Source organism: Oncorhynchus mykiss, chromosome 18, assembly GCF_013265735.2.
Source record: "Oncorhynchus mykiss isolate Arlee chromosome 18, USDA_OmykA_1.1, whole genome shotgun sequence".
Lineage (NCBI taxonomy): Eukaryota > Metazoa > Chordata > Actinopteri > Salmoniformes > Salmonidae > Oncorhynchus > Oncorhynchus mykiss.
Window position 1 is genome coordinate 24,278,190 of NC_048582.1, and position 121,258 is coordinate 24,399,447.

The 121,258-nt window shown below is 44.8% G+C and overlaps 1 protein-coding gene across 1 annotated transcript; it reads right to left on the minus strand.

Moving 5' to 3' along the window:
* Nucleotides 1–1,957: 1,957 nt before the first annotated feature.
* LOC110497104 (zinc finger protein GLI2) lies at nt 1,958–93,243 on the minus strand. The gene is made up of 14 exons (XM_036952397.1): nt 92,777–93,243; nt 78,930–79,052; nt 53,738–53,843; nt 44,912–45,111; nt 42,587–42,766; nt 28,144–28,345; nt 24,787–24,985; nt 23,737–23,847; nt 19,171–19,311; nt 16,251–16,400; nt 10,549–10,713; nt 8,483–8,746; nt 6,925–7,294; nt 1,958–6,797 (listed from the first exon to the last, which is right to left on the minus strand). Exons 2-14 carry the CDS (start codon nt 79,042–79,044, stop codon nt 4,441–4,443), a joined length of 4,560 nt encoding a protein of 1,519 aa, XP_036808292.1. The 5' UTR covers nt 79,045–79,052; nt 92,777–93,243; the 3' UTR covers nt 1,958–4,440.
* Between the last annotated feature and the right edge of the window lie 28,015 nt (nt 93,244–121,258).

A 121,258-nucleotide genomic window follows, 5' to 3' on the forward strand; every position in this document is an offset into this window, starting at 1 on the left:
TGGATGGTGATGTTCTGACTAGGGGACACAGGATGAAAGCCTTCTCTGATGAAGGTCTGGGGTGCTGCAGAAGACAAACTAGGTGTTCAGAATTTTTATCAGGCAGGGATGGTATAGGGAACTGTCACAGTACCATTTTACTGAAGTTAAATTGACAAATCATTACATACTGTACATCATCTTTTGCAATGTTTAATTTGGTTGAATAATCAAATGCAATTGTTGTTCTATTCAATGACCCAAAGGTGGTTGTTTTAGACCCCATGCTGAGCGATGTAAGGACTTAACCCTGTGTGGTAAGGGGGGGCCTGCCTGCCTGCTCCCTGTAAACCAGCCAGCCTGGATCTGCCTGCTCCCTGTAAACCAGCCAGCCTGGATCTGCCTGCTTGGCCAATTGATTGATTTTACAGCATGGCACTTGCAGCTCTTTGCCCTGCTCTCATTGCTCATCCAATCAGTGAAGGGCCTGTTCCAGAGGACAGCAGCGTTATATTAGAACATCATTAGTACTGTGGTCCTCTTATGGGCCTGTGGCTCAGTACACTGCTCCAGCACTAGTCCCATGTCCCACAGGTTTGACTGGATGGAGATGGTGTATCTCGTGTTAGCCTTTCATCAGCCTGTGGATGTTGCCAATGTATCATTTGAGTTGTTCCTGGTCCAGTGGTCAGCAGTGGTGGAGACCAGTCCAGACCAGTGCCAGTGTTTGTTGACACTGGCACCCCCCCCCCAGGTGTAAGGTGTGGATTTACTGAACCGTTGGTTACTGTTTCTGTTTCTGAGAACAGAACTGGTACTTGTGGACACGGAGCTAGTGTTAGGGTTAGGGGGGTTGTGATTCAGGCAAGGGTAAAGGTTGAACCAGGATGTGGACATGAAGCTAAGGTTAAGGTAAGGGTTAGGGTTGTGATTGTTATTGAGGCAAGGGTAAGGGTTGAACCAGGATGTGGACATGAATTGAATTGAACTTATTTGGGTAAGAGACATATACAACAATATGTACAATGTGGTCCCAGAGTATAGCACTTCAAAGTATTAATTAAAACCCTTGTTTCCAAAGTGGTCCTCATGAAGCTAGGGTTAGGGTTGAACCTGGATGTGGACATGAAGCTAGGATTAGGGTTGAACCGAGATGTGGACATGAAGCTAGGGTTAGGGTTGAACCGAGATGTGGACATGAAGCTAGGGTTAGGGTTGAACCGGGATGCGGACATGAAGCTAGGGTTAGGGTTGAACCGAGATGTGGACATGAAGCTAGGGTTAGGGTTGAACCGAGATGTGGACATGAAGCTAGGGTTAGGGTTGAACCGAGATGTGGACATGGAGCTAGGGTTAGGGTTGAACCGAGATGTGGACATGAAGTTAGGGTTGACCCGAGATGTGGACATGAAGCTAGGGTTAGGGTTGAACCGAGATGTGGACATGAAGCTAGTGTTAGGGTTGAACCGAGATGTGGACATGAAGCTAGGGTTAGGGTTGAACCGAGATGTGGACATGAAGCTAGGGTTAGGGTTGAACCTGGATGTGGACATGAAGCTAGGATTAGGGTTGAACCGAGATGTGGACATGAAGCTAGTGTTAGGGTTGAACCGAGATGTGGACATGAAGCTAGGGTTAGGGTTGAACCGAGATGTGGACATGAAGCTAGGGTTAGGGTTGAACCGAGATGTGGACATGAAGCTAGGGTTAGGGTTGAACCTGGATGTGGACATGAAGCTAGGGTTAGGGTTGAACCAAGATGTGGACATGAAGCTAGGGTTAGGGTTGAACTGAGATGTGGACATGGAGCTAGGGTTAGGGTTGAACCGAGATGTGGACATGAAGCTAGGGTTAGGGTTGAACCGAGATGTGGACATGAAGCTAGAGTTAGGGTTGAACTGAGATGTGGACATGAAGCTAGGGTTAGGGTTGAACCGAGATGTGGACATGAAGCTAGGGTTAGGGTTGAACCTGGATGTGGACATGAAGCTAGGGTTAGGGTTGAACCTGGATGTGGACATGAAGCTAGGGTTAAGGTTGATAAGGTTGAGGTTAAGGCTGGTGCCTCCTGTAATAAACCTGGGTTCTTTTAAAACATTTCCAGATTTTTTAAGAACCCCTCACTGTCTGCCTAATGTGTTTGTAGTCTATACATGCTACACAAGTCAGTACATCTGCCTATTATCATCCTGTTGGATCTACAGTACCAATAAATTTAGGTGTTGCTAATTTATGACTTGAGTCTCACTAACCCCTTTACTGATACGATTTCATATCCTCGGGCTATTTTCTCTCTTTCAATTCTCTGAGAGAATAAGGAATTCCAGTGGCAAAAGCTCTCAAAAACCTCAGATCAAACGTATTCTCGGCTGAATTCCCTGTCAGAATAAAATCATTTGTTCCTCAGCGCTAACACTCTTGCTTGACGCTTTGTCCCTCCCTGGAACTCTCTCTCTCTCTCTCTCTCTCACTCCCTCTCTCACTCGCTCTCTAACTGGTGTGTGTGTGTTTTATGTGGTTTCAACAGCCATTTCCTTTGGGCCAATCTGTCCCTGGTAATGTTGGACGACACACAGGTTAACGTTAGCAACTGCTCTGTATGCACTTTGCGGTTTTACAAGTGTGCCCTTTCTCATCAGCTTCTGGAGTGAAACTAGCATTGTGTGCAGGCCAACATTACAAGCGGGGGGCAAGACGGGGTCAGAAGAACCTATTTCAAAGCCTCCATAATTACCTTGAAAGATAGTCTTATAAGATATGATATGATAGGATTCAATGTGGGAGGAAAAATGCTTTGTTGGCAGCAAAGGAGAGAGAGAGAACTTGTGTGGCTTCAAAAGAAGAAAGTTTTCCTCCTGAATTATTTAAGCAATCAACACTCATATACTTATAAGATTAAAGGAGAGGTTTTCAAAGAACAGTTCAACTCTCTGATGTACTGGCTACTGTCTATTGTGTCTACTGTCTCTATGTTCCGTTTTGAACCAAGGAGTGGGAAATATAACAACGTACCATTTATATTGTGGGGGGGATTTCTGTACATGGGACTTTTCTTTATATGTGAATTTTATAGGCCAATTGAATTCAATCGGCCTGGTATTGTATATTGGAGACCTAAAACAACGCAACATAATTTCAAACATGTCATATTCCATGAGAAAAAACACCCATGGTTTGAAATAACTCACCAGACAGCAATTAAATAGAAAAAACCCAAAAAAAACAATATTGTATTTCATAAAAATGTACAAAAGATATATACATATCCAACACAACAGAGTTGCATGGCAGTATACAAAAAAAAAACGTAGATTCCTAATACACTATGATATCTTAGTATCCTCGTCATCATCAAGGGCGGTACTGGAGAAAAAGTCATTTGACACCGAAAAGGAGGATTCTCTTTCCCTTTTAGATTTTTCCTAATTCATCACCAAGAGTTAATAGCAATGTTGTCACCCCCAGAATATGTATCATATCAAGCGTTTGCATATTCTTCAGAAGTGGTTGCTTAATTCCAGCCACAACTTGTCCCCGACACTGAGACGTCACTGTTCATCTCAGTAGTCCAACTCAACGCGGCAGACAAATAAGACGACGGCTCATATCGAAGACACTGTGTGGAAGTAGACCTGACATGACTAAATAGATTAGAAAAAAAGATTTCCTCTGACTCTATTGAATGATTTAATCATTTTTCTCCCAGATTCTTTTGTTGCTGCAACTTCACTGACAGAAGAAGAGAACATCTAATCTGCACAGATGAATGAGTTTCAGATAAGATCTGAGAGACAGAATCAAATCGGGTTTTTTTTTTAGATCAAGTCATTTACACAATTTACATATATGTGTGTCTTTAAATAACTAAATGATAGAAAAAAATCCCAAAATCGGTATCTGGTTGCACTTCAATGCGATCTGTGTCATATGCGTGTCTTGCATATTCTGCGGCATAGCCAGGCACTTGGTAAACTTGTTTTACTGCAGAACTGTACACTATCTCATGTACAACATTAACAGAATTGTGCTGTGGATCACAATGTACTTACTTACTCATCTAAGGCAAAATATGGCTTCTCAATAGATATGAAATCGCCATATTAGCTCCATAATGATACTGTACAGGATAATACAATAAGTAGCACAAACATAGTGGTGTTTTAGCATGAAGTCTTCAGAATCTCATAGGTTCCTTAGTCTCTGGTGGTCGTCAAAGTTCTCCAATGAGGTGCTTAGTGTTCAATCACATGGTCAGGAGGACCTCTGCAACAATGTTAACTAGTAGGTTCCCCTCGTGTCATTCACACAGCCAGTTTAAACTCTTGGTGGCAGATAAACTATCGTTCTTAGAGCTTGGGTTACAATAGGTCACTTCTTTTAACACACGTCCTGGGCCAAATACACCAAGGTAGGTACCGTGTGCTTTACCTGTGTCTGCCTTCAGCGTATTTGGGATCATCCTTATGACATCATGCTGAGGAACTTGTTCTCTTCTGCAAGCGCGGTGAGCAGGGAGCTCATATCGCCGATGGCCATGTTGCTGCCCCCTGCAGGGAGGGGAAGGGAGGGCAGGGTGACAGAGTTCCGGGGGGTGGTGAGTCTGGAGGAGGTCTGGGACAGACTCTGGAGGATACTGGGGCTGATGGTGCCTGACATCAGGCTGGAGTGGTCCCCATCATCCAGCATGGTGTCAAAGTCAATCTGGGGCTCCTCTGCCCCTGTCCCATTGGACGAGTCCACCGTACTGGAGACCTGGTTGTTTACTCCCGGTGAGGTCATTGAGGTCTCAGTGCTGTCTGAGGGACATTGAAGAACATCCACTACTGGTGATGTCATCGTCTGCGTGTTGACGTTCCCGTTTGGCCCAAACACGTGCATCTGTCCTGTGTAGAACATAACATTGTTGTCTGTGTTGTTGCCATTGCTGCAGTGATTGCCTATTGAGTGTTGTCGCTGGATTGTCATTGACCCTGAATGCTGTCTGCTTAGAGACTTATGTTCTGTGGGCGGTCTTGGCTGGATGAGTATTTGACCTCCATTCTGTATAGGATGCTGAACCTGGGACGCTATATTATATTTCTGTTGATGTGAGATCATCCGCGAAGAGTTCACACCGCTATCCTTAAATGTGACTTGAGACAACTGACTCCCCACTGGCTGCGTCCTCAGTCGGCTGTTCTGCGTGTCTACACTGTGCACTGTGCCACCAACTGCCATACTACTACAGGAGGACCGCTGGTTAGCGTTAGCATCACTAGGACCGAGACCCTGGTTAAACCCATACTCGAGGCTCACTCGTTCATTGAGGTTAGCATTAGCGGGCTGCTGCTGCTGTAGGCTCTGTTGCTGGACACAGCCCAGCCTGGAGTCTGTCCTCTGCTGCTGTATGTATCTCCCCTGATGAGCTGCATGAGCCAGGTTGTGGTTAATCTGTGCAATGTGTTGGTTGGAGTTAAGATTCTGCTTCTGAAACGAGACAAAGTTCTGTTTCTGTTGGACCATGGCGAGGTTTGAGTCGCTTCGACCGAACGGCAGATGTTGGGTTGGGTTGTGAAGAGCTTCCACAGTCCCTGAGCTGACCTCATTCCACTGTACCGGCATGGTGCTCGTCTTACTGAGTGAGGAGGGGAAAGACTGCTTCGGATGGCCTGGGCTTAGGGCACAGGAGAGGCGCTTGGTTTGTGGTGCAGACGAAGGGTTCATACTCATATTGGTGTCCACCACAGCCATCCTTCGCTGGTGGTAAAACTGCTGTTGTTGCTGGGGGTTAGGGTTTATTGCGTTTCCATGGAAACCGCATTGTGCTTGTCGGTTGGCACAGTCTGACTCTCCAGCTCCGCCCTGAGCGGTGATGTAGTGAACGACGTCATCCGGAAGTACCATCATCTCCTCCTCACTGCTGTTGCGTCTACCGCTCATATCGCCGGCCATGGTCTCCATGGCCACGTTCTCAGAGATGCTGGGCGGCCGGGGGCAGTAGGGGTATCGCTGCAGGCTGTCGTCGGAGCGCGGCTGGTGGCTCTGGAGCACCAGGTGGCGCCGCTCGGCTGCAGACAGGGCCTGGTTCGGCAGGGAGGCGTGTGGGGGGAGGTTCTGCATGTTGCCCGTGCTGTTGTAGCGCTGCACCTGAGGCTGATGGGACAGCGGGGACAGTGGGTCCAGGGACGGCCGCCGGGGGACGGGGTCGCTAGCCCGACGGGGAATGTTGGACGGAGCTTCGTGGGGCATCATGCTGCGGCCGTTATAGTTTCCCATATCGCCGCTGCAGCGCCTGGGAACCCCACTGGGGATAACGGGGTCGAAGGAGGAGTAACCAGACGACGAGTCTCCCTGGGAAGCGTCCCTGTAGAGGGCCAAGCAGGTCTTGAGACTCATCCTCTCCATGTTGGGTAAAGGTGTGGGTGGGGCTCCGCCTGTAGCCGCCGCATATTTCGCCTTGAGGTGGTAGTGCTGGGCGGGGGTGAGGCTGAGGTGACTGGGCAGCCGTCCCCCTCCTCCACCACCCCCACACTGGCTGGCGTCGCTGGAGCGGCGGGACAGGTCTGCAGAGATGGGGTCGTAGGAGCCGGTGGAGCTGATGTTGTGGTGGCGGTGGCCACTGAACGCGGAGGCGTCGCTGGAGCGGCGGCTGGAGTAGCAGGGGGAGATGCCAGAGGAGCGGCGGCTGATGTAGGCAGAGGAGACGGTGCTGGTGGCGCTGTCCCTGCGCTCCATCAGATGGTCCAGCTGGTTTAGGACAGTCACCTTACTGGAACACAGCTCACTGAGGCTGAACGATCCAGGCCCGCCACACATATTTCCACTCTCCAAAAGGGTCCCTGAAGCAAAGAAGAATTGATTTCACACAGGAGGAATGTAGCCTGAATAGATTTCTGAATGTACTGAGTACTCAAAAAGGATAATTATGAAAACACTGGTTACTTCTTTCTTTTTATGTTTACTCACCGCTTGCTGGTATGGGCGGTAGCTTGGTGTTCTGGACTGGAGGAGCTGGATGATGATTGGCCCACTGGCAGGAGTCCCTCGCCGTCTTCAGTTTCTCCTTCTTCAGGTGTTCTAGTCTGTGGATGTGGCTGAGGCCTAGGTGTTGACGTAGGTGGAGGCCCACCCCGACCCCTGCTGTCCCAGACGAGAGGCCAGAGAAGGAGGAGTCCACGAGGGGCCCCGAGGGGTCGTCCAGTCCAGTCAGGTCCCCCATGCTGCCCCCGCCGCTGTGGAGGGCCATCTCTACTCCACTGTCATGGTTGGTGGAACTGCCAAGTGGCGACGGCTCGCTGCTACATGACGACTGACCACCAGGGCTGGACTGATACATCTAGAGAGAGAGAGACAGAGAGACAGAGAGAGAGACAGAGAGAGAGACAGAGAGAGAGAGAGAGAGAGAGACAGAGAGACAGAGAGAGAGACAGAGAGAGAGACAGAGAGACAGAGAGAGAGACAGAGAGAGAGACAGAGAGAGAGACAGAGAGAGAGACAGAGAGAGAGAGAGAGAGAGAGAGAGAGAGAGAGAGAGAGAGAGAGAGAGAGACAGAGAGAGAGACAGAGAGAGAGAGGCAGAGAGAAACAACATGTTTATATCTAAAAAAGGAAAGGGATCGCCATCTAACGAAGAGGAAGTAGAACAGTGATAACAGAACAACATAAGGAGATGTACAGTGAATCATGCAAGTTCTTTCCTCCACAACTTTAATTGTAAATAACGAGTGTTGTTTGGGGTGGCTACAGATTACTGCGCTCTTTAGACTGTCTGTGAATTAGAAATGGGGGAGATGAAAGGATGCTTGAGTACATGCTAGGCCAGCACAAGGGGCTATGAATCTGTGGCTCTCTGGGTTGTGGGGCTCCCCAGTCCCTCTTTATGGTGTACAGTATGAGGACTTCAAATTCTGTAATAACTATTACACACATGTTTGGACCGTGTTCCTTACTGGCGATGGCTTGTCATACAGCAGCAGAACATGATGATGAAATGAAGGGAGATATTATGAAAGATATTCTGTAATGAACTGAAGCTGTGCTCACCTTAGTAATGTCTGTCCTTAAGGAAAGTTTCAAAGAGAAATGGAAAGGAAACGTGCAGAGAGTGTTAGATAGGAAGGAGAAAAGTTTGTTAGGTAAGATTTGCATGCCATTGTTAGTAGGGGCTCTGAGTGAGAAAGTAGAAGGGCATTATTGGTATTTAACCAGGCAAGTCAGTTAAGAACAAATTATTATTTGCAATTATTTACAATGACTGCCCAGGAACAGTGACTGCCCTGTTCAGGGACAGAACGACAGATTTTTACCTTGTCAGCTCGGGGATTCGATCTCTCAACCTTTCGGTTACTGGCCCAATGCTCTAACCACTAGGCTACCTGCCGCCCCTTATCTGATTGCACAAATCTATAAAGTGGCTAAACCATAGATTGGGAGGGCACACATAACCGTACAGTAACCTAAAAACGCTGAATTATATTTCCACTTCTACTCCAAATGATCTCTCTTTCACCAGATGATCTCTTACCACAGACTTCTCCGTCTTGATAGACTTGACCTGCAGGTAGTCCTCCATGCCTCTCGAGGTGCTGTCCATCTTCTCCTCCGTGCCCCGGCCTGTCTCGTTCTCTCCATTCTCTTTGGGTGGCACGGGTCTGCTGGGCGGCAGGTCGCTGCGCTGTTTCTTGGTGACGTGGGCCTCTGGTCCGTGGACTGTCTTCACGTGCTTCCTGAGAGAGCTGGGGTCCGTGTAGCGCTTCGTACACCCGGGGACTTTACACACATAGGGTTTCTGTGGATACAAATGTATTTATTTCATCTTTATTTAGAAAGGTTATACTCTGATGGGATACTCCTTGCTGTCCCCAGTCCACCTGACTGTGCTGCTGCTCCAGTTTCAACTATTCTGCCTTATTATTATTTGACCATGCTGGTCATTTATGAACATTTGAACATCTTGACCATGTTTTGTTATAATCTCCACCCGGCACAGCCAGAAGAGGACTGGCCACCCCACATAACCTGGTTCCTCTCTAGGTTTCTTCCTAGGTTTTGGCCTTTCTAGGGAGTTTTTCCTAGCCACCGTGCTTCTACACCTGCATTGCTTGCTGTTTGGGGTTTTAGGCTGGGTTTCTGTACAGCACTTTGAGATATCAGCTGATGTACGAATGGCTATATAAATAAATTTGATTTGATTTGATTTTTGATTTGCTGATAATGGGCCTCTGTACGCCTGTGTAGATATTCCATAAAAAAAATCTGCTGTTTCCAGCTACAATAGTCATTTAAAGCATTAACAATGTCTACACTGTATTTCTGATCAATTTGGTGTTATTTTAATGGCCGAAAAATGTTTTTTTCTTTCAAAAACAAGGACATTTCTAAGTGGACCCAAACTTTTGAACGGTAGTGTGTATTTAATGCGAAGCGATTTACAGTACAGTGAGGGTATACATTTAAATGTGGCCCCAGCGGGAAGCAAACCGACAACCCTGGCGTGGTTACCACCACACTCTTACCAAGTGAGCCACACAGGATCCAGAGGGAGATGAATATCATGCAGTTCACATTCTGTTTAATAACATTCAAATACATGCCTGGGAATTAGAATATCCATCCCCTCCTACTTACTCAGATTAGCTGTGACTAGCTGTTGTTGTAAACACGCAATTAGAGTGTATAAATTATGTATGCAAGACCAGTGACTTGTTGGTTCTGCTTACAGCCACAGAATATCACTAAGATTTATGCGGTTTCCAGTAATAAAGTTACAGTTATACTGGTGTGTGTGTGTGTGTGTGTGCGTGTGTGTGCGCGTGCGTGCGTGTGGATCCATGGGATGCTGTGCTCTCCCCCTACACTTCTCTCCTCTATCGCCTGATGGATAGGCCAGTAGGAGGCTTGGAACGGTTCCAGGGTTCATTTTGTATTGGTGATCTGCAGGTGGTCTGGATCTCCATTAGGGATGCCTACGCTTGATTCACACTAATGCACTGTGGGGCTGCCATGCTCATTAGTTCCGTACATCATTACTTACTCACACACACGCCTGCATACACACACACACACACACACACACTTAGGAACACACGCACGCACACACACACACAAACAAACACAACACACACGGCCGTGGTTTAATGAGGCAAGTATAGACGTCCAAGAACAATCACCGTGCGTGATGAGAAAAAGTCCACACATCTCATTTCAGCCTGAATATGTAAAAGGCTAGCAGACAACCCATTGAAGATACATGCGTCAGTTTGTATTTTCTTGATGCCACAATCTTTTGGCCCAGGACCTTACAGTAAGTCACAAAAGGTAGAAGAGTATTGATCCTACTCATGTCTGTCTAAGAGAATATCTAATGGACTTTATAAGTGAGTCTGTCTGAAGTCTTGGCAGGGCAGAATGGAGCTGCAGTGCTGTGCAGTGTGGGAGCTTGACAGCATCCAAAATGGTGCCCGATTGCCTGCATAGTACGCTGTTTTTAGACCAGGGCCCTGAAAGTACTGCGCTATGAAGGGGATAGGTTGGTGTTTGGGAGGCAGCCCCAGTAGGATCTCATTGAAGTGTGTGTGCGCGTGAGCGCACCTCGTTGGAGTGTGTGCGATTCTGGTGCTTGGCTCTGTCCGAGGCGTTGGAGAAGGCTTTGTTGCATCCCTCGTGGTCACACACATATGGTTTTTCCCCGGTGTGAGATCGCAGGTGGGTCTTCAGATTCTCCAGGCGAGAATAGGCCTTACAGCAGCCCTCAAACTGCAAGAGAGAGAAAGGAAAACACCAAAGCAGTCAAACACAGGATCTTTGTACAGTGTATTTCACAGCGATCCTTGTTTTCCATTCCTGTTTAATTTCTATAAAGATGTCCTTTGCAATTATTGTGTAATGAATGATACTCTTGTGTGGAGGCATATACAGTGCATTCGGAAAGTATTCAGACCCCTTCACTTTTTCCACATTTTGTTACGTTACAGCCTTATTCTAAAATTGATTAAAAACAATTAAAATCTCATCAAGCTACACACAATACCCCATAATGACAAAGCAAAAACTGGTTTCGGGATTTTTTTATCAAATGTTTCAAAAATAAAAAACAGAAATACCTTATTTACATAACTATTCAGACCCTTTGCTTTGAGACTCGAAATTGAGCTCAAGTGCATCCGGTTTCCATTGATCATCCTTGAGTTGTTTCTACAACTTTATTGGAGTCCACCTGTGGTAAATTCAATTAATTGGACATGATTTGGAAATGTACACACCTGTCTATATAAGTTCCCAATGTTGACAGTGCATGTCAGAGCAAAAACCAAGCCATGAGGTTGAAGGAATTGTCTGTAGAGCTTCGAGGCACAGATCTGGGGAAGGGTACCAAAAAAGGTCTGCAGCATTGAAGGTCCCCAAGAACACAGTGGCCTCCATCCTTCTTAAATGGAAGAAGTTTGGAGCCACCAAGACTCTTCCTAGAGCTGGCTGCCTGGCCAAACTGAGAAATCAGGGAAGAAAGGCCTTGGTCAGGGAGGTGACCAAGAACCCAATAGTCACTCTGACAGAAATCCAGAGTTCCTCTGCGGAGATGGGAGAATCATCCAGAAGGTCAACCATCTCTGCAGCACTCCACCAATCAGGCCTTTACGGTAGAGTGGCCAGACAGAAGCCACTCCTCAGTAAAAGGAACATGACAGCCCTCTTGGATTTTGGCTGCAGTCACTGCCAAAGGTGCTTCAACAAAGTAGCTGTGCGCCAGAAGAGGAAAGAACTGATCCCAGCCATGAAAGCTGCCAGAGCTCGCGGGGACATTGCTTACATCCGCTATGACAGGCTCATTGTCCACCCCCCCTCCCAGAAGCCTGGAAGGGATGAGAGAGCCAAACCTATGGGTTCATAGCTTCAACAACGCAACACACACACACACACACACACACACACACACACACACACACACACACACACACACACACACACACACACACACACACACACACCAATTGATTAATGACTTGCTAAATGTATATTTTTGTATCTTACTTTGTTTGCTCTCTCCAGTATTATGTCTGTCTCTGATGAGCTACCCAGGAAAGGGCTGAAAATAGCCCGTATTAATATGTGTAGCCTTAGAAATAAGGTTCATGAAATAACTTGCTAACATCAGATAACATTCATATATTAGCCATTTCTGAGACTCACTTAGATAATTCATTTGATAATACAGCAGCAGCAATACAAGGATATAACATCGACAGAAATGCTTATGGGGGAGGTGTTGCTGTATATATTCAGAGCCACATCCCTGTAATGCTTCGAGATCTTTTGTCAAGTGTTATTGAAGTGTTGTGGTTGCAGGTTCTCTTGGCACATCTAAAGCCGTTTCTTTTGGGGTGTTGCTATAGACCACTTACTGTATGTGCTAACAGTCAGTATCTAAATAATATGTGTGAAATGCTTGATAGTGTATGTGGTGTAAACAGAGAGGTCTACTTTCTTGGGGACCTGAATATTGACTGGTTTCATCAAGCCGTCCGCTCAAGAGGAAGCTTCTTACTGTAACCAGTGCCTGTAATCTGGTTCAGGTTATTAACCAACCTACCAGGGTGTTTATAAACACTACAAGTACAAGATCATCCACATGTATCCATCACGTTTTTACTAATGCTGTAGAACTTTGTTCTAAAGCTGTATCCGTACCAATTGGATGCAGTGATCACAATATAGTGGCTATATCCAGGAAAGCCAAAGTTCTAACAGCTGGTGCCTAAAATAGTGTATAAGAGATCATACGCAAGATTTTGCTGTGACTCTTATGCGGACGATGTTAAAAATATTTGTCGGTCTGATGTGATTAATGAGGTGCATCCAGACGCTGCACTTGATGCATTTATGAAATTGCTTCTTCCAACTATTGATAAACATGCACCTGTTAAGCAACTCAATGTTAGAACTGTGAAGGATCCATGGATTGATGAGGAATTGAAAAACTGTATGGTTGAAAGAGATGGAGCAAAAGGAGTGGCTAATAAGTCTGGCTGCACATCTGACTGGCTGACTTACTGCAAATTGAGAAATGATGTGACTAAACACAACAAAAAAGAAGAAACTGTATTATGAAGCCAATATCAATGATATAAAGAACAATGGAAAAAACCTTTGGAGTACTTTAAATGAAATTATGGGCAGAAAGACAAATTCAACTCATCACGAAACCATTTGATGTTGCCAGTTATTTTTATGATTATTTCATTGGCAAAGTGGGCAAACGTAGGCAGGAAATGCCAACAACGAACAGTAAGCAATTGTATCCATGCATAAAAAACAAATAATGAAAGAAAAGCATTGCAAGTTTGAATTTTGTAAAGTTATGTGGGAGAGGTGGGAAAATGATTGTTATTGATCAATAATGACAAACCTCCAGGCATTGACAACTTAGATGGAAAGCAACTGAGGATGGTAGATGACTCTATAGCCACTCCCATCTGTCATATTTTTAATCTGAGCCTAGAGGAAAGTCTTTGTCAGGGCTGGAAGGAAGCCAAAGTAATTCCGCTACCCAAGAGTGGTAAAGCGGCCTTTACTGGTTCTAACAGCAGACCTATAAGCTTGCTGCCAGCTCTTAGCAAACTGTTGTAAAATATTATGTTTGACCAAATACAATACTATTTCTCTGTAAACAGATTAACAACAGACTTTCAGCATGCTTATAGAGAAGGACACTCAACATGTACTGCACTGACACAAATGACTGATGATTGGTAAAAATAAATTGTAATAAGAAGATTGTGGGAGCTGTACTGTTAGATTTTAATGCAGTCTTTTATATTATTGACCATAACCTGTTGTTGTGTTATGGCTTTTCAACCTTTGCCATGTCGTGGATTCAGAGCTATCTATCTAATATAACTCAAAGGGTTTTCTTTAATGGAAGCTTCTCTAATGTCAAACATGTAACGTGTGGTGTACCGCAGGGCAGCTCTCTAGGCCCTCTACTCTTTTCTATTTTTTACCAATGACCTGCCACTGGCATTAAACAAAGCATGTGTGTCCATGTATGCTTATGATTCAACCAAATATGCATCAGCAACCACAGCTAATGAAGTCACTGAAACCCTTAAGTAATTAATTAGCATTTTATTGCATGACATAAGTATTTGATACATCAGAAAAGCAGAACTTAATATTTGGTACAGAAACCTTTGTTTGCAATTACAGAGATCATACGTTTCCTGTAGTTCTTGACCAGGTTTGCACACACTGCAGCAGGGATTTTGGCCCACTCCTCCATACAGACCTTCTCCAGATCCTTCAGGTTTCGGGGCTGTCGCTGGGCAATACGGACTTTCAGCTCCCTCCAAAGATTTTCTATTGGGTTCAGGTCTGGAGACTGGCTAGGCCACTCCAGGACCTTGAGATGCTTCTTACGGAGCCACTCCTTAGTTGCCCTGGCTGTGTGTTTCGGGTCGTTGTCATGCTGAAAGACCCAGCCATGACCCATCTTCAATGTTCTTACTGAGGGAAGAAGGTTGTTGGCCAAGATCTTGCGATACATGGCCCCATGGATGGATTTCTTGGGGTTGTATTCATCCTTCTTCTTCCTCCAAACACGGCGAGTGGAGTTTAGACCAAAAAGCTCTATTTTTGTCTCATCAGACCACATGACCTTCTCCCATTCCTCGTCTGGATCATCCAGATGGTCATTGGCAAACTTCAGACGGGCCTGGACATGCGCTGGCTTGAGCAGGGGGACCTTGCCTGTGCTGCAGGATTTTAATCCATGACAGCGTAGTGTGTTACTAATGGTTTTCTTTGAGACTGTAGTCCCAGCTCTCTTCAGGTCATTGACCAGGTCCTGCCGTGTAGTTCTGGGCTGATCCCTCACCTTCCTCATGATCATTGATGCCCCACGAGGTGAGATCTTGCATGGAGCCCCAGACCGAAGGTGATTGACCGTCATCTTGAACTTCTTCCATTTTCTAATAATTGCGCCAACAGTTGTTGCCTTCTCACCAAGCTGCTTGCCTATTGTCCTGTAGCCCATCCCAGCCTTGTGCAGGTATACAATTTTATCCCTGATGTCCTTACAAAGCTCTCTAGTCTTGGCCATTGTGGAGAGGTTGGAGTCTGTGATTGAGTGTGTGGACAGGTGTCTTTTATACAGGTAACGAGTTCAAACAGGTGCAGTTAATACAGGTAATGAGTGTAGAACAGGAGAGCTTCTTAAAGAAAAACTAACAGGTCTGTGAGAGCCAGAATTCTTACTGGTTGGTAGGTGATCAAATACTTATGTCTTGCAATAAAATGCTAATTAATTACTAAAAAATCATACAATGTGATTTTCTGGATTTTTGTTTTAGATTCCGTCTCTCACAGTTGAAGTGTACATATGATAAAAATTACAGACCTCTACATGCTTTGTAAGTAGGAAAACCTGCAAAATCGGCAGTGTATCAAATACTTGTTCTCCCCACTGTATGTAGTTCTGTCCTTGAGCTGTTCTTGTCTATTGATGTTCTGTATTATGTCATTCTGTATTATGTTTCATGTTTTGTGTGGACCACAGGAAGAGTAGCTGCTGGGGATCCTAATAAAATAAATAAAATACCAAAAGTACATGGTCTGAATAATGAAGTAAATATGTTATTTGAGTTTTACATTTTTTTATACATTTGCAAAAATGTATGCTTTGTCATTATGGGGTATTGTATGTAGATTGGTGAGGGGAAAAAACTATTTAATAAATTTTAGAATAAGGCTGTAACGTAACAAAATATGGAAAAAGTGAAGGGGTCTGAATACTTTCCGAATGCACTGTTTATAGTCACCAATCCTAACTTTAGAAACAAATCTCCCCTTGACATCAGTGCATGATTTATGTGAAAACTTAAGGATTTGGCCTGAAGAGAGAAAAGTCTTAGATGTTGTACATGAGGGACTTACAATACAGTACCGTAGAGGATATATCTAGGTCTTACTGTAAGAAGGACCCATTGCCCTTACTGAAACTACTAACAAACACCCTACTAACCAGCTTAGGGACATCCTCTATGTGAATATGTAATGTAATCACACTGTAAGCATATTTGTATTCCTTTTCAAGAATGATCACGTGAAATATGGAGAAAATCCCAAACGGCATTTCTAGATTTGTGTGTGTGCAAGCTTGCACACATCTGTGTGTGATTCTCTGTGAGTGTGAGTGTGTTTGTGTGTGTGTGTGTGTGTGTGTGACGGTACACTCTACAAATGTTTAGAGAGGCAAATGCTCAGCGAAAGGCCGAGCCTGGCGACGATCAGTTACTCACGGTACACTTGTGTGGCTTCTCCCCTGTGTGTCTCCTCATGTGAACCACCAGCATGTACTGGGCCTTAAACGGCTTCTGCTCCCTGGAACACTCATCCCAGCGGCACACAAACTCCTTCTTCTCCCCGTGGATGTGGTCGTTGTTGATGTGCTGTGGGGGAGACACGGATGACCCGGATGACACGTGTTAATACCTTTCTGGATCTCTACAGCCTGTGAAACTTGCGGTCCCGACCAGTAACAACCCCTAGCCCCTACTCCCTAAAACACTTGTGTCAATCTAAGGGATTGAATAGGTGTAAAGCAACCGTCATTCAGTTGTAGTAATTCTTTTAAATCTACATAAGTGCCGAAGGGGAAGGGGCGGGGTTTTCTTTCTGTGCATGGCCTGTAACTTCTCCCGATGTTAACAATGTTTACATATTTTGCATTACTCATCTCAAATGTATATACTGTATTCTATTATACTGTATTTTAGTCTATGCTGCTCCGACATTGCTCGTCCAATTATGATATATTCTTAATTCCTTTACTTTAGATTTGTGTGTATTGTGTGTATTGTTGTGAAATTTGTTAGATATTACTTGTTAGATATTACTTGGTAGATATTACTGCACTGTTGGAGCTAGAAACACAAGCATTTCGCTACACCCGCAATAACATCTGCTAAACACGTGTATGTGACCAATACAATTTGATTTGATGTTTCTCTCCCCACAGAAGTCCCTCTGAGGTTGTCTTTTTTATTAGGTCTCTAGCTGTGTTCTGTTCTGTCTGTCGTTGAGTGTATTTGTACTACTTAAAGAACACACTATCAACAGGAGACAGAGGTTCTCTCTGTGACAGAGGTCTATTAGAACAACTCAATTTCAGGTTGTGACAGAGGCGGAGCAGCCATTTGCCTATCAAAGAAATTAGGAGTAACGCCATCAATCAAAGTTTGCCGTTAACTTTCCGTTTGTCAGACAGTGAAGAGAAAAGACGTGATTGTGTTGTCGGGACGCACACTTTGCAGTGTGGCTCTGTTAGATGAGTTCCACTAGTCTACTTTTTCCACAAGAGGGATTCTACGGTTAGGGAAATTAAAATCAATCGTCCAACAGGCAAATGCTCCTTTGCTCCGCTCTGTTTGTATGTGTCTGAAGCGGCAGCCTCACAACACTTTCATTTAATGGAATTGCCCTGTGACAGATTTCCAACTCTCTTATCCAAGATTGATGTGGCATCCCGCTGGCTGGCGTGCATATAGCCTAGGACGAATGGGTCTGGACAGGTATTGTGCACCTCCCTCATTAGGGCTGTAGTGTTTGAGTGCAGGGGCCCAGTGAGTGTGGAGGGATTACAACTCAACCACTGCTGTTTCCTGGGATCCTTTGATGAACACATCTGCAGAAAAGGACTCAATACCCTGAGAACATTTAGTTAGTTTCAACCATGCAGCAACTAAAGAAACTTTTTTCCTTGCAAGAGTGTAGCGCTAACAAGCATATTTGCATTCACACACACACACATATACACACACACACGCACGCACGCACGCACGCACGCACGCACGCACGCACGCACGCACACACACACACACACACACACACACACACACACACACACACACACACACACACACACACACACACACACTTTGGTGACAAGGACCATCATTGTAATAGCTAAATGCCAACATATTCCTTAGGCTACTCTCTCTACATGTTGGTTAAATGTCTGGCCCATGATAACTAAGCCAAAGACACATGGCGGTTGAGCGTGCGTTGACTGCTCTCTCAGACAAGCAGCTCTTTGTCCGTAACTGCCTAACCTAAACCATCCTGGCCTATCATTAGGAAGGTGTTTGTGTGTATGTGTGCCTATCATTAGGAAGGATCTCAGAGGTTTCACGTTCAGCTGGAGTGTAACTGTCGGTGACTGAGTGAAACAATGAGGATAGATAATGGAGGCCATAGTCAAAGCTCCTCTGTGTTACAGTGCCCCCCTTCTCTCTCTCTCCCTCTTCCTCTCTCTCTCTCTCGCTTCCTCTCTCTTCCGCTCTCTCTCTCCCTCTTCCTCTATCTCGCTAACCTGCTCTCTCTCTCTTCCTCTTTCTCTCTCTCTCTTCCTCTCTCTTCCACTCTCTCTTCCACTCTCTCTCTCTCTCTCCTATCTCTCTCTCTCGCTCTCCCCCTCGCTCCCTCACTCTGCCCCCCTCCCCTTTCGCTCTCTCTTTCTTTCTCTCTCTGTCTGTCTGTCCCCCTCTCTTTCTGCTTCAGTGACGGCCTGGAATGCCCCTGCTCGACCAAGACTCTACATGCCGAAAAGTTCAAAAGAGTAAAACAATCCCAGTCTCATGGAAGCTAAACGCTAAGCTTTCTTTATGTGAACAACCAATGAATCATCTGACTCTCAGTATCTATCTGGAGGAACGCATAATAAAACAGGACCCCAGTTGAAGTCCATTGACAAGCCTTAGTCTTAGGCAGCATTAAAATATGGACTCTTAGTTTGTTAGAGGTTACTGTGAAGACTAAATCAGGGAGGGGTTAAGGGTTTAGTGTTCCTGGCAGGATGGCTTTATGTTGGGCTTCAGAGGTCAGAGGTCAGAGGTTAGGGAGCTCATATAGACCTAGAGGTCTGTGGGATTTATTCTGGACTTATTCCAGCTGCACTGACAGGCAGACCTCCTCTCTCTCACCACACACTCATTAGATAGCGACCTTCCTCTGCTCTTGGCCCAGGGCCCGGTTTCTTCGTTTGAACCACAGGTAACATACTTAGCCTTAAGGTGCTTTTAGGAAACCAGCTCCGGGTTGGTTGTTTTAAAACACACAGGAACATTTTCTGAGCTAGTTAAAGAAAAAGGAAATGCTTGTCTGATCCCTGTCTCCTGTCCCCTGTCCCCCGTCCCCTCCTGTCCCCCGTCCCCTCCTTACATGGACCAGTTGTTCCTGCGTGTCGTACTCCTTAGAGCATCCTTCCCAGTGGCAGTTGGTCTCATACACCATCTCTGGCTCATGCTTGCATTCATCTTTATCCAAGTCCTCCTTCAGGCCCAGCATCCCACCTAGATGATCCTGTTAGAGTTAGAACACGAGAAAAGAGAAGAAGACTTTATAGTCCATTCTCTCTTACAGTCTAAGAAATATGTCTTATTTCTTTTAACCCAACACAAGCTATTAACACTCCTGCCGACACTTCAACCAGGGATGCAAACTAGTCACCTTTTGGCGGAAGTCGCCGTTTTGAATTCGTGTAGATCCGATAAGAAAAGTTTAGGAGAGGAGGAGTGGGGTGGGGGGCTTTGGATCACTACTGGCTGTAAGCGAACGAGTGCTGCGCGTTTGGAGCAATACTGTCTGTATCCAAGGCTCAGCCAATCGTTCACATAACAGCAGAATGCAGCGCAGCAGGCGACTGAAGAGGGAAGAGGCAACCAACGTGCCTGTTACAGTGGAAAGTGGGAAGGCAAGCTTGCCCTGAACGATAACGAAGAGGTGACGTTAGAGAAGCCTGACCACGGAGACCGGGGGTGAGAAGATGATGAAGCGTACTTCATGAGCTGTAACCGAAAAACAACTGGCATTCGGAAAGTTTGAGGTGAGGGAGAAAGTGTGGTGGAACAGGTATTGTTAGCATTGTCAAGTGTCTTGCTAGCTGGATCGAATAATCCGTTAGCTAGCCAGAGAAATGTTGAGCAACATTAGCCAACTTATCTGATCAAATAATTTAGTTTATAGTGTGACAATTAGCTGGCTAATAAAGTCAGACAGCTAACGTTAGATAGCCAACGTTTCAACATCAGATGAGCTAACATTCGTGGCCTAACCAATTCGCTTTAGTATTAACTGGTATACGACTCCTTGCCGTTCCTCAAGTTATAACGCGTTAGTTGCTTACTGGACCCTGGCAATCTGTGTGAAATGTTAACTAGCTAACTAGTTAACGAACTAACTACTATCTGTGAACTAATGTTATCCCTCTACAGTTTGTGGTTAATTTTCAGAATTAGAGAATTAGGTGAAAATGAGGCGTTGCTTGTTAAACAAGTGGATTCAGGGATCAAGTGTTGCTGGAGCTGGGCCTGACTTAAGCTGGATGCCTGGAACACCACACACGTCCACTCTTTCTCACTTTTTCAATACAGTGGCTAAAAAGGGGTATGGTGTACTCTCTGCCTGAAAGAGATCAATTATGCCAACAAAGAGTATCATGCTCTGATGGCACATTGTAGAACCGATGTCCACAGGCAGAAAGTGTACAATGTTATAATGTGCAGTGTAGGCCAAATATATGACTTTTGTTGTGTTAAATTTGACAGTAACACTTGTGTATGTTTTATTTTATTTTTTTATTTTACCTTTATTTAACCAGGCAAGTCAGTTAAGAACAAATTCTTATTTTCAATGACGGCCTGGGAACAGTGGGTTAACTGCCTGTTCAGGGGCAGAACGACAGATTTGTACCTTGTCAGCTCGGGGGTTTGAACTGGCAACCTTCCGGTTACTAGTCCAACGCTCTAACCACTAGGCTACCCTGCCGCCTCGTATGTGAGTGAGGGGGGGGGATTATTACATGTTTTACTCAGTGAAGGTTATTTTTGCACACGTAGCCTTGTGCACTTGATCGATGTCTACTATAGTGGCCACTATAATAGAACAAAAATAGAATGCCTGTTTGTTTCATTCTACTTTAAGATGTTTTTTTTCCCCCCAAGTGCAATATTTAGATGTGTGTGTGTGGTCACAAGCATTCTATTGTAAAGGCTGTCATGGCTAACTGCAATATGAGTGTATTGTTTTTTCATTTGCAGTAAAGTCTAGGCAACAAATAACATTGGATTGCTTTCTTTACATTTTTTAGCTTTGAGTTAGGATCACATGAACCACTTTTTATTTTACACACAGGGACTGATCATGTAGATCATATGCCTTGTCTAATTAGTTAGAACCTGCATTTCCCCCTAGCAGGGATTTTCAATTTTCATGTTTCAATGCAAAAAAAAAAGTGTCACCTTTTTGGGCACTCACCAGTTTGCATCCCTGTTCAACTATTAACTGCTACTGATGTGGGGAGGGGACACCCTGACATTATCCGAGATAGCCCAGATTGACTTGCCTGGAGGAACAGAGTGACTAATAATGTACATGTAACAGACATATTTTTTTTTCTGTCCAGGCAGGGATCTAAGACAGTTCCCAGGCCTGTGTGTGTGTGTGTGTGTGTGTGTGTGTGTGTGTGTGTGTGTGTGTGTGTGTGTGTGTGTGTGTGTGTGTGATGTGCAGCCCATCCCCTGGTCTCCTCTTTCTCTCTCCACAGCTCCAGCCTCCCATCCTTCCCTGCTCCAATGTGCTGACTGCAGCATGTTTATCTCTGCCCCGCGCCACTATCTTCATCAATTCTACTGGCCCCAAGACGACTGTGTACACCGCCATCCCCATGCATCAGGCACAAACCCAAACCTGCCTCTGAGTCGGAGAGGAGGGCTCCGCAAATTTGTCAAAAGAGAGAGAGAGCGAGAGAGAGAGAGAGATGCACCTCCGATGACAATAACGTCTGGCCAATATTTCATTGAAATGAAGTGCTGTGGCACAGTTTACAGCAGCCAGGGAGAAAAGAAGAGCGGGGAGGAACAAACGAATGGATGCAAAGCTCTTATCACACAGAGTTTTTCTTCTTTCAGCCGTAGCAGAGAAAGAAAGGGGGTCAGGGGACTGGCTGGTTCCCAGGGGTCTGTGTCAGTTCAGGACAGAGGACTATTTGGGGGGAAATGGCAGAGGAAAGGAAGCAATGGAAACTGTTCTTTTTTTTTACCCCATCAGTTGCAGAGGATTGATCATTTTTTAATTGCCCTCAACTAGAGGTCAACCGATTATGATTTTTCAACGCCGATACCGATTATTGGAGGACCAAAAAAGCCGATACCGATTAATTGGCCGATTTGTATAAAACAAATGGTTTGTAATAATGACAATTACAACAATACTAAATTAACACTTATTTTAACTTAATATAAAACGTCAATAAAATCAATTTAGCCTCAAATAAATAATGAAACATGTTCAATTTGGTTTAAATAATGCAAAAACAAAGTGTTGGAGAAGAAAGTAAACATTTTTTAAAAAAAGCTAACGTTTAAGTTCCTTGCTCAGAACATGAGAACATATGAAAGCTGGTGGTTCCTTTTAACATGAGACTTCAATATTCCAAGGTAAGAGGTTTTAGGTTTATTTATAGGACTATTTCTCTATACCATTTGTATTTCATATACCTTTGACTATTGGATGTTCTTATAGGCACTATAGTATTGCTAGTGTAACAGTATAGCTTCCGTCCCCCTCCTCGCCCCTACCTGGGCTCGAACCAGGAACACATCGACAACAGCCACATTGGAGCATCGTTATCCATCGCTCCACAAAAGCCAAGGGGAATAACTACTCCAAATCTAAAAGCGAGTGACGTTTGAAACAGTATTAGCGCACACCCAGCTAACTAGCTAGCCATTTCACATTGGTTACACCACCCATTAGGCTGATAGGCTTGAAGTCATAAACAGCGCTGTGCTTGCGAAGAGCTGCTGGCAAAACGCACAAAAGTGCTGTTTGAATGAATGATTACGGGCCTGCTCCAGACTGCTCTATCAAATCAGACTTAATTATAACATAATAACACACAGAAATACGAGCCTTTGGTCATTAATATGGTCGAATCTGGAAACTATCATTTCGAAAACAAAACGTTTATTATTTCAGTGAAATACGGAACCGTTCGGTATTTTATCTAACGGGTGGCATCCCTAAGTCTAAATATTCTTGTTACATTGCACAACCTTCAATGTATGTCATAATTATGTAAAATTCTGGCAAATTAGTTTGCAATTAGCCAGGCAGCCCAAACTGTTGCATATACCCTGACTCTGCGTGCAATGAACGCAAGAGAAATGACACAATTTCACCTGGTTAATATTGCCTGCTAAACTGGATTAGTAGTTATAACTAGTGATTATGATTAATTGTTTGTTATAAGATAAGTTTAATGCTAGCTAGCAATTTACTCTGGCTTCTACTGCATTCGTGTAACAGGCAGGCTACTCGTGGAGTGCAATGGTTAGAGCGTTGGACTAGTTAACTGTGCGGTTGCAAGATTGGAACCCCTGAGCTGACAAGGTGAAAATCTGTCTGTTCTGCCCCTGACCAAGGCAGTTAACCCACAGTTCCTAGGCAGTCATTGAAAATAAGAATGTGTTCTTAACTGAGTTGCCTAGTTAAATATATATATTTTTAATAATCGGAAATCGGCGCCCAAAAATACCGATTTCCGATGGTTATGAAAACAAATCGTCCCTAATTAATCGGCCATTGCGATTAATCGGTCGACCTCTACCCTCAACACATCATTCTCTTTAGATCCTATCAACCCGTACGTCTCACTTACTGTACAGGGCAACAAGGTTCATCATGACAACTGTTTTATAAAGTAGTATATCCTAATCCGATTCTTACCGGAGAGCATGGGGACAGCGGCCTCGGATACTCCACCTCTGTCTTCACCTTTGACCTCTTGGTTTTCATGGGATTGACTGTACTGCTCACTGCCGAGTCCCCACATGTGCTCTGGAGTGGAGGAGCGGAGAGAATAGGAGAGGAGACGAGAGGAGGGAAGAGAATAAAATAGAAGAAAAGATAGGGGTTAATACAGGACTCGGGTCAAATAGACATTCATACATCAGAGGTGAGCCACCACAGAGACTAAACAATTTCGAGTGTTTTTGTGATGAGAGGGTGGAGTACAGTATGAAAACATCCCATCCATCTACAGAGTGAGCCCACTGCCTGGGGCTTCAGTGTAAACCTCAGGTGACTCCTGGAGAAACTTTGGTAGTAGGGGAGTAGGCACACCCCACCACCTACACAGTTAATGCTTCACAATAAGCTGACACAGGCAGTATCTGTCCGTTGGCTTTAATAGTCATGCTAGACTGTGATTCTGGGATTGCACTAAACCACAGCAAAGTATTCCTAATCAGAGGAAGACTTTGTATCCCTCTTGTGTTTACTGTGGTCTGTAACAGAACCGTGGGGTTGGGACCGTATGTGTTTGGACAATGGGGGTTTAACGTCCCCAATCCCCTTATTCATGGGTATGGAGTTTACCTTACAAAGGGGCATTTCAGTGAATGGTATGATAAGAACCACAGAGAGAACCACAAACCACAGTGGATGTATACAATGGGATGAGGGAAGGAGACAGCAGTATTTATGTTTTAAATCATCTTAAAACAAGTTTACTGACAATGCAAACAAACAGAAGAAAATTGTACGGCTATAGATGTCATGCTGGTTTGATTTGAGCATCCCACACACTACCAGAACTTCCAGAAGGCCACAGGGCAAGGCTCACATTTGGCGGTTATGGATAATGAGAAGATCTACCTCGTACCAGACAATTTAGGCACAGTTCAGGAAGAAGATGAACAAACTCAAGGAGAAAAGTCTTCGCACATCAAAGCTGGTTTGCATACCACCGTTACCAAAGAAGAAGAGCAGTCTCACCTTTGACTGTGAGCCATTGTTGTGGTTGTGTGAGGCGGGGGGCAGAGAGGAGAGACCCAGGGCAGACTGGCGACTGGAGAAGATGGGTGGGGGCTGGATGAGAGGAGGGGTGTGGCCGAACACACTCAGGCCTCTCTGCTGGGACAGGAGCTGCTGGTAGGCCATGGGGTTGATGTGATGGGGGAATGTAAAGGACGGACTGGAACACAAGACATTAACACACATGAGAGATGTGTCTCTTATCTCCAACTGTGACACAAAATTCCACTTGCAACCCAGGTAGCCTAGAGGTTAAGTGTGTTGGGTCAGTAACTGAAAGGTCACTGGTTCAAATCCCTGAGCTGACCAGGTGAAAAATATATTGATGTGCCCTTGAGTAAGGCACATAACCCTAATTGCTCCTGTGAGTCAAGAGTCTGCAAAATGACTCAAATGTAAGTCACAACTTTTCACCTGAACTCAATGTCAGCCAAGAATAAGGCTGTGGCAGCCATGAGGTTCTGTCAGCCTGCCTCACGTCGGTCTCACGGTAACTGAACATGAATTAACATAAACACATTTAGCATCTCCTGGCTTCCACGCATAGTCTACAAGCCACTGATGCAGACCTTTAGATCATCTACATTTAAAAAATGTCTGTTAAATCCACGAAATGTAGCTTACACTATCACAATTTACAAAATAGCCTCCAATACCCTACTCAACAAATTGGATGCAGTCTATCACAGTGCAATCCGTTTTGTCACCAAAACGGTGATATACTATATATACACCATATACTACCCACCATTGCGACCTGTACGCTCTCGTTGGCTGGCCCTCGCTTCATACTCTTCGCCAAACCCACTGGCTCCATGTCATCTACAAGACCCTGCTAGGTAAAGTCCCCCCTTATCTCAGCTTGCTGGTCACCATAGCATCTCCCACCTGTAGCACACGCTCCAGCAGGTATATCTCTCTAGTCACCCCCAAAACCAATTCTTTCTTTGGCCGCCTCTCTTTCCAGTTCTCTGCTGCCAATGACTGGGACGAACTACAAAAATCTCTGAAACTGGAAACACTTATCTCCCTCACTAGCTTTAAGCACCACCTGTCAGAGCAGCTCACAGATTACTGCACCTGTACATAGCCCACCTATAATTTAGCCCAAACAACTACCTCTTTCCCAACTGTATTTAATTAATTTATTTATTTTGCTCCTTTGCACCCCATTATTTTTATTTCTACTTTGCACATTCTTCCATTGCAAAACTACCATTCCAGTGTTTTACTTGCTATATTGTATTTACCTTGCCACCATGGCCTTTTTTGCCTTTACCTCCCTTCTCACCTCATTTGCTCACATTGTATATAGACTTGTTTATACTGTATTATTGACTGTATGTTTGTTTTACTCCATGTGTAACTCTGTGTCGTTGTATCTGTCGAACTGCTTTGCTTTATCTTGGCCAGGTCGCAATTGTAAATGAGAACTTGTTCTCAACTTGCCTACCTGGTTAAATAAAGATAAAAATAAAATAAAAATAAATAAATAAAAAACAATAAATCCATTATTTATTTTAGACAGGTCTAAAGAAACTTGATATGAAGAAAAAGTAGAATAGAATAGTATAATCTGAGTTGTACTTATGTTCGGCCCTGATCTGGCTATACCATATGGCTGTGGGCTACACTAGTTCATTTAGCAGACAAGATTTGCTTAGAATTCCATGACATTATGAAGAATACAATTGAACATAGCTGAATAAAATAGAAAGGATATTTTCTCCAAACGATTTGAGGGAGTGCGCACATGTGGCTATTCTGTGTTGAGTGAACAACTGTCACGCCCTGACCTTAGAGATCCTTTTTATTCTCTATTTTGGTTAGGTCAGGGTGTGACTAGGGTGGGTAGTCTATGTTTTCTATTTCTTTGTTGGCCTGGTATGGTTCCCAATCAGAGTCTATCGTTGTCTCTGATTGGGGATCATAACATGTGGAACTCTATGTACGCTGCGCCTTGGTCCATTTATTCTTCCAACGATCGTGACATTAACAAAGAAACAGGTACTCCTATATGCTTAAATTAGAGTTATTAATGTAACTTTAGTTGTGATACAAATGTGTTTGTTTCGATTTTTAATCATTCTAAGGCTGCATGATGCAACTCTATTTATTTATTTATTTATTTCACCTTTATTTAACCAGGTAGGCTAGTTGAGTTCTCATTTGCAACTGCGACCTGGCCAAGATATAGCAAAGCAGTTCGACACATACAACAACACAGAGTTACACATGGAATAAACAAACATACAATCAATAATACAGTAGAAAAATCTATTTACAGCATGTGCAAATGAGGTAGGATAAGAGAGGTAAGGCAATAAATAGGCCATGGTGGCAAAGTAATTACAATATAGCAATTAAACAACTCTATTGATGATTTGAAAAAAGTTGCATGAAAGGCAAGAACTCTGCTTTGTTTTTTACGCAGGATATACACACTTCATCAGTCTCTCATTCACAATTTGACAATAACTTGATAATGCCTTAAATTTCCCGGCTGCATATCCTTTGTGTGGCCGCAATGTCCCCTAACAAATCCATTCCTTTTGCGCCCAAAGTGGCCGTTGTGCCGTTGGGCTGAATATAATAATTATAATTCCCTTCTCCCGGCCGCGTGCTGAAGCACCTCTCACTCACATTGCTCTCTGTCAAGTGATCAGGTCTTTCTCACAGGCTACAAGTGAAGACAGACAAATCGGGGACACAACTGCGCACGTTCTTATCCAATTCCGAGGCGCATATTGAAGATATTGGAAGAACTGTCCACATTTACTTTTCGTCAGCCTAACGAGTAATAAGTAGGCCTAATGAACAGCAATAAGCGTGAATGTTCCACTAGCAAGAAAACGCCATTCTCAAAAGGGACCACAAATGTGATTATGCATGTAATGCTTTTATCATAAAGGTGCATTTTTATGGTGAAAATGATCTTCCCCAAATTTGAAACTATGCCAGTTAGGCTCCACGCCCCTTGTAAAGCGGATTAATGTGCTTCCTTTTATGAAGTTATTTGGCCACTTTAGTTGTGATACAAACTTGATCAAAATATATAGGCCTAGGGGCTAGGCCTTATGGGTCTCCCGGTCGGGACACAGCCTGAGATCGAACCCAGGTCTGTAGTGACGCCTCTAGCAATGCAGTGCCTCAGACCACTGCGCAACTCCCGAGGCATGTATTACTTTATTTGACTTAAATGGAGTTTATATTCACGTGACCAGTATATCAGTTAAGCCTATCCAAGCATCTTAAGTTAATAGTTTTTAATTAACAATCATTCGTTACTACATATTGACTAGTTGCTGGCTAGGGTACCTGATGCCTCCAACAGAGAGGTGTCCGTAGGAGCTGCTAGCTGCAGAGCTGGAGCGTGAGTTGTTGATGTAGGCCACCAGAGAGTTGGGCGAGGTACGGATCATGGTCTGCAGGTCGATGCTGGCGTCTGAGAGAGGCGAGATGGACAGGGCTCGCTTTCTGTTCAGCCTGGGGGTCAGTCTGGGACTGGGGAACCGTGACGCTGTGGAAAAGAAAAACACACAGACACATACAGACCGTTAGTCTGACAACCTCTGAACTTCTCTCGGCTTCTCCTCCTGGCATAGCTGCATCTGATTCAAGTATGCAGAGACTTATTGTCGTAGTTTGCATATACTGAATACATTCAATACATGTGTGACGCAGACAAAATGTATGGTCACATTTGTGTTTATGTATGGTTTCTTTGTATTGGGGAAGAATGCTTTTACTGAATTGTCAGTCCTCCAAGGTTTCGCCATTGCGATAGAGCTAGAGCTAGCTCCGGTCAGTTGGTTGCTAGCTTCGGTTAGCGCTTAGCTAGCTTGTTCAGTAATTTTTCGGAAATTAGCATTAATGTCAGTTGCAATAGCCTTGTCTTTCTATTAACCCTTCTTACACTGGGTGAATGTGTTTTGAGCATGGGTATAAAGTGACTTCTAATGAGTTATACCTGTCACACCCTGATCTGTTTCACCTGTCCACCCCCCTCCAGGTGTCGCCCATCCTCTCCATTATCCTCTGTGTATTTATACCTGTGTTCTCTATTTGTTCGTTGCCAGTTCGTCTTGTTTATCAAGTCAACCAGCGTTTTTGTTCTCAGCTCTTGCTTTTCCCAGACTCTCGTTTTCTCGCCCTCCTGGTTTTGACCCCTGCCTGTCCTGACTCTGAGCCCGCCTGCCTGACCACTCTGCCTGAGCCTGCCTGCCATCCTGTACCTTTGCCCCACTTCTGGATTGTTGACCTCTGCCTACCCTGAACCTGCCGTCTGTCCGGGTACCGTTGCCCCACCTCTGGTGTACTGACCCCTGCCTGCCTTGACCTGTCTATTGCCTGCCCCTGTTGGAATATTAAACCATTGTCAATTCGACATGTCTGCATCTTACCTTGATTCCTGATAATACCAGTCTTTAAAGGCTTTTGTGTTTTAGAGTCTTCTATAGGGCTATAGTCAGCAACAGTCAGCTACATAATTATAACCTAGACAGGTGAATTACAGTTAAGAGTAAATGTGTTTGGCGTATAAACGTAAGGAATTTTAGGATGTGAATTGGATTAGAATTGAATATTTTTGATGCGTGAATTGATGTATTTTTGACATGTTTATGAAATATGTCAGGGATTTATGAGACAAATGAATAAATACACTTTAAAGAAAACAAAACAAAATAATGTAAATAAATGAAAAGACAGAAAAATACGATTTGCACTTTAGAGAATGTTGAATAAGATAATTGAGAGAACCTTTGAAAGAGAAGCCACGTTCTCCTGTTTCATCATTTATCCTGTGTTACAGGAACTTTTGTCTGCTGACCCAGTCCCAAAACTGGGACCTGTAACATATGCATTAGATACAGTATTATTGTTTTTTATTTTACCTTTATTTAACTAGGCAAGTCAGTTAAGAACAAATTCTTATTTATAATGACAGCCTAGGAACAGTGGGTTAACTGCCTTGTTCAGCAGCAGAACGACAGATTTTTACCTTGTCAGCTCAGGGATTTGATCTAGCAACCTTTCGGTTACTGGTCCAATGCTCTAACCACTAACCACCTGCCATACCAGTCAAAAGTTTGGACACATCAACTCATTCAAGGGTTTTTCTTTATTTTTTACTATTTTCTACATTGTAGAATGATAGTGAAGACATCAAAACTATGAAATAACACATGGAATCATGTAGTAACCAAAAAACTCATCAAAATACATTTGATTGAAACTATGCCAGTTAGGCTCTACACCCGTTGTAAAGCGGATTCATGTGCTTTATTTTAAGTTATTTGGCCACTTTAGTGATACAAACTTGATAAAAATATATAGGCCTATGGACTAGGCCTTAAAGGTCTCGTGGTCGAGACACAGCCTGAGATCGAACCTGCCTCTAGCACTGCAATCTTCAGAGTAGTCACCCTTTGCCTTGATGACAGCTTTGCACACTCTTGGCATTATCTCAACCAGCTTCACCTGGAATGCTTTTCCAACAGTATTGAAGGAGTTTCCACATATGCTGAGCACCTGTTGGCTGCTTTTCCTTCACTCTACGGTCCAACTCACCCCAAACCATCTCAACTGGGTTGAGGTTGGGTGATTGTGGAGGCCAGGTCATCTGATGCAGCACTCCATCATTATCCTTCTTAGTCAAATAGCCCTTACACAGCCTGGAGGTGTGTTGGGTCATTGTCCTTTGAAAAACAAATGATAATCCCACTAACCCCAACCAGATGCAGCGTATCGCTGCAGAATTCCGTGGTAGCCATGCTGCTTAAGTGTGCCTTGAATTCTAAATAAATCACAACAGTGTCACCAGCAAAGCACCCCCACGCTTCACGGTGGGAACCACACATGCGGAGATCATCCGTTCACCTACTCTGCATCTCACAAAGACACAGCGGTTATAACCAAAAATCTCACATTTGGAATCATCAGACCAAAGGACAGATTTCCACCGGTCTAATGTCCATTGCCCGTGTTTCTTGGCTCAAGCAAGTCTCTTCTTATTGGTGTCCTTTAGAAGTGGTTTCTTTGCAGCAAATCGACCATGAAGGCCTGATTCGCGCAGTTTCCTCTGAACAGTTGCTGTTGAGATGTGTTTGTTACTTGAACTCTGTGAAGCATTTATTTGGGCTGCATTTTCTGAGGCTGGTAACTCTAATGAACTTATCGTCTGCAGCAGAGGTAACGGGTCTTCCTTTCCTGTGGCGGTCCTCATGAGAGCCAGTTTCATCATAGCGCTTGATGGTTTTTGCGACTGCACTTGAAGAACCTTTCAAAGTTCTTGAAATGTTCCCTATTGACTGGCCTTTATGTCTTAAAGTTATGATGGACTGTCGTTTCTCTGCTTATTTGAGCTGTTCTTTCCATAATATGGACTTGGTCTTTTACCAAATAGGGCTATCTTCTGTAAACCCCCCCTACCGCCCTACCTTGTCAAAACACAACTGATTGGCTTAAACGCATTAACAAGAAAATTAATTCCACAAATTAACTTTTAACAAGACACACCTGTTAATTGAAATGCATTCCAGGTGACTACCTCATGAAGCTGGTTGAGATAATGCAAAAGAGTGTTAAAAACCTGTCATCAAGGCAAAGGGTGGCTACTTTGAAGAATCTAATTTGTTTAACACTTATTTGGTTGCTACATGATTTCTTACAGTGCCTTGCGAAAGTATTCGGCCCCCTTGAACTTTGCGACCTTTTGCCACATTTCAGGCTTCAAACATAAAGATATAAAACTGTATTTTTTTGTGAAGAATCAACAACAAGTGGGACACAATCATGAAGTGGAACGACATTTATTGGATATTTCAAACTTTTTTAACAAATCAAAAACTGAAAAATTGGGCGTGCAAAATTATTCAGCCCCTTTACTTTCAGTGCAGCAAACTCTCTCCAGAAGTTCAGTGAGGATCTCTGAATGATCCAATTTTGACCTAAATGACTAATGATGATAAATACAATCCACCTGTGTGTAATCAAGTCTCCGTATAAATGCACCTGCACTGTGATAGTCTCAGAGATCCGTTAAAAGCGCAGAGAGCATCATGAAGAACAAGGAACACACCAGGCAGGTCCGAGATACTGTTGTGAAGAAGTTTAAAGCCGGATTTGGATACAAAAATATTTCCCAAGCTTTAAACATCCCAAGTAGCACTGTGCAAGCGATAATATTGAAATGGAAGGAGTATCAGACCACTGCAAATCTACCAAGACCTGGCCGTCCCTCTAAACTTTCAGCTCATACAAGGAGAAGACTGATCAGAGATGCAGCCAAGAGGCCCATGATCACTCTGGATGAACTGCAGAGATCTACAGCTGAGGTGGGAGACTCTGTCCATAGGACAACAATCAGTCGTATATTGCACAAATCTGGCCTTTATGGAAGAGTGACAAGAAGAAAGCCACCTGGGAGACACACCAAACATGTGGAAGAAGGTGCTCTGGTCAGATGAAACCAAAATTGAACTTTTTGGCAACAATGCAAAATGTTATGTTTGGCGTAAAAGCAACACAGCTGAACACACCATCCACACTGTCAAACATGGTGGTGGCAGCATCATGGTTTGGGCCTACTTTTCTTCAGCAGGGACAGGGAAGATGGTTAAAATTGATGGGAAGATGGATGGAGCCAAATACAGGACCATTCTGGAAGAAAACCTAATGGAGTCTGCAAAAGACCTGAGACTGGGACGGAGATTTGTCTTCCAACAAGACAATGATCCAAAACATAAAGCAAAATCTACAATGGAATGGTTCAAAAATAAACATATCCAGGTGTTAGAATGGCCAAGTCAAAGTCCAGACCTGAATCCAATCGAGAATCTGTGGAAAGAACTGAAAACTGCTGTTCACAAATGCTCTCCATCCAACCTCACTGAGCTCGAGCTGTTTTGCAAGGAGGAATGGGAAAAAATGTCAGTCTCTCGATGTGCAAAACTGATAGAGACATACCCCAAGCGACTTACAGCTGTAATCGCAGCAAAAGGTGGCGCTACAAAGTATTAACTTAAGGGGGCTGAATAATTTTGCACGCCCAATTTTTCAGTTTTTGATTTGTTAAAAAAGTTTGAAATATCCAATAAATGTCGTTCCACTTCATGATTGTGTCCCACTTGTTGTTGATTCTTCACAAAAAAATACAGTTTTATATCTTTATGTTTGAAGCCTGAAATGTGTCAAAAGATCGCAAAGTTCAAGGGGGCCGAATACTTTCGCAAGGCACTGTATGTGTTATTTCATAGTTTTGATGTCTTCACAATAAATCTAAATATAAAGAAAAACCCTTGAATGAGTAGGTGTGTCCAAACTTTTGTGCCCCTACTCCTAGCCCCACTATCACTCACTCCAAGCCAAGTCAAAAACCCAGTGTCTCTCTCTCTCCTTAAGTGAGGGCACCCACTTTACCACTGTGAGATATTAAGAATGTTTTCAAATATTTGTATTTATTTCATACAGGCAAAAATAATTATATCAAGTCAATCTTTCTTTCTCACTGTCATTGTGTCATTTCCCCATCCCATCATACCCTGCCCAACTCTGTGCTATTTCTGGAGCTCCAGAGCGAGAGACAGACCTAGAGGAACGCTCCAGCGCAGCCTAGCCTCTAGCTCAGCCTGGGACTGGGTGATGGATGCTAACGCAGCCTCCCTCCGACTCCCAAACCCCCTGGAAATAGAGCAGCACTATCAATAAGTGCTCAAGATTGATTCCCAGCTAATACAGTAAACAATTTGTCTGAGGTGATGGAAACCGAGCCTGGCAGAAGATATTGTTGCAGTAAAATAAACTCATCTCTTATCCGGTGCTGGAATTATAGCAGAGGAGGGATACGGGATGGAGATGAAAGCTAAAACAACAATCCTCAAACAACTTTCTTTAATGTGCCCTAGTGACACACATTTTCAATGTGCACGAGCTACAATTAAAATAAAGCAAAATGCGCAAAACAAACAGCTTCTATTCTGTTTGAAAAGATCTTAGCTATGTTGTCTTTCAAAATGTGTGCATCCTAAATGGCAACCTATTCCCTACATAGTGCACCACTTTTGACCAGAACCTTATGTTGGGGAATAGGGCGCTATTTGGGATGCACACATAGGCCACGGTGACCTCATTAAGATTCAGTGTAAAGGATAATAAATCTAAGCCTAAATAATGTACTTTAATTAAACAGATAAAAATCTCACTGCGATCGAAAACATTCTGTACTTCACTTTGGTAAATGAGGCCAATTTAGAGAATTGATTTCAACTGAAATGTATGCAAAGTGTTTTTGATCGCTTGTATGTCCATGGTTTATAATGTACATTTTGTCACAGTTTATTTTTGAAAGGCCCTGAGCTACCTGGTCTTACTTTGAAAAATGTAGGATGACAATGTAGGATGATAATTACGTAATAACTATCCAATAATTACTTAATGAAAAAGTGCCACTATGTATAATCTACTACCAGCCAGGTACGACATTTACTGTAACCAGCTGTTTAAACATTTTTTAAGAATAAAAGCCTTAAACTGTATGGGTAATGGCATTTTGTAAAAAAAAAATTAAAACACCAAATCACAGATGAAATTCATAAAGCTGGTTATCCTCTAATTTCCTATGATATGTAACCGGTGTGTTTCTGGAGTCCGTTGCTCTAGGGGGCCAGTGATGTCAGCAGGAGAGCCAGTCAGCCAGTTGTTCAGGGCTCAACAGGTGCTAGACATTAGCAGTGGTGTTAGTGGAGCCAGTCCAGAGCAACAGTGCCATTAGAATCTGTGGGGTAATAACCAAAGACACTGCAACCGGACGTCCATAATGGCTCAATAACATGTGTTGCCAACACCAGGCACTGCACCAGCAGCTCTACACAAACAGTGCCTCGGCTGATTAAACTCAGGCTACCACCACAGAGAATAGCATTCTTGCTTCCTGAGCCATTATTCTTAGCAGAAGCTAATGGCTAACTGTCATTTCAAAATGTTCTCTCTCCAATACAGTCCCATAAGTAACACACACGTGCTCAGTTTTAGTGCTTTGGGACTTTCCGAAATGTCCTGGGACATATTGACCAGGGCTGGGGTCAATTCAGGAAGTAAACTTAAATAACAACAATAATTGAAATAAGCATCTATTTTCAATGACTTCTGAATAAACTGATGAGTAGAAGCTCTTTATTTAAAAAGTATTCCATTTAGATTTTTTTGATTAAAATCACTTTTAAATTCAAATTGACCCCAGCCCTGAAAGGGATTCCACCACTGTCTCTCAGGGGATATTTCTGCTGTGAGTCTTAATATAAATACATTTCTTACATGAGCTGTTAAAGACATTGAGCACATGATCGGGGGAGGGGGTTCGCGTTGGAGAATACGTGTTGTAACTTAGCGGCAGTTAACTAGTTACTAACTCAGGTTCATCCTAAAATAAAAGCTGAGGTGAATTTAGCCCTTAGTATTTATATTGCATTAATGGCTCTATAGTTTCAGTGACCGGGACAAGCCATTCAGAAATGGTAGCCTTATTTATCTGTGTTAGCGGCTCACCTCGGGGGAGATGTGTTTATTAATGTGCCACTTCCCCTGATAAATGAGGTAATGGAAAGCCGGGGCTGGCGCTCACCTCACCTCTCCTTGTCCCCCCTCCTCTCGCAGCGCCTCGCCTCCTTTTTCCCCCGGTGATTTATGTCAGCAAGCCAGGCACCAGGCAGCAACCGACCGACTGCTAGGCTGTGTGTGTGGACGACCAACTGCTAGGTTGTGTGTGTGGAGTGGACCCCTCCTCCTCCAGAGGCTGGGCTGGCCTTGAGTCCTGAGTGGCCATGTCACTAGGTAAGGCTGGCTATCACATTCACAGGCTGCTCTGGCCACGCTTCCTGGGCTGAGTTCACTATGAGAGACAGAAGGATGTGTCTATCTGGTTTAACTTCACTATGAGAGACAGGGATGTATCTATCTGGTTTAACTTCACTATGAGAGACAGAGGGATGTATCTATCTGGTTTAACTTCACTATGAGAGACAGGGATGTATCTATCTGGTTTAACTTCACTATGAGAGACAGAGGGATGTATCTATCTGGTTTAACTTCACTATGAGAGACAGAGGGATGTGTCTATCTGGTTTAACTTCACTATGAGAGACAGAGGGATGTATCTATCTGGTTTAACTTCACTATGAGAGACAGAGGGATGTATCTATCCGGTTTAACTTCACTATGAGAGACAGAGGGATGTGTCTATCTGGTTTAACTTCACTATGAGAGACAGAGGGATGTGTCTATCTGGTTTAACTTCACTATGAGAGACAGAGGGATGTGTCTATCTGGTTTAACTTCACTATGAGAGACAGAGGGATGTATCTATCTGTGCTGGGTTTAACTTCCCTATGAGAGACAGAGGGATGTATCTATCTGTGCTGGGTTTAACTTCACTATGAGAGACAGAGGGATGTATTTATCTGCTGGGTTTAACTTCCCTATGAGAGACAGAGGGATGTATCTATCTGTGCTGGGTTTAACTTCACTATGAGAGACAGAGGGATGTGTCTATCTGGTTTAACTTCCCTATGAGAGACAGAGGGATGTGTCTATCTGGTTTAACTTCCCTATGAGAGACAGAGGGATGTATCTATCTATGCTGGGTTTAACTTCACTATGAGAGACAGAGGGATGTATCTATCTATGCTGGGTTTAACTTCCCTATGAGAGACAGAGGGATGTATCTATCTGTGCTGGGTTTAACTTCACTATGAGAGACAGAGGGATGTGTCTATCTATCTATGCTGGGTTTAACTTCCCTATGAGAGACAGAGGGATGCATCTATCTGTGCTGGGTTTAACTTCCTTATGAGAGACAGAGGGATGTATCTATCTGTGCTGGGTTTAACTTCCCTATGAGAGACAGAGGGATGTATCTATCTGTGCTGGGTTTAACTTCCCTATGAGAGACAGAGGGATGTATCTATCTATACTGGGTTTAACTTCACTATGAGAGACAGAGAGATGTATCTATCTGTGCTGGGTTTAACTTCCCTGTGAGAGACAGAGGGATGTATCTATCTGTGCTGGGTTTAACTTCCCTATGAGAGACAGAGGGATGTATCTATCTGTGCTGGGTTTAACTTCCCTATGAGAGACAGAGGGATGTGTCTATCTGGTTTAACTTCACTATGAGAGACAGAGGGATGTATCTATCTGGTTTAACTTCACTATGAGAGACAGAGGGATGTATCTATCTGGTTTAACTTCACTATGAGAGACAGAGGGATGTGTCTATCTGGTTTAACTTCACTATGAGAGACAGAGGGATGTATCTATCTGGTTTAACTTCACTATGAGAGACAGAGGGATGTATCTATCCGGTTTAACTTCACTATGAGAGACAGAGGGATGTGTCTATCTGGTTTAACTTCACTATGAGAGACAGAGGGATGTGTCTATCTGGTTTAACTTCACTATGAGAGACAGAGGGATGTATCTATCTGTGCTGGGTTTAACTTCACTATGAGAGACAGAGGGATGTATTTATCTGCTGGGTTTAACTTCCCTATGAGAGACAGAGGGATGTATCTATCTGTGCTGGGTTTAACTTCACTATGAGAGACAGAGGGATGTGTCTATCTGGTTTAACTTCCCTATGAGAGACAGAGGGATGTGTCTATCTGGTTTAACTTCCCTATGAGAGACAGAGGGATGTATCTATCTATGCTGGGTTTAACTTCACTATGAGAGACAGAGGGATGTATCTATCTATGCTGGGTTTAACTTCCCTATGAGAGACAGAGGGATGTATCTATCTGTGCTGGGTTTAACTTCACTATGAGAGACAGAGGGATGTATCTATCTATCTATGCTGGGTTTAACTTCCCTATGAGAGACAGAGGGATGCATCTATCTGTGCTGGGTTTAACTTCCTTATGAGAGACAGAGGGATGTATCTATCTGTGCTGGGTTTAACTTCCCTATGAGAGACAGAGGGATGTATCTATCTGTGCTGGGTTTAACTTCCCTATGAGAGACAGAGGGATGTATCTATCTATACTGGGTTTAACTTCACTATGAGAGACAGAGAGATGTATCTATCTGTGCTGGGTTTAACTTCCCTGTGAGAGACAGAGGGATGTATCTATCTGTGCTGGGTTTAACTTCCCTATGAGAGACAGAGGGATGTATCTATCTGTGCTGGGTTTAACTTCCCTATGAGAGACAGAGGGATGTGTCTATCTGGTTTAACTTCACTATGAGAGACAGAGGGATGTATCTATCTGGTTTAACTTCACTATGAGAGACAGAGGGATGTATCTATCTGGTTTAACTTCACTATGAGAGACAGAGGGATGTGTCTATCTGGTTTAACTTCACTATGAGAGACAGAGGGATGTGTCTATCTGGTTTAACTTCACTATGAGAGACAGAGGGATGTATCTATCTGTGCTGGGTTTAACTTCCCTATGAGAGACAGAGGGATGTATCTATCTGTGCTGGGTTTAACTTCACTATGAGAGACAGAGGGATGTATTTATCTGCTGGGTTTAACTTCCCTATGAGAGACAGAGGGATGTATCTATCTGTGCTGGGTTTAACTTCACTATGAGAGACAGAGGGATGTGTCTATCTGGTTTAACTTCCCTATGAGAGACAGAGGGATGTGTCTATCTGGTTTAACTTCCCTATGAGAGACAGAGGGATGTATCTATCTATGCTGGGTTTAACTTCACTATGAGAGACAGAGGGATGTATCTATCTATGCTGGGTTTAACTTCCCTATGAGAGACAGAGGGATGTATCTATCTGTGCTGGGTTTAACTTCACTATGAGAGACAGAGGGATGTATCTATATATCTATGCTGGGTTTAACTTCCCTATGAGAGACAGAGGGATGCATCTATCTATACTGGGTTTAACTTCACTATGAGAGACAGAGGGATGTATCTATCCGGTTTAACTTCACTATGAGAGACAGAGGGATGTGTCTATCTGGTTTAACTTCACTATGAGAGACAGAGGGATGTGTCTATCTGGTTTAACTTCACTATGAGAGACAGAGGGATGTATCTATCTGTGCTGGGTTTAACTTCCCTATGAGAGACAGAGGGATGTATCTATCTGTGCTGGGTTTAACTTCACTATGAGAGACAGAGGGATGTATTTATCTGCTGGGTTTAACTTCCCTATGAGAGACAGAGGGATGTATCTATCTGTGCTGGGTTTAACTTCACTATGAGAGACAGAGGGATGTGTCTATCTGGTTTAACTTCCCTATGAGAGACAGAGGGATGTATCTATCTATGCTGGGTTTAACTTCACTATGAGAGACAGAGGGATGTATCTATCTATGCTGGGTTTAACTTCCCTATGAGAGACAGAGGGATGTATCTATCTGTGCTGGGTTTAACTTCACTATGAGAGACAGAGGGATGTATCTATCTATCTATGCTGGGTTTAACTTCCCTATGAGAGACAGAGGGATGCATCTATCTGTGCTGGGTTTAACTTCCTTATGAGAGACAGAGGGATGTATCTATCTGTGCTGGGTTTAACTTCCCTATGAGAGACAGAGGGATGTATCTATCTGTGCTGGGTTTAACTTCCCTATGAGAGACAGAGGGATGTATCTATCTATACTGGGTTTAACTTCACTATGAGAGACAGAGAGATGTATCTATCTGTGCTGGGTTTAACTTCCCTGTGAGAGACAGAGGGATGTATCTATCTGTGCTGGGTTTAACTTCCCTATGAGAGACAGAGGGATGTATCTATCTGTGCTGGGTTTAACTTCCCTATGAGAGACAGAGGGATGTGTCTATCTGGTTTAACTTCACTATGAGAGACAGAGGGATGTATCTATCTGGTTTAACTTCACTATGAGAGACAGAGGGATGTATCTATCTGGTTTAACTTCACTATGAGAGACAGAGGGATGTGTCTATCTGGTTTAACTTCACTATGAGAGACAGAGGGATGTGTCTATCTGGTTTAACTTCACTATGAGAGACAGAGGGATGTATCTATCTGTGCTGGGTTTAACTTCCCTATGAGAGACAGAGGGATGTATCTATCTGTGCTGGGTTTAACTTCACTATGAGAGACAGAGGGATGTATTTATCTGCTGGGTTTAACTTCCCTATGAGAGACAGAGGGATGTATCTATCTGTGCTGGGTTTAACTTCACTATGAGAGACAGAGGGATGTGTCTATCTGGTTTAACTTCCCTATGAGAGACAGAGGGATGTGTCTATCTGGTTTAACTTCCCTATGAGAGACAGAGGGATGTATCTATCTATGCTGGGTTTAACTTCACTATGAGAGACAGAGGGATGTATCTATCTATGCTGGGTTTAACTTCCCTATGAGAGACAGAGGGATGTATCTATCTGTGCTGGGTTTAACTTCACTATGAGAGACAGAGGGATGTATCTATATATCTATGCTGGGTTTAACTTCCCTATGAGAGACAGAGGGATGCATCTATCTATACTGGGTTTAACTTCACTATGAGAGACAGAGAGATGTATCTATCTGTGCTGGGTTTAACTTCCCTGTGAGAGACAGAGGGATGTATCTATCTGTGCTGGGTTTAACTTCCCTATGAGAGACAGAGGGATGTATCTATCTGTGCTGGGTTTAACTTCCCTATGAGAGACAGAGGGATGTATCTATCTGTGCTGGGTTTAACTTCCCTATGAGAGACAGATGGATGTATCTATCTGTGCTGGGTTTAACTTCCCTATGAGAGACAGAGGGATGTATCTATCTGTGCTGGGTTTAACTTCCCTATGAGAGACAGAGGGATGTATCTATCTGTGCTGGGTTTAACTTCCCTATGAGAGACAGAGGGATGTATCTATCTGTGCTGGGTTTAACTTCCCTATGAGAGACAGAGGGATGTATCTATCTGTGCTGGGTTTAACTTCCCTATGAGAGACAGAGGGATGTATCTATCTGTGCTGGGTTTAACTTCCCTATGAGAGACAGAGGGATGTATCTATCTGTGCTGGGTTTAACTTCCCTATGAGAGACAGAGGGATGTATCTATCTGTGCTGGGTTTAACTTCCCTATGAGAGACAGAGGAATGTATTTATCTGTGCTGGGTTTAACTTCACTATGATTTCAGTGGTGGAGAAGCTGTATGAGCCAAAGTGGCTGTGGTCTTGCTTCAACTTTTTTGGTAGTTAAGGTCCATTGTTTCTCTGTGTAGCATAGATATTACACTCCTAACAAGCCAACCGCATCATTCAGTACCCCGCCTTTGTCTTGGGAGCTGGGATACAGAGAGGCCTGCACAGTGTATTTCACTGTTTGGGAGTTGTTATGACAGTTTTTATACGCACAGCAGGCTGAGGCCTTTGGCTGCCTGCCCCTGGCTAGCCTGAGCAAGCAGAAGCTTGGCCCAGACACAATACAACACAACAGCTCATTCAGAACCCCGGGCCTGCTGGATGCTGTACAACTAAGAGACTGGAGGACAATGTTTACACTCTCACTGTGCGACCCAGGTAGACCGACTAGCGTCAGAGCAATAATTGAACTTGTACAGGACGGGTAGCAAAACTCACTGTCCGTGTGTCAAATCAAACCCTACCCTTCACCTGGGGCAGAGGGGCCCGATCTCTCTTTCTCGGGAGTGTTTGGAGCGAAGTGTGAGCTGCTTGAGGCGACATAGGTGGGGCGAGTTGCGTGTTTTATCGGCAGAGGAAGCAGTAGTGGCAGCAGCTGCTGTAGGAAGACCGGTAGCCGTGAGCCTCATATGGGGACGGATAAGGGCCGGCTGTATCTCCCATTGCCTTAACGTCTGCCGGGATTCCTGTAAATGTCACGCAGCAGCACAGTAAAAGGCAAGTGAATACCTGTGGCTGTCCTAATCTGAACCCATCTGTTATGACGAACACAGTCAACTCGCCTGATACCCAAGCTTCTGTATCGGGTGGTCTTTGATGTCGTGTTCCCTCACACCACACCATAGCCTAATGGGTAACGCCACTGCACGGTAACACTATCCCTGTGTATAATAGTCCGTCTCCCCCTTAGACACCACTACCCTTTTAAGGTGACAGAGGTAGGTTGAGGATGAAAGTGGGCGTTCATTACATTAAACAGACTTCTGGCCCAGGCGCCCTCTGCCTCACCCCTCCTCCCCCCTGTCCCCCTCCTCCAGTAAAATGGCATCTCGGTACAATCAGGTCTGTTGTTTATGGAATGTCCTGGCACAGACTTGAGAGAGGGAAAATATTACTGGACCTATACTGTGGTTACAGTACCCGAGGGCTTCTGGCCCGCCCTTTGAAGTTGTTTGTAATGAAAAATGTATAAAAAGCCTTTTTTTTTATGTTCTGCTGTCTACAGGTCCATTGATCTGGGTTTCATCATTCTCCTACGGTGAGGTTGTTGCAATCTCAGGGTTGCTTTTAAAAGTTACATACCTTCCAATAAAAATGCCACCATGTTATAGTCCTAGAGTACACACTGGTACCAACAGAGGAAGGGGCAGGGGACACAAATAAAATCCTTCCCCTAAAATGAATGTTACAATTCATACCCACACACTTCCAAGGGTGGAAGTCTGGGAACTGGTGAAGTCTGAGAACTCCCCACTGTAAATCACCAGGAATTTAGCTCAAAAATACTCGTAAAAATGTTTCCACTTTTGGGACTGTGTTCCCATGCATTCCACCCCTTCCCACACAGACAGTATCAACCTGTTGTGTAGATACAACAGGTTTACGGTAAAGAGGGGTGGGCCTCTGTGGTCCCAGTCTAACTTACCTTCCATGGGGGTGATGTAGTCTGGCAGGTGTGCAGCTGCCGCCCCACCCCCCTGCATCAGCAGCTCTCCGTAGGGGTTACGATGGCTGGTCATCAGGTGGTAGTACTCAGCAGGGCTGGCTCCAGGAGGGGGAGGGGGAAACCCAAACAGACCCCGCTCTTTCAAGTGTTCATGTGCCACTGCATGGGGGCAGAGGAAGGAGGAGAATGAGTGAGGGAAGACAAGGACATTGCAGGGATAGGAAGGAAGGTTTAGGGGGAATGAGGGATGAATGAGATGGAGAGAGAGAGAGCGAATGAGTGAGGGGGGGAGAAAGACATTCCAGATTCCAGCCCCGGTCGGTCGACTTGGTCTCACCACATGCTGCCGGAGCCATTTGAAAAGGGTTAGGGTTAGGACTGGCGACATGATGGCACTTTCCTAGGGAGACATTATCTACATCCCAAATGGCACTCTATTCCCTACATCGTGCACTACTTTTGACCAGGGCTCTATATAGAGAATATAGTGCCATTTGGGATGCAGTCATTGATGCAGGACAAGAGGAATGGGAGGTTAGTGATGTGCAGTGAGGCGTGTCAGTAGTCCTGCAGATTAAGAAGACAGATAGACAGATTGAGAGAGAGAGAGAGAGAGAGAGAGAGAGAGAGAGACAAAGTAGTGTTGTGGTTTCTCTCTTTGATAACATGCACGAACACACACACACCCTGAAGGAGCACCCTGAATCCTACAGTGTTACTCTGTTAACAACTACACCCAGTAAAGCCCTTTTAAAAGTGTCAGGGGCAATAAGAGTGGGATATGGCCTATAGCTGCTGTTGAATAGCAGCACTCTGTCCCAGAGGCTTCCAAAGTCCATCTGTTTCTCCAGGAATTTAGGAGGAAATATCTGCTCAGTTTATGGTTTGGGTCAGGGTCCAGACGAGGAAGAGACCAGGACTCCCCTCTCGCTCTCGTTCTCTCTCTCTCTCTCTCTCTCTCCCCCTAATGTGTCACCTCTCCCACTGGAAGTGATCTTTCAGACACAATTAGGCCGTGCTGCGCTAAAAGAGAACAGACGTGTGCTTGTACTGACTACATACAGCAGAACCAGACCTTCATTTTCTCCTTCTCTCTCTCTCTCCTGGATCACATAACCACTTAAATGGAGGGAGTCACTTTGGATCAGCACAATGAGGAACACGTCGTTTGAAGCTATCCGATGAAGGCCATAGCAGAGCTGAGCCGTCCCCGCCGTCCAACTGTTTTTTTTCCAATCAAATGAACAGGAAGTCCATAGAAAGAGAATGTGAATGACGAATAGAACACAGCGGACTGGGCCCAAAGGAATCCTGAGGCCTGTCAATGCTAATGTCATGCTAATGTGATGTAGCGCAGAAACGACAATAAGAAAAGAGCAGCAGAACCTCTGCCTGTTTATACCTCTGTTCTATGTGTTGGCCCGCGACAAAGAAGATAATTTCCTGAAACCATTTCATTTCCATTAGTAGTATTCAGAACAAATTCAGAACAAAATCCATCCCGAAACAAGGTAGTCCTATTAAAAAGTCCTAGAAGATATAACAGTTGTTTTCCAAAAGGGTCACGTGGGAACATCAAACGGCAAACTAAACGTCTGCCGTCTCTCAATGAAATCCAAGACCGTCTCCTCTCTCTCTCCGAACCACCTATTTGAAATCCCCTCAACCAAAAATAGCCACCTTCATTTTCTCCCTCTTTCCCATAGCTTTATCACCGCGGGATCTCCAACCCTGCACTGCTTATTTAACTTTAAAAGCAAGACCACATTACTGTTGACAGACTGTAAACGGTGATTTATTTCCTATTCTGGCTCCTCGCCTCCACCCGTTATTGTAATTCAGCTCTGAAAAAGAGTTGTCATCACGTCGCTCTGAGGTAAAGGGGGAAAGTTGGGGGGAGTTCCATGGGGACTGTTTAGTTTGATCAATTTCCATGGCTTTCCAATAACCCCCTTGGTATATTGAACACGTGGTGAGAAGAGGGAGGTCAGAGCTTCACAAAAAGCAATATGTCGCATGTAAGACTAATTCACGCAACGTTGTAGCACCGGCTCTACGTATCTAACCTAATCTGTATGCCCACTCAAACATGCTGTTTACTGACAATCACAGCCGCAAATCCCCTCTCCACACTGAAAACAATTGCGTAATCCTCAGAAGTTAGAATCCTTTCATTTCTCCACCAAGCTTTCAGTAATAGACCAATGACACAATTCCTTCGGTGGGGATCCACAAAGTAAGGTGATGCTCATGGCAGTGAATGACCTTGGGTGTTGCACAATCTAGACATGCAGTTGAACTCACAGTCTGCAGGGCTGAGTCCGCGGGCCGCAGAGATCATGGACAGGGTTGGGCTGCTGTGAATGGAGCGGAGGTAGTGCTCCATGTGAGGGTTGAAGTAGGGGTGAGCGGGGCTGAAGGGGGACTCCCCTGTCCCGGCTGCGTGGGGGGACAGACGGATCAGAGAGATGTCTGACATGACCGGGCTGCCACCTAGTCCAGGACTGGAGGAGAGAGAGAGAGAGAGCGAGAGAGAGAGAGCGAGCGAGGGAAAGAGAGAGAGAGAGCAAGCGAGAGGGAGAGAGAGGGAAAGAGAGAGAGAGAGAGCGGGTGGGAGAGAGTGAGAGAGAGAGAGCGGGAGAGAGCGAGTGAGAGAGAGAGAGCGGGAGAGAGCGAGAGAGAGAGAGAGCGAGAGAAAGAAAGAGAGAGAAAGAGATGGAGAGAGAGAGAGCGAGAGAAAGAAAGAGAGAGAAAGAGATGAGAGATAGAGCGAGAGAAAGAAAGAGAGAGAAAGAGATGGAGAGAGAGAGAGAGATAGCGGGAGAGAGAGAGAGTGCGTTATCATCTTAGTTCATGTACACTGTGGTTCATGACGTATTTTGTCTCTTGTGACAGACGGAAACCTTTGAACGGTTTCTTTTATCCAGAAATCTCAAGTTCCTGTGATCTTCTTAAAGTTACAAGGGGAAGAAAAACAGTTACAAATGAAAGTTAAACAATGGGACCTTTGCTGTGTCTCACCTGACCTAAGTCCTTACATGACATAGCCTAAGGCCTAACCATTTTCCCATCTGATACTACCGAGTGGTGCCGACCGTGCTGCACAATGCAGTCAGAGCACTCGTTCACACACACACACACACACACACACACACACACACACACACACACACACACACACACACACACACACACACACACACACCTGAGACATTTGTATAAACTCTGCAGGCAGGCCAAGTGTGTCAGCCAGCCAGGTCTAAGCCTGAATAATGAATCTAAGGTGAATCTGATACGCTCTGTCTCCTTGCTCTGTGTATATAGACTGGAATGAGAATGAGATCACGTCTAATATCATGGTCTGCGTCCCAGAGGGCACCCTATCCCCTAGTGAACTATAGGCCCTGGTCAAAAGCAGTGCACTACATAGTGAATATGGTGCCATTTGGGACGCAGGTCATTCCTCATCCTATCAGGGCTTTGATCTGGAAATACATTAGCGAGAGATGGGGTCATAGAGCAGACTGTGTGTGTGGAACGCAACCATGCAATGTAATGATATTACATCCCTACGGCATTACCTGATGTCACACTAAGGCAGACAGACAGACAGACAGACAGACAGACAGACAGACAGACAGACAGACAGACAGACAGACAGCTAGACAGACAGCTAGACAGACAGACAGACAGCTAGACAGACAGCTAGACAGACAGACAGACAGACAGACAGACAGCTAGACAGACAGCTAGACAGACAGACAGACAGACAGACAGACAGACAGCTAGACAGACAGCTAGACAGACAGACAGACAGCTAGACAGACAGCTAGACAGACAGACAGACAGACAGACAGACAGCTAGACAGACAGCTAGACAGACAGACAGACAGACAGACAGACAGACAGACAGCTAGACAGACAGCTAGACAGACAGACAGACAGACAGACAGACAGACAGACAGACAGACAGACAGACAGACAGCTAGACAGACAGCTAGACAGACAGACAGACAGACAGACAGACAGACAGACAGACAGACAGACAGCTAGACAGACGGTTCAACCCTCAACATAAAAATATGTTAGTCTGGCTCTGGCACTGTAGCTGGTTTCAGCATTTCATCTGTCATTGTTCCTTTAACCCCAGACAGGGATGATACTGAAGATAGTCACACTGTGGCTGATATGAGTTCTAACCTGACCCGGAGAGGAGGAAGTGAGGAACTCATGGCATGTCAATGAGAGGTGTGTCTCCTGCCTGGTTGCTGCTAGCTGTACAGACAGATCCTCTGACAGGCTGAAGATCAGAGGATACAGCAGCACACACCAGGTAGTCTCTTCCTACAGCCACTGGGGGTGGAGCCATGAGTCTGGAAAGCTAGACTACACACTATACGATCTCCCATTCAAATATAGATATACCAAGACTGAAGACTTAAAGAAGGTTGAAAACAACTTAATCTCACAAAACCTTATGCTTAAGAGTTTCTCTAGTTACCCAATGAGAAACGATTGTACAGTTTAGTGTCTGAAGCTGGAATCTTTGTCTATTTGTACTCCTTCTCTGAGATGCTTTTTGAATACAGACCCAGGCTGACCTCAATCTCTCAGTTATCCCCAGTACTGTCTGTCTCCAGGGGCCGGTTGGTCCGTGCTTGACCCAAAGTGAGTCCACTCCGTTTCCAGTAAATGCCCCCCAGACGACCAAGGCTTGTCTCAAAGCCAACTTTCTGCCATGGGCCAACTTTCTGCCATGGGCCTTAGCTAACGGATGACCATAAAAGGCTCTCTGTCTGAGGCCTGAGAAGAAACAGATATTCCATTCACAGAAAGCCTTCAGATTACTGGGCAACTTAAAACTCCATCTGATATTATGGACTGGAACCTGGTTGCAAAATGCTCTTGTCTGCCTATAGCTCAGTCTGTCGCTCTGGGCCTTTAGCCACAGACCTTTTCATGTCCCTGAGTCTACCTTCCTGTACCATGGGAAGGAGTCTACTAGGTCCAGAGAGCCAAACAGATGGCCAAAAGTATGTGGACACCCCTTCAAATTAGTGGATTTGGATGTTACAGCCACACCTGTTGCTGACAGGTGTATAAAATCAAGCACAGGGCCATGCAATCTCCATAGACAAACATTGGCAATAGAATGGCCTCACTGAAGAGCTCAGTGACTTTCAACGTGGCACCGTCATAGGATGCCACCTTTCTAAAAAGTCAGTTAGTCAAATTTCTGCCCTGCTAGAGCTGCCCCTGTCAACTGTAAGTGCTGTTATTGTGAGGTGGAAAAGTCTAGGAGCAACAACTGCTCAGTCGCAAAGAGTTAGGCCACACAAGCTCACAGAACGGGACTGCCGAGTGCTGAAGAGCGTAGCACGTAACAACCGTCTGTGCTTGGTTGTAACACGCAAGTCCTAAACTGGTTTGGTGGATGCCAGGAGAACCTGCACCAATGCATAGTGCCAACTGTAAAGTTTGGTGGAAGAGAAATAATGGTCGGGGGTTGTTTTTCATGGTTCAGGCTAAGCCCCTTAGTTCCAGTGAAGGGAACTCTTAACGCTACAGCATACGATGATGACATTCTAGATGATTCTGTGCTTCCAACTTTGTGGCAACAGTTTGTAGAAGGACCTTTCCTATTTCAGCATGACAATGCACCTGTGCACAAAGCGAGGTCCATACAGAAATGGTTTGTCGAGATCAGTGTGGAAGTACTTGGCTGGCCTGCACAGAACCCTGACCTCAACTCTATCGAACACCTTTGGGACGAATTGGAATGCCGACTGCAAACCAGGCCTAATCGCCCAACATCAGTACCTTACCTCACTAATGCTCATGGCTGAATGGAAGCAAGTCCTCGCAGCAATTTTCCAACATCTAGTGGAAAGCCTTCCCAGAAGAGTGGAGGCAGTTATAGCAGCAAGGAGGGGACCAACTCCATATTAATGCCCATGATTTTACAATGAGATGTTCAACGATCAGGAGTCCAGCTACTTTTGGTCATGTAGTCCATGTAACATTGCGACGCGAAAGGGAAACCGACGGTCGTATTCTATTGCAGCAATACATTGTGATTGCGTCACGAGTGAAGCACGACCAATTGTTTGATTTGATGGAGATAACAATCTGATTGATATTTAAAATGCCTCAACGTCATTAACCCTCGCACCACTATTAACTATTAACACATCATCTGCATGAACTGACAAGACCTTGTCATAGAAAACCCCGGGGTTGCCGGGGTTACAGTAAGCTATTTACTAATGACTTTTAAATATGAATCACATAAATATTGATCTCTTTAGTCAGCAGTCATGCAAAAACGAGAAATTATAGCATGTAAAGGGCCTCCCGGGTGGCGCAGTGGTCAAGGGCACTGCATCGCAGTACTAGCTGTGGCACCAGAGACTCTGGGTTCCGGTTGCGACCTTCCGGCCGCAACCGGGAGGTCCATGGGGCGACGCACAATTGGCCTAGCGTCGTCTGGGTTAAGGAGGGTTTGGCCGGTAGGGATATCCTTGTCTCATCGCACACTAGCGACTCCTGTGGCAGGCTGGGTGCAGTGCATGCTAACCAGCTCACCAGGTGCACAGTGTTTCCTCCGACATATGGATGGATGCGCGCTGTGTTAAGAAGCAGTGCGGCTTGGTTGGGTTGTGTTTCGGAGGATGCATGGCTTTCGACCTTTGTTTCTCCCGAGCCCGTACAGGAGTTGTAGCGATGAGACAAGATATTAACTACTAACAATTGGATACCATGAAAAGGGGGTAAAAAAGATATATATAAAAAAAAAAATGATTGGATGTAGAGAGAGCATAACTAATACAATATTCAAATGCCCTCCAGTGGAATGGTTTCATCATTACCCGCTGGCCTGGCGCCCGGCGGGTGTGAGATCAAGGAGGCATGTTGAGCAGGAGGCATCCTGCACAATGCAGGACTAGACCGACGAGTTGCTAGCCTAACACTGTGCACCTGGTAACCTGGTTAGCATGCACTGCGCCCAGCCCGCCACAGGAGTCGCTAGTGTGCGATGAGACAAGGATAGTCCCAACAGAGAGCGCTAAAGCTGGAGCAGATGTATACTTGTTCTAATTAGTCCACTTAGTGTTCTGTCTGAAACACTTTGGGTAATTGAACATGATTTAATTTACACCTCTCCTCCGCAGACATTACCTAATTCTACTGTACTGTAAGTGTTCAGTGGTTTTATATAGGCTGTCTGGATTTAAAGTGTGCTCAATATAAAGTGTGCTCAACATATCATTTGTATAATGAGGTGTGGATAACTATATGTGTGTGTATGCTTTGTGTGTGTGGTGCATGTATGGCTGGTGTGTGTGTTTGTGTGTGCCTGTCTGTGTGTGTCATGTACCTGCGCTGGGCCGCTGCGGTGAGCGACACTAGAGATTAATTACAATGTGACGGTGTCTCCTCTGTAGCTACCTCAGGGCTGGAGCTGTGATTTAGATAAATCACATCGTCCACTTCAGGGCTAGAATGAACTGCTGTAGATTTATATGGGCCTGGACTGCAACATGATATGGATGGTTTGGGCTTCAATTTAACATGCAATACTTTCAGCAGTTCCACATATGCAGAACGAGGGGGAAATTACTTACAACAAACAGTTAATTGGATTCGAGGGTCTGAAACAACGGAATGTTAACATATCATTATTTCTGTGGACACAACCATCCTTTGTTGACGCTGGTTAGCTCAGTATTGCTACCGGTGGCAGTCAGTGCTGTTTATGATGAGGGAGGACGTTATTTTTATGTTTTTTACACAAAGGTAGGTGCACACAGGTCGAGAGAGTTTAACTACGGTGTAATCATTAGTCCAACAGTGGCAAACGAGAGTTTCTTTTTTCCACAGAATCAGCATAATGATTACACCTGGAACGGTCGTCTGATGAAGAAGGATCGGACCAAAGCGTGGTAAGTGTTCATGATTTTTATTAACACTAAACACTTGAACAAAATAAAAAAGTGAGAAACAAAACTGAAACAGTCCTGTCAGGTGCAGAACACTAAACAGAAAACAACTACCCACAAAACACAGGTGAGAAAATGCTACCTAAGTATGGTTCCCAATCAGAGACAACGATAGACAGCTGTCCCTGATTGAGAACCATAGCCGGCCAAAACAAAGAAATACCAAAACATAGAAAAATGAACATAGAGTGCCCACCCAAATCACACCCTGACCAAAACCAAAATAGAGACATAAAAAGCTCTCTAAGGTCAGGGCGTGACAACACCCCTGATCACCTTAAACACAGTTCACTTTCATAGCATCCTTGTTGTATTCCTTCTCACCTCTATGCACTCTCCTCCTTTCACCCTTTCCCTTCTTTTGTGGACTTCAATGCACAACACATCAGCTGTGTGTGATCAGGCGAAAAAACTTTTCCAAGCCAAACCATATCATAACCTCTACACACAGCCTACAACGTAGTCCCCATTTGAACTAAAGTAACGTTCCTAGTCAACATAGCTAATAGAACTAATGTGTTAGTAAACCCGCTACAAATATGCAGTAACATTACAGTGTATAGTCAGTAAGCAGTTTAGCAGTTACACCGGCGGGTCCCGGTGGAAATAAATTCATCAAACTATCCTCTCTCCCTCTCTCTCTCTCTCCCTCCCTATCTCTCTCTCTCTCTCTCTCTCTCTCTCTCTCTCTCTCTCTCTCACTTTCATTACAAAACAGAGTGTTTTGATCAATTATTTGTTGACGTGAATATATTTAGTATAGTTTTATCTAAAAAGTAACTTTTTAAATGTTTTAAACATTTGATTTTATTAAATTCACTGAGGAGGAAGGTCCTCCCTTTCCTCCTCTGAGGAGCCTCCACTGATTGCTACCTACTAGGAATGCTGGCCAACCTGTAGCATTAAAACTACAGCTGACAGGTAGAAACAGTACTGCTGTGATGACATTATAAATAGTCTTGCTTGCCTGACTCATAGCGATCCACAATGGGAAGAAACTACATGATTAGCCTCTTAAATATGTACCTTCTGGGCTGACAACGACTTTACCAATCAACCAAACAAGTCATCTCTGCAGAGTTGTTCCTGACAGCTCGAAACAAACAGATGGGAAATGGGAATGAGACAGCGATTATAGAGTCGTTAGAACTGAAGTCACAGAGCAACAGAGCCAGAAGCTACAGTGTTAGGATATTAATGGGAGTGTTGCACTCACTGGCAGCCTCTGTCAGTGACTTGATCTGTTCTTATAGCCCTGGGCTGTTTGGTAGACTTAACGCAATCCTCCTCCTCATAGATAATAATGGGCAGACTGAGGCAGGGTGTTGTTTTCCCCCCCCCTAGTCTGGAATACTCAGCATGGGAGCAAAAATATCTGTTTGGGCCACAACTTGTGCACTTTGTTTTTGAATGATCATAGTGATAAAAGTAAAAAATGATTCTCTCTGGGAATAATGCATGTTAAAAAGACATCATATTCTCTCTGAATTGTAATTCGTTGGAAAGTACCTAACTATGCTGTAGCTGTGGTTGTCTCTTACAACAGGTCTTCGGGTGGAAAACTAAACTCGTAATAACTTTTGGGAAGTTTCTAGAACAACCGTGATTTGTCATAGTGTCATGAAAGCCGGGACAGCTTGTGCCGACGCACACACTCCATGCGGGTGGTTTATATCATAGCTTCAGTCCAAGCTCCTGCATAGCTACCCGGCACAGCAAAGGAGGTTAGTATCCCCATCCCTACTGTCCTCTGTCTCTAGCTGAACCACTGCTTTGAGCCCAGGACTGCTCCTGTCCTCTCATTTGACAGTGATTAAAAATCTCTCCTCTATTACAGTAGAAAATAGAAAAACCTCAGAAGAAGAGCGTCTCTTCCTCTTCCCACTGCCGCCGCTTCCTCCCCACTTTATGACAGCTGTGACAAAATAACCAGCCCTCTCATTATGTTATATGCAAACAATGATAAAGGGGACTGTATGGAGATGTCATGTTCGACAATCAAGCAGGGGACCTCTGACACGCAGCCACCAGCGTATAATAAAGTGGGCCTGACTGCCGCGTCTCCTCGACAAATGACACCACACTTAATTTGCTGTGCAATGTTCCTGTAATTAGAGTGAATTTGGCACAGGCACGGGGAAAGACAGCTAGATCAAGGTCTTGATGAATTAGGGGTCCACTGTCAAGATCAAATCACATTAATCAAGGTGGCCGTGTGTAGAGACAGGTTTTTCTACCCCCTCTACTTCCCTGGTGCTGTGATAAATAGCCCTGCTGAAGCCAGGCAAACAGTATGTATCACCATCAAATCTACTGAATTGAAATGGAAATGAAGCCGAACACTATTTCCAGAATTCGATTGACTTTTTTGTGTTTTACCACTTTCGTTTTTAAGATAAAGGTAACGTCTTTACTATAGCAAAGTCAAAGAACGTTCTGGTTCAATTTCCCTTGTGAAAGAACTGAGATGTCGCTACCAAACCAATCGTGGCCACTACTAACCAAGCTAATCATCCAACGGACGGCACAGTAACCTGAAAGTTGAATGAATGTACATGTAACCGTCATAGAACCAATTACTATGCTGTACTGGAGACCTCTGTACGGTGTGAGAGCGTAATGATGCTGTTTTCTTGGGACCAAACAGATTAGGACCACTATAACACAGTAATGAATACAGGACTGTTGTTGGTAGAGGGGGAAAGGTTGTGTGTGTGTGTGTGTGTCTGTGTGTGTGTGTGTGTGTGTGTGTGTGTGTGTGTGTGTGTGCGTCATGTCATTTGTGATGGATCCAGCACTGTATAGCTAACTAATGGAAAGAGGATGTGTATTGGCTTGCCACAGGCTAGTAGGTTGATACTTGGCAAAAAGCAAAGCTGTCCCCCATAATCATCAACTGTTATAGGAAATGAGGTATGTGAGGAAAAATGAACTGACATTGGATAGTCATTTGTACTTTTTAAAGATAATAATATTTAATCTGGGCAACACTTTTGCTCTCATCCTTCCAGATGGAAGGTTGCCCTTTAAATGCTATGCAGTGTAAAACAAGGCCATCTAATAGCTAATTGCTATGTATTAGTGTAAACAGCTTGTGTATACAGTAGAGACCAGCCCGAAGAAGACTTACCCATGCATGGCATGTAGGGTGTGGGGTTCATAGTGATATCTTCCCTCGTGGTGACGCATGTCAATCGGGATGGGCGTGTGGAACGTCGGGAAGACGTGGTGCGGGGCTGCAGAACAGAGAATAAGAGGGTGAGACGGAGAGAAAAAGAGTTCGGACTTAAAAATAAGAGTTGGGCTTCTCAAAAGCTACGTTTCAAAGGCAAAACGCGGCTACAATAAAGCAACATGAATTTCAGAGCAAGCTGAGCAGTTTTGCCTAAAATATTGGCACTATCGCACAAGAGGAGTGGAATAAATAAATAATCAAAGTCATCCTAAGAAATCCTACATCTTGAACATAAAAGATCTCCAACTGGGCTTTTGACAAAGACCTGCAGCTAGTCAGTCTTTGAACTAAGGGGGATGATGGACTGCATCAAGGAGAACTGGAGCCCGACGCAAACCGTGCCTGACAGCATTGGGAAGAGGCTTCTTCTTCTAGCCCCCTGCAACAGCAACTACCCATTCAAACAGTAACAGCACGGCCCTCATCAGACGTCTGAGCAGGTGGTAGACAGTAGACTCTGTAGACAGCACTGACAGGGTAGTATACTGTACCCAGCTACTCACTCAGTCACACTCTAGTCTAGTCGAATCAAATTCCCGAAATGCCACAGTATTATTTAGCTGAGAGAGAAATCATTATTCAGGGTTATTACAGGCTCAGAGACAGAGCCCAATGAAACACACATTAAATCAATTCTAGTTTAATTTACTTACGATATATTAGTACATTTACAAAATACAGTCAATATTTTGTAATTGAAGGTCCTTTCTCAGCAGGGCTGTTGGAAGAGACCTGATGCGCTAACTTTTGTGTAAGACACACAGATCATTTTAAGGTACTTTTCAATGTCACGTTACTGTATTATGGTTAGCATGAAACGGCTTTAAAAACAGCTTTACAGTCTCTTAACCAAAACCAGACCCAGGGACACAGGGATTGTATTATTTATGTCCGGAAACACAAGAGAGCACAGCTGGCCACGCATGGAAAATTGAAAAAAAAAAGCAAGAAATGAAATGTAGCTTTTATCAGGTCATTTTTTATAAAACATTTTGATGTAAGTCATTTCAAGACAAATTTGAGGGCCTCAAAAGCAGACGGTCGAGGAGAAGGACCGTCTCCAACCGGGAACTCCCCCCCCCCCCCCCCATACTAAGGCACCGGTCGGTCCAGGATCCAAACCAACAGGAGGCATCCCTCTCCAGGCCATACCCCGCAGCAGCTGGTCCTACTTTATGTTTTACAAGAAACTCCCTGGCTGAGATTGTTTCTCCATCCAGAACCTGTTGAAGTGAAAGCTATGCTGCGTCAAATGCAACAGCATTGCTGTGTTTCACTGCAGCAATTTCAAAAGCAACCCTCGATGACTCTGGCCTGAGGGTGATCAAATGGAATTCAGTGAGGAGTTTAGAAGCTAAAGTCCCCCTCTGTCTCTCTCCTGACCATACCTCTTTAATGGAGAGAGTGCTGGGCAGGCAGGTCACTCCTGAGGAGCTGAACAAGTTCTTTGTACAGAGAGGGCAGAGTTTGTATAAGCTAAGGACACAGAGGTCAGAGGACAATGTGGGCGGAGAGGAGCCAGGACAAACGTCTTATACTAGCATTCACAGAGAAGACCTCTGGTAATCTGGGCTGAAATAGGAGCTTCTCTGTCCACCCACCACCACAGAGTGGTTTCTGTAGCGACCACAACTGTTGGCCTGTTTGAAAAGGCTTCGTTATAGTGGAGCGTCCCATTTTTGGGAAGACTTGGAGCTCTTTCTAAACATCCCTGTATGAAAGCCAGCGAGAGGGGACCTGCGTCACATCACAACCAGCAGTAAAGTACCTCGGACAAACAAACAGCGAGAAGTCAAACCGCTAGGCAGCAATAGTAAAGGTCACGAGATGTGTGTCACAAAGACCGTTTCCTTGTTTGCAAATACAGAAGTTACAGAGTTGCACATTTCACTTGACAGGTCATAGATACTGGGCAGCGTCCCACCGAGTCAGAAGGGACTGTTTATAAAGTGCTGAAAGGACAGGGCCGTTGGAAGACTGGTTCTATTTTAGCGTCGTTAGAGGGATCAGACTAGGAAGCAGGAGAGGAGCTTAGAGAAGCGCGGAGGAGGAGGCAGGAAGTGCTGGCTATTTCCGGCTTACAGCCGTCCACCACCGACAGACTGTATACAATGAGGAGAAGAAGAGGAGAAGAATGGTGCATCCTTCATAAACAGTCCCAGCTTCCATTATTTAGTTCCCCCCTCTTTTTAGTAATGTCCCACACCATGGAAAGAGAATACTCTCAGACTGAGATCCAACCTCATCGAGGCGCCACTTCACACAACGCCATTAATCAGCTGACATGGTCACAGTCTTTTCCGTAAAACAGTCACTCGTGTTATTTTCAGAGCTCCACAAAAAAGTTTTCCCCCCTTTTGTTTGAGATGAACAAGGACCTTGTTTTAATTTGCAGATCTAATGGGCCTCCGTTCGGCCGGTACCTACACCCTTCAGTGAGGTATAATCCCACCCGCCCCCTGTAAAGTGTTCCAGTGGGGTAAAATGAATGTTAGCAGGGCAGCACTCTGACAGCCGCGGCAGCTCCATATTTAATGACTTGTATTTTAATTATGTCCCTCATTCACCAGGTACACAATCTTCCTTGGCTTTTCTCGACAGCCTCCTTTTTTTTATCACCGGGCTCAGTCGTACAGATAATAAACTTCTGGTTTAAGGTAATTACTTAATCAGGACAAACCTGTGTGTTAAGCAGCGCTATTAAGCGGTGTGGTGATAAATCAGAGCTGCAGTCGATGGTGTGATGCTGCTGGGCGATTACATCCACGGTCTAATCAGTCTCTGGGAGACCCTTGCGGTCGTTAAGTACCTAAATTACACAAACAGCGTGCTAACAACACGGTGCTTGACGCGAGGCCGTGGAGGAGGACAGAGGAGGCCCATCGGGATGTTTGTTAATACCAGCCAGGCAGCCACCGGCACAACGCAGCATGCTCACCTTCTGCACAGTGATGCATGGAGGTTATTGGTAGGTGGCTCAGGACCTAGCTGACGAATTCTGATATCCCCCCCCCCCCCACTCCCTGTCCCGCAGCTCATGGTGGGGTTACCGTAAATATTACACTGAGGTTAACAATTAAAATTGACCAGTAACAGGGAGGACGGTGGAGCTTTCGGTGTAATTCCTTAGAATCACATTTGTATTTTCAAAGCTTTTAAATTGAGAAGCTACTGAGAGCTATTCCGAAAGCCAATCTGAAAATCTAAAGCCGCTTGTTCCCCTGCCATCTCCCAGAGTGCCGTGCAGCACGAGGCCCTGTGTGTAGCAGTAGTTGGCATGGGGTTTTGTAGTTAGGACCCCAGGCAGATTGTACTGGAGGTATTTCCTGTTTGAGTGAGGCTAATTTCCCCTGTCATTCTGCTAGTAAAACAGAAAAGCTTTTAATTTCACTGCTGAGGTCTCTCCTCTCAGGATATCCATTAATCCCAGTGAGCCCATTACGCCATCCAGATCTGGGATCAGTTTGGACCTGAAACAAGAGGGATGTTATTTTTGCCTGTATAACAGAAAAGCAATAGGACTGTCAACACCTGATGAAAGTATATTCTGACTTAAAGACAGACACAGAAAGGATTCCACTCTGTATAATTGTGGGAATGTCCCTGAGTGGATGAAATAGCATGAAGAGTTGGAATGTTTTTTTTTACCATCAAATGTGGTTTTAGTCCTCCAGGCCAGTCCAGATCAGGCAATGTAATGTACAGTATGGTTCCATTAGAACCCAGTGTCTCTGCATGTGTGTGTGTATATGTGTGGAGAGGTGTGTGTGTGACGATGAGAAAGTGAGAGGGCCTGCTGCGGTGCTCCACCAGATGTAAAAACAAATGTTATCACCCAAAGACTAATAGATGTGAGGGCCTAAGCACCGGGACATTCCAACACAGCTTCCCCCATGGGGGGATTGGACCCAGTCAGTGAATCAGGTGAACACATGCAGCCTCCTGAACTCTCCAGAGCGCTCGCCTTTTGTTCTCCCCCGCTGCGTGTGAACAATGGACCTGTCTGGGTGATAGAATAAACCCTGCTCAGGGTTGGCCAATCCCCCAACTGGTCCACTGGGTTGACTGGCTCAGGACGCCCATGCTGCCTCTTCTGCCTGCCTCGGGGCTCTCTTAGGGCTACGCTACAGACAACGTCCCCCCCCCCCCCCGAGTGGTGAAGCCTTTTGTTGACACGTGAGAAATGTGGATGGAATTAGTGGCTAACATGTACGCGTGTGGAATTAAAATAGCAGCTTGCAGTCATTTTCATGTGTGATTGATTCTAGCGGGCTTATATAAAGTCATCCGAGTCCTATGTTTAAAAACAGGGGCCCAGGTCACATTTTACTGATGTGTTTTGTCATACTTATGAACACCTGTCAATGTGAGTTTCCATTGTGAAAGATCAATATCCTCCGTTCTCACAGATGAAGTCACTTTTCCGGAATAGGTCAGTGAGTGTTGAGTGTGGGTGTTGGGAGCTGCTTCGTTCCGTCATGTTTAGGTGACCCAGTCCTGGCTACTCTTTGTCTCCTGTCCCTCCCCGACCCCTCAACCCCTCTCTCCCCCATTATCCCCTCCCGTAATTCACCCCCTACCATTATTAATGCTGCATTAACTTGGCCTACACTTTTAATGAGCCTGTTTTGGTTTGCACCCACTCAACCACCCTGCGCAGTCACACAAAGAGGCCTATTATTCTGGTGCCTGTCCCACAGACAGGGGAGAAAGACACAGTCTTCAGATAGATCCACTGCTACAAGACTACGGAGAAGACAGACAGTGATCTGCTGAGGGGAAGGGAGTCGGTTAGTTACAGCGGCAACGCTCCTCTGTTTTAGCATGTTGTGTTTAAAACAGCTGTGGAGCATTGTTGTTGTGCCGCCTGCCTGCCTGTCTGTCTGCTGGAGTTTTGAATGTCAGGTGTGCTTTGCTTTATGGTGTTTTCGGCCAATAAAAACAGAACCCCGGGCATGTTTCCGTGACGAACACTTCAGAGGGGGAATATGACTCAAGCATGAGTCACTCACACAACAGCTTTAAAGGCCCACTCTGTGGTAGAACCCCACTAGAAGACTGCATTACTGAACACCACAGTATCTCTATGCGCTGTGGCTGTCGGACTAAATCGCCTCTTCAATTGAAAAGCAATGACAATACGATCGATCAGTCAAGTTACCATCCTTATTCTAGAACACACAATTACATTTCTTAAGCCATATGTTTTTTCACCAGAGCTTGCATTTTTTTTGTTGCTAGTCTCTAAAACTAAATAAAGCTCAGACACCAGAGAGAGGAAAGGTATAAACAAGCGTTGGCCATCTTGAGACAAAAGCATATACCCTCAAATAACCACTCCTCTTAAATCACAATACTCTGTGGCATTGTGCAGACCTGCTGGAGTGGGGCCATTTCCTGTGTCGTGGGGACGGGCCTGTCCGTCATGTTGTCAGACTACAAAGTGAGAGGAATGGCCTTGGAATGCTGACTCACACAAGTTCTGTCCCTGCACTGTGCTCTGTGGGGCGCCGGCCGGGTCCCAGAGGCCCCTAGTGTGCATGGCAGGTACAGATAACGATCTGTGGCCCTGACCCCTCTGACTCTCTGCTCCCTGCGTTCCCAGATCACCCTATAACGCAACTCCCGCTGGTACCCCCAGGACGGGGCGCGTGATGCCCAAATAATTTGAATACGGTCCAGAGATCAGCTGGCTGCCCCTCCTAGATCTCCGCTCGGTGCTGTCCTCTGCTCTCCTCTCCTCTCAGCAGAAGAAAATCACACAAGTCTACAATGAGAAGGTATGAACGTAACTGAACATAGAATGGAAACGTTCCAAGGTCATAACAACGACCTTGATAAGGAACAGGAGAATAAAGAGAGTTAATGCCCTTCGTGGAACGTTTTCAAACAAACAGGACAGAGTAAAGACAATAAACACACAATGTTAATGAGAAACAAAACTCTGTTAAAAAACATAAAGACCCTAAACGTACTATTTTATTGGCACTAAAAAGAGGCTTGCCTGCACCACACGTCAGCTGTTGTTATCACAACAGTTAATGAGAAACGTCTGTTGTTTTATTTAAAGATGACCGATGCCAAAACATTTTTTACTCAAGTATTTTTTCCCTAACATGTGAAAATCGCCACAAAAGAGTTTGCATGAACAGAAAAAAACAAAGACTTAATAATTCAGCCAGGCTTTTTATGGAGAGATGGCGGCAGGAGTCTGTGAAGCCTGTAGCCTCACTAGCCTGTGAATCCCAGACTAGTGTTTCTGACTAGGACCAAATATCACTCCCCTGACCCAGCTCCTCCACTGCCTTTCTTTCATCCAAATTTCTTTCGATGTTGCGAAGGGAGCCTGCTCCATTCTTGCTCCAGCTCTGCCTATGTCACGCTCACTGCTGTCGCTCTCACTTCCGCACTAAGCAGCAGGCCAGGCCACACATTACAACAGCCAACAGGTCTCAGCCAGGAGGATATCTCCACTCTAGTCTCAGACCCCTGGCCAAGAACTTCAGTCACATCCCTTGACATGTTCTGTAGTCTGGCTGCAGTAGCAGCTGCTTGTCTCTGTGTGTCAGTAAGCTACATCCCACCTAGCTTTCCTTTGGTCACACACACTAGACTATTCAAAACCTCTTTAACGTTCTGGCAAATATTGTTGAACAAGCCCTGTGCACACACTGTTTGTCGGCTGAGGGGCCTGGATGAGGCTGGGGCCAGTCTTTTCTTAAGGCTGCTGCAGTGACTTGACTCCACCACCCTCTCCAGCCATCCCTCTTTCTCTCCCTCTCTTACACATCCCCAATAGGACACCCCTGACCCCTGTAATTCAGGGGCTGAATACCAATCGCAGGGGCACAAAAAACCCAGGCAAATAGAGCAGTGTGTAACGATAAAGTGCTTAGCCTGGGAAAGTCGTCGCCCACACAAAGAGAGAAGAGTACACAGTCCAACCTGAAACTCAAGCCTCTAACATCTAACTGACTATGAGCTTAACAGAGATCGGAACAACAACTCACAATCAGATAAGGGATATTTTAACAAGGAATTCAATCCGTGGAGAAATCACCGTTTTGAATTTCCGTTTTATTAAGCAATCAACTAAAGCAGCGGTAGGCAACCCTGTTCCTGGAGTGTTGTGGGTGCTGCCGGCTTTTGTTTCAACTCGGCACCACACCTGACCAACTGAGCTAAATGATCAGTTCGGTGATTGCCTCAATTCAACACACCTGGTCTTCCCGGTCGGTTAAATCAAAGACACGAAGTCCCGCAGGGTTTCCTGGCCCTGAACTAAAGGTTAGTGCTTTGAGATCCCGAGGCAAACAACACAATGGCCATCCATTGCCCATGAGACAAGCTATGCAGTATGATAGACTGTGTCATTGTGTGGTCATTAAAGTGAGACGTTGTTTGAAAACCTCTTCCTTCAGTCATTATAATTAGACCATGTATCCATGACTTGTGAAATTCCGTCGTTAGAAAAGGATAAATGAACAACGTGATTTGTGACCTTATTCTAGTCCGGGCCTGCTTAGCTAGTTAATTAGTGTGTACACGCTCAAGCATTTGGTGGAAGACAAACCATGTTACACCAACAATTAGTCTACAGAAGGACCATTGGCCTACTGAGCGCATCAGAGACAGTAACAACAAACACTACACTCATTTCATCCCATTTGTCGTATACCTTAATTAACATGCCTACTGTACAGAAAGAACATTAACGACATGTATAATCCCATGGTCAAATAAAAGACACTCAGAATTCTGCTGCTCGGGCTTGAACCTTTCACTGCAGTGGGCTAAATCAGGGTCACCGAGTGTTTCTTGGTCTTGAACCAGTCTACTTTAAAACAGAAGTGTACGCCTCACACACATGGTTACGGGCTTGAACAAAGAAGACACCTGTACCATGTCAGATATACAGTTGAGTTTGCATCCCAATAGTATACTTTATATACATCACCGAAGGCTGAAATACAACAAAAAGGTTTGACATAGAAACACTGGATTTTCGTTCGTATAATTTTATAATTTTGGTCATTGACTGCAGTAAAGGGCTACAATGGAGTAGCCTCATCCAAGTTTTCCAAATAATACTATAATCTTGAGCTGCACTCTCAAAAGAAAGAACAGAACAGTGAAGGTTTTTACCAACTGAGACCCTGATTGTGAATTGTCCTCAGACTCAGCTACTATCAATCTTACCAAGCCTGGGTACCAGGCTCTCATAATTACATGGAGTAGAGCTCAGTGATTCCAGTATCATTTGAGAGAGGAAGGAATCCCCTTGATTGTGATATGTGGGGCCAAGCTTGGGTCCTGCTGACGTGGAGAGCGCGTCTCCCTAAACCCTGCTTGCTGCATCCCACCTGTGCGTGTGTGTGCGTGCGTGCGTGCGTGCATGCGTGCGTGCGTGCGTGTGTGTGTGTGTGTGTGTGTGCGTGCGTGTGTGTGTGTGCATGACTATGGGGCCACAGCCAAAGCAGAGAGAGTGCTGCTGTGCGGCACCATCAGTTCTACTCTGGTTACACCCCAGACGCTGGGTCGGCTCTGTACAACTACAACCTCCAACCACTACAAGGTAATAGAGCTGACAGGTTGTCAGATATGATTGAGTTTAGCCTTCAATGAGAAATGTGTCATGACACCCACAGCTCAGAGACAAGTTTTTCCAAAATGTGTTCCCGCTGTGTTTTAAGTTGAGTTCCAACCACATGGGGTAGAGATAATATTTAAATGAAAAAGCTAGCATATGAAGTAAGTTAAATCAGACAGATTTTGTTGGTCAAATTATTTTGTTAAATTTGCGTATCGGTAGTTGATCTTGAACTCAAGCCAATGTAGAAAAGGTCCATCCATCCCTCCCCTGTTTTTAGCACACTGTTCAGTGAAATCTGCAGGACTGCTAGCCAAGTCATTAGCTAGTGAAAACAGATCAATCTCTCACTATTTAGTCTCCTTTCACCTTCTGACTTTCGACATCCTCCACTTCACCGCCGTCAATGGAAACCCTGTGTGCGACTCAGATGGCACCCTACTACCCTATGGGCCCTGGTCAAAAGTAGTGCACTAAATAGGGAAAATGCTGCCTTTTGGGATGCCCCTCTGCCTCGGTTTGCCCTCCCTGCCACTTCACTCAAGGGCCACTGGGTATTTAGATTTTCTCCATGTCTGTTCTGTCCTCATTGGAATCTCCTTCCCCTTCCCTTCTCGTCCCAGGCCTTTTTTTAAGTCAGGCAGACTGACTGATGATGGGGAATCAGGAGAAGTGGCAGTGATGGGAGGAGGAGAGGAGAGGGAGAGAAACCCCCATTTGGGGGAAGTACAAAGAGTCTCATTGAGAGGCAAGTCTTTCTTCAACCCTGAGGGGAAGAGACGTTCATTACCGGAGTGGAATACGGTCACCTTCGTTGGGCCTAGTTCTGTCAGTTCCACTAGAGGTTGGTGGGACTTCCCAGCTCTACTGGGGTCTAGTCCTGTCAGTTCCACTGGAGGTTGGTGGGACTTCCCAGCTCTACTGGGGTCTAGTCCTGTCAGTTCCACTAGAGGTTGGTGGGACTTCCCAGCTCTACTGGGGTCTAGTCCTGTCAGTTCCACTGGAGGTTGGTGGGACTTCCCAGCTCTACTGGGGTCTAGTCCTGTCAGTTCCACTGGAGGTTGGTGGGACTTCCCAGCTCTACTGGGGTCTAGTCCTGTCAGTTCCACTGGAGGTTGGTGGGACTTCCCAGCTCTACTGGGGTCTAGTTCTGTCAGTTCCACTGGAGGTTGGTGGGACTTCCCAGCTCTGCTGGGGTCTAGTCCTGTCAGTTCCACTGGAGGTTGGTGGGACTTCCCAGCTCTACTGGGGTCTAGTCCTGTCAGTTCCACTGGAGGTTGGTGGGACTTCCCAGCTCTACTGGGGTCTAGTCCTGTCAGTTCCACTGGAGGTTGGTGGGACTTCCCAGCTCTACTGGGGTCTAGTTCTGTCAGTTCCACTGGAGGTTGGTGGGACTTCCCAGCTCTGCTGGGGTCTAGTCCTGTCAGTTCCACTGGAGGTTGGTGGGACTTCCCAGCTCTACTGGGGTCTAGTTCTGTCAGTTCCACTGGAGGTTGGTGAGACTTCCCAGCTCTACTGGGGTCTAGTTCTGTCAGTTCCACTGGAGGTTGGTGGGACTTCCCAGCTCTACTGGGGTCTAGTCCTGTCAGTTCCACTGGAGGTTGGTGGGACTTCCCAGCTCTACTGGGGTCTAGTTCTGTCAGTTCCACTGGAGGTTGATGGGACTTCCCAGCTCTACTGGGGTCTAGTCCTGTCAGTTCCACTGGAGGTTGGTGGGACTTCCCAGCTCTACTGGGGTCTAGTCCTGTCAGTTCCACTGGAGGTTGGTGGGACTTCACAGCTCTACTGGGGTCTAGTTCTGTCAGTTCCACTGGAGGTTGGTGGGACTTCCCAGCTCTACTGGGGTATAGTTCTGTCAGTTCCACTGGAGGTTGGTGGGACTTCCCAGCTCTACTGGGGTCTAGTTCTGTCAGTACCACTGGAGGTTGGTGGGACTATCCAACTCTACTGGGGTCTAGTTCTGTCAGTTCCACTGGAGGTTGGTGGGACTTCCCAGCTCTACTGGGGTCTAGTTCTGTCAGTACCACTGGAGGTTGGTGGGACTATCCAACTCTACTGGGGTCTAGTTCTGTCAGTTCCACTGGAGGTTGGTGGGACTTCCCAGCTCTACTGGGGTCTAGTTCTGTCAGTTCCACTGGAGGTTGGTGGGACTTCCCAGCTCTACTGGGGTCTAGTTCTGTCAGTTCCACTGGAGGTTGGTGGGACTTCCCAGCTCTACTGGGGTCTAGTTCTGTCAGTTCCACTGGAGGTTGGTGGGACTTCCCAGCTCTACTGGGGTCTAGTCCTGTCAGTACCACTGGAGGTTGGTGGGACTTCCCAGCTCTACTGGGGTCTAGTCCTGTCAGTTCCACTGGAGGTTGGTGGGACTTCCCAGCTCTACTGGGGTCTAGTTCTGTCAGTTCCACTGGAGGTTGGTGGGACTTCCCAGCTCTGCTGGGGTCTAGTCCTGTCAGTTCCACTGGAGGTTGGTGGGACTTCCCAGCTCTACTGGGGTCTAGTCCTGTCAGTTCCACTAGAGGTTGGTGGGACTTCCCAGCTCTACTGGGGTCTAGTCCTGTCAGTTCCACTGGAGGTTGGTGGGACTTCCCAGCTCTACTGGGGTCTAGTTCTGTCAGTTCCACTGGAGGTTGGTGGGACTTCCCAGCTCTGCTGGGGTCTAGTCCTGTCAGTTCCACTGGAGGTTGGTGGGACTTCCCAGCTCTACTGGGGTCTAGTTCTGTCAGTTCCACTGGAGGTTGGTGAGACTTCCCAGCTCTACTGGGGTCTAGTTCTGTCAGTTCCACTGGAGGTTGGTGGGACTTCCCAGCTCTACTGGGGTCTAGTCCTGTCAGTTCCACTGGAGGTTGGTGGGACTTCACAGCTCTACTGGGGTCTAGTTCTGTCAGTTCCACTGGAGGTTGATGGGACTTCCCAGCTCTACTGGGGTCTAGTCCTGTCAGTTCCACTGGAGGTTGGTGGGACTTCCCAGCTCTACTGGGGTCTAGTCCTGTCAGTTCCACTGGAGGTTGGTGGGACTTCACAGCTCTACTGGGGTCTAGTTCTGTCAGTTCCACTGGAGGTGGGTGGGACTTCCCAGCTCTACTGGGGTCTAGTTCTGTCAGTTCCACTGGAGGTTGGTGGGACTATCCAACTCTACTGGGGTGTAGTTCTGTCAGTTCCACTGGAGGTTGGTGGGACTTCCCAGCTCTACTGGGGTCTAGTTCTGTCAGTACCACTGGAGGTTGGTGGGACTATCCAACTCTACTGGGGTCTAGTTCTGTCAGTTCCACTGGAGGTTGGTGGGACTTCCCAGCTCTACTGGGGTCTAGTTCTGTCAGTTCCACTGGAGGTTGGTGGGACTTCCCAGCTCTACTGGGGTCTAGTTCTGTCAGTTCCACTGGAGGTTGGTGGGACTTCCCAGCTCTACTGGGGTCTAGTTCTGTCAGTTCCACTGGAGGTTGGTGGGACTTCCCAGCTCTACTGGGGTCTAGTCCTGTCAGTACCACTGGAGGTTGGTGGGACTTCCCAGCTCTACTGGGGTCTAGTTATGTCAGTTCCACTGGAGGTTGATGGGACTTCCCAGCTCTACTGGGGTCTAGTTCTGTCAGTTCCACTGGAGGTTGGTGGGACTTCCCAGCTCTACTGGGGTCTAGTTCTGTCAGTTCCACTGGAGGTTGGTGGGACTTCCCAGCTCTACTGGGGTCTAGTTCTGTCAGTTCCACTGGAGGTTGGTGGGACTTCCCAGCTCTACTGGGGTCTAGTCCTGTCAGTACCACTGGAGGTTGGTGAGACTTCCCAGCTCTACTGGGGTCTAGTCCTGTCAGTTCCACTGGAGGTTGGTGGGACTTCCCAGCTCTACTGGGGTCTCTCTGTAACTTTGGAGACTGCCTGACTTGAAGTTCCAATACTTGCAAGGGTGTTCCTGTTCTGTGTTTCATGGACTACAGCTCGATTGATGAACTAAACTATCCGATGATTGCTTTTACATTATCCGTGTGCATTATACACGTATGTGAGAGCATTGAATTGTGTGCTCAAGAAATGTATAGTAAATATGCATTTGGATTTGGTCTGGATTCCTACTCCTACTAAGAGCCTTTTATTGAAGTCTTTTTAAATTCTCTCTGCTTCTCTCAGAGAGAGAATACGGCTTGCTAATAGGGGCCCGTTGACTTCGCTGTGCTTATGAGGGAAAATACGGCTCAATCAGGGAATTGAACCACCTGCACTTGTTTATAGTCATTAGCAGTTGGCCATGGGCCACTGGTGATGTGTGGACTGGACGTGTTATAGGTTTTACAGTAAAACTATTTTTAAAATACAAGACCTTTTAACAGAGGTGGAACACCTGAGATTTCACTGTTATAATATTTGATTTCAAATCCATAAATGTACTGTAACCTGGTATTTTTTGTAACGATTCATAATTAGCGGACAAATACACGGCTGTGGTGTTTTATCCTCACTTTGAGGTTTGATTTGCGTAGTAAACTCTTGACTGTCTTAAGGAGATGTTATTGCTTCATCTCCAGCTGTTTGTCTCCGTAGTCACAAGGCAATTAGTCCGCCTTCTCTTATTTCAAATCCCTTTAAGCAGTGTGATAATAGGTCAACTTTATTGCACTACTACTAAAGCAGTTAAATATTGCAACTGAAACACAAAAGGGGACAAATTATTATTATTTTGTATAAAAAAGGTCCCCCACATTTCTTTGCTACAATATTTATTTTCCTATGAATGGTAATGCCTCAAAAAAGGAGTTTGAGGGAACTGAAGTGGCTAGGAGTTGATGATACATGTCCCAAAAAATGACCTTATTTATTTAATGAAATATCCAATATCCCACCTCATAGCTCATATTTTCCTTTTTGATAACATTACAAAGACAAATTGCTTCATAGAAGCTACATTTTCTTCACTGTATGGGGCTGAATACGCATGGGAAACGCTGGTGTTACCACTAACCAGTCTTAAATCCAAACAAAATCACATGTCATTATGATGGACAACTGAAGCAGGAGGCCTGAATAGATGTGAGGGGGTCTCATTGTTGATCCAAACGGAACCCCCTCCGACTCGCCACCCTGCTCCACACCCACCCATCCAGTCTCCTGTGTCTCTCTCTCTCTGCCTCTCTGCTTCAGCCCACAGATTTCTCATGTCCTGCCGCCTCTTTCCTTCTATTTCTCTCCTCCTTCTCTCTCTTTTGTCAGATGGAGTTAGGAACGGGCCCCATGCTGGGATGGGCAATATTTCCACGTCAACTCTTTGGGCCTTTATTATCATTGCTTAAATGAATAAGCATTTCTTTATTTGTTCATTTTAATCTTTGTAAAATTATCGGGGGAATTAATCAACGACTTGGGTCAAGCCACAAGCTATTCAAAGTACCTAGTTATCAAGTGAATTGAAACTATTTCAGGTCCAATTAACAAAATGTAGGGAGCCCTAATTCATTCATGGGGCGGCAGGGTAGCCTAGTGGTTAGAGCGTTGGACTAGTAACCGGAAGGTTGCAAGTTCAAATCCCAGAGCTGGTACAAATCTGTCGTTCCGCCCCTGAACAGGCAGTTAACCCACTGTTCCTAGGCCGTCATTGAAAATAAGAATTTGTTCTTAACTGACTTGCCTAGTTAAATAAAGGTAAAATTCATTTTTAAAATGACTTGCATTAATGTGATACATGTGTCTATGTATGTTTAGACTTCCTCCCCTCACTGTACTGTATTGACCTCAATGTTTGTAGTGTGCATGAAGGTGTGAACGGATCTACTCCACACTTAGCATTGTCAGACTGATCCTACCAGCACCACCAGGCAGAATGATGTGGGAGGACGGGAGCTTGTTTTGGGGGTTTGGCACAGCCGTGACGGCCCTCACAGAGCCAAGACGCCTGGGAGTCTCCTCTCCTCATCTCCCCCAGCAGGGTGAGGCTTGCCTGACTGACTAATGGAGGGAGGGAGGGTTCACCTGGAGCCCAGGGACAACTGGCTGCCAGCCAGACTACTCTTGGCAGGGTAATGTCTACAAAACACAACACGATCGAGTGAAGAAAAACAGAGGAGGAGAGAAAAACAAAGCAATATTACACCACAACACAAACACTCTGATGGTGTCTCGCACGGCCCAGTCAGGACTCACCCAAGGCTGTCCTCTTGTCTCCTCCTCTCCTCCCTCTCACTCTCTTCCCCTTTACCCATTTATCCTCCCCTCATCATGCAAATGAGCAATGTGTGCAGCAGGGCAAGCACCCGCACACGACAAAAGCGCCTGAAACACAGACTGTTGCTGCAGCCACAGTGATTTGCAATGCTCAATAACTCCTGATGTGTTCTCTTCTGGATGGGTGAGTATCACAGATCAGTACCACATGAGTACATCTGCTGTCCTGTTGCCTGGTGCTCCAGTCCTGACCCCATCAGTTACCTACTGAACATGCGGAGCGGGAGCTCTGAGAGGCTCTGTCTGGGGAGAGGCTGAGAGAGGTGTAGCCTCAGCTTGCCTCTTCTTTGAGCAACTGACCCAGCCCACTGCAATGAAGACTCCATGTTCCAGATAGACACACAGCGTCATGGTAAAGTGAACCTCGGTTGACCGTATGAGGTTACGAGCTAAACGGACACACACACACACGTGTTGTGTTTTAATTCTGCAGAGGGCAGATGTGTCTAAGCTGAGGTCCGTTATGAGAACTTTAGTCAGTCTGGTTTGAGCCCAGATGACCCGTCTGCCCCTCGCTAGGGTCCCACGCCCTGATCTGTTTACACAAGGAGTGCACCACGCTAGCTGTCCCCGGTCCAGTGTGTGTGCATGTGTGTGTGTATGTCTCTGTGTGTGTGTGTGTGTGTGTGTGTGTGTGTGTACCGTCTCCCTTCCCACGTGCTCCCCTTCCCCTGTATCTGTTTATTATGGTTTGGGTAATCCACAGGCCCTGTGGCTACACTGTCAGACAGTAAGCTAACAGTGGCAGTCTAGGGCTGGGCTGCATCCCTAACTCAGAGCAGTGGGCTAGGGATCACTGGAGCATTGGTAGTGGCAGCAGATTCCCATGTTCTAGACTGCAGAACCCTCTCCTCTCTGTCTGAGAAGGGTAGCTCACTGGGCCTGTACTGCAGCCTACAAGGGCAGTAATTTGAACTTATAAGAACACAACACACGGCAGGGAAAGCAGCACTAAATCAGAACCTGCTGGGAATGGTATGCCGCTTCTTGAAGAAGAAGAAGAAGAAGAAGAAGAAGGGGGGAAAAAGTTGTGGAGTTAAACTCTTAATCCCCTGAAGCATCCATATATCGCTCTCTAAACCTCTCCCAACTCTCCCAACCTCTCAAAACCTCTTTCAACCTCTCTCAACCTCTCCCAACCTCTCAAAACCTCTCTCAACCTCTCTCAACAATCTCCCAAAATCTCTCAACCCTCTCTCAACCTCTCCCAACCTCTCAAAACGTCTCTCAACCTCTCTCAACCTCTCCCAACCTCTCTCAACCTCTCCCAACCTCTCCCAACCTTTCAAAACCTCTCTCAACCTCTCCCGACCTCTCAAAAACTCTCAACCTCTCAAAACCTCTCCCAACCTCTCAAAACCTCTCTCAACCTCTCTCAACCTTTCCCAACCTCTCTCAACCTCTTCAGCCTCTCCCAACCTCTCTCAACCTCTCTCAACCTCTCCCAACCTTTCAAAACCTCTCTCAACCTCTCCCAAACTTTCAAAACCTCCCTCAACCTCTCTCAACCTTTCCCAACCTCACTCAACCTCTTCAGCCTCTCCCAACCTCTCTCAACTTCTCTCAACCTCTCCCAACCTCTCTTCCAACACTTGTAAATCTCCAGGAATGTAGTATGTTGTTTTTTTGTGCTCAGTGCATGCTAACTAAGTCTAATGGATTTGATAGATTTATGTCTCTAGACGTTGTTGCCCAAAGCTCACTATTACATTAGACTTTGAACTTGGAATAGAAGTAAACCAATGGGACAAGTATTGTTTGATACCCATTATTACAGGGACTGTTAAGAAGGTCTAGAAAGCTCCTCTTGATTCACAGTGATAAACCGGAAAACCAAGCCTTCAGCTAACAATACCTAGATTGATAGTTTACTATTGTCACCTTGGCATAGTTGTATTTTAATAACAGAGGTCTCACCTTTTGAAATAATTCACAGTCTTAGACATTCAATACAGCTGCAGTGGCTATGGTTTTATTTCCATGAGCTGTTTCGCTTGAGGGAAACAAAAATCACGCAACATAACATATATCTGATATCTTGAGTATCTAGGCCATTCATCTTTAAACTTTTAACTCGCTCTAATCACAAGCATATCCCAGCACAACAAGAAACAACTTCTTGAAAGAGAGAGAGAGAGAGAGAGAGAGAGAGAGAGAGAGTAGGTTTTATCTGGGCAATCTACTGCCCTGCCTGTAAATGGACAAAAAAAAAATGGACAAAAAACACTTCTGTTTTCACTTAGTCTACCTAATCTTCATGGCTAGCCAGTCCCCCAAGTCCAAGTTCACATAAAAGGGAGAAGGAAGACGGCATCTTGGAAAGCCAACTAGCTAAATGTTTACAAAAAATGCCACAGAAATGTATTTGTGCAGAAAGAAATCCCATTACCAAGCCCGATTATTCTGTCCTCAGAACAACCGAGTGTTTCCATGTGGAAAGACTTGTACGTTCTATTGAAAGACTACGACCACTACTACCTAAGAGCACAGCAGCTACAAATGACCCAACTGGAACGAGAGGAAATCCAGTTCAAAATGTGCAACTGTAATTCATTCCATTGACTTCTTCATCAGTACATGCTCATATTAGACACTACCGATACAGTATGCCTTCCTGTTTCTTTATCCTCTCTCAAAAGCACAGTATATGTTACTGTTCACTGTTAATTGCATTTTTGGATATGGATATATGGATATAAAATGCCACAAGGTTGTTCAGAATGAGAGATCCCAGTCTGTCTGATTTGTTAGTAAACCATAGTTCCCAGTGTCAGGGGGCTTGTCTCTCCTCTCTGAACTCTCCCTGAGAAGGCCTCATTTAGACAGAGACAGAGAGAGAGACAGAGAGAGAGAGAGAGAGAGAGAAGAGAGAGAGAGAGAGAGGAGAGAGAGAGAGAGAGGGGAGAGAGAGAGAGACGAGAGAGAGAGGAGAGAGAGAGAGGAGAGAGAGAGAGAGAAGAGAGAGAGAGGGGAGAGAGAGAGAGAGGAGAGAGAGAGAGAGAAAGAAACAAGAAAATAAAATTCCCTTCTCAGGAAGATTAGTGGCCGTCCTTTTGGACTAGTAGGAAGAGGTGGACTGGGGGACGCAGAGGCTTTTTCTGCCGCATTTCTCTCTGCCAGCGGCCTGACCCCAGAGTGCTCCCTGCCTGACCCCCGAGTGCTCCCTATCTGACCCCCAAGTACTCCCTGCCTGACCCCCAAGTGCTCCCTGCCTGTCCCCCAAGTGCTCCCTGCCTGACCCCCGAGTGCTCCTTGACTGACCCCCAAGTGCTCCCTGCCTGACCCCCGAGTGCTCCCTGCCTGACCCCCGAGTGCTCCCTGCCTGACGCCCAAGTGCTCCCTGCCTGACCCCCGAGTGCTCCCTGCTTGACCCCCAAGTGCTCCCTGCCTGACCCCCGAGTGCAACCTGCCTGACCCCTGAGTGCTCCCTGCCTGACCCCCGAGTGCTCCCTGCCTGACCCCCGAGTGCTCCCTGCCTGACCCCCGAGTGCTCCCTGCCTGACCCCCGAGTGCTCCCTGCCTGACCCCCGAGTGCTCCCTGCCTGTCCCCCAGTAGCTCATGTGCTGCTGCTGCAGAGGGAGCCAGTGGTGGGGGCCGGGGGCTGGGGCCCGTACATCCTCGATCCAGCCTCAGCCCCCATCAATTATTCCCTGCTGTAGCCAGGCAGCCCCCGGCCCTAGGACCAGACATTAAGGAGGTGATAAAGAAAGTGTCCTTATCGCTAACACACCTCTCTTTAAAACACTATTTACACAGCCCAGACCCATCCTCCATCTCCATCCATCTAGCAGAGGACCCATTGACCAGGGTCTGGGATTCCATTTCTCCTATCCAATCTAAATAATGTTACTGTTAGCTCTAGCCACCTTCATACCGACTAAGGCATGATAGGACCTAAGCACTTTAACAGCCAGCAATGTTTAGCCCAGTAAAGATAGCTACAACAGTGCCGTCCGTCATTGATCATTACCTCTGTTCATTACCTCAAGAATAACATAGGCATAAGTCATCGTCTGTAAGAGGAAACAGGCTCAGAAGAAAATATATCTCATTGTTTTGTCCCTGTTCTCTCCTCTCCCTCTCCGCTCTTCTCCCTCTCCGCTCCTTTCCCTCTCCGCTTCTCTCCCTCTCCGCTCCTCTCCCTCTCCGCTTCTCTCCCTCTCCGCTCCTCTCCCTCTCCGCTCCTCTCCCTCTCCGCTTCTCTCCCTCTCCTCTCCTCTCCCTCTCTGCTTCTCTCCGCTCCTCTCCCTTTCTGCTTTTCTCCCTCTCCGCTCCTCTCCCTCTCCGCTCCTCTCCCTCTCCGCTCCTCTCCCTCTCCGCTTCTCTCCCTCTCTGCTCCTCTCCCTCTCCGCTCCTCTCCGCTCCTCTCCCTCTCCGCTTCTCTCCCTCTCCGCTTCTCTCCCTCTCCGCTCCTCTCCCTCTCCGCTCCTCTCCCTCTCCGCTTCTCTCCCTCTCCGCTTCTCTCCCTCTCTGCTTCTCTCCCTCTCCGCTCCTCTCCCTCTCCGCTCCTCTCCCTCTCCGCTCCTCTCCCTCTCCGCTTTTCTCCCTCTCCACTCCTCTCCCTCTCCGCTCCTCTCCGCTCCTCTCCCTCTCCGCTTCTCTCCCTCTCCGCTTCTCTCCCTCTCCGCTCCTCTCCCTCTCCGCTTCTCTCCCTCTCCGCTTCTCTCCCTCTCCACTCCTCTCCCTCTCCGCTGCTCTCCTCTCCCTCTCCGCTCCTCTCCCTCTCCGCTTCTCTCCCTCTCCGCTCCTCTCCCTCTCCGCTCCTCTCCCTCTCCGCTGCTCTCCGCTCCTCTCCCTCTCCGCTCCTCTCTCTCTCCGCTTCTCTCCCTCTCCGCTGCTCTCCGCTCCTCTCCCTCTCCGCTCCTCTCTCTCTCCGCTTCTCTCCCTCTCCGCTCCTCTCCCTCTCCGCTGCTCTCCGCTCCTCTCCCTCTCCGCTTCTCTCCCTCTCCGCTCCTCTCCCTCTCCGCTCCTCTCCCTCTCCGCTCCTCTCCCTCTCCGCTGCTCTCCGCTCCTCTCCCTCTCCGCTTCTCTCCCTCTCCGCTCCTCTCCCTCTCCGCTCCTCTCCCTCTACGCTCCTCTCCTCTCCCTCACCGCTCCTCTCCCGCTCCGCTCCTCTCCCTCTCCGCTCCTCTCCCTCTCCGCTCCTCTCCCTCTCCGCTCCTTTCCTCTGGCGCAGTGGGACTCTCTGAGCCTGTTTAGGCCTGGCCTGTGGGGGCTGTGGGACTCTGTTTAGGCCTGGCCCCGGGTCCAGGGGGCCAGACCGGGAGGTGCTAAGTACTTGGCATCCTCTCTACGGGCGGCCCGACTCAGCAGAAAGAGCCGGAGCGTTGCAGGGGAGAACCAGGGGGCCGAGAGGCACTCGCCGCGCCACATCAATCACCCTCTCCAATGACAAACTCGCTCTCAGCTAGATGTATGTCACCAGCCACCAAAGCCAGTGAATCAAACATTACCAGCAGAATAGCACCAGCTCTGGCCCCCATGGCTTAGTTTAGAAAGCATGGATAGAGAAGTGAAAAAGGTATACAAATAGCTTAATCCTTTGAAAACAAACGTTGCTCTTTTCCGGTTTCTCAGACCCTGTTACAGACCTTCCTATATTTCACTAGCATACAACTCTTTTTTTTAAAAATTCAAATAATAAAATAATATTTATCAACACATATCAATAAGAGTTGAATAACATTATAAGGCAAATATTCACCTCTTCCCGAAAATCTCAGCACAATTTCGACAATGTATGATGTCTGTAAATGCCTTGCAAATTATGAAACGGATTTGAAATCATAAAAGTCATGCATGAAACCCCATAAACCTATACACCCGGTCTTCCCGGGCCGGCAGCCTTTATAACCGCTAACCAGACAGATGCGGGCTGTCACAGAAAATACAGGGGCTCATTTCAATTCATTAAAGGGAACCAAAACCCTGTGCACAGCCCAGTGGTGAGGGTTAGCTGTGCTGTGTCCAGGCCCGGCAGTTACCAATGAACAAACACACACACAGAAAGTGAGGCCAGCCATGCTTCAGTAAACAATGTGGGCTGCAGTCCAGAAGTTCAACTCCAGACTTTTTATAGGTCCAGTTAACATCACCTTCCTGGTCCTTCCACTAATATAAAATACAGACTGTGGACAGGAGCAGCAACTACCTACCCCCCCCCATCAACAGGACCAGACAGAGACCGGTCGGTGCACCTGGGCCCCCATTTTAAACAAAGTGACTCCTACTTGAGATCCAATGTGTGCACGCGTCGACGCCACCCCCCATTTCCATAGACCTCTGGGATCGGAGACCAGACCTGGGCTGCCTGCATGTTCGCATCAAATAAATGACCGCTCCGTGATAAATGGTTCTATTAGCAATCCAGATTGTTAAACTCTGATATAAAAGATGGGAGCGAGGAGCGGCCCATTCATTGCACCCCCACCCTTCCGGTCTACACGCATAGAGCGCTTGTTTTTTAAATTTTTATTTTACGCGTAAATAACATATTAAAACTCTGCATTAGCCCTGTCCTCTGATAGAGAAAATATTGTTGTGAATAAATAACACAGACAGGAGAATAAAACAAGGGGGATTCTATAATGGAGCTGGTCGGCCATGTCTGGTCCTCTGAGGTGGGCCCGACTTAGCTGACAAGAATCCACCAGCCCGTAGTAAACTACACACTGACAGTAAAGCTACAGCGCCGGGAACAAGAGGCGGTATATTACAATGGTCTACTTTTCATTCCAAAGCAGGAGGCGGTTCTGCTCGGGAATGTGCTTTTTAAGTTCAAGGACCTTGTCTCTTTTGGCTGCGCTCATACTGCATACTCACTTATCTGTGTCTGGCAAACAGGAATAATAATGCATGTTATTGAGATAAGTAATTGCCCTGTCTTGGTGTGCTGGCAGATTTTTAGACCTATGAAGCTGTAACTCGGTAAGCTGGTTCTACCCAGACCGGATTCTATTGGACTGAGGGTGTGAGTGTGTGGTGTTATTAAGATTAAAATATGGACCGTGACACTATTCTAATGGTGATAGGGTAAAGGAGTTAATGGAAGAGAGAGGCCGATGGATGCGGGTTTAACACAGCAGCTCCACTGCTAGATCTGCAGCCAGGGAGGACAGAGAGAAACTCAAGCCTGGAACAGGGACCAGGCAGAGACCCAGCAGAACCTGAGCCATTGCAGACCAGGGGAAAGCATAGTTATAGCAGGGCCAGGAGGAGACAGAGGGTGGGGTGGCAAATCAACCTACTTTCAAGACCCTCTCTACGGGGCTGAGGGAGCTTATCCACAGAAGACGATTGGCCCAAACAGAAGGGCCTCTCTATCGCTCGCTGCGGCCGAGAGTATTTTTAACATATGACCTCAGCGTGTGTGAATTGGCTCCATTGAGGAAGGCATGCTGAGATTAAATTAGAGAGGGTGATCACATTAACAGATTAGGATTTTCGGGTTCGTAGGCGATCAAACGTTTTCTTAATTGCCAGAAGGCTCAGGTCTGGAACCATGTTCCTTCACGACAAAAGAACCATTGTTCAGACATTCCAAACTCCATATTAGAAATGCTTATTCATGGCCAGCCATATGATTTAAGTAATTGTAGAGTAATAAAAAATGAGTGAGTTAGCTGGAAATAAAATAGAATTGAATTAACGATATAGATGTCGACATGAAACAAGTTGTTGAAAACAAAGTCCCACTTGATTCATGTCCCATTTATAGTGTATGTAAAATACGTCCTAGATTGATTTAGCCTAATAAACAATTCATCTTTCATTTCTTAATAATGGCAGGCCACCAAGCCCTTCATTAAATAATACAAATGTCACTAAATCACGAGTAGTATTACCATTTCAAAGGTAGCCGTCAACCTGCATCTCTGTCAACCTGCATCTCTGTCAACCTGCATCTCTGTCAACCTGCACCTCTGTCAACCTGCATCTCTGTCAACCTGCATCTCTGTCAACCTGCATCTCTGTCAACCTGCATCTCTGTCAACCTGCACCTCTGTCAACCTGCATCTCTGTCAACCTGCATCTCTGTCAACCTGCATCTCTGTCAACCTGCATCTCTGTCAACCTGCATCTCTGTCAACCTGCACCTCTGTCAACCTGCCTCTCTGTCAACCTGCATCTCTGTCAACCTGCATCTCTGTCAACCTGCATCTCTGTCAACCTGCATCTCTGTCAACCTGCACCTCTGTCAACCTGCCTCTCTGTCAACCTGCATCTCTGTCAACCTGCACCTCTGTCAACCTGCCTCTCTGTCAACCTGCATCTCTGTCAACCTGCACCTCTGTCAACCTGCATCTCTGTCAACCTGCCTCTCTGTCAACCTGCATCTCTGTCAACCTGCATCTCTGTCAACCTGCATCTCTGTCAACCTGCACCTCTGTCAACCTGCATCTCTGTCAACCTGCATCTCTGTCAACCTGCACCTCTGTCAACCTGCATCTCTGTCAACCTGCATCTCTGTCAACCTGCATCTCTGTCAACCTGCACCTCTGTCAACCTGCATATCTGTCAACCTGCACCTCTGTCAACCTGCATATCTGTCAACCTGCATCTCTGTCAACCTGCATCTCTGTCAACCTGCATCTCTGTCAACCTGCATCTCCGTCAACCTGCATCTCTGTCAATCTTTAAAGGAAGGGCCATGTTGTCCACGGAGCTTTGCTCTACCAGCACTGTGCTACTCTGGAGGTTAAGAACAAGGTCTTTCAACCTCATTATACTGGCCTTTCATCACACATTCACTGACATCTTTAAAACATGCATTCTCTGTCTGTCTGTCTCTACTCATCGCGGTGGACACTAATCTTGAACGTCATTTCAAAGACAAAATTATCCGTGTTATTAGTGTCCTCATACATGTGTATTAATTGAAGTTATCAGTGACATCTTGAAATTGGTCTAATTAACGAATTAGCTTTGGCCCTTCTGATAGGTTAAAGAATTAGGATTCACTCTGAATTAAATGAGGAGAAAAACGACTGGATTCTGTAGCAGGAATTCCTAGTAGACATTTAATCACAGAATCGCCCTTATTGACCCCTACTATTTGAACTCTTTGTCAACTCAAATTGTCTTTCCATATTCTCACGCAAAATCCTTCAATTATTGTTGGACTAACGGGCCGTGCTCTGCAAACTCCACAAGGCTATGAAAACAAACTTGAGGTCTATAGAAGGTTTCAAAAAAATTGGGTCTGATGTCAATCGTTAGGGACAAAAAAAATGAATGGCCTATTTTTATCTTTGTTCTTCCTTAAACAATTAATGGATATTTCTTTATCATGGCAGGCCACCAAGCCCTTCATTAAAGAGTAAAATTGTCACTAAATCACAAGAAGTTGTATTACCATTTCAAAGGTAGCCGTCAATCTGCATCTCTGTCAAGCTTTAAAGGAAGGGCCATGTCGCCCACTGCTACTCTACTCTACCAGACATTTTTAGTAATTTATCAGTGTGATACTCTGGAGGTAAGAACAAGGTCTTTCAACCTCATTATACTGGCCTTTCATCACACATTCACTGACATCTTTAAAACATGCATTCTCTCTCTGTCTCTCCCGGCCGCCCGATGAAAGAGGTACACTGCTACTTTTCATTAATTTCAACAAACACAGCCAATTGACCTTTCCCAGGCCAGCCCCATGTAGTTATACAAACCATTAATCAGAGATTATGCCCCCAAATCGAGCCACGTCACTGTCTTTAGTCTTTATGATCTTCTCCCCGTGACAGACACACTTGCACACACACACAAACACACACACACACACACACACACACACACACACACACACACACACACACACACACACACACACACACACACACACACACAGCTATGCTACAGTACCTGTTCAGTATTAATGATGCTCTTTAACAGGGCCCTGCGTTACATTACTGATTCCCATCAGCTCTACTGTAAGTCACCTCTGACTGCTCCAGGTGCTACAGGAAGAGCCTTATCGGGGGCGATTAGAGCCCAGAGCAACTTCTCCCAAGACAGCGTTTTATCTTTCATATGTATAGTTCATGTGCATGTTCTCTCTCAAACCTCCTCCTTACCCCCGGCCCAATCAGTCTCTGTGTGACAGTCTTACAGTGTGAACGGGAGTAAGGGATGCAGGGGCCTTATCCTTACAGTAAAACCTGTGTCAGCAGAAGAAGTGCTCAAACCAACCTGGAGTCGAGGTGCACATAAGAACAGAGGCGGACCCTTATCCTTCCAGTAAAACTACAACCGTTTCCTCCCTTCTTCTTTAAAAGTAATTGAAGAAAAGTGTACAGTACCTCTGGTGACAGCTGAAGGTGAGAGTTTCCTCGGGAGGTCAGTGAAGCCGTTTCCATCCAGACCAGAGCCTTTCTTCTCTGTGGTCGTCGGGGCAGAGGTCTCCATTCTGGACATCAGAAGCTCTGAAGGAAACGACATGAGGTGGCATTGTCATTATCATATCATCATATGACATGTATACATAGTAGGCCAGTGATATGTATACAGCAGGACACATTATACTGTAGGCCACATCCTCTGAAGAGATCCACTGTTTTTTCGCAACACGTTTGAACATTAGGGTGTGTTATTCTTCGCAAGCGAGGCTGAACAATCAGGTCAAATAGCGCTGGATGAAAAGATCCACAGTTAAATGAACTTGGATGCCAGCCAGGCTAGGTTACGCCAAACCACCTTTGGAGACAGCAAACCGTAGCACGGATCACTGGGGTCCTGGAAGAAAGCAGCAACTCAAATGAGACTTCGTTCAGGACAAAACCACGACATGTTTGCACTGCAACCAAGGATAAGCGGCTAGGTTCAACAAAGGTAAACAAGCAGCGCGCTGCCTGCCAAGTCATTCTTCGTTTAGATGGCTGTTTGAGAGACAGTCAGATTTGCACACTGCAGGCTGGGCTCAGTTCAGTGGATGTTGTAGTTTGCTAACACCTGCTTTACACAATATAGGCAAGATTTTTCCTTGAAGGTGTTGTAAAGTCTGGGTTTAGTGTATCTAGATCGTAATGGCTGTCTTATTAATATGACTCCTGCCAAGACTACGTGTAAGTGGGGTATGTGGGGGGTATGTGGAGATGGGGGAGGAGGAGCGGTAAAACTGTCCCTCCTCTGAAGTGTTGCGACACATGGTCGTATCTTCCCCCAGCGTAGACTGGCCAGACAGACAGGAGGCAGAGGAGACAGAAGAGCCAGGGCTATGGGACGCTACAGGTGTCAGACACCACACTGACAGATGGAAACGAAGGTAAACAAATGACCAGGGGCACGCTTGATCTCTCCTGTTGGTCACCAGGGCCCTCTCCTCTCCCCTCTCCTCAACTCCTCTTGTTCTCTCCACTCCACTCCACTCCACTCCTCTACTCTCTCCTCCCCTCTCCTCGACTCCTCTTGTTCTCTCCTCTCCTCCCTTCTCATCGACTCCTCTTGTCCTGTCCTCTCCTCTCTCCCCCTCTCCTCCCCTCTCCTCGACTCCTCTTGATCTCTCCTCTCCTCTCCTGTCCTCTCCTCCCCTCTCATCGACTCCTCTTGTTCTCTCCTCTCCTCTCCTGTCCTCTCTTCCCCTCTCCTCGACTCCTCTTGTCCTGTCCTGTCCTGTCCTGTCCTCTCCTGTCCTGTCCTGTCCTCTCCTCTCCTCTCCTCTCCTCTCCTCTCCTCTCCTCTCCTCTCCTCTCCTCTCCTCTCCTCTCCTCTCTCTTGTTCCATGACACTGATGAGGAGGGCATGTCAATAAGATCCACTGATAATTAAAAGGCTTTCAACACGCCATGTCACTAATCCCAACCTCACCTAAATGTGTGAATGGCACATATTATTACTAGGGTGTAATGAATGACCAGAAGGAGGATTGAGCAGCTAAAATCTCTAGCCTGACTGATGTTAACTAATGAAAACCTAAATACACCAAAGGACTGACTGACTGGGGCATGAATGAATGCCACGACACTACTGTCTCATGTGCCACATTTACCACCTTCCCCACAAAGCAGCGTCAGTGGAGAAAAAGGGCCCCTGGCCCCCCATACTTGCAAGACTGTCTCAAAGAGACACCACAGCAGTAAAGACAGTAGACAAAGCTGTCCATCAGGCCTTTACCTCCTGCCAACCCTCCCAGCTTGTTCAAGGGGCAGTAAACTGTGTTTTAACAATGTAGACCTACAAACTCACTGTCTGTCCGGTCTGTTTCACTGTTTCCCCATGTCAACTGTTTGTGACTCAGTCTGTGAAAACTAAATGGGTTCTCAAGAATGGCACAAAAAGTTCAGTTCATGTCGTGTGTGTGTGTTTGTGCGTGTGTGTGCGTGTGTGTGTGTGTGTGTGTGCGTGCGTGCGTGCATGCGTGCGTGCTTGCTTGCATGTGTGTGTGTGTGTGTGCGCATTCGTGTTCCTGAGTGTGTCTTTGTGTGTGCCTTTGTGTCAAGATATGAATGTCTTATCTCTGAGAGTCGTGGCTAAATCTGTTGATGGTAGAAACAATAAACCATACCTTTATTAAAGTTGAAAAGCTAAATAAATAAATGTGAGGGAATAGACGAGTATTATTTTAGTAGCTAGGAGATGGTTAATTACCATGATAATAAACCCAGCAGTAGATTTAGATACACAGCTGTGAGAAATAATGAACTTCTACCTCCTATAGTTAACCGCCATTACCTTTAAACACGACACACAATGATCCATTTAACCGTGAAAATCGAACAATGCAAGGCCTAACAAAAAGGTTATTTATGACAGAAGAACAGCAACTCCTCAAACTACTTTCCCATTCAGCCTCCTTCTTTGTGTTGAAACCCATGCCTGTTTGTTTTAGCACCTCGGTCTTGAACTGAAGTTCCCTCCAATACGGTTCAGCTCTCATTTCCTTTCAGGAGCTCTGAGAAGAGAAGAAGCTCAAGCAATTTTGTACAGAGTATATCCCATGTGTCTCTAAACCCCCACCCTACTAGATCTACAAAGGTAAAGATTTAATGCGCTGTGTTCTGTTCCTACTCTTCAACTATTGTACAGTTGAAGTCTGAAGTTTACATACACCTTAGCCAAGTACATTTAAACTCAGTTTTTCACAATTCCTGATATTTAATCCTAGTAAAAATTCCCTGTCTTAGGTCAGTTAGGATCACCACTTTATTTTAAGAATGTGAAATGTCAGAATAATAGTAGAGAGAATGATTTAGTTCCGTTTTTAATTCTTTCATCACATTCCCAGTGGGCCAAAAGTGTACATAATTAGTATTTGGTAGCATTGCCTTTAAATTGTTTAACTTGGGTCAAACGTTTCGGGTAGCCTTCCACAAGATTCCCACAATAAGTTGGGTGAATTTTGGTGTGTAACTGAGTTAGGTTTGCAGGCCTTTTTCAGTTCTGCAAACACATTTTCTATGGGATTGAGGTCAGGGCTTTGTGATGGCGACTTCAGTACCTGGACTTTGTTGTCCATAAGCCATTTTGCCACAACTTTGGAAGTATACTTGGGGCCATTGTCCATTTGGAAGACCCATTTGTGACCAAGCTTTAACTTCCTGACTAATGTCTTGAGATGTTGCTTCAATATATTCACATAATAACTTAATAATAATAATAACTTCACATAATAACTTCCTAACAATGCCATCTATTTTGTGAACTGCACCAGTCCCTCCTGCAGCAAAGCACCCCCACAACATGATGTTGCCACCCCCGTGCTTCACAGTTGGGATGCTGTTCTTCGGCTTGCAAGCCTCCCCCTTTTTCCTCCTAACATAACGATGGTCATTATGGCCAAACAGTTCTATATTTGTTTCATCAGACCAGAAGACATTTCTCCAAAAAGTACAATCTTTGTCCCCATGTGCAGTTGAAAACCGTAGTCTGGCTTTTTATGCGGTTTTGGAACAGTGGCTTCTTCCTTGCTTAGCGGCCTTTCAGGTTATGTCGATATAGGACTCGTTTTACTGTGGATATAGATATTTTTGTACTTGTTTCCTCAAGGTCCTTTGCTGTTGTTCTGGGATTGATTTGCACTTTTCGCACCAAAGTACGTTCATCTCTAGGAGACAGAACGTGTCTCCTTCCTGAGCGGTATGACGGCTGTGTGGTCCCATGGTGTTTATACTTGCGTACTATTGTTTGTACAGATGAACGTGGTACCTTCAGGCATTTGCTCCCAAGGATGAACCAGACTTGTGGTGGTCTACAAGTTTTTTCTGAGGTCTTGGCTGATTTCTTTTAATTTCCCCATGATGTCAAGCAAAGAGGCACTGAGTTTGAAGGTAGGCCTTGAAATACATGCACAGGTACACCTCCAATTGACTCAAATGATGTCAATTAGCCTATCAGAAGCTTCTAAAGCCATGACATAATTTTCTGGAATTTTCCAAGCTGTTTAAAGGCACAGTCAACTTAGTGTATGTAAACTTCTGACCCACTGGTATTGTGATACAGTGAATTATAAGTGAAATAATCTGTCTGTAAACAATTGTTGGAAAAATTACTTGTGCCATTGCCAAAACTATAGTTTGTTAACAAGAAATTTGTGGAGTGGTTGAAAAACAAATTTTAATGACTCACCTAAGTGTATGTAAACTTCAGACTTCAACTGTGTATTTAACATGACCTCAGTACTTATGAGTCATTGTAGTTTCAAGTCATTGAAGCGTAATAATCGGGAAACTGTCTGAATAAGATTGGAATGGAAAGATGTTCCTCTAAGAGACTGAGAAGTGATTGAGTACAGTTATCTAGTTAACCCACTTCCTGTGTGCAAACTCAAGTAGGCAAAGCACAGCTTCAACCCTCATAGCTAAACCAATGGGGACGTTCCTCTTGTTGTTCTAATCCTCCTTTTACTAACAAGGTCTTAATTCCAAGAGCAGATATGAACTAAACGTTACAGTATAACTTTAGACAAACCCCTCGCCCTACCCGGGCGTGAACAAGGGACCCTCTGCACACATCAACAACAGTCACCCACGAACCATAGTTACCCATCGCTCCACAAAAGCCACGGCCCTTGCAAAGCAAGGGGAACTACTACTTCAAGGTCTCAGAGCAAGTGACGTCACCGAATTGAAACGCAAGTTAGCGCGCACCACCGCTAACTAAGCTAGCCGTTTCACATCCGTTACATAAACATTATCCATGATCGTTAGACCGTTAGCCATAGTTGTATGAAAAAGAGTCTTGGACAAAAAGTATTGTATCATATGGTTAATTATGAGCAACAAAAATATCTGGGTGTAGTTACTCTGACATACATGTATTTTTCTTGTGAAAAACCCAGAATAAAACCTAGGATTCAAAATGGCCGTGAGAGAAAAGGGTATTTATTCCCAGTGTCTTGAAAAATGAATGTCTCTGCATTCCAGGTGCTGGTTTCCTGCTTTACTGGAGCAGAGTGCAGTTTGGTACATCACAGAGTATTACTTACAGCTTTCCGCAAACCATCACCACGCTTAGTTATTACACCGCGAGCTGTCAGCCAAACAAATGGCTGTGACTGAACGCTGAAAGGTCACGGTGGTGCAGTAAAATCACAGAGCAGAGTCAGGCCCGCTACCGAGCCTCTCTCTGAAGGGACTGAAGCACGGGCGTCGGGCACTTTCTTGAATTTATGGTTACGTGTCCCCCCCTTCTGAAAAATTGTAAATCTCGTAAAAGCAGCCCACATACTGTTTATGAATAGTAGCACAAGTAGGGAGATCACTTGTGGTGGCGTTTGAATATTAAGAATCTTTACTATTTGGCTCGCTGTATGTTTGCAACGTAGACTATATGCAGAAAATGTTCAAGTTTACACAGGGTTGTTGTGCCTAACAATGGAGACCAAACCATTTGAATAGGTGAAATCCCCTCTCAAAAGGCCCACCAAGGATCTTCTGAGAACACTCTCTGAGGAGTGTAGTAGTCACTGGATGAGTCTCTAGAAACGTTTCATCACAACAAGGGCTATCGTTGACCCAAGAGCAGTGGCGTGTATTCATGGATGCCAAGGGAAGCCGGGCTTCCCCCAAAACATTTACCATGACATTTTTTTGAAAACCCACCATTAAATAATGTATCTTTTGTCTCTCCGTGTTTCATAGTATTCCTTCAATTTGCAAGAGGCTGAATGTATCTCACCAGAGAAAGCGAAACAGCGCCCCTCTGTTATAATAATAGCCAACCAGCGTTGAACTAAATTGAGAGAGGTCAAACGTGAATGGTCCTGGCAAAACCCCCCAAAACGTGTCAAGGGAAGCCAGTTTGGATTTGGCTTCACTCCAATAACATCACATCACATCGAGAGCATACGTCATTGACAGAATCAACTTGAATTGTTGCATCTTGTTGCGTTGTTGTCCGGTGGCTAAAATTGGCCCTTTCTAAATTAGCCATGGATGGAGATAGGGATTTGGACTTATGGTTTTACTTAATTCTCAATACTGGCCAATTATTATAACATTGATTCTGATTCAACCATAAATTCAAACATTGTGCCCCTGGCCTGAGAGGATGGAACAAAAAAAATACATGTGTGTACTGTATGGTAGAGTCACAGATCGTTCCGTCAACATGAAAGAGAGGAGAATGGTATTGGCATTTCTCTACATGTAGGGTGAGTCAACGTGTTTTTTCTACTCGACCACACACACACACACACACACACACACACACACACACACACACACAGACACACACACACACACACACACACACACACACACACACACACACACACAAACAAACACACAGAAATCAGAACCATGGACAGCCACATCATATTTAGCTTACGTTGATTGGTCTAAATAGGTTTTGGTATATTTTAGATGTTACTGTATTAGACTAAGCATAGGTGATTTGATGGTGTCGAAATATTAAAGTTGAAATGGTTCTGGAATAGTGGCCGGCAGCTCCTGTTTTCTTTGCAACTTGCGGTAACTCTCCGTGGTTCTAAATCAATAGTTGTTTAGTCGTCCGCAAAATGTCAAAAACATGAACTTACTCGAACGTGCTGTAGGTCATGTAACTGTTTGTGGACTTCACCCAAAAGAGGTTGCTCTCCGGTTATGTGATGAAACACAGGTGTGGTTGAATTCATTCTGCCACTGTGTCTTCTTATTGTCTCAGCCTTAGGCCTATATATCACGGTGTCAAGGCATATGAACTAACAGGATATAGAGCAAACAACACAATTATCACAACACATACAGTAAGTTGTAATATGGCTTTTTTCCCTGGCTTGGCTTCCCCGGTGACTTTACCCACGCACCGCTACCGCATAAGAGCAGACCGGAGCCTGGGAATCCACACTGAATCACCGCTATTCACTATCACACGATACATGTCATGATTATTTCACTTCAATTGGTGTTTCAGGCGAGACGAAGAGAGGAGCCCCGTGGATAAGAACCCATCCCCTGCCTGTAAGTATAGTATCCTGTGGGCGATCTCTTCAGGTCCTGGCAATGTCGTACAGATGTTGAGCTTACGGCTCCAACTCCACTTCAGAGGAGAAACCACCTACTAGAGGATTTAGCCTGTCACCGTGACTCAGCCCAAAGAATGACTGCTCCTCTCTCGTCTGCTAGAGATAGAGGCCTCTTCAGGCAAAGGAGGAGGAGGCACTCGCATGACTAACACAGATTCACTGTAGCAAACAGGGCTCGCTCCGCTATGTGTACTGCCCAGAGCAACGAGGGTTGCGCCCTGGGCCTTCATAACCCTGAGCAACAGTGAAGTGGCATGTGGGCATTGATTAACCACTTGGTATCACCACTGTCTTTGCATCCAGAGGCCAAATGGTGTGTTAAACTGTGTTACACACCTCATGTTTTACAGCCACAGTTTGGACTCCTTCCGTCATCTCTACTGTTGGCAGCTGAAGCTCTAAAAGGGTGAGTAACTGTTCATCACTAAAACGTCACCCTGATCAGCAACGCCCTGATCTCCCTATTTAGCACAACATTAACCTCTCAACCAACCAGTAAGCTCCTGCTCAGAGGAAGCTGTCGCCATGACAGGGAAACACCACAGCCAGAGGGATCTCTTCAAACACCCTTAAGCCATGGCTGTAACCACTCTCCAGTCCACCAGCCACAGCTGCCAAACAGCAGCATAACAGAGTGAAACACACACAGCTCACCTTAAAATCCATGCAGTACTAATGGCTACTGACACAGTGGAAGGCCCAGTGACCCCAGCGAGGCTCTGGTGCTCAGTGTGAAGGCATGAGGGCCCACAGGATGAAGATTGCTACTGCCCCTGACAGTCCTTGGCTGCGTCTCAAGTGAGACCCTACTCCCAATATAGTGCACTACCCTATGGGCCCTGGTCAAAAGTAGTAAATAGGGAATAGGGCGCCCCTTTAGGATGCAGTCCTTGACTTCTACAGGGAGGAGCGAGGCCTCAGAGGGCCCACGGAGATCCCCAACCAGATCCTGACCCTGCGCCTGATTGTAGGAGCTGGGAGCTGAGTGTGCTGCCTTGTGGGGAGAAGATGGTAAAGGGGATTGATTGCTAAGGGATAACACATGGGCTGGGTGTATACCACATGTAAGACAAGCCCTGTCCTGGGTTCTCTAGTCTGTCAGTAAGGAGTCTGTGGCTTGGCAGCGTTTCAGCTCTTTTCCAATTTCATCACTTGTCGCCCTGATCTAATACAGAACCCCTACAGGCAGGATTTGGGTTGCCTGCTTTGAAGCTATTCAGCGCTGACAAATAAGTTATCACATCTCAAGTTTCTTCCCTTGCCATGGCCAAATCATGAATGCACTTCTTTATGCGAAATCAAAACGACCCCTTACCCTCTGACACCATTCAAAGTCCACTGATTCCCTGGCACCCGTCACTGGTTTTAGGGTGCATTTGAAATGGTTGGTGTTGTTGATTCGGTTTACTTCTTTTCACTGCACGAGGACATTTCTATTACTGATATCTGTCTCTCTCTCTCTCACACACACACACACACACACACACACACACACACACACACACACACACACACACACTCCCTGTTGCTGTCAAAAGGAGTGAGGAGAGATCATCAGGGTTATAGCGTCCCTTCAGGAATGAATTAACTGGTGAATCAAAGCAGAGCCATAGGAACTAAGAGTCACACTACATTAAATAAAGTACTGAGGAGCAGAGGAGGAGAGGAGGAGAGAGGCCCATGTCCCCTGTGGCCCTCTGGTCCGGACCTTTGATTTCTCGTGTGTGTGTGTGTGTGTGTGTGTGTGTGTGTGTGTGTGTGTGTGTGTGTGTGTGTGTGTGTGTGTGTGTGTGTGTGTGTGTGTGTGTGTGTGTGTAATCTGTGATGCCATTGCATGAAACGGAGCTCTGTTTTCATCATGTATAATTGCATTTGTGTTAAAATAGATTTTTATGCATATGATACAGTATATTAGTATGAGGGGCACAACTGGTTGGGATTGATTAATAACAATTAGAATCTAGATTATGCAAAAAACAAAGATATGTGAGAGAGAGGGAGAGAGAGAGAGAGAGAGAGAGAGAGCGAGAGAGAGCGAGAGAGAGAGAGAAAAATAGAGTAAGAGAAAGAGAAAGATATATATATACTGTATATGGAGAGAGAGAGAGCGGCTCAGTGAGCACAGCCTTGCCATTGAGAAGGGTAGACACAGGAAAACCTGGCTCCCTGTAGAGGAAACCTGAGACAGAGCTGCATTTCCTGACAAAATGTCAAAAATATAAAACAATTAGAGAGTGTAATTTCCCCAAATTAGAAACCCTAATTCAAGGTTTCAAAGACCTCTGTGATGAGAGTAGGCTACCAGTCCTGTTGGGGGAGGACGCAGAGACCTGTGGGTTGGCAGCGCACTACATTGCTGCCAGCCATAAGATGAGGGACAGTGTCTGACAGACCAATCAACCTGCACATGTACTCTACTGTATGCTTATTGTTATTGTTCAGTGTATAGTTATTTTGACCCTTGGTTATTGTTGTTACTGTTGTCCCGTTGACAATTTTGATTCTTATTATTTTCATATTGTAAATATCCAAGGTAAGCTTTGGCAATATGTACATTGTTACGTCATGCCAATAAAGCAAATTGAATTGAACTGAGAGAGAGAGAGAGTGAGAGAGAGAGTGAGAGAGAGAGAGAGAGAGAGAGAGAGAGAGAGAGAGAGAATATAGAGGCAGTCTGATCTAAATAAATTAAATAAGTATGACCTGTAGATATCTACAGTGATTGGGCTGAGACTCTTAAAAGCTCAAATTTGAATGTGTTGTTAAGATGGTCTTATAATGCAAGATACATCCCAGCTAGCACATTTGATTCCTTGGAAGTTGTGGGAACGTACATTTTTGGTTTTCCATTGATTCTGGGAACGAAACCATAAGTTTCCTGACTGGTAAAAGTGAACGTTTTTTTTAAATGTTCTGAGAACAGAAGTGAAAATTTGGCCTGTTCTGGGAAAGTTAATTTTTAGGTTGCAGGGAAGTTCTTGGAACATTTTACGGTGGTTCCCTGAAGGTTTTCCTGGGAGGTTTTATTCATGTTCTGAGAACTAATATTATTGGTTATTTGAAGATAATCATTTAACGTTCTTAGAAGATGTTTCAATAAGACTTAAAAATACTGCTAACTGGAGCTAACAGTTTTGAGCTCCGACAGAAATGAATCTGCTTAAGTATTAATCATGCAAACACATGTATTTTTTATTGTGGAACGGTTTCAGGGAGATTCGAGCCTATAATCTTCAGCTAGCATGCCATGTGTTTTTTTTTTACTAATTTCAAAGGAAACAAGCACTTACAAGATCAAGTGTGGCCAATTAGTGGGCGTGGCCAACACTCCTGAACACATTTAACAAGATAGAGGATAGAGAGAGATTTGTTGACGCTGAGAACGGAAAGTAAATGTTTTAAATAACATTCTTAGAACGTTCTTTGAATGATACTAACGTTTTCTTGTGGTTTTCATGGAACATTTTCTAAATGTTCTGAGACCATGACTTTAAATAAAACCATGACGAAACCTATAGAAATCGTTATGCTGAATTACTAAAATTGCCGCACAGGAATGTTCTCGGAACAATTTGAGAACATTACTTAAATAGAACCATAAGGAAACATGTAAGAAAAGTTATGCTGAAGTACTGAAATTCACACCTAAGACACATGAATGTTATGCACTAGCTGGGCACCCTGCACCATTCCCAGAACATTGTGGGAAGGTTGTACGCAAAATAACCGTAGGACAACCACACTCTCACCAAGCTCTAACAAACATGGTTCTCAGAATGTTAGGTGCCGGCTGGGATATTGGCCTCTTTTTTTTTATAACATTTTTTCAAATGAAAGAAAACGTATATTAGACAAGGCAGTGTAACGAGCAGATAAATAGTTGATGGAGGCTAAGTTAAACAATGGAATTAAACAAAGTTTGATTCATATTCAAATTCCCTCCAAAGATAGCAATTGGTTTGACCTGAGCCAGATGTGATGTGGTGTTGAGAGGAATAGTACAACACTGTTCACGCCTTTGTCTGAGCCAAAGCTGTAGAAACAGCCAAGCTGGATAACTGTAGAATACCATTTACACAAAGGTGAAAATTAATGGTATTAAAACTGACAGTTTCAAACTTTGCGGTCAGAGTTTTCCCTCTGAAACAGAGGAAAGCATAGTTTACACAACCTGACAAAATCGACTCACTTCACATGATGCAATCCATAAGGACTGTGCCATAAGAAATATGTGAGGTGAGCCACTGTTTTTTAGTGGTTCTAGTGTTGTCCCCTTAGGACAGAGACAGTTAATGCTGCCTTTGTCAATAGAGCCATAGTGCACACACACACACACACACACACACACACACACACACACACACACACACACAGCCTCCAGGGCAGACTGCTGTGGTCAGGGGCCTCTCTGAACAAACCAAAATATTAGTTTTATGGAAGGTATGGCAGCAATTACTACTCTTTGCTGTGTGGGAAGAAGGGAACCTCTGAGAGAGAGAGAGCGAGAGAGAGAGAGAGAGAGGGGGGGGGGGGGGGGGGGAGTAAGCATTTCACTGTTAGTCTACACCTGTTGTTTACGAAGCATGTGACAAATAACATTTCATTTGATTTGAGAGAGGGAAGGGGTTAGTCATGTGATGTGATTTAGTGTAATTTGATTGTAAATTCCCACTTCTTAACAGTTGGACATCAGATAGCATTTAACATTTGAATAAAAATTAACGATAACCATATATACTGTAGGTATCTCACAGTAATTTCTCATCTTTTCAAACAGGCAGAAATAAGAATAAGGTAGCATCCAATTCGAAAGCTTATTTCACTACATGGTAATGCAAACGGTTTAAGCCTTAACCAACCTGTTATTTCTAGTGTTTAGCCAGTGGCATTTCCTTTCCCCTGCCTGAATGATTTCCTAGGCCAGATAGCTTAATTGGTGCTGTGTTCTTGTTTATGGGGATAAGATACTTTTCAATCCTCTCAGTGGGGAGTTTGACTCACTTTTCATCCATGCATCTCCCCTGCTCCTCTCTCTCTCCTGAATACTAGACTCAACTTCTATTCCACTTTTTCAAACACTTAAGAAACCAGAAAGTCCCTCTCTTTTTGTCTGCGTTCTCTGGAGAAGAGAAAAGCTAGCAGAATCAATAAAGGCATTCGTGGAGTGGGCCAGCGGTGTGAAATGTCCCAAATGACACCATATTCCCTATCTAGTGCACTGCTTTTGACCAGGGCTGGATAGGATGCCATTTGAGAGGCTGAGATGAAAGTGGGGGTAGGTTGATGACCGCAGCACCAAGCCTCAGTCGCCTTTGAATAATGTGAAAGGCTCATCATTTCTTTAAATCTTTTCAACTCTTCGCTGCCTGACTGCTGGAACTCTTCATTCTGCACAATAGAAAATGCACAAAAACTTTTTTTTTAGTGCAAATGAACTAAACCAACCAACAGGACATTCACGTAAAAAAAACACACACGTCCCAGGCCAGAACCAACTCTGTTTGGAAACAGAGAGTGGTAAACATATTAGAGGAAGGTATTGATTTATTTAGAACCTTTTTTGATATTACTCATCTTCCTACATTTCGATTATAATGCTTATCTCTATTAACAAGCACCCCTAGCTTATTTTCTCTCAAATAAAAACAAGACTATTAGCAAATGCATCTTCAAATTTGGTTTCATGTTTTGATTGTAATTTATTCACACATTGATAACACACCAGGGAAACATTAACAATGAATATTAATTGCATCCATTGAAATGCACAGCCATGTAGATTTTCTGCATTGAGTGTGACTGCTAATGACTCTCAGTAGTAAACACGCACATTTTCTGCTAGTTTGATGCCTTTCAGATTCAGGGGATTTAGGAACGGTATCTTTCAATCAAGTAGGCTAAAGTCACGAAAGCTCAAGTTAAAGCTAGAATCCTTCATTGAAACAATAACAAAGCGAACATCCAGACTCTGTTTTGGTAAAAAAGCTGAGGGATGGGCCTGGAGACATGTAACCACGCTCAAATTCATATACACAGCTATGGATGCAAGGACCGACCATCCATGATGTCAAAATTATAGTTTGAACCATGTTCTGAGGTTTTACAGCGTGTGTTTACATTTACATGATTTACAAATATAGGGACTAAATATTGGACTAAAACAACCTTATATTTGGGGTTATGATGGGGTACGACAGTTTAACTAAATTTATATTCTTCAAAAATCAATGGGTATATCATTTAAAAAAATGTAAGTACATTTTTTTATGTAGCAACTAAGGATTCTCGCTATGCAAACATCGGGCTATGATGTATCGTGCACAACTCTGACAAATAGATCAAGTTGCAGCGCACGCAGCATTTGTGACATTCCAATGTGAAGTCAGTTAAGTTGAAAGTGGATATGTTTCAAGTAACTCCGAATGGGACGTTTTGTCTATATCTATATGATTCATGTTCACAATTTTCATAGTTTTGTATTTATTCTGTATGGTCAACATTCCAAAGAAAACGCGGTTACGTTTTAAATACCCTTTTAGGCAATTCAAAGTAACACTTTCAAATTTGCACTGAAATGAATATTTCAAATGATTGACTAGCCTATTCACAATAAGAATAATATTCTAATAATGAATAAGAAATATGATTTCCAGAGTTCATCATCACATGCGTGTCCAGTCCACCTACCTCAGTGGTGATACCTGTGGTCGGTATGGTCTGACCCGGTGCGTCTCCCTCGGTTCTGTTTGCCCACTAGTTCTATACAAGCAACGCGATCGAAGATTACCGTTAGGTCAAACTTTCTCGGTCAAAAAGCAAGAAGTAACACACTCCTTCCAATGCAAGGATGAAATCCATAAGTTATATTCTAGTAGCCTAAACACGATCAAGACTAACTACATTCCTCTTCCCAACTTTTCATAAAGTTCACCGTAAGACTTTATGTGTGTCGACTCAACTTTTTACAATCCATCACCGAGAATAAACGAAACAAGTTTTTGAAATCGATCCTCCCTTACTAAGAAAACATTGCACGATATCGAACTTTGTAGCCTGAAGAGGTCTAAAAGGTTTGAGGGTGGTTCGTTCTTCGTCAGAAATGTGGTATTGAGACGCCAGGCTGGTATGTTTTCAATCTGGTTCTCTCTCTCCCCCCTCTCTCTCTTCTCTCACTCCTCGCTAGCTCTCTGGTGAGTATTACCATTTGCTGTACCAGATGGGCCGGGCTAGCCAAACCAACTAAGGCTCAAGGTTTAGGGAAAAGTTGTGTAAAGTTTCACCATGGTTTAATATTAAGAGTTTGACCTGCATCCAAGCTCCCCATAAGGTTTTAGTGTCTCAGCCAATTAAAATAGACATGTTTTAAATATACTTATATGTATATATTTAAAACATATTAGACTAGGGTTTGTATGTGTAGGATATTGTATGTGTAGATAGGATTTAAAAATACGAAATAATTGCATAATAATAACATTACATTTAGATAAATGAACAAACTTGAGTCATTTTGTGTGCTGAAATGTATGCAATGTTTTTATCCTCAACAGTCAACAACCAACGTCCTTACCACCCGAATTCCAGCCCTTCTTATTACCTCGAAGTGCAGACACTGAAACGTGTGTCGCCCCATTTAACGATTCATTCAATTAATTACATAAATTATAACAAATATGATCATTAATGCCTATTTGGAATATTGGAGCCAAGAAACAATAATCTGCCATAACAAGATAATTACCCTAATGTATGCCATAGGTATTTAGTCTTACTATAATTTATTAATAATGTATTCATTTTGACAATCATATCCATCCACGGCATGTTGTCTATCCCAATTCTCTAGAGCACCTGTGATTGGATTATGTTTTTTGTTGAGCAGTTATTAATCAATCGAACTAAAGATATTGGACATTTGGAGAATATAGGCTTATGTAATTTCTAGAATTGATTCTAACTCAAATTGTATGATGTCCTTTCCTTCTTAGACCATTGAAATGTTATTATTTACATGGCAGAACTGTATTTATTGTGTATAGGCCTGGTGGTCATTGACATATTTTCCAGTAACTGCCGTGATTGCTGCAGACAGCACAGAACGGGCCCTTTTCCTTTCTAACCATTCAGACGAGTTCTAGTATAAACTTCAGTCAGTGTTCCAAAAACAAGCATACAGGTAGGCCTACGGTCTGTCACTTTATTTAACCAGGCAAGTCAGTTAAGAACACGTTCTTATTTACAGTGACAACCTACCAGGAAACAGTGGGTTAACTGCCTTGTTCAGGTGCATAACGACAGCTTATTTTGTTGTTGTTGTTAGCTTGGGGATTCGATTCAGCAACCTTTCGGTTACTGGCGCGGCGCAACGCTCTAACCCCTAGGCTAGGCTACCTTCATACCGCATTCTTTAAAAAAATATATTAATATATTAACCAATTGATATATTTAACCAAAAGTCCAGTAGCAAAGCTGAATATGGTCATTTCATATAAAACAATGACATCTAGTGGAACGATAGATAACTTGCATGGGCAAAGACATTTAGAGAGCTGTCAATAGGTCTGTCTACCTTAGGCAATTAGAGCCTCCGTAGTTTACAGTGCAGAACATTTGAAATCAAATGCAATGTATTCTAAGTAACCCCATCCATCATGGTAGAGATCGGTGCATTCTACAATCCACAGGGGCCTACTTTAGAACTCATATAGAGGCCATAGCAGTGCACTGTGTGTCCATGGCTGTTTTTAAAGGTTTGTTCACCAAGTACCAAGGGACTTTCGGGCCTTGTTCTTGTGCCAGTAAGATCGTAAAGACAGGAATTTTAATGAGTATCTTGGCATCCTGTCATCAGAAGAAAATAAGAGAGAGGAGGGGTAGAGGCCTTGGGAGGGAAGAGGCAAAGAGGTGTCAGAGTCGGGGTGTGGTTGATGGTTGCACAGTGAAGTTATTGTGAGATCATACTTGTGAGATTTTTCCGTATGATCTCACACATTCCTAAAACAGCACCACCGCCTCCTGTATACAGATAGAGCCAATGAAGTCAATGTTGCGTGCAGCTGTGGGTTTTCAAAGTCCGTTCATTTGTGTTTTTTTTAGCATGTATTGGAAAACAATATAAAAATGAGGATGGTGAGCAAAAATGGTTTCTAGCACCGCACGATACAATTTAATTACTGATGTTTCTTCCATATTACACCACGTAGCGGTAGAAAGTCTCCTGTTGTTGATACGTTGACCCTTACTGAGATATTCATTAACCATATTTCTGTTCTTGAGTGCGTTACTACTGCTTCAGTATCTGGTCCTCTGTAGCTCAGTTGGAAGAGCATGGCGCTTGCAATGCCAGTAGTGGGTGCAATTCAAATGTATACACCCATTAGAGTTAGTCGAGTTGGATAAAAGTGTCTGCTAAATGGAATATATTAGTATACAGTGCATTCGGATAATATTCAGACCCCTTGACTTTTCCCACATTTTGTTATGTTACAACCTTGTTTTAAAATGGATTAAATAAAAACAAATCCTCAGCAATCTACACACAATACCCCATAACGACAAAGCAAAAACAGTTTTTTTAAGAAATGTTGCAAATGTATAAAAACCATAAATACCTTATTTACATAAGTATTCAGACCCTTTGCTATGAGACTCGAAATTGGACTCAGGTGCATTATGTTTCCATTGCGCATCCTTGAGATGTTTCTGCAACTTGATTGGAGTCCACCTGTGATAAATTCAATTGATTGGACATGATTTGGAAAGGCACCCAGCTGTCCTACAGTTGACAGTGGATGAAGACAGTGCATGTCAAAGCAAAAGGAAAGCCATGAGGTCGAATTAATTGTCTGTGGAGCTCCATGACAGGATTGTGTCGAGGCACAGATCTGGGAAAGAGTACTAAAACATTTCTGCAGCATTGAAGGTCCCTAAGAACACAGTGGCCTCCATCGTTCTTAAATGGATGAAGTTTGGAACCACCAAGACTCTTCCTAGAGCTGGCTGTCTGGCCAAACTGAGCAATCAGGAGGTTACCAAGAACCCGATGGTCACTGACAGAGCTCTGGAAATTCCTCTGTGGAAGAACCTTCCAGAAGGACAACCATCTCTGCAGCACTCCACCAATCAGGCCTTTATGGTAGAGTGGCTAGACGGAAGCCACTCCTCAGTAAAAGGCACATGACAGCCTGCTTGGAGTTTGCTAAAAGGCACCTACAGAACTCTCAGACCATGAGAAATAAGATTCTCTGGTCTGATGAAACCAAGATTCAACACTTTGGCCTGAATGCCAAGTGTCCAGTCTGGAGGAAACCTGGCATAATCTCTACGGTGAAGTATGGTGGTGGCATCATGATGCTGTTGGGGTGTTTTCCAGTGGCAGAGACTGGGAGACTAGTCAGGATCGAGGCAAAGATGAAAAGTACAGAGAGATCCTTGATGAAAACCTGCTCCAGAGCACTCTGGACCTCAGACTGGGGCGAAGGATCACCTTCCAACAGGACAACAACCCTAAGCACACAGCCAAGACAATGTAGGAGTGGTTTAGGGACAAGTCTCTGAATGTCCTTGAGTGGCCCAGCCAGAGCCTAGATTTGAACCCGATCAAACATCACTGGAGAGACCTGAAAATAGCTGTGCAGCAACACTCCGAATCCAACCTGACAGAGCTTGAGAGGATCTGCAGAGAAGAATGGGAGCAACTCCCCAAATGCAGGTATGCCAAGCTTGTAGTGTCATACCCAAGAAGACTCCAGGCTGTAATTGCTGCCAAAGGTGCTTCTAAAAAGTACTGAGTAAAGGTATCTGTTTTTTATTTTCAATATATTAGCAAAAATCTTTAAAATCCTGTTTTTGCTTTTGTCATTCTGGGGTATTGTGTGTAGATTGATGAGAGGAAAAAACTATTGAATCCATTTTAGAGTAAGGCTATAACCTAACAAAATGTGGAACAAGTCAAGGGGTCTGAATACTTTCCGAAGGCACTGTCCATAATGGTAGCCTAGAGTGATCATTTTTGGAAGCCATGGTGAGAGGGTGAAAGGGTTAGATGAACTATCTTAGTAATGCAGCAGGAATCCAGACAGACTATTATACGTTCTATGAACTGAATAGTCCCTGAGATCCTTTAGTAAGTCTCCATCTAGTGGTATTACAATCACTCACAGTACACAGAGAAAGGACACTAATGGCAATAGGTGTACAGTACAGTGAAGTTAATGTGCGGTTGCTGCAATTTGAATGACATCATTGGACATTTTAAAGTGGGTCTTCGATAGCGAAGGCTATTCAGAAGATAACTTCAGTTCTTTAAACACGTTTACTAAATGTTCCAGTTCACATAGAAAAATGGCAATTCAATGAAATAATGGTGGATCTGTGATAAAAGGTGTAAATCTGTAATGAATCTTGGCTAATTTACCTGATGGATGGGTAGAGTTTAGCCTTCAGTAACCTTAGATCCTGATCACATGCTGAATGACCTCTGACCTTTAATATCCGCAGAGGTTTCTTTGTGCCCCTGACAGACACACACATACACGCACGCACGCCCTGGCCGGGTGTGTTTTGTATCAGATATGCTGCCTGGTCTTACTTGACCCTAGGTGACCTGTACATTTTCCATGGTAATTGATTAAGAGCCCAGACTCAGCCATGTTTGTTATGAGTGAGCCACACTGTTGACCTTCACGCTGGCACAGGATTGAGATTGATCCACCATGCAGCAGACCCACAGCACAGTACCATTTGATTGTGTGGTATCATTTCACCAGGGTGGGATGATGTTACGTCACTGTGAAAACCAGATACAGAATAGTGAAATCTGCTGAATGGGTACATTCTCTTCAAGGTGGTTCAAAGACACAAGGAATGAATGCATCCTTCACTGTCCAGTATATTTTTTCTCTGTTCTGTAAAGTAGAATGCAATTAGCACACGTTCATGATGTATTTTGTATTAGATCATGACGCTCAGACTACTAATACACATTATGCACAGAAATCTCAACCTCGGATTCAGATTTATTCTTACAAAACCTCCGGATCAGGGCGTTCAGCAACAAAGACACAAATGACGCATTGGTGTCCTCAGGGGTGTGAAAGGAGTATGCCCTCCGCTGCCATCATCTATTCAGCTTCCTGCCAGCAATACAGTTCCCACAGATCACAGAGAGCACTCTCTGTTTCCCCCTTGAGTGTGCCTGCTGGCGCCACGCCAGGACGGGCAGAGCTGCCACTCTGAGGGACGAGGACAAGGGACGGCAGGCCCAGCCCAGTGAGACCAGAGACAATGGGTGCTGACACACCGACTGACTGACTCAGCCTGGCTGGCCTGGGCTCTGTCACACACACACACTCTGTCTCCTCTCCTTCTGTCTTCTCTTTCAGCCTGCTAGACCAGGTTGAGGCTGCAGTCTGCAGGGACAAGATGGGGACTACTGTATGAACGGTTTTATTCTATGACGTTGTACTCGTGAGATGGCGCTTTGTCATTCGTGCTGTATCTTCGACCAGCACCAAGTAGGACAACGTTTTAGTTCTTGTGTATGTACTGTGTCGGTAACCACCAGGCATTTTCAGTGGCATTTCTGTTTGTTTAAACATACTTGAACACCATAGTTTGAGGTGTGGACTGTCTTAGAGTATTGTGGCTGTCATATGGGGTGGCAGGGTAGCCTAGTGGTTAAAGTGTTGGACTAGGAACAAAAAGGTTCAAATCAAGTTCAAATCCCTGCGCTGAGAAGGTACAAACCTGTCATTCTGCCTCTGAACAGGCAGTTAACCCACTGTTCCTAGGCTGTCATTGAAAATAAGAATTTGTTCTTAACTGACTTGCCTAGTAAAATACAGTGGGGCAAAAATGTATTTAGTCAGCCACCAATTGTGCAAGTTCTCCCACTTAAAAAGATGAGAGATGATTTTCTGGATTTTTTTCCTCATTTTGTCTGTCATAGTTGAAGTGTACCTATGATGAAAATTACAGGCCTCTCTCATCTTTTTAAGTGGGAGAACTTGCACAATTGGTGGCTGACTAAATACCTTTTTGCCCCACTGTATATATATATATCCATGATAACATTCTCAGCCAGTAGTTTTATAATGATCAATCAATCAAATGTATTTATAAAGCACTTTTCTTCTTTTCTACATCAGCAGATGTCACAAAGTGCTATTCAGAAACCCAGCCTAAAATCCCAAACAGCAAGCAATGCAGATGTAGATGTATAGTGGCTAGGAAAAACTCCCGAGAAAGGCAGGAACCTAAGAAGACACCTAGAAAGGAACCATGATCACATGCATAGATTGATGGTGGCATCATGTTCACCTGTTGCCGACCTCTTGATGGACTCAGCCCCTCTTATGTGCTCTTTTGTTCCTGGTACTACAGAGAGTCTGTTTCTCTTTGACACCCTAAAGGCTATTTATTCATTCACATGCATTGGCAACACGCTGGACCACTTGTCTCATCCCATTGCATACACGCGTTTCAGTGTGAGAACCAGCGACCACCAGACAATCCATGTCACTGTTGTTATCCTGACTGAGAGTCTGAGACACCACACTGGACCAGGGAAAAGGGAAGGTCACACTTAAGTGATCCAGATGAGTCCTTTTGTTTTGGTCCAGTCACATCTCAGTGGACTAAGACGTTCCAGTCCTTGTCCTGCCCCCATAAACACTCAGTAAAAGGCCTGCCTGCCCAGAGCTTCCAATGAACTCCCTCCTCTCTATTCTGTCCCAGGCTTAGGCCTGTGTGCTGCTAATTCAATAAGTGTTTATTTGTCACATTCAGGAAAGCAATAAACGCCTCATTGTTTCATTTTGTCTTCATTTATTAAATTGCCATTCCCCCTGCATTCATTCAGAAAAGCCCTCTCTCTCTCCCTCTCTCTCTCTCTTTGATATCAACAAGCAGCTCTTCTGTTGAGCAGACACAGGACACAGAACTTGAACCGCGGGCCATTTGACAGAGTCTTGTTTTAGGGATGGGAAACTCGCTGGCGTTATTAGCGCCATTGTTATTAGCGCCAAGCTAGCTGCATCGCGGGCTGTGGCGGCGGAAAGGGCCAGGCCCTGAATGGTGCAAGGAGAGTCCACGGCGAGGGAACGACCCGGGGGAGAGAAAGGGGATTAAAGCCTGTAGAGAAAGACAGGTCGCTGGTCATTGTGCGGGGCCGACGTGGGGATACGGCTTCCACGCAGCAGTGGGAGGTCTTCCGGCTGCTCATTGTTGAGAGGAGAGTTGCACGTCCTCAGAGGCTCACAGCATCAGGAATCCTTTCGGCGGCAGAGCTGACCCTGTGACATCACTCTACAGACACACTGCTGTGAGTACGAGTCTCCCCAAATCCAGTCAGACTCCACTGTGAGCCCTTAGAGCTAGGCTGCAGACTCCACCAGGCTACCTCATTGTCTTACTTCAGGGTATTGGGTAGGGCACTTCTTGGTGGTGCTCTGAGTGTAATGTAATAGTGTAGTGTTTTGTAGAACTGCATAATTAAAGCTGGGATCTGCGAAAGGTGAAACGTTGCCACTGGTCACCCCAGGCACATTTGTTATTGTTTTTGAATAGGAGTAGTACACACTCTGCTGTTCTGTGGCATGTGCAGTGATGTCCGAGGGAGTAAGACCGTGATTGTTGTCGTTTTCATTGTTGTAACATCACAAACAACTGCGGCAGTTTCACCGCAACGTATCCAAACTTGTAATGTTTATTTTTTTTATCTTCACCCCCATTAGTGAGTGATTGCGGCCCGCAATTCGGGGCGTTCTTGCATCCCATTGGTTCCTGCATGAACGCCCCCCGAGCACGACATCATCACGCTTGTGTGGCATTTTGATTTTCTGGATTTCCCCTGATTGTCGATGCAATTAAAATGTGGGTCATAAAGGAAAATCAAAGTATTATCAGAGTTTTTGGGTGGCGAAGGACACTGCCTACCCGTGTCCTAGCTAGCTAGCTACCGGTGTCGCCCCTGCCTCCCTCCTGCTGTTTACCGGAGTCCTAGCTATCAAACACAGTTCTGTGAACGACGCCGAGGCCAGGTGTTCGGCAGGTGGAAGCAAAGGACACTGTGCTTTGCTTCTGTCTGTCCTTTGCTTCCGTCTGCCAAACATCTGCCCTCGCCGTGAACTGCGGGAAAGCACTGCCTGCCAGTGCCTCTTCTTCTTCTGTGGGGTGTATCGGCGATTGGCATCCAACGTTATGGTGCATTACCGCCACCTACTGCACTGGAGTGCCCCCGCCTCCCATCTGTGTACCGGAGTCCAGCTTAAAAATGCTAGTATAAAGAGGGGTTCCTGCAGATACAGGAATGCCCACATGCAGGAATGCACCAAATTGCACCTGTCTCTTCACACTAGGCATCACTGTTATTGCATATTTTGAGCTGCAGGGGGAGACATAACTCAATAAGTTTAGTGTAGTACAAGTATTTTACACTGAGCGATTTAAAGTAAATAATCAAACTAACAAAATAATGCTCATCACACTGGTGCGTATATAAAGCAAACTGTTTCATCATCTACAAACTATACATTGAAAAAGTCTTTAATTGAAGCTTTTCAGACAGTGCCTCTCTCTGTCAACCCTTAGGGACAGTCTAATAGTTATGCGTTGTTGACTCTATTAAGGAGAAGTTATGGAGATCTGCTTTAGCGATGGTCTGAGTTCTGAGGCCCATCCAACAGCTAGCCATCATAGCATGACCACCAATGGTGGTCCAAAAGTTTAACTGCAAGGACTTACAATTTATTTATTTATTTCACTAGACAAGTCAGTTAAGAACAAATTCTTATTTTCAATGACAGTCTAGGAACAGCCTGTTCAGGGGCAGAAGGACAGATTTGTGGCTTGTCAGTTTGGGGATTTGAACTTGCCACCTTCCAGTTACTAGTCCAACACTCGCTACCCTGCCGCCCCAAATAGAAACCTTTTGTTGATTACTGGATTGAAGTATAGAGAGGCTTACTATACACAAAACAATTTAGTATGTGGCTATAATTGGCCATAAACACCAAATATTAGGAACACCTTTTGCCCTCAGAACAGCCTAAATTCGTCGGGGCATGGACTCTACAAGGTGTCGTAAGTGTTCCACAGGGATGCTGGCCCATGTTGAATTCAATGCTTCCCACAGTTGTGTCAAGTTGGCTGGATAGTTCTTGACACACAGGAAATTGTTGAGCGTGACAAACTCAGCAGCACCTGGCACCTACTATGATACCCCCATTCAAAAGCACTTACATTTTCTGTCTTGCCTATTCACCCTCTGAATGGCACACATACACAATGCATGTCTCAATTGTCTCAAGGCTTAAAAATCCTACTTTAACCTGTTTCCTCCCCTTCATCTACACTGATTTAAGTGGATTTAACAAGTGTCATCAATAAGGGGTCATAGCTTTTACTTGGATTCACCTGGTCCGTTGTCATGGAATCTGTTCTTAATGTTTTGTATTCTGCTCCTGAGTGTATGCTCGCTCCTAAGTGGCGCAGCGGTCTAAGGCACTGCATCTCAGTGCTGGAGGCGTCACTACAGACCCTGGTTTGATTCCAGGCCGAATCACAACCGGCCGTGATTGGGATTCCCATAGGGCGCCTCGCAATTGGCCCAGCATCTTTAGGGTTTGGCTGTCATTGTAAATAAGAATTTGTTCTTAATTGACTTGCCTGGTTAAATACATTTTAAAATACTCTGTGTAGAAAAAGCAGTTTGGAGCCAACTTTATTGACACTAGAGAGCAGTAACGAGCCATAGGACACTTGGCAACCAGAAGACATTGAACTTGATGTCTTCTGTGTCATGATAGAAACAGATTATTTATGATATTTCTAGATACACAACATGATCATGTTCATGAGACGTTTTTCATATCCATTTACAGGAGCATTATGAAATGTTATCGAAAAAGAATTCTAATAAATTAGTGCATACAATGCATTTGAAAAGTATTCAGACCCCTTGACTTTTTCCACATTTTGTTACGTTAGACTTATTCTAAAAAATTTTTTTTTTTAAATGATCCTTATCAATCTACACACATTAACCCCATAATGACAAAGCGAAAAAATACAAAACAGAAAACCTTATTTTACATTAGTATTCAGACCCTTTGCTTTGAGACTTGAAATTGAGCTCAGGTGCATCCTGTTGATCATTGATCATCCTTAAGATGTTTCAACAACTTGATTGGAGTCCACCTGCGGTTAAATTCAATTGATTGCATATGATTTGGAAAAGCACACACCTGTCCCACAGCTGACAGTGCATGTCAGAGCAAAGCCATGAGGTCAACGGAGTTGTCCATAGAGCTCTGAGACATGATTTTGATGAGGCACAGACCTCGGGAAGGGTACCAAAAAATGTCTGCAGCATTGAATGTCCCCAAGAACACAGTGGCCTCCATCAATCTTAAATGGAAGAAGTTTGGAAGCACCAAGACTCTTCCTAGAGCTGGCTGCCTAGCCAAACTGAGCAATCAGGGGAGAAGGGCCATGGTCAGAGAGATCAAGAACCCAATGGGCACTCTGATAGAGCTCCATAGTTCCTCTGTGGAGATGGGAGAACCTTCCAGATGGACAACCATCTCTGCAGCACTCCACTAATCAGGCCTTTATGGTAGAGTGGCCAGACGGAAGCCGTTCCTCAATACAAGGCACATGACAGCCCTCTTGGACTCTCAGACCATGAGAAACAAGATTCTCTGATCTGATGAAACCAAGATTGAACTATTTGGCCTTAATGCCAAGCGTCACATCTGGAGGAAACCTGGGATCATCCTTATGAAGGAAGGTGGTGGCAGCATCATGCTGTGGGGATGTTTCTCAGCAGCAGGGCCTGGGAGACTAATCAGGATCAAGGGAAAGATGAACAGAGTGAACTACAGAGAGATCCTTGATGAAAACCTGCTCCAGAGCACTCTGGACCTCAGACTTATGCGAAGGTTCACCTTCCAACAGGACCATGAAGCTAAGCACACAGCCAAGACAACGCAGGAGTGGCTTCAGGTCAAGTCTCTGAATGTCCTTGAGTGGCTCAGCAAGAGCCCGGACTTGAACCCGACCGAACATCTCTGGAGAGACCTGAATATAGCTGTGCAGCGACACTCCCTGTAACGGCGTTCTTCGTTTGTTGAAAGAGAGGACCGAATTGCAGCGTGGTGGTTACTCATGTTCTTTAATGAATGAATGACGATACATGAAATAACTAAATGAATACGAAAACAACAAACGGAATGTGAAACCTAATACAGCCTATCTGGTGAACACTACACAAAGACAGGAACAATCACCCACAAACACACAGTGAAACCCAGGCTACCTAAGTATGATTCTCAAACAGAGACAACTAATGACACCTGCCTCTGATTGAGAACCATACTAGGCCGAAAACATAGAACTGCCCCACAACATAGAAAAACAAACATAGACTGCCCACCCAACTCACGCCCTGACCATACTAAATAAATACAACACAAAGGAAATAGAGGTCAGAACGTGACACTCCCTATCCAACCTGACAGAGCTTGAGAGGATCTGCAGAGAAGAATAGGGGAAACAACCCAAATACAGGTATGCCAAGCATGTACCCAAGAAGACTCAAGGCTGTAATCGCTTCCAAAGGTGCTTCAACAAAGTACCGAGTAAAGGGTCTGAATACCTATGTAAATGTGAAATTTCAATTATTTTATTTGATAAACTAGCAAACTTTTTTTTTTTTTTACTGTTTTTGCTTTGTCATTATGGGGTATTGTGTGTAGATTGATGATGATGAAAAAAAAACATTTAATCCATTTTAGAATAAGGCTGTAACGTAACAAAATGTGATAAAAGTCAAGGGCTCGGAATACTTTCCGAATGCACTGTATGTGCACTGTTGAGCCATGTTTTACATTCAGCATCACTACGTCAAGGGAGATACATTATTCTTTCTAACAAAGATATCTACATATATTTCAGGATGTTGTTCATCCCCGGAAATAATAACCCGGAAACATAACCGTTTTGAAAAAAATGTGGTCCAAAAAAAGCTGTCTCTTTGACCCAGTAAGTGGGCGATGGTGAGGTAAGTGAGCGATGGTGTCCTGTGTCAGTAGGGGAAGGTGCTGGTAGGTCAAAGTTTAATAGATGGAATGGGGGGGGGGGGGGGGGGGGTGGTATATTGTCTATCTTAAATATATGCCTTTAATATATAGACATTCAGACATACACTGAGTATACAAAACATTAAGAACACTTGCTCTTTCCTTGACAGACTGGCCAGGTGAATCCTGCTCTTTCCATGACATAGACTGACCAGGTGAATCCCGATGAAAGCCACGATCCCTTATTGATGTCACTTGTGAAATCCACTTCCACCAGTGTAGATGAAGGGGAGGAGAGGTTAAAGAAAGATTTTGAAGCCTTTAAGTCTGCGACAGGGATGTTGTTTCGATGTGCCAATTCATAGACACGTTCTCTACATGTGAGGCTACTAAAGCCCACGAAGCAGGTCTCCGAGATGCTTGACGAGCTCAGACTCCACGTCATCAGATATGAACTAGTGTGCCTCTGCGTCTCTGTCATAGACTCTCTTTCACAACGGTACATCGTTAGTTTTTTTCTTCTTTTCTTTTTAGCAATGTACCTTTTCAGTGCCCTCCAGTCTATTTTCTCACCCCTTGCTGCTGCTCTGATGTGCTTCTTCCCTTCTCTGGCTTCCTTGGCTGCTCTCTCAAGAACCTGAAGGGGGAGGGGTTTGCATTTGTATACACAGGACACGACGATGTCTGCTCTGTGACAATACGAGTACACTGTCTTGAGTTCCTATGCATGACACATTGCTAAAATAATATGCGTATTAAGCTTAAAAACGGACAAAACGCAATCATCATTGGTATGGGTTAAGGTTGCCAGTGGCTCAACTTACCTCATTGCTATTGGCTCAACTTCATCCCAAGGCAAACATTTTGACAATATTAGCCCACACAGCTACAAGGATGCACTTTCATGCTACTGGAGGTTTAAGACCTCATATCGTGGCTTATATAGACCCCATCTGATGTATAAAATCATCTTCTAACTATCTAATTTGGTTTAGATAAGACGTCAATTCAACATCTATTCTACATTGGTTCAACGTAATTTCATTGAAATAACGTGGAAACAACATTGATTCGACCAGTGTGTGCCCAGTGGGAAGCATCATGAAACCCATAACACAATAAATTCATTTGACTTTGTGAAAATCCGTTTTTCTTTGGACCAATCTTGCTTACCACTTTTTCCATGTGGTTTCTTCCTTCACAGACTCCATGAAATGATGACCTCGTCCTAAATATTCGGTCACATGATTAATTTTGTGTATGGTTTCCTAGAAACAAGGGGTGGCTCAATTAACCCTTTGGCTCGACTTACCCCACTCTCCCCTAAAGCACTCTTGTGCAAAGGGCATTGCTTTATCCTGGAAACAATATCCTTCATGACAACTTTTTCATAATTCATTGATCTAACTTTTCAGTGTGTACGTGTCTATTTGTGTGAGAGAGGGGGAAAAAAACACGTGTAACTATTGAGAGACTTGATAGTTCATCTCTCGAGGTCACCCTGGTTGAAATCCAATAACATTATTGTTCGGAGAATGGCATTTTCTCTTTCCGTCCATGAAAGAAACCCTACAGTTTCCCCTTGTTATTAATGGGCATGAATGCACAATGTTCTGTGTCTCAACAGTTTCCCAAGGTACCTGTGTACCAAGGGGAACCCCTCTGACATAAATAGGATCATTGTACACCTCTGGAGTGATGTTTTCGAGACCCCTATGACTAAACAAATTGCTCCGTGACCCCAGAGCCCCCATATTTACTTGTGACAGGTGTATTAATTACAGCCGGGTTCCCTCCCCACCCTCCTCATTACACCCTGCTCTCTGGGCCTCTTTGTGAAGGGTTTTCCAACATGAGAGTGTCTAACCTTTGACCTTTAACTCTCGTATGGGTCCCCTCCCCTGGCCCCTGGCCTTGGTGGTCAGGGCCCCCAACTAGCCTTGTCTAAAGACGGCTGATTTATTTCCCAACACTCTGAGACTAAATTACTCCCTCCCTTCCCTGACCTCCCGCATTGTGCCGGATGAAGAGGCGAGAGGAGGAAAGCAGAGGAAGAGAAGAGGAGGACAGCCTTCCTTCCAGGCCAAATACAAGGGAGGGAGGCTGGGTTTGGCAGCAGAGGACATGCATGAACCAACCACATCCCTTACCAAGGAAGTATTTGAAAATGAAAAGATGTTTCGCATCTGTGTCATCTCACAGTTTGTCAGAGGAAGAGAGGGTGAGAGGGAGAGGAGGGAGACACAGAGAGTGAGAGGGGAGGGAGAGAGAGCGAGAGAACATGTTTTTAATCATCACTGGTAAATACTTGTGGAAGAAGATAAGGAGATATATTAGGAACAGCTGAGATAATCACCTGATAGTAAGAACAGAGAGCCACTTGATAACACGTAACAGTACATTCATTCATGTTACATTTTATTTGACCAAATCAGTCTTGGTGTGAACCAGTGTACTGTGGTTGGGGTGATGAGTGACTCCCACCCCACAGGCTAATAACCCCCCTGTGTTTTGGTGTACGTGAGGGGAAGCATAGCCCTGAGGATAGGAAGGGGGGGTTGACGGGCGCCTCCCATGCCCCACCCTCTGTACTCCCACTCCCCCACTCCCCTGTCCATAGTATCATCAGCACAGTGGATTGAGAGCCAGCGGAGCCCTGACCTCACTCTCTGCCACACACATACACACATACACTCCACCACACACATACACCCACTCCCCTACACACACACTCCCATCCCACTGTGCTGCTCATCTCTGTCTGTCACAATGGAATGGCAGCGTGGCCTGGCTGTCACAACCTATTATCACTGAGGCGCCCAGGGCACTCTCTTTCTTTCTCCCTTCCTCTCTTTTTCTCTCTCTTTCTCCATACCTTCTTTCTCCATTTCTCATTCTTGGCTGTTCTCTCTCTCACTGCCTCCCTCTCTCATGCTCTACCTCCCTCTCTGTATCACTCACTCACTCACTCACTCACTCACTCACTCACTCGCGCGCGCACACACACACACACACACACACACACACACACACACACACACACACACACACAGGCTGGACAATGGATGCCTGCTGTCCTCTCAGATGCTGATATTTCAATCAGCCTTTGTTTACTTGGCATCGTTCGTGGCCTTGGGAGATCAATGGCAGCGGTGCTCTTTGTTATCTCTGTGAACAGGCTGGAGGAGGAACGTGAGAAGAGAAGGGAAAGGTGAGAGCGGAGGGACGTCCCGTAATATGGCTCCTCCCCCCACAGCCAGGCTCAGCACCATGGAGGAGGCCTCAGAGACCAGAGGGACCAGAGGGAAGATAAAACCGCAGCACTAATCACCGGTCTTCTCCGTCACCTCTGTCTAACCTCTGGTCGGCTCTGATTTGCACGCCTCACTTTTCACACCCTGCAGTTTGAGCCCGACACCACAGAGAAAGAGACTGCATCGCTGATTGAAAAGATTGGAGGATGATGATGGCACTAATGAGGATGATGATTAGGATGATGAGGATAGTGATGATGCCACAGTTGATGGGGATGATGAAGATGATATTGACGATGATGAAACACACTCACTTTTGCATGTACCAGAAAAAGGTTCCCATTGGAGTCTGAGCCGCCCAATCCAGCCGGTGTTTGTCTTATTTAGTGTTTGCGGTCCAAATGGCACCGTAGTACCTATATAGTGCACTACATAGAGAATAGCGTGTCATTTGGAACACAGACAGTGGAATTAGGTGTGGTACAGGCTGAACTTCATGTGATGGCCTCGTACTGCATTCCAGACTGCCGGAGCATCTCTGAAATGTCATCGAATAAAGTGGACTGCAGACCAACATCCTAAACCTCCACCGGGACGTCGGTAAAAGCAACAACACAGACAGGAAAATAAGTCTCTTTCTGTGCGGACATATTTGTCCTTCCCGGGATTCTCCACAGACTCACTAGATCAAGGCATTTCCTTTCAACACGATCTTCATCTCCCCCAACTTTTCATTCAACTTTGATGTTGCAAATCCACTGTTGCTCTTTGCTGCAGTACGCATTAAAGTAGACCCGCAAGGTTACTCTGTCTGTCTGGAGCTCTGTACGACCACACGTCTGGAATGAATTCTGCACTAAGAATTCATTTTCGAAGGAAATGAAGCGACGGTGGTATTTGATGTTGACAAAGGATGCATACCGTCACCGCGAGCCGCGAGGCTCTGACATTCCTGCTTTCTGTCTCTTGTTTTGGGATAATAACCTGTGCATTTCTGGTGCAGACAGACAAAGGGGTTACAAAGAGAAAACATGAAATGAACTTTGAGCTGAGACGAGAGAGAGAGAGAGAGAGAGAGAGAGAGAGAGAGAGAGAGAGAGAGCTTCTTCTCTATTTGCTCGGAGGAATCTGCCGTCTGGCCTCTCAATCTCTAGGGGTGGAGGAGGTGGAGGGGACTGGGGACAGAGGGGTGGAGGGAGTGGAGGGAAAGGTTAGCAGGGTCCCTTTTGTTTTTTCCTCTTCTTCTCTTCCCACACGGCACGTTAGTGGTGATGAATCAGACTCACACGGCCCTCCTCTGGCTCTCCTCTGGAACCTCTTTGAAGTTCATGGCAGGCGGCGGGCGAGCTCTTTCTCAGACGGATGCCCTTGATGACAAGAGGCACCCCCGTGTTTATAGCACAACTCTGACATGTCATAAAAGTCTGGCCCGGGCAGCCAGTGTGGGTCGAATAAACAGGCTCAGGCTGCCCGCCCCTCCTCCGTTCTCAAGATGCCAATGACAAGTTTTGGTTCCACATCAACAGTTTTGGACAATGTTGTCTGGTATCAGATGAGGGAGTGACTGGTGGAATATGTAAGATTGTCGGATTGGGTTACTTTAGGAATAAGAAGTATGATACCATCAGCAAATGATTCACAAGAGGTCAACATTCAAAGGCCAAAGGTCTCCGTTTAAGACTTTATATTTAGACTTTGTATTTAGTCAATGCAAAGTGTTGTCTGCAGGACACATACTATATAAACTGAGTGTACAAAACATTAAGAACACCTGCTCTTTCCATGACATATACTGACCAGGTGAAAGCTATGATCCCTTATTGATGTCACCTGTTTAATCCACTTCAATCAATGTAGATGAAGGGGAGTAGACAGGTTGTAGAAGGATTTTTAAGCATTGAAACAATTGAGACATGGATTGTGTATGTGTGTGATTCAGAGAGTGAATGGGCAAGACAAAAAAATAAGTGCCTTTGAATAGGGTACGGTAGTAGGTGCCAAGTGCACCGGTTTGAGTTTGTCAAGAACTGCAACGCTGCTGGGTTTTTCACGCCAAACAGTTTTCCGTGTGTATCAAGAATGGTCCACCACCCAAAGGACATCCAGCCAACTTGACACAACTGTGGGAAGCAGTGGAGTCAACATGGGCCAGCATCCCTGTGGAACGCTTTCGACACCTTATAGAGTCCATACCCCGATTAATTGTGGCTGTTCTGAGGGCAAAAGAGGGTGTAACTCAATATTAGGAAGGGTCTGAATACTTATGTAAATGTGATATTTCAGTTGTTTAAAAACATTTTTTTTACAGAAACATTTTTTTGTCATTATGGGGTATTGTGTGTAGATTGATGGACACACACACACACACACACACACACACACACACACATACACACACACACAATTTAATCCATTTTAGAATTAGGCTGTAATGTAACAAAATGTGGAAAAATGTAAGAGGTCTGAGTAGCTTCCGAATACATTATATATATACACTACCGGTCAAAAGTTTTAGGACACCTACTCATTCAAGGGTTTTTCTTTATTTTTACCATTTTCTGCATTGTAGAATAATAGTGAAGACATCAAAACTATGAAATAACACACATGGACTCATGTAGTAGCCATAAAAGTGTTAAACAAATCAAAATATATTTTATATTTGAGATTCTTCAAATAGCCACCCTTTGCCTTGATGACAGCTTTGCACACTCTTGGCATTCTCTCAACCAGCTTCATGAGGTCACCTGGAATGCATTTCAATTAACAGGAGTGCCTTGTTAAAAGTTAATTTGTGGAATGTCTTTCCGTCTTAATGCATTTGAGCCAATCAGTTGTGTTGTGACAAGGTAGGGTTGGTATACAGAAGATAGCCCTATTTGGCAAAAGACCAAGTCCATATTATGCCAAGAACAGCTCAAATATTCAAAGACAAATCCTTGATGAAAACCTGCTCCAGAGCGCTCAGGACTTCAGAACGGGGCAAAGGTTCACCTTCCAACAGGACATATAGACAAGAGACAAGTCTCTAAATGTCCTTGAGTGGCCCAGCCAGAGCACGGATCGAATATCTCTGGAGAGACCCGAAAATAGCTGTGCAGCGACGTTCCCCAATACAACCTGACAGAGCTTGAGAGGATCTGCAGAGACGAATGGGAGAAACTCCCCAAATAAAGGTGTGCCAAGCTTGGAGCGTCATACCCACGAAGACTCGAAGCTGTAATCACTGCCAAAAGTGTTCTAACAAAGTAGTGAGTAACGTGTCTGAATACTAATGTAAATTTAATATTTCATTTTATTATTTGTAATACATTTGGAAAAATAAAAACCGTTTTTTGCTAAGTCATTATGGAATATCGTGTGTAGATTGATGAGAAAAAAATAGATTTAATCCATTTTAGAATAAGGCTGTAACCTAACAAAATGAGGAAAAAGTCAAGCGGTTTGAATACTTTCCCGAATGCACTGGATACACCGAGTGTACAAAACAGTAAAGACAACTTCCTAATATTGAGTTGCACCCCCTTATGTTTTCACCTTCGTTGCATCCCCCACAGCTTTACTCTGGATTCCCCTGGTCAGTCTATGTCATGGAAATGCTTGTGTTCTTTGCATATTGGGCAGAATTGTCTTTGAAGAGCAAGAACATGTGGACAATAGGCCGACAGTGAGCGTTTGTGCTTCAGTGCTTGCCTCTAAAGTTCAGTGAATTGCCTTGTTAAAAGAGGTCTGTTGGGAAAGTAGTGCAACAGCAAACAAGAAAGCGCAGCATACTTCTCCACGCACACTTTGATTTCTCAGAGGCTATGGAATAGCTGCCTTGACTAGCCTCACAGCAGAGCCAATGCACGTGTTTGAGATCGACCACCGTCATCAGGATTTCTAATCTACAAATCCCCTTGTATCCCAAATAACTGTGTATAAGCAATTCTTGTGATCGAGATTGGCTGTTCTTGCTAAAAACAGGTCCCCTCTATCAGATAAAGCCTCTATCTGCTCTCAACACACCACCACCACCACCAGCACATTGCCCACGGTCAACCTTTGTCTTGGTGCCTGGACCAAGTCCATCTCTCAACTCTCAAGTCCATGTCCAAGGACCATGTCCATGGCTAGGAGGGTGTGAGACGTGGGGGTAGGGATGGATGATAGGAGTGGGAACCAAACAGGACACGGCGTACAGCGAGTAACCTGAGAGAAGTGACCTGGGCGTCGGGCCATATCGACAGGGAGATCAGGCCTGGAAGTAAAGCCTTCTCCAAAGCAGCTCTGGGGGTTATCAGTCCATCTCTGGCCCCTCTCCAGCCCACTCTACTTGACCCCTGGTAGACCCTGACCCTCTCATGTGCCACTGTTTGTGTGTTTGCTGAGCACTCAATGACCGTGGCCTTTGGTTTGGGTTCTCTGTATATGTATGTGTGTGTGTGCGTGTGTTGAGAGGGGGTTTGATGTTGTCCAGGGCCTTTGCAAGACATAATGCTGTCACTGATGTATTTAGGAGTAGGTGCTGTTCTGTGAGACAACACATTGTAGGTTTCAGATTCTATCAGCTCTAGATACTGAGCCTTCCTCTGACCTGACCTGTCCTTGACACCAGATACTCCACTGTTTGGATACCATTACATTTTTATGGCTTTTTTTGGGGGAAATGGAAACCTTTCCTCCTCAAACTCTTTTTTCCCTCTCTACCGAGCAGCAGGCGCCTCATAGAAACCGCCCTGATACTACTGGACCGATTTTTGAAGAAGCGTTCTGTCAGAACCTCCCAAGGAGATGTCAAAATGTTGATGTTAAGTTAGAAAATTGTTTCCCCCGGCGTGACTTTAAAAGGGAAACATGTGTCTGGGCCTAAGAAAAGAAGAGGTGATATATAAATGCAGATGCACTCAGCCCGTCTCCAGTTCAGGATATGAATGGGTGAGATAAGAATGTGGAGTATTTGGCTGTGGATTATATAAACCTGCACTGTAAACAGAGTGGGTGTGAGCAGCAGGCTGTGGCGTGGTGGTTGGTGCCCGGGGGCCTGGGGGTCCATGGGGGCTTGGGGGCTGGGGACACACCCTGGAGAGAGCCCTTCTGGGTGCAGGTTTACTAAGGCTGCTTTTGGCCACTGACTCTCTCTCTCTCTCTCTCTCTCTCTCTCTCTCTCTCTCTCTCTCTCTCTCTCTCTGCCCCCTTTCACTCGATTCTGTCTCTCCCTCTGCCTCTCACTCTCTCTGTTCAGAAGAGGAGAGGCTGTATTCCCACAGTGTGTGTAGAGCTTTCTCTCCCTCTCTTTGCTCTGACTCTGCCAGGCCAGCTGCAGGCTGCAGGCATTCCACCCGTTACAGCGTGTCATCCAGCACCTCTTTAAACTGGACAGGCTGTAGGGGGCTGGAGCTGAGGATGGAGCTGGGCAGCATGCCAGGGCCTCAACCCCTACTTAACCAGGCCTACGCACTTTATAAAAGATACCCAGGACAGGTTTCTAGCGGGACGCACACCATGGATCATTTTTAATTACCCTACAGAAGTAGAACAGGAATTAAACTGGAAAATAAGATGGCCGGACAGATTAGGTCTTTGTTAAATTGTAGTTGCTTAATGTTCCTAGCAATGTGTCGTATCAGGATAATGCTGTACTGTAGAAGTGTCCTGTGGAGTCGGTGGATGTGGAAAAGAGACGGTGGTCAGTTAGGATCACCACTTTATTTTAAGAATGTGAAGTGTCAGAATAATAGGAGAGAGAATTATTTATTTCAGCTTTTATTTCGTTCATCACATTTCCAGTGAGTCAGAAGTGTACATACACTCAATTAGTATTTGGTTGCATTGCCTATACATTGTTTAACTTGGGTCAAACATTTCAGGTAGCCTTCCACAAGCTTCGCACAATAAGTTGGGTGAACTTTGGACCATTCCTCCTGACAGAGCTGGTGTTACTGAGTCAGGTTTGTAGGCCTCCTTGCTCGCACATGCTTTTTCAGTTCTGCCCACCAATTTCCTATAGGATTGAGGTCAGAGCTTTGTGATGGCCACTCCAATACCTTGACTTTGTTGTTCTTAAGCCATTTTGCCACAACTTTGGAAGTACAGTGCCTTGCGAAAGTATTCGGCCCCCTTGAACTTTGCGACCTTTTGCCACATTTCAGGCTTCAAACATAAAGATATAAAACTGTATTTTTTTGTGAAGAATCAGCAACAAGTGGGACACAATCATGAAGTGGAACGACATTTATTGGATATTTCAAACTTTTTTAACAAATCAAAAACTGAAAAATTGGGCGTGCAAAATTATTCAGCCCCCTTAAGTTAATACTTTGTAGCGCCACCTTTTGCTGCGATTACAGCTGTAAGTCGCTTGGGGTATGTCTCTATCAGTTTTGCACATCGAGAGACTGACATTTTTTCCCATTCCTCCTTGCAAAAAAGCTCGAGCTCAGTGAGGTTGGATGGAGAGCATTTGTGAACAGCAGTTTTCAGTTCTTTCCACAGATTCTCGATTGGATTCAGGTCTGGACTTTGACTTGGCCATTCTAACACCTGGATATATTTATTTTTGAACCATTCCATTGTAGATTTTGCTTTATGTTTTGGATCATTGTCTTGTTGGAAGACAAATCTCCGTCCCAGTCTCAGGTCTTTTGCAGACCACCATTCTTCCAGAATGGTCCTGTATTTGGCTCCATCCATCTTCCCATCAATTTTAACCATCTTCCCTGTCCCTGTTGAAGAAAAGCAGGCCCAAACCATGATGCTGCCACAACCATGTTTGACAGTGGGGATGGTGTGTTCAGGGTGATGAGCTGTGTTGCTTTTACGCCAAACATAACGTTTTGCATTGTTGCCAAAAAGTTCAATTTTGGTTTCATCTGACCAGAGCACCTTCTTCCACATGTTTGGTGTGTCTCCCAGGTGGCTTGTGGCAAACTTTAAACAACACTTTTTATGGATAGCTTTAAGAAATGGCTTTCTTCTTGCCACTCTTCCATAAAGGCCAGATTTGTGCAATATACGACTGATTGTTGTCCTATGGACAGAGTCTCCCACCTCAGCTGTAGATCTCTGCAGTTCATCCAGAGTGATCATGGGCCTCTTGGCTGCATCTCTGATCAGTCTTCTCCTTGTTTGAGCTGAAAGTTTAGAGGGACGGCCAGGTCTTGGTAGATTTGCAGTGGTCTGATACTCCTTCCATTTCAATATTATCGCTTGCACAGTGCTCCTTGGGATGTTTAAAGCTTGGGAAATCTTTTTGTATCCAAATCCGGCTTTAAACTTCTTCACAACAGTATCTCGGACCTGCCTGGTGTGTTCTTGTTCTTGTTCTTCATGATGCTCTCTGCGCTTTTAACGGACCTCTGAGACTATCACAGTGCAGGTGCATTTATACGGAGACTTGATTACACACAGGTGGATTGTATTTATCATCATTAGTCATTTAGGTCAACATTGGAACATTCAGAGATCCTCACTGAACTTCTGGAGAGAGTTTGCTGCACTGAAAGTAAAGGGGCTGAATAATTTTGCACGCCCAATTTTTGAATTGTTAAAAAAGTTTGAAATATCCAATAAATGTCGTTCCACTTCATGATTGTGTCCCACTTGTTGTTGATTCTTCACAAAAAAATGCAGTTTTATATCTTTATGTTTGAAGCCTGAAATGTGGCAAAAGGTCGCAAAGTTCAAGGGGGCCGAATACTTTCGCAAGGCACTGTATGCTTTGTACCATTGTCCGTTTGGAAGACCCATTTGCGACCAAGCTTGAGATGTTGCTTCAATATATCAACATAACTTTCCATCCTCATGTAGCCATCTATTTTGTGAAGTGCATCAGTCCCTCCTGCAGCAAAGCACCCCCACAACATGATGCTGCCACTCCCGTGCTTCACGGTTGGGATGGTATTCTTCAGCTTGCAAGCCTCCCCTTTTTCCTCCAAACATTACGATGGTCATCATGGTCAAACAGTTCTACTTTTGTTTCATCAGACCAGAGGACATTTCTCCAAAAAGTATGATCTTTGTCCCCATGTGCAGTTGCAAAGTGTAGTCTGGCTTTTTTATGGTGGTTTTGGTGCAGTGGCTTCTTCCTTGCTGAGTGGCCTTTCAGGTTATCCTTCCTGAGCGGTATGACGGCTGCATGTTTCCATGGTGTTTATACTTGCGTACTATTGTTTGTACAGATGAACGTGGTACCTTCAGGCGTTTGGAAATTGCTCCTATTGTTGAACCAGACTTGTGGAGGTCTACAATTGTTTTTCTGAGATCTTGGCTGATTTCTTTTGATTTTTCCCATGATGTCAAGCAAAGAGGCACTGAGTTTGAAGGTAGGCCTTGAAATACATCCACAGGTACACCTCCAATTGACTCAAATGATGTCAATTAGCCTATCAGAAGCTTCTAAAGCCATGACATCATGTAAATGTAACATCATGTAAAGTTCTGACCTACTGGAATTGTGATACAGTGAATTATAAGTGAAATAATCTGTCTGTAAACAATTGTTGGAAAAATTACTTGTGTCCTGCACAAAGTAGATGTCCTAACCGACTTGCCAAAACTATGGTTTGTTAACAAGAAATGTGTAGAGTGGTTGAAAAACTAGTTTTAAGTGTATGTAAGTGTATGTGTAACCTAAGTGTATGTAAACTTCCGACTTCAACTGTACATTTATACATCTAAATGACTCTGAAACAACTTCCATTGACATGTGAATATGTCCTAATATGGACACCGTACTGAAAGTCATACTGTATGAGCCAGTCTGCGACGTTTGTTGATGTGCTTGGTCACGCTCAGCACGTGATAGCTGTGTAACGGTTCTCTGGGCAGACAATTGCAACTCCAAGCGGCCAGAGAGGACACGTAAATAACAGCACAAGCATCACTTGGCTGCTGCAGGCTGAGGCTATGCAGTTGGATAACTATAGGTCCCACAAAGCTAGCTATTTTGCTGCCCTTATTGTGCCCACAAGCTTAACAAACTGTAAATCTGTAGAAATCTCATTAAAGCAATACCGGAGTCTAGACTGTAAGATCTTCAGGCACGTGCATTTATTACCCTATAGAGGATGCTGCCACATCCAGCAAGTAAACAAAGCGTAATCCTCTGAAAATGTTACAGGTCACTGAAGCATAAATCTTCCTAAGCTGCACAACATCAGTTGAACTGGGAGTCCCAAACTGTATAAATGTATACTACAGATCATATATCAAAGTAAGTAGGTATTACTCAGCATATGTTTGTCTCTGTATGTTACACAAAGTCATGTACGGTATCATATTTTTGGGTCAGTGAAATGTATATTTAAAAAAAGATGATTTCATGTTTTGGCATGAGTTGATTGTTTGTACTTCATGTTGGATATTAGAGCAGGGCAAGCTTAACAAACAGGTGTTTCATATAAAACAGTCTTTGCCAAAAGACATTCAGATACAGTGCCTTCAGAAAGTATTCACATCGCTTGAATTTTTAAACATTTTCTAGTGTTACAGCCCTTAATTTAAGCTGAGCTGAGCTGAACTAAAATATCCCAGAAATGTTTCATACGCACAAAAAGCTTATTTCTCTCAAAATGTGTGCAGAAATTTGTTTACATCCCTGTTGGTGAGCATTTCTCCTTTTCCAAGATAATCCATGCATATCAATAAGCTGATTAAACAGCATGATCATTACACAGGTGCACCTTGTGCTGGTGGACAATAAAAGGCCACTCTAAAATGTGCAATTTTTTCACACAAAACAATATCACAAATGTATTGAGAGCGCGTGCAATTGGCATGCTGACTGGAGGAATGTCCTCCAGAGCTGTTGCCAGATAATTTAAGATTCATTTCTCTACCATAAACTGCTTCCAACATAATTTAAAAGAAATTGCAGAGCATGTGTATGGCGTTGTGTGGGCGAGTGGTTAACTGATGTCAACATTGTAAACAGAGTGCCCCATGGTGGTGGTGGGGTTATGGTATGGGCAGTCATGAGCTACTGACAACGAGGAGAAATTGCATTTTATTAATGGCAATTTGAATGCACAGAGATACCATGACGAGATCCTGAGGCCCATTGTCGTGCCATTCATCCTCCGCCATCACCTCATGTTTCAGCATGATAATGCACTGCCCCATATCACAAGTATCTGTACACAATTCCTGGAAGCTGAAAATGTCCCAGTTCCTGCATACTTACCAGACATGTTCATGTTCCCACCGATATCCAGCAACTTCGCACAGCCGTTGAAGACGAGTAGGACAACATTCCACAGGCGCAATCAACAGCCTGATCAACTCTATGCGAAGGATATGTGTCGCGCTGCATGAAGCCAATGGTGGTCACACCAGATATTGACTGGTTTTCTGATCCACGCCCCTACCTTTTTTTTAAGGTATCACTGACCAACAGATGCATTTCGGTGTTCCCAGTCATGTGAAATCCATAGATTAGCGCCTAATTTATTTATTTCAATTGACTGATTTCCTTATATGAACTGTAACTCTGTCAAATCTTTGAAATTGTTGCATGTTTTGTTTATATTTTTGTTCAGTACATATTAAATTGAACACAATACCCCATAATGTCAGTGGAATTATGTTTTTAGAAATGTTTACAAATGAATAAAAATGAAAAGCTGAAATGTCTTGAGTCAATAAGTATTAAACCCCTTTGTTATGGCAAGCCTAAATAAGTTCAGGAGTAAAAATCACATAATAAGTTGCATGGACTCTGTGTGCAATAATAGTGTTTAACATGATTTTTGAATGGCTACCTTATCTCTGCACCCCACACATACAATTATCTGTAAGGTCCCTCAGTCGAGCAGTGAATTTCAAACACAGATTCAACCACAAAGACCAGGGAGGTTTTCCAACGCCTCGCAAAGAAAGGCACCTATTGGTAGATGGGTAAAAAAAAAACGTACATTGAATATCCCTTTAAGCATGGTGAAGTTATTAATTACCCTTCGGATGGTATATCAATACACCCAATCACTACAAAGATACAGGCGTCCGTCCTAACTTAGTTGCCTGAGAAGAAGGAAACCGCTCAGGGATTTCACCATGAGGCCAATGATGACTTTAAAACAGTTACAGAGTTTAATGGCTGTGATAGGAGAAAACTGAGGATGGATCAACAACATTGTACTTACTCCACAATACTAATCTTAATTACAGAGTGAAAAGAAGGAAGTATTCACGTAATAAAAATATTCCCAAACATGTATCCTGTTTGCAACAAGGCATTACGTAAAACTGCAAAAACAAAAAAAATGGCAAAGAAATTTACTTTATGTCCTGAATACAAAGCTTTGAGTAACACGCCTCATATTTTCAAGCATGGTGGTGGCTGCATCATTGTATGGGTGTGCCTGGCATCGGTAAGGACTAGGGATTTTTATTTAAATAAAAAATGAACAGAATAGAGCTAAGCAAAGGCAAAATCCTAGAGGAAATCCTGGTTCAGTCTGCTTTCCAACAGACACTGGGAGACAAATTCACCTTTCAGCAGGACAATAACCTAAAACACAAGGCCAAATATGCACTGGAGCTGCTTACCAAGATAGAATTGAGTGGCCTAGTTACAGTTTAGACTTAAACGGCCGTGAAAGTCTATGTCAAGACTTGAAAATGGCTGTCTAGCAATGATAAACAACTAACTTGACAGAGCTTGAAGAATTTTAAAATAATAATATGCAAATATTATACAATCCAGGTGTGCAAAGCTCTTAGAGACTTACCCAGAAAGACTCACAGCATTAATCGCTGCCAAAGGTGATTCTAACATGTATCGACTCAGGGGTGTGAATAGTTATGTAAATTCGATATTTCTGTATTTAATTTGAAATACATTAGCAAAAATGTCTAAAAACATGTTTTCACTTTTTCATTATTGTGTTTAGATGGGTGAGAGAGGAAAAAATCAATTTAATCCATTTCTCACTCAGAACAGTCTCAATTTGGCTCTACAAGGTGTCGAAAGCGTTCCACAGGGATGCTGGCCCATGTTGACTCCAATGCTTCCCATAGTTGCGTCAAGTTGGCTGGATGTGCTTTGGGTGGTGGACCATTCTTGATACACACGGGAAACTGTTGAGTGTGAAAAACCCAGCAGCGTTGCAGTTCTTGACACACTCAAACGCTTGGCACCTACTACCATACCCTGTTCAAAGACACTTACATATTCTGTCTTGCCCATTCACTCTCTGAATCACACACATACACAATCCATGTCTCAATTGTTTCAATGCTTAAAAATCCTTCTTTAACCTGTCTCCTCCCCTTCATCTACATTGATTGAAGTGGATTTAACAGGTGACATCAATATGGGATCATAGCTTTCACCTGGATTCATCTGGTCAGTCTGTCATGGGAAGAGCAGGTGTTCCTAATGTCTTGTACACTCTGGGTACTTTATGTGTGTCACCAAGAAGTGCCCGTTCACATGATACAGCATGTGCATTGAACATCATCACTCCTGTCATACAACCAAACACCCAGAGAGTGATTAAGAGAAAAATGGCCTTTGAGACTTTTCCAGTCACCCAGGCAAGAGGCAAAGCTTCGTACTTATCCTCAATCAAACACCCCCCAAAAAGCACTTGTGTAGCATCAAGGAATTCCATCGGATGAGAGCCAAGTCAGTGAGTCAATAGGCAACGGATACTTATCCAGCTTTTATTAGGCCAGTGAATGAAGTGGTTTCCCCATTAACAGCAATAGGTCCTTAATCACAGCTCTACCGTCTGCGGCAGTCAGAGCTTGATTCGCCCGGACGGAGGGACAAACTGTTATCTAAAGCAGATACAATTAAGTTCCTCGCATAGGATTAGTGGTCAGTAGCATCTGCTGACTACTGGCCAGGA

Bases quoted from the DNA above. Each gene is read 5' to 3' on its own strand.
- LOC110497104 (XM_036952397.1), bottom strand. From the start codon at position 79,044: ATGTCCAGAATGGAGACCTCTGCCCCGACGACCACAGAGAAGAAAGGC. The intron at 42,767-44,911 runs GTGAGTTCAACT...GCCCCCATGCAG, and splicing joins CGGACTCAGCCCTGCAGACT to TGGCACATGAACACTTGAAA. The intron at 23,848-24,786 runs GTGAGACTGCTC...CCTCCACTCCAG, and splicing joins ACAATGGCTCACAGTCAAAG to AGCACATGTGGGGACTCGGC.